The sequence below is a fragment of the Elaeis guineensis genome, chromosome 13 (assembly GCF_000442705.2).
Source record: "Elaeis guineensis isolate ETL-2024a chromosome 13, EG11, whole genome shotgun sequence".
In the NCBI taxonomy this organism is placed as follows: Eukaryota; Viridiplantae; Streptophyta; class Magnoliopsida; order Arecales; family Arecaceae; genus Elaeis; species Elaeis guineensis.
Window position 1 is genome coordinate 19,125,071 of NC_026005.2, and position 144,179 is coordinate 19,269,249.

The following is a 144,179-nucleotide window of genomic DNA, read 5'->3' on the forward strand; positions in this document are numbered from 1 at the left end:
TGTTCAAGACTCACCCGGGACAAAGCAAGGAGTGTCAGTAACTTAATAAGCACTTTACCTGATCTGCCACTTTTTTATTAATAAAATATTGCTAAATATTAAGTAATTAACACGTGCTTGGTCTCTAGCCCAGGAGACCTTAGTTACATCCCAAGGCAGCTTGGATGGTTTCATATCCGAGCAACTTTTCCTCCCATTGTTTCTATCTCAGCTCCAATTGCCCATCAATCCTCTCCTCCCATGATGGTGATATTATTCATAAGCTTCTCACTATTTAATATTTTTTTCAGACAAAACATAATGATTTTTTTATTTGATTTAAGAAGAGGAGAAAACTAATTAAGGTTCCACCTGCTTCACCTTTTTGCATAATAATCGTGTTATCATCTTGATAATTAACCTTCTGTCCGCATCCCTTTTCTTTAGGTAAGCTCTTATTAATTGATTGTAGGAATACCATACCAACCTAAGGGGTGGAAGATGTATCATATAGAAATAAGTGACATATCATAGAGTTAAGACACTGCTAGCTTCACTTCTCCCAAAAAAAAAAAAAAGAAAAATGAAGGCTTCAGCTAGAATATCCTAAAATCTGGAATGTTAGTATCCTTTCTTACTATCCTATTAAATTTCCAAACCTTGCTTTGTTTTTCTACCAAAAAAAAAAAAAAAAACTGGCTTTGTTTTGATCAATTTTGCTCTATCAAAAGCTTGTACACTTTCCAAAAATCCATTCTCAAGGTTACAAATTGAGCATATTCCTGACAAAAGTTCCATAATGAAATGTAAATTTTGACCAAAAATTTGACCATCTCATTTTGGACCATGCAACCTGTGAATGCACAGTACCCAACGAGAAGAGATTTTCTATACCGCGCATATGACTTGTTTGTGCAAGCACGTGCCTTTAAAGCTTCAAGATTAACCTTGAAGCAGGTACTACTCTTGTAACTTGGTTTCAGCCTATTAAAATCCAGGCAATGGTAATTTTAGTTTCATCTTGTTTCAAGACGTAGCATTGTCTTTTGGGCTTAGTTCGACTTAACTATATGATTTTGTGGTTCGGAAAAATAAGTAATTTTGTTTGGTAATATGCTAAAAGTGAAAAATATGGAAAATGTATGCCAAAACTAGGGTTACTCATGACAAAGCCAATGGAGGTACGGGTCTGCAAAGCCTAAAAGTCTGGTTTTATGGGGCCTCCCTTCTCATGCTACTTCTCTAATGTGTAGATTGTTTTTGATGTAACAAAGTAAAAAAACACTTTACAGTCAAGCCAAGTCATTTGTGCCTCCACAATTGCAAATTTCTAAAAGAGTACATCATATGCGCTCAAACTCAAAAATTCAATCATTCTAGACTCGTTTATAGGGACCCGGGTCGGCAAGCACCTTGTTTCAAAGGTCCATCGAATGAGTTCATTAAAGTTGACTAATATGAGATTGGCTCCCTAACCAACTTAATTTCTCATTCTTTTTTTTTTTGTGGGATAAATCCGATTTATTATACCAATTTAGTATAAATACATTCATATAAATTAAAAAATAAAATATCAAAAAAAATAAAAAAATTATCTATAATATATATAATACTATCCAATCTGCGATACTATACATTCCTTTAATATAAATATAGAGTTATTTTTATTTTCTAGCAATCCGGAATAGAGGATAAAATTTGGTATCCGTAGTAAACGATCTTAATAATCACCTAACAAATATCAAAGAGTACCTCTCAAAATAATATGAGAAGTCCTAAGCTGTTTCGTAGCATATGTCAAATCTTTCCATGCGATAGACAACTCTATCATGTGGCATTTGACAATCAACAGAAAAGATTGGCAATTAACAGCCTATGGTTGCTCCGATCTGTTCCAAAGGACCCAGGTAGTACGCATGCATGGCTGACAAATTTACACAGAAGAGTGGGAACTTTGATAGGGGGAAGTTGACAAAGAGAAAGAGTGAAAGGACGTGGTCCCTCCGATGGGTTAACCCCAAAGGTTTCATGTGGGGAGGGACCACCACGTAAGGTCCTGCTGGGGCAGGGATAGGATTCACGTGCATCCTCTCACATGACAAACAAGGCCACATTATTGTACCATATCTTACATAATTTAAACCCTAAGTTTCTCATTCAATCATCCCAAGCTCTCGCGTTGGATCCATGCTCATCGCAAATGGAATATGTTTCAAAATAAATTCAAGATAAAATTTTTTAATAATGATACCTTCAATCTTCTGAGAGTAAAAAAGCGAGCACATTTTTTTTTAAAAAATTTTTCTAGATTGTTTCTAAATATATCTGAAGTTGTAATTTATGCTCAACCTTGTGCTTCCGCTTCCATGTCCCCAATAAGATTTGTAAGGAGATCAATTTAAGGCTAAGAGTGTTTCTTGACCAGCTTTCTATGTCACATCAATGCACCGCCGGTCAATGCAAGCTTTTTTTTTTTTTGGGCAATTTTGGTATGAAGGGTCATTCTCAAAGATTTGAAAAGCAGAAACACACTAATAATTAAAAATATGTATCTAATATTATCAAAATATCCAACATATATATATATATATAATTAGATTTAAGCTCATATTCAGTCAAATAAAAACTGGATAATGGGAGTCTTACATCAATTATGCAAACCGTTGAACATGATCTACTATCTCAAAACTATTTACACAAAAGAAAAATCATATTATTTGAAGACTTCTGATCCATATATTAAGTGATCAAAAAATATATTTAATTCGATTTTATTTTGATTGTCCAATTTTTGAGTACTTGATGTATAGATTAAAGACCTCCAAATCATATGATTTACTGTGTACAAGTAGTTTTGAGAAATAGTAGATCATATTCAATGATTTTATTTATTGATGTAGGATCTCTATTATAGAGTTTTGATCTAACCGAATCAGAATCCAAATCCAATCGATTTGATTCTAGTATGATGTTTTCTCTCTCTATATATATATTTCAAAAGAGTAACAAATACAACTCCAATCCTACCATAAATCACGTTAGTATAACTAAACACATTAATATATGATCAATCAGAGTCCAAATGCCCCAAGCAAATAGGGGCACTTCCGGATACCTCGCCAAAATTACCTTCATTAGATGTGATCTTGGGCTCCATTCCTGTGGCTTGACATTATTGACAAAGCTTGCAATGGAAGCAAAGGCCCAATGGCTTGATGTAATTTTGTCTGATGCCGACATTACATGAACCATGGCTTTCAGGGTCCAGGACCCAACCTCAACCACCCTCCCATGGTATGTGATGCAACCCATCAACAAAGACCAAATAGAAACCACCACCCCTTTAATTAGGCTTCCAAGATCGGAAGGAGATCCCCCCTCCATGAAAGCTAAAAGGTGGTGGGTCAAACAACCATAAAGTGGAGGAGAGTTATTTAAACTATAAATGAGAAAGAGATGCGTGCAACTCTCCCCTACCACTTGCCAGGACAAGAAGACTTGGGCATGTGACCACCCTCCATATATATATATATAGTGCTTATTAAGACCTGATCTAGATCGAGCTACTAATTCCTTCAGCTTCCCTTCTTTCCTTGTTAGCACAAGTTCTCCGTTACCCACAACTTCCTTTGGCACATATAGGCTAAAGATAATGCTTCAAGGCCAGGGAGTTCCAACCGATGAAATGTCGAAGGCCATGCCAACTCCAAGTGTATGCACAAATATCACTGATGATGTTGAAACACGGAGCAATCCGATGTCCGAGCAGAAATATCAAATTTCGATCTTATGCCGAGCATTAAGGCCAATGACACTTAAGGTACCATAAGCCATCTTTACTATGATTGTATCATGTTTCTCCCAATTTGCATCAAACAAACATCTTATAGGAAAAGAGCCTCTCGCTAAAACTAGTGTTTATTGAAATGAGATCATACAAATGGACCCAAAATTTGAATTGAAAATTTTATATAATGATCATGGAGAACAACACATCGCGAAAGGTAAAATGAAGTTAGATGTGCAATCAAATTTAGGTTGGACTAAATAATAGGGCACAAAGCTAGATTTATACACCAAAACTTGGTACATGATAGGGGAAGGCCAACGCATGTTTGGCGAAATTGTTTCCTCTAGCAGGCATGTTACCCCATGACTATAAATATTGCAAGCACGCAGCATCAATGGTACAAACTGTATGATGGCATGTAGTTCATCAAGTGCATCGTCCTTCAATAAGCCAATGAGCTGACGCACACATGAAAAATGATTTCAGTAACCTTGCACTAAAATCCAATTGAACCCTCCATAAAGCAAATAACCACAAAGGATTAATAAAACCAGGCCGACCACTGGCATCTCATCTTAAAATAGCAAAACAAGATGGAATCGACAAAGCCATACCCCATGTTAAATAGAAATACTACAGTATGTATCGTCTTAAAGGGCTTGCCTTGTTTGCTGTAATTAACTTCTGCAACAATTCTAATTATTGCAACCAGTACAAACAAAAATCCCTATTATGTTTTATGTAATGTTTTATTGTTACAAGCTGCTCACGGATAAATCTCTCTCTCTCTCTCTCTCTCTCTCTCTCACTACCATAGATAAAGTCTATATGAATTTGGGAGAAATTATTGCTTCGACCATACAAGGTAGACCAGTGCAAATCTCGAAGCATGTGCATGGTGGATAATGCGCAATCAGGAATTCATGAAATACAAGGATTAATATGGCGTGTTATCCACTGCGGGACTTGGGGTAGTCTATCTGGGCATGGTCCAAACAATAACTTCTCATGAATTTGGTCACCAACAAGTTAACCCCGACGATTAATTATATAAACTAAAAATCATCATCATTATCATTTTTCTCAATAGCAATAACCTAAGGAGCTTTTTTCTCGTATATCCATGATTGCGGGATTCTAATCTAGTCACTTGATTCAATTGTCAAGAATTTCACAAGCTTGACAAGTAGGCACATTATTTTTTATATCAAAAATTGAAAACTATAAGATAGATAATGGAAAACAACAATATCATCTCTAAGTTTTTTTAAAAAAAAATCTAATCGGACACATGCTAGGATAATGGAAATCATAAGTATCACGTTACTCTAATAACCATATTGTTAAAAAAAAAATCCAATTGCATCGATTTTTTTTTTTTGGGAAGATATGTTTGCGCTAAAATTGAACCCTTTGCTGGCCCGGTACAGTTTGAAGAGGTGGGGTACTCCATAATAAAATCAAACCAGACTATCTTCCAGGGTGTGTCCGACCTGGCCCCCCTGGCGAGCTCCTCACCATCCTCAATCCCTCCGGCTCTAGCAAGACCACCCTCCTCTCTGCCCTCGCTGGCCGCCTCCCTCTCCACCGCGGCCACTGGACCTCCGGCTCCATCACCTACAACGGACTTCCCTTCTTCGCTGCCATTGCCAGCTCCACCGCCTTCCTCCCCCAATTCAACCTCCTCTTTCCCCAACTCTCCATTCGCGAGACCCTCGCCTACGCCGCCGCCCTCTGCCTCCCCCTCTCTGCTGCCGACCTTCGCATCCTTGCTGACGCCATTGCCGTCGAGCTCGGCCTTTCCCACCATATCGATGCAACCGTCGATGCGGCCTCCGGCAGGGAGCACCGACGGGTGAGCATCGGATGGAGCTGGTGGTTGGCGCCACCCTACTGCTGCTTGATGAAGCCACCTTGGGGCTGGACTCCACAGTAGCGGCATGGGTGGTGGAGGTGCTCTAGGTGGTGGCACATGACGGCCGGTAGTTGCCGTTGTGCACTAGCCCTCCAACCGAGTCTTCGAGATGTTCGATCGGGTGCTTGTGCTGGTTGAGGGTGGCTGGCCCATCTACAACGGCCGATCAAGCCGAGCGGTGGAGTATGTCAGTTCGATTGGGTTCCCAATCGGCTGTGTGATGAATTCGATCGAGTTTCTGCTAGATTTAGCTAATGGTAATTGTTGTGGCCAAAATCCAAGCTGGTGAAGTCGAACTTTTTCTCTCCAAAACAAGGTACAATGAAGGGATCTTTGTCAGAAGATGAGATGGAGTCTTCGGTTAGAGATGAGGTGGAAGTATCCTTGGATGGAGATAAGGTGAAAGGATTCTCAGGTGGAGATGAGACGGAAGTATCCTTGGCTGGAGATGAGATGGAGGTGTCCTCATCTGGAGATGAGGTGGAGCACTTGGCTGGATATGAAGTGAATGTATCCTCATTTGGGGATGAGGCGCTTATAAGATGCCTCCTAAATGCCAGAGTTGGACCTATAAAACAAATCTTCGATCAGAAATTTTTTTAATGGAGACTCTTCAATGCTCAAGTTAGCTTGGAATTAGAGAACAACAGTGAGAGAAGATTTCGAAGTCTTTCGAGAGCTTACCTTGGGGGTCTCTATGCCCCTCTATTTATAACAAGGGATTTAGAGTTGTACACGCCATGGAGTCTGATCAGTTTTCGATTATTGCACATAAATTAGGCTGGCAGAGAGTTATTTTCATTCACGATGTGATTCTATCGCAGAAATAGCCTTTCTTGTCTGGGTATTCTAAAATTGGAGGAGGGATAGAATCTATCAACAAAGACTACTATGCATCATAGCCAGAGATCAACTTGGGCTGACCTGAGAGTACCACGATCCTGACTGAGGGGAACACCTCGGATATAGCCAAGATCCGAGTTGAGTCTTAAAGGTGATTTTATGGCTCTTGCTTACCTCAGTCATATGGTCTACTGAGGTCGAGGTGGTGATCCACAACAATAGGCCCCCACTCTTGAGTCTGAGCTCAAGTTGAAATCGGATGAAGAGTGTAAAAGTTTCGGGCTGAGGTCGATCTGATGTTGAGATCTTCCACTTGACTGCCTTTATCATCTGTCCTTCATCGCCATCCGTAGAATTCCACGTTGCAAAAGTTAGTTTCTCTTTAGTTCATCCGTTATATATAGCTCGTGCTCCAAGATAAAAGTTCAATCTCCATCCAGCTTATCTTAATACAAGGTGTTCTAATCAACTCGACTGAGGGGTCTCCAATGAGTTGCGCCTTCATCATCATTCTCAGTCTTTATCTGACTCATCTGACAATGAGGATGAGGAGTGCTAGTTGGCATTATAATTATGATCTTTGTTCAGCTTATCCGTATGTTGGAGAATTTTGGAGACGATGCTTTCTGCTTAGCTCATCTATGGACAAGAAGCGTGTGTTGCAGATTCGCATGGAGATATGTTCCACTTAGCTCATCGTGGATGAGGAGTGCGCATTGAAGAATCGCATGGAGATGCATTTCACTCAGCTCATTCATGGATGAAGAGTGCGTGTTAGAGAATTTCAGAGACGCATTCTTCTCAGCTCATCCATGGATGAAGAACGCATATTTGAAAATGCATGGAGACGCATTCCGCTCAGCTCCTCCATGGATGAGGAGCGTGCGTTGGAGAATTTCGAAAATAATACATTCTACTCAGCTCATCCGTGGATAAGGAATGCATATTAGAGAATTGTATGAAGACATGTTTCACTCAACACGTCCATGGACGAGGAGCGCATGTTGGAGAATTTGAGAGACAACACATTCCACTTAGCTCATTCATGGATGAGAAATACATGTTGGAGAACAGTATAGAGATGCGTTCCATTCAGCTCGTCCATGGACAAGAAGCATACATTGGAGAACCGCATGAAGAAGCATTCTGCTTAGCTCATCCGTGGATGAAGAGCGTACGTTAGAGAATTTTGGAGATGATGCATTCCTCTCAACTCATCTATGGATGAGGTATGCATGTTGAAGAATCATATGGAGATGTATTCCACTCAGCTCGTCCATAGTTGAGAAGCGTGCGTCGGAGAATCATGGAAAGACATTGAGATCTATACATAAAGAATGAAAGAACTCGCCAAATCGGCCTATTTTAGCTAGTTTGCCTCTAGTTGGCCCTTTTAGGTTGACTTTCTCAAGTAAATATTTTTATCTCGATCTCCGAGAACTCAGTCTTCAAGCACTTAGCTTCCGGAGATCCCTCTCGGGAGCTTGGCCTTCAGGAGCTTGTCTTTGGGAGCTCGATTTTTGGAAGCTTCGCATTTTGGAGGTCGATTTCAGGAGCTTGGCCTTTGCGAGCTCGACTTTGAGAGTTCGGCCTTTGAGAGCTCAATTTTTGAGAGCTTCGGGAGTTCGGCCTTTGAGAGCTCGACTTTCTAGAAGTCGACTTTTGAAAGCTCGATCTCGATCTTCATCTCAGCTTTTAGCTTGGTACCTCAGCCTCAGTCTTCATCTAAGTTCGGTCTTGATCTTCACCTCAGCTTTTGACTTAATAGCTCGATCTCCATCTTGATCTTCATCTTGATTTTTGGCTTGATAGCTTGATCTCGGTCTTGATCTTCTCTTCAATTTCGTGAAGTGCCTTAGGCTTGATAGCTTAGCCTTGATTTTCATCTTGACTTGATCTTGATCTTCATCTCGATCTTTAGCTTGATAGCTCGGCCTTAGTCTTGATCTTCATCTCGGCTTGGTGAAGTGTATTGGGCTTGATAACTCCGCCTCATTCTTCACCTCAGCTCAATCTTGATTTTCACCTCGATCTTTAGCTTAGTAGCTCGGCCTCGATCTTGATCTTCACCTCGATTCAATCTTGATTTTTATCTTGACCTTTGGCTTAGTCGCTCGGCCTTGATTTCAGATGCTCATAGACCTATGGACCTGCAAGGAGGATAAAAATAGAACAATGGATGAGGGCTTAAAAGTCTCTCATTATAAGAGCTTTTGAGTTGTAAGAGTCTCTTCTTGATTAAAGAGTTGGTGGGCGCATACACCATCCTCAGTTAGGGCCCTCAGGTCAGCTGCATCGACTGTGCCTTTACCTCAGACTATGAGGTGGTACTAGGTCACCGATCTAACATGGCCTTGGTGATGGGAATTTGATATAGATTGAGCTACAGCGGCCTATTACATTCCTTATATCATGGTGGTCAAGGCTTGTACCTTTTCAGTGGAGGGAGGTGTTTGAAGCTCTTCTTCGTGGCCTCATGATGAAATACTTTCTTAAAATAAGCCCCAAGTAAAGATTGGACCCTTCTTCTAGTGCCAATTTATTGTGACCAAAACTTAAGCCGATGAGATCGGACTTTGTCTCTCCGAAAAAAGGTACGACGAAGGGATCTTTGTCAGAAGATGAGGTGGAGTCTTCAACTAGAGATGAGGTGAAAGTATTCTTGGATGGAGATGAGGTGAAAGGATCCTCGATTGGAGATGAGATGGAGTATCCTCGACTAAAGATAAGGTGAAAGTATCATCGACTGGGGATGAGGTGGAGGTGTCCTCATCTGGAAATGAGGTGGAGTACTTGACTGGATATGAAGTGGATATATCCTCATTTGGGGATGAGGTGGAGGTATCCTCTTCTGGAGATGAGGTACCGATAAGATACCTCCTAAATATTAGAGCTGGACCTGCAAAATAAATCTCTGATCAAAAAATTTTCTGATGGAGACTGTCCGAGGCTCAAGTTAGTTTGAAATTGGAGAACAATGGTGAGAGAGTGTTTCGAGGTCTTTCGAGAGCTTATTTTAAGAGTTTCCATCCCTTTATTTATAGAGGAAGGGTTAAAGTCGTACATGCTATGGAGTCTGACTAGTTTTCGATTATTGTGCATAGATTAGGCTGGCAGAGAATTATTTTCATTCCGGGCATCATCCGGTCGCAGAAGTAGCCTTTCTTATCAAGACATTTCAAAGTTGGAAGAGGGATAGAATCTATCAACAGAGATTATTGTGCATCATAGCCGGAGGTCAGCTTGGGCCGACCTGAGAGTACCACGGTCCTAGCCGAGGTCCGAGTTGAGTCTTAAAGGTGATTTTGTGACTCTTACTTATCTCGGTCATATGGTCAGACAAGATTAAGATGGTGGTCCACACTAGTAATTATATTGCTAACGAGTTGTTATTTGGCTAATTATGCTATGTGACTGCAGGTGCCTAAATGTAATTGGAAACGGGATGTGATTTGCAGGCATTGCACCACACTCAAAGCAAGAGAATCGAGAGGAGCCCTCTGGCCATCGAGCATGTATAGATGATCCAATTTTGATCAAGCAGTACCTCGTGCTCTCATATAAAAAGAATTTGGACCACATTGTGGAGTCCAAGATCTATCAGCACCATTTGAATCATGATAGATTTTTGAAATGTGCTCTTAATCATCATAGTAAGCCCCCTTGATATACATAAAATTTTCTTCTAAACGTTTCGAACCTCAAGATAAATAGACTATAATGCAACCAAAGAGATGTTACTGTTAGGATTTGATGCCTCGAGATTCAGCCCACAGCGAGGTTCGCGGTGAAAAATGGAGTCCAACGAGATCAAGATCACCTGAAACGGAGCTCGGATAGAGGAGATACGAGCTTTTAAAGTCGGCACGAGAATCGAGGCGATGGAGGACCGCCGGCGACCGGCGGTGGGCGGCAGCTGCGCGGCCGCAGGCGGGCGCGTGGCCCAGGCGTGCGCAGGCGCGGCCCAGGCCCGCGCGCGCGGGCCGGCCCAGGCCAGCGGCCTGCTGGCCCCTTTGCCCCGGTCCACCGTGGACCGGGCGATCCACGGCGGGGCCTGTGGACTGTGTGGGCATTTTTCACGCGTTTCTCACAGTCCACGGCACTATTCCATAGATCGGAGCACGATCGGAGGGCCCAGGTAATTTCCGGTGACGATTCGACGGTTCAAGAAGCTGATTTGGCTTGTTTAGGACTCTTAAATCTAATCTAATTAGGTTTAAACTCTGTTTAACCCTTTAAAAGGACCTGTGACGAACAGAGGAAGCAGTGGGTTCGGATTTGCACCGTACGAAGTCCGTACGAACCCGAGAAGAGAGAGAAAGGCGAGAGTGCTGGGAGAGAAGGAGCAGGAGGCTCCTGGATAGCGGTCGCCAGGCACTTCAGGGGTTCAGGGGGGGTCTCCAAGAGAGAGAGCTTTTGTGAGGGGAACTTCAGGTGAGAGAGAATTGGGTGTACAAGGGTTGAAGGTGAGGTCTCCTCTTGTAAAATTTCTTTTTCATAATGAAGTTTGCATGCCCCGTGGAGGCGAGCCCTTTTGTGGCTGATCCACGTATTTTGATTGTTTTTCCTTTTGTTTTGTTTCTTCTTTCTTCCTGCTGCATCACGTGGTACTGAAAAGATCTTGGAAGGTGGTGTCCTGGCCAGACATCCACCCAACAAGTGGTATCAGAGTAAGGCGGTACAAGAACGCAGACTGCAGCGGTGGTGAGCAAGACTGAAGATGGAGAAGATATGAACAATCAAGATGGAGATCAACAAGTTCGATGGTAAGAGCAATTTCTCCTTGTGGCAGACAAGGGTGAAGGATGTGCTCATCCAACAGGGATTGATCGATGCTCTCTTGTGCGATGAGAAGCCGACCACCATGGAGATGCGAGATTGGAAACGGCTACAGATGCAGGCGATGAGTACCATCCGCATGTACCTGACGGATAAGGTGGTGATCCATGTGCTGAGCGAGACTTCTCCGACGGTGCTATGGTCGAAGCTCGAGAAGTTGTACATGGCGAAGTCTCTCACCAACACTCTTTTCCTCTGGAGGCAGTTTTACCAACTGTGGATGACTGAGGGACAGAGCATGCAGGAGCATCTCAGCCACTTTCAGAAGATCCTCACTGACCTCAGCGTTGGCGAGAACGTTGAGGAGAAGACCAGGGCGCTGGTTTTGCTGGCGTCGCTTCCTCCTTCGTACGAGTCCTTGGTGACTGCTCTTCTAGTGGGGAAGAGCACTATCAAGATGGATGAGGTCACCGCGGCGATACTCCAGAACGAGGTTCTCAGGAGGGAGAACCCAGCTTCGAGCTCAGGTGGCGGTAGCTCAGCTTTGGTGGCTTCTGGAAGAGCAGGAGGCGGTAGACGGAGCGGCAGGAGATCGCAACGAAGGCGGTCTAAGTCCAGGAGGGACTTGAGCAAAATCAGGTGTTACCGATGTGAGGAGTTGGGGCATTTAGCCAGAGATTACCCTCAACTTAAAAATCGGATGGTGGCTGCTATAGCGACGGCCGGCAGCGATTCAGATGGAGATGTCCTGGAGATATCTGACGAGGTATCTATTTCTTCCCAGCAGTGGATATTAGATTCTGCATGCCTCTATCATGTGTGTTGCAGAGAGGAACAGTTTGACTCCTTGGAGAACAGTGAGGGCACTATATATCTACCGGATGGATCGAGCTGTGCGATCAGAGGCATTGGGACGGTCAGCTGGAGGACACATGACGGTGCAGTGAGGAGATTGGGGGAGGTCCGATACATACCCGATTTCAGACGGAATCTTATCTCACTTAGCAGATTGGATTCAAGAGGCTACAGGATGGTAGCTGGTGGAGGAATCCTGAGGGTGCTACGCGGCGATAGGATTGTGCTGGAGGGGAAGAAGGAGGCAGAGGACATTATTATCTAGCAGGGAGCCCAGTGCGAGGTGGAGCTTCGGGAGCCAGGTGGAGCCCAGAGCGAGGTGGAGCTAGAGGAGGCGGATCGGGTACGAGACAAGAGACTCGGGAGGACGAGAGGCGACGTCGCAAGGTGAGATTTCTATTGCCGCAGGATGATGCCCCGAGCAGGTCTCAGGTCAGGAGGAGCACAGCATACGACGGAGATGGGATCGAGCAGTCTGGCTCGACTCCCATGTTTGCCCATCCATGATCAGCAGGCGATTGTCCCAGGGCATGGGGGCGAGGAGATCCAGAAGCTCTCAGAGTTTGAAAGAGGCCGAATATCGAGTCGAGGTGGAGATTGTTAGGATTTGATGCCTCGAGATTCAGCCCACATTGAGCCCACAGCGAGGTTCGCGGCGAAAAACGGAGTCCAACGAGACTAAGATCACCTGAAACGGAACTCGGATGGAGGAGATACGAGCTTTTGAAGTCGGCACGAGAATCGAGGTGGTGGAGGACCGTCGGCGGGTGGCAGCGGCGCGGCCGCAGGTGGCGGCTCGCAGGACGCGCGACCCTGGCCCGAGCGGGATGCGCGCCCCAGCAGGGCGCGCAGCCCAGGCGGGCGTGCGGCCTAGGAGCGCGCAGGCCCGTGCGCAGACGTGACCCAGGCCCGCGCGCGGGGGCCGGCCCAGGCCAGCGGCCTGCTGGCCCCTTTGCCCCGGTCCACCGTGGATCGGGCGGTCCGCGGCGGGGCCTGTGGACCGCGTGGGCATTTTTCATGCATTTCTCGCGGTCCACGGCACTATTCCGTGGACCAGAGCATGATCGGAGGGCCCAGGTGATTTTCGGTGACGATCCGACGGTTCAGGAAGCTGATTTGGCTTGTTTAGGACTCTTAAACCTAATCTAATTAGGTTTAAACTCTGTTTAACCCTTTAAAAGGGCCTGTGACGAACAGATGAAGCAATGGGTCCGGATTTGCGCCGTACGAACCCAAAAAGAGAGAGAGAGGCGAGAGTGCTGAGAGAGAAGGAGCAGGAGGCTCCTGGACAGCGGTCGCCAGGCACTTCAGGGGTTCAGGGGGGGTCTCCAAGAGAGAGAGAGCTTTTGTGAGGGAAACTTCAGGTGAGAGAGAATTGGGTGTACAAGGGTTAAGGGTGAGGTCTCCTCTTGTAAAATTTTTTTTTCATAGTGAAGTTTGAATGTCCCGTGGAGGCGAGCTCTTTTGTGGCGGATCCACGTATTTTGATTGTTTTTCCTTTTATTTTGTTTCTTTTTTCTTTCTGCTGCATCGCGTGGTACTGAAAAGATCTTGGGAGATGGTGTCCTGATCAGATATCCATCCAACAATTACCTTTATTCTTGTAAGTTCTAGTGGGTTCTGAGAACAAATGGAGCACAAGTTAGTGGGTTCAGTTCAAAGTGTTGCTAGAGAGGGGCTTGAAAGAAAGGAGGCATGAATCATACTCTGGTCTCAGGATATTTCAGGTCATGTCGGTCTCGATCCTCTCAGGCATCTTTTGGTGGCACTCGGATGCTTATCATCACATGCATGATGAGGGTATGCTAGTAACGAGTCTCAAGTCATTTATTTCTTCCTTGGATTTTTTTCTTTAGCAAACTCCCTTAAGGATACACATTGTATTCCAAGTCTTTTTCAGTTCTTTGTTCCTGATGGGTGGGACTTCTGTTCTTCTTTGCAATGTTTTATGGCTTCTTCCCCCTCCACAATGCCATCTTCACCTTCCCAGACGAGCAGACAATTCTGATCAAGGAACATTCGTCGAGAATGTACCATCTCTCCCCCTACTTCTTAGCTTGCATGGCCAGCAACCTACCGATGGAGCTCATCCTTCCGACGGCCTTCACGATCATAAGTTATCGGATGGGAGGACTCAAGCCTTCACCTTCTGACTTCTTCCTCATCCTTGGTGTCATCCTTCTAAATGTCCTCGTCTCACGGGGTCTGAGCCTTGCCATTGGGGCCATTCTGATGGATGTGAAGCAAGCCAGCACCCTAACATCTGTGACCACTCTTACTTTCTTACTAGTTGGTAGATACTACATTCTTCACACACCACCTTTTATTGTCTGGCTGAAGTACATTTTTTTCAGCTACTACTGCTACAAGCTTCTCCTAGGGGTGCAATTTCATAAAAACGAGCACTATGAGTGTGGCTCCGAAGAGCTTTGCAGGGTTGTCGACATCCCTATGATCAAGCACATGGGCCTGCACAAGAAAGGATTCGATGTAGCTGCTCTTCTTGCCATGTTGCTGGTCTACCGACTTGCTGCGTATGTCGCTTTAAGGAGCGGACTTCATCGACAGCACTGATTTGATGAGACTGCAATGATCCAATAATGCATGGTGTTCTGCTTATTGTTTTTGGCTGAATGGAAGCAAGATGCCACCCAAAACTTTTATTGGGTCTTCTATTTATTCATTACAGCATTTTGTGCATCATGGGAGCTACAGCTTTGAAGAAATACTGCAGGGCCTTTTGTTAAGAGTGAAAGACCATAAACCCATGCTGATGCTGGTCCTTTTAGGTGGTCAAGGATAATAGAGAGCCCAAGCTGTCCCTTGACGTGACGCTCTGGAATTCTCTTATAACCTCCACCAAAAATAATATATAATTTCATCAGCATTAGCAGTTGAATAGAAACATGACCTTCTTCCAGCAAAAGATGATGCGATGACTTGGGGTCAAGCCATGTTTGGGTAATGTAGAATTTTCCTTTGGAGGTGTTATGAAACTTTACGAGCATGAAGAAATGGTAGGTCAGGAATGAGATAAACAAGAAGTATCTTTTAACGTTTATAATTGGGCAATATTCCTATGTCAGGCCACTAAAACCCTCAAAGAGTATGATTCTTTTGGCGATGTCATTTGAATCTAATTCCATCAACACATGGCTTAGCCCGTACTTAACTAACATCAGTGGTTGAGAGTGACCATCCACAGGATGGATGGGTACCTAAGAGACTCGAGGTTCCGTCTCAGCCCTTATATTTCGCCGATCACAAAGAAGAAGTCAATTTCGGGTTCTGTTTTGCTTGGCACCAAACAGGAAATTGGTGAAGAATCCCTCAAAACACGTTTGTTAATGTTTAAGCTGGGAACCAAGTGAGGCCGAGACGATTAGGTGGGCGGTCAGATGTGTGCCTTACGGCCGAAAGACTATTGGTAAGGCTTAGATGGAGGGAAAGGATTCAACGGACCTCCGAAGTACGAACCGGTGGCGGAGAAGTATGCGGTGGTGCAGATCGTAATCCCCAGGGCAGCATACTCTGCCGGCGGGTGCAGCGGAGCAGAGAAGCTTGACGGTGTTCCGGAACAGGTCGCAGTGGTCGCCCATGGAGAACAGCAAGCTAGCGCCGTCGGTGGCTGCCGGAGTGAAGCTTGACGGTGGTTCCTGGGAACGTGGATTCCTACATTTCTAAAATATTGCGGATGGTATTTTTTTGGTTGAAGAAGAGAGTCTAGAACGATGGTGGACGTTCACATCTAGAAAATGACATCCATTTCGGATGGAATGATGTCATTTATTTATATTGACAATTACGATGTGCCTAGAATTTATAATGATGAAATAACCGACAAAAGAATGTCCGTTTGAATACTTCTACTCGCGATTTTGTTTTGCCAACACCTAAAATCATGATTGAACTGATCCAAAAATGACCAATATTTTTTTTTTTCTTGTGACCGGATTTATACTATTTTCTTTTATGAAAAAATAAGAATAAATTATAAAATCTCTAAGTATATATATATATATTTTTGATAAAACTTAAACTTGTAACTGCATCTAGTTAAATTAATGAGTTTAGTGAAACTATTAATCTCATATAAAAAGTCAGAATTATCCTTGAGTGGGAAGGAGGGCACAAAAATATATATATTTTTAATCTCTTTTGACGTATGCTACAGCACTTAAGATTATTTTCATCATTTTAAAATTTTTTCTGGTATATCATTTAAGGCTAATAAACCTAAGAGGGTATGTTTTTTAGATTATTGAATGCAAGTATAATTCATCCCGAATATCAAGAGGATTCTATAATTAATTTAAAAAATAAAAAATATTTTCTTTTAGAAAAAATAACTATGACAGATTGGACCCATCACATTGTACCAGTTGTGCTAAAATAAGGCATCGCCATCGCATTATTGTTACGCATCCAATTCCATGCCAGATTTTCCAATATTCTTCCTCCCTTATTCCTCACCCACATGGCATACAAATCCAAAGTTCTTTTGTTTAATAGATTTGAATCTAATTCCATATAGTGTTATAAGTACCACCAGCTAGGCAATTACACGTACCAAGCGAAAACTACCAGTCTTCCTTCTCGAATCTCAGTGTTCTTTGAGAAAAGAGAGTGATCGGAAAGAATGGCTTCCGCGAAGGCTGAGAGACCTCTCGAAGGCTCCCAGGTTCCCTTGGAAAAAGCCAAGAAGGAGCCTCCCCCCGCCAAAACCAGTGCTGCTGCACCCAAATCTCAGGCTAGAAAGCTGGGCCCAAAAAAGGCCGAGCAGAAGCCTCGGGAGCCCAAGAAGAAGGTAACCATTTTGCTATGACCATAAAATCATAGCTATTCCAAAGCAAGGTGCATGATTATGACATTAAGCAACAACCTTCCATCGTAACAATCACCACCTTTGCAATCTCGACTCATATGATGGCCTTTAAATAACACTTGTTGGTCTTAACTCAAAAGGTCCCAAGACACAACTTATTTGACATAATTAGTTTTCATATTTCTATGACATCATTCTTTATGTCAATAAGATAACGTTACCATCATCTCTAGTCGTGTCTTGCCCGAGCACTTATTTACCTTTATATATGCCAGTATATCCTCACTTCTTAATATGCCTATGATCATTAATTTCAAATTTTTCAAGGAGTTGAAAATTTTGTAGAGAAATAAACAGACCAATTGTCATTATAGTAATTTATTTTTGTGTGTTGGGACAGACTAAAGGTGGCAAATCAGCAGCCAAGAAATAGGAGATGACAGGAAGCAGCAGGACTGCTCAGCATCCCATCCGATCAAAGACTAGCATTTTTATGTGGTTTTAGTTTTTCCTATTTTCCTATATTTTAAATGTATGCCGAATGTTAGGCTGGGCTTTCTGAAATAAAGTCGTGGTATTGCTAGAATGATGATAAGCTAACATTACTACTGTTGTAGCAACACTTCCAATGAAATCCTGCATGATGGGTGCCATATTCTGCCATGCAACTGACAATATTGTAGTAACCATCTATAAAAGTAACAAATAACTGGGAACAACCAGGCATCAGCTCCCTAACTACATATTTGAAACCTACCCGCCCCAAGCACTGGCTTATAAAAATAGCAGTTCACTGGACCTTTTGAGCGACAAGCTATAAATATATCAGTCTTCAAGTTCTCGGTATCAGCATCTGTGCATCCTCCTTGACCTTGAGTCTCTCATTCAGAAGTACAAGTATATACAGCTATGCAAGTACTGAAGCACACTACAAATTACATCCTGTGATGCTCTCAGCCTACATCCTAAATATCCGTAAGATCATGATATCTCTCGTTGTGGTGTAGGAGAAAGAACATCTTTAATTCTATATTGATTGTGAGTCAAGAGAAACTCTAACTTATATGAGATAGGACTTTTTCTTCCCCGTGAAACGTCTTTTGACAAGAAAAACCATAAGACTCCATACCATGATGGCAGAGGCTAAAGTAGACAATATCTCATGCACACGAGAGTGGAGATAAAATCAATAAGATATTCAAAAACTTCATGGAACCTTGAAGGACAATCAAACATGGCCATCAACTTGGGAGGCTGGTGCCTTCCCAAACTAAATCAGGAGTTGTTTGCAGTACTCCAGTTACATATATCAAGTCTTGTATGTCATTCCATCTTAAAGTTCCCACTAATACATGTCACATTCCATTCCCACATGATACAGTAACAAAAACAAATAATTTTTACTCTTTTGATCTGATTCCATGCAGCACGTGACTTTGGTACAAGTACCATAACTCGGGCAATCCCTGCTACTAAGCAAACACTACTACTCTTTATTTCAGACTCCGTATGATGCTTGAGTTGGGAGACAGGAGTGATGAGGAGATCTTTTGTCATGTAGGCTGAGAGGTCAGTTGACTCTCAGATGCCAGAAGGGCAAGCCAAGAAAAAGCCTGCTAAAGCCAGCAATGACATCAGCAATTCTCAGGCCCTGAGGTCGGCCATTGAAAAGGCTGAGCTGAAACCTCTGGGAACCTAAGGAGAGAGCACATATCCTCTTTGTGCTCTTGAATGGGCCATGGCAGAAGCCTGACAGCTAGTTACTCATTAGGAATCCTAGGATAAATATAGTAGCCTTCCAAAATCAACCAAGAAATATTTCCCTTGCAAGACCTGCCTAGGGGTACAAAGTGTCCAATGGCCATTTCACAACCTTACATATTTTTGTCTGTCCTGTTACTACCTAATGTTTCAAAACCATAATAAGCAGTGGTGTAGGATTTCTATAAAACAGATAAAGATTTAAAAAGATGATCTACATATTATATAACTATGAGAGAGTGCAAAAAATATAAAACAAAGTATCAACATCATCTTTAAAATACACATGACTAATAATAGGACTACTTAAATCATGAAAATGATAAGAGTATCTATCATCGCTAAAACTGTACCATATAATTCTGGGAAAAAAAGAGATTGCATAATATCATGACAGTTTTAATACATGTAAGCACTTTTGCTTGAATACCTCTCATTAATTTTATACATTTCTAAGCATCAGGTATTCATGCAAAAAACTAACAAATTAAAATAATTTATTTATTTATAAACTCTGTCAATATGCTTCCAAATAGGCTGAAGATGACACAACCCAGCAGAAGGTTAGTGTGGACAATGAAAAGCAGCAGAGCATCTAGCATCAAATTATGTCAAGATCAGTATCTTTTCTTTTTCTCAAATAAATATATCAATATCCAGTTTGTATCCTAAAGTTTATAATACGGGTTTGGTGCATGGTGGATGTTAGACTGGTCCTTTTGAAATTAAGCTGCACTATGATTGTAATAACGATGAACTCGCACCAGCGTATGGCAAAAGAAAACCCATCTAGTATATCTCGATGATAGTTCTTCCCTCCTTGCCATCCAACCAAAGGGCTGGACCAGAAGGGGTCCAGATGGATGGAGTGTTTGAGTTTATTTTTCCCCCCTCTTTTAAAAACAACAAACATGCCATTAGATCACCAAGTCACTAAAAAAAAGACAAGTAGAGAGTTTCTTTTTTATATATATAATGATAATAATAATAATTATTATTTTTGAAAGTGGACAGCTGGAGAGTGTAACATGACTAAATGTGTTTTTGGCCATGGCCTATACGTCATACATTGCACATCATCATAAAAATGGATCATTTTCAGAATCCAATAGAGAAATTCTAAAGCATCCCAAGTCCCACTGTACAGATCACAAGAAAACATACATCTATGAAGCAATCCTTTCATTGCTTCACCAGGAACACTACAACTGTATTTATAAGCTAGAAGTGGTTTAACTCTTCGAATGGCCAACAAAGGTTTGTCACACTACTAGATACATACACATAAATGATGACATAAGTCAAATCTTAGATGCTTTAATTCAAGCTAAAGAGGCAGATTTGAGCAAAAAAAGGATTACAAGCACTAAAATGGCACCTATGAATTAGATAGAAATTTACCTAACCAACTCAGATGCCATAACAAAGTTATCTACACAAGGTATTTCACACTGACCTGCAGTGGCTAGATTTGACATACTAAGTTTCCATTGATGCTGGCACAGAATGGTAAGCAAAGAATTGTAACCTTATTACCTATATGTAAGTTGAGACACCTGACTCTCCAAAATGCGGTCAATCTCTTACCTACGAGTTCATGCACCACTTCTCATTATAAATCAAAGTGTTAAGTATAATGTTGAACGTTGATTCATTTTTGTGATTGGGCTCTTGCACTGTCTCAATTTTATCATGACAACAACCTTCTTTTCGTGCCTTTGAAAAGCTGAAAGTACCAAAGAAAGGACAATAACAGTTCATGAACATAAGCTGCATCTTCAATTTATCATCATTATCCATTTCATTTTCAGTACTAATAAAAAACAAATGTAATGTTGAAACATCAGAAAGTTCTTATCAACATAGTGAAACATTTCAATAAAATAATGCCGACTTTTTTCTACTAACATCAACTTCTACAAATCAAGCGCTTCCAAACCAGTTTAGTGAGAAAAGTAGGAAAGGTTTTGATTTTTCAACAAATTTTCAGCTTTCCCAACAAACTAATTAGTCTCCATATATTTTACAACTTGCAAAAAGAATATATAAATTTATGATAAATATGCCCCCCTCCCCCCCCCCTTTGGGTCTGTGCAGAAACTTGTACAGCAGCCATTGGCCACACTCACAGGACATATATTCTGCTAGACCTGACTTTAAAAAAGATGGATTTGCAATCATGGGGTCTTGGAGTTGAGAAACTGACAGTGAAAAAAAATCCTCATTTTTTCTCTTTGAGCATCCATCAGGCTAATTGAATACCTATTGAAGGGTGCAAGTGCCACATTTTAATAAACAAAGGGATTGCATCACCTAGTCGCTGGTAATTTGCCCTACCCACCCAACAAAACATACAGCAAATGCGCCATCTAGACTCAATCTTTAAGTTTTGTAGTCACCTTATACACATATACCCTAATTGACATGACAACTAAAAAAATTAACTAAGGAGTTTAAGGATAAGCCACAGATACATGAATTGACAACCCTGAAGGTTGAGTTCCTTTCCTTGCCACTAGATGAAAGAACTGATCGACCTATGTTGTTTCTCAAAAGAAGGAAATCTATAAGGGAGTCAACAGGTCTGAAACATGTATCCTTGTCAATCAAATCCAGTGGTTCGATGTCTGTAGTGTTCTATGTGCAGCACACGCTGTCCACAAGATTCAAAAATAGGGGGCTGCGATCCTACAGTCCTACACCCTCTATAAAATACTCATACGCAAGTATCAAAATGTAGTTTGCCAGGCCCATGAAGTCATGGGCTGGCATGGTTCAGTATTATATTGCACCATGTCATGTCATGCAAATGCTAATTACATGCCACGTCGTATAGCAACTGCATTTGGAAGCAGAATAAGGAGGAACAAATGCCTCTCAGCCCACTCATTCCACCTGTTTTTAGCCAAATCGTCATTTGAGCACAAGAAATAAATAACTTTTTCAGAAGGGCAGAACATAAATTTCAAAAAAAAATGGTATAGTACAAATGCTTTGTTTTTTCTCCTCCTAACACATTTACCCCACTTAACCAAAGAATTACTCACTTCAATGAAAAGGTGGAATAATTGATCCCTCCCTTTTCCCCCTTAACTCACTTAAAAAGGGCGGCTCAATGCACAAGGCTCTCGCTGTTGCAGGATCTAGGGAGGGTTAGATGTACACAACCTTACCCCCATATTTAGAGAGGTTATTTCTGTGTTCCAAACTCGTGACCACCACGTCATAATGGAGCGACCTTACCATCGCACCAAGGCTCACCCTCTCCCTTTAACTTAACCCAATTATTCTTGATATTTTATTTCGCTACCACATGTAGCAAAAATGGGTCCATGCCGGTATATGTTGACCCATGCCTCTATGTACCAAATAGTCAATTCAAGTATAGCTGGCAACACCCAATTCAACCCAACTCTCTATAGAAATTGCTGGAAACAATTGAAAATTATTCATAAGCAAGAATATCCCCACAATGGCAAGAGCACAAAATGGAGATTATGTACAAAAAAATAACTGCACGAAATGTGCATGTCAAGATGTTACTAAATGGTACTATACTTCTCCAAGGGATGTGTCCCGACTTGAAAAGATCCGGGTACCTAAGACTTGTACCTGTGAAGAAGATATCCATCCAAAAGTGGAGTTGGCCGTCAAATGCAATTGATCCAAGGTAAAGTTAAACCCACTAAGTAAAAAAGAAATGCTTTTAGGAGCACCATCATAACAACAAATGGATTGATAAATGAAAAAAATATATAAAAATTCAATTTAATGCCGCTTTCATGGAAAGGGTGAATTTGACATATGCATTTTCATGAGTCCTCCATATGATTTCTTGGACTACTTTATCCCTCCACCCTATCTAGTCCAGTGATGGTAAACCTTAGGTATCATAAGTAGGCATGTGGCAAAAAAAAAAAAAATCGACAAATCCACGTATCCCAAGAATAGCAATCGAATAACTTTCTAACCCTATTTTCACATGGACTCCACTATTTTATTGTTATTTATCCTCTTGATCCCATATCGAGCGAGACATGGGTGAGTCCATGGAAAGGTGAATGAGGAAATACTATTCTGAGTAGCAACGCCCACTGACCCCGAGAAAAATTCCATGATTATTTTGTGCTCGGAATAAACTCAAAGATCCCAACATTGGTCTGGGAGAGATAAATGTCTTAGATGGATCCGTATGACTGAAGCAAGTGCTCAATGATGCTGGCTAGGTGACGTGCAAGTTGCGGCTCTGGGATCAATAATTTTCTTTATCGAGATTGATGATGTCACCACATCAGCATAGAGTTAGGCGGTTAAAAACTATTCATGGGCAGATTCATGTGATCGGGCCATTGGTTTGCTCACCCATTTCTTTCTAGGTGGGCTCCCATAGTCAAGAGACAAAAAAGACAATGACGCATTAGAAAGGAAGAGATAATGAGCTTGGCTGGTCCTCCCTCTCATTCTAAAAAGCACCCACTATTCCACACTCTCTCATTCTAAAAACCTTCCAATTCTACCAAAAATCACCCTTGTGACAATTAGTGACCTTGATTCCGAAGCATTTTGTGTTAAATTGCTCCATAGGAACAATTAAAATTAAAATCCCATGTCCCAAGAATATATCTGAGGCCCCTCTTCTTCTCTCTTGTTCAGCTCCCTTCCTCTCCTTGGCAATTAGAAATCATGGCATGAGTCGATTGAAACCATCCAATTGGTCCCCTCCCACCTGCACCAACATGCAATGCCCTTGCCACCAGTGAGGCCAAATGGCATCACCCACCTACTTTCCTTCGTCCTCCAGTCCCTTGGCATGGCGGTCTTCCTCACCCTCTTCTTTCTCTTCGCCAACATTGCTGCCTTCTTACTCTACCTTTACATTTTTGGCCATGCCCTCCCACCACCACCACTGCCTCCACTCCCAAAACCACCACCGAATTGATTCCACCCTCTCCATTGAAGAGCCTTCCGACCTCTCTCTCATGGACTTGAGGGAGCTCCCATCTTCAAATACTGCGATGGTGGCTTAAGCCTTGCTGTTGTGATTGTTGGACCATACCATGTGCATGGAGGGGGTGAGGATGGTGTTCCAGAGTAGAGCTAACACACCATTGGAGGGCGTCGGTAAGCAGAAAAGCCATCGCAGTTGTATCAGCCTTGATTCAATTGTCACTTCTTGATCTCAATGCAAATTAGGCAATGCCACTATGGAGAGCCATTGGCAAGGACCAACAAGCAGTTGAAGTAGGCGATAAGGATGGAGATAAGGTTGATCGAACAATTCTCCATACTAATATTGGTCTTCAAGCCACAATACCCCAGTCGGAGGCTTTAATGCTGTCACGAGCATGGTGGTGGAGCCACTGAACCTTGTTGATCCATTGGAAGGCGGTGATGTCACTATTCAAGTAGGTGATCTCACTTGCTAGTGAAGATCTTGTGGTAGCTCAAGGAAAAAACTGATAATAAATAATTAGGTCCATTGAATAATATCTACAAGAGATAATAAAACAACAATAAGGTCCACTCTATGGTACCAATAAATAATAGGGTTCATCCTAGGGCAACAACGTTGGATGATGTGCCTAGCATTATTCTTGGGTCAGTGGATTTGTTGATACTTGTTTTGTGTCACACACTTAATGATACCTTAATGTTTGCACCGCTGAACCAAATAGGGTTGAGGGGCAAAATAGTCTATGAAATGGTATGGAGGACAATTAAAAATGTGTTTGTCGAATTAACTTCTTTCATGAAAGTGACAATAAAGATGAATTTCTATATACCTTTTTTCATTGACAAATTTATCAAAGCTTTTCGGTCATTTTTTTCCCTCAAGATGGGGTAAAGCTATCTTTGATGCCACAACCTTAAGGCTGCAAATTTTCTAGTGATTAAGCCAAACTAGTGACTACATAATTGTCAATATTTATATGGTGGTACAATGTACCGATTCAGACTAGGCAATCCATCCTGTACCGGTACCAAACTATTACATAGTAGGGAGGGCATAACGAGTATCAGTACACTGAACCAACCCCATACTGTGTGTACAGAAATTATACCAAGATGGTAACAATATGGGGTCCAATCCCAAGATTGTGAACTTTGATTCATGATGTGAATACATAACTTTAGCCACTCTTTATTTATGAAAATTAGAATCTGATTTGATGCCTTAAATCCAAAATCCTACTTTTAAATAAATGACTGCACATATTCATGCTGCATTTTGTCAAATATCTTCAAGATAAATCAAGAAAACAAATGTTCCTAAACTAGTACTGGAAAGTAGCAGGAGGTGAACATCACCTTGAGAATGGTGCTAAAGTGTTCAGAAGGGACTTATTTTACTAGCCAACTGTAACATGCACTCGGGAACAAGGCGTCGTGCTGCAGGTGCTGCACCATCATTGGCAAGTGCAGCTGCATCATCAGCATGGACAACTGCAATTATATCTTCAAGAAGTTCATCTTTACCACCTCTAAAAGGATCCTATAGAAGTCAGTTATATAATGTACAAGTCAGAAGAGCATTATAGCAAATTTAAAGAGTAAAATGGCTAATTATATTTCAAATCATCCAAAGATACAAAGTGGTGAAAAGATAATTCAATACATGCAATACATGGTTCATTTATTAGGATATTATAAACAACAATAAAGAACTTTCATGAACAATCTAGAATGAATCCTGAAAGCATAACCATTTTTAAATGGGCAATTTGCAAAATGCAATGTTATATGAAAGCTAATTAAGGATCCAAGATACTGTTTGATCACAACATCAAATGGTTAAATGTTGTAAATAATCTTTTAACTTTAATCATAAAATGAAACTCTTATGCAAGAGAGAGCACTATGGGGGTAAATAATAACTAGCATACATAGAGTTTTATGGGGCTAAATAATAACTAGTAGTTATTATTTAATACTTCAAGTTCATTATATGAAGCAAATATAAGTAGTAATCTAATTTCCATAAAAACAATCACTGTATATTATAACAACTTAGCGCATAATGTGAAAAATCAAATATGGTGAATCCACTCAAGGATTTAAGTATCAGAGAGCATTGGTCCATGTCAACCATACCATAACAGCAAGGAACTAATACTGGTACACCCCTTGGTATTTTTGTGTGGAAATATGGTACATCACCTCATGTTTGCTCTACCAGCACCAAGAAGCATACCACCTCATTTTTGCTCTACCAGCACCAAGAAGCATACCATGAGTTAATGCAGTACCCTTAAAAATAAGATATTGTTACAGGTAAAATTGCTGGTATTTCAACCCTTGGATCCACTTATAGTCTCAAGTAAGAACCTAGAATTGTTGATGAATATAGATTACCATCATCTTCTTTTCAATTTAGAAAATCCACAGGTTCTATATATATCAATTTCTTCTAAGCATATTAATAGATCTAGTTTTACAATTTGAATCAGTTCAAAACACAAATGGTTTTAAGGTATAATAAAAAGAATGTGGCATAATATTTTTTCTGTTGGAAAATGGCTTGGACTAGTAGCACCAAGGCATACATTTTCTTCATGACACAAACCAAGTTTTGACACTATAGGACTCCAATTTTTAAGCAGCTCAGATATGATCTTTTGCTTGGGGGCTAAGAAAAGCGTGATAAACAAAATATTGCCATTTTGTTCAAATACACACAACATATTAGCAAACGTGGATTTATATAGAGAAATAATTGTTTAAGAAAGTTGTTTACCATCAGATATATAGTGACATGAATGAAGGCATATATTAAGATAGACATCAATGTTATAACTACCAATTTTGGAAATAAATATCCTGGGTGTTCAGTAATTGCGAAGATAATGCAATCTTAATTGCACTGATCAGATTTAACAGAATTGCGGAAACAAAAAATGGATACATTGCTCAAAAAATTGACTTCATTTTTAAACTATTATTTGAATTGAAGCATTCATCTTGTGTTTCAGTGCGAAACCACAGCCAGCAAATTTAAACAAAAACTAAAGAGCCATATCAAAAATGTTGAAATTTTCATTCAGTACAAAGTCCAAATGTTCTCAGAATCCTGACTGGATTTCTTCAAAAGAAATTCAACCCCAGAGGGGAAGAAAAGAAAATTTACTGCTTGAACCTTCTGAAATTATCGGGCAATTCATCTTTACCTGAAGAAATAAATCTGTATGAGTTTTCCCTTCATACAAGACTAACTCAGCTTGAGCACCAGCATTCTGGAGGGCATCGGCGAAAGTTTTACTGCAAAAAGAGTATATCAGTGACTGGTAACAGTCAACAAGAAGTATTAAAATAACCAACCACCTAGGAATCTGCACAATACATGCAACGAAACAGAAAATTATTACTCCATGGAAAATCTGCTGCCATACCCCCCCCCTCCTCTCCTACTGCTTATAATTGTAAGCATAACAAAACAAATGTAAGATCTCTATTAAAAGGGACTGAGAAAGATATCTAATGCCAATGTGCAGAAGATCTGGTCCTTAGCAGTAAATCACTTCTTGTTAGCATTTGCAGATGTTCTTAAAAATATTTTCACAATTTTAGGTGTATCATATACTTGGCAGAGCAAATTAACTGTCCAAGTGTAATGAAATAAAGAAAATTTTAGGTGTATCATATACTTTGCAGAGCAAATTAACGGTCCAAGTGTAATGAAATAAAGATAAGAATGGATTTTATACAATAAAAGGAATCCTGAATATTATGATGAAGAAAGCCTGAATTTTAGGAAGACACGACAGAACAGAATGCATATTAACATATAGCTTTCATAAAGATAATTGCTTAGCATCATTCTCTAAATTTGATACTATGAAGTCATATACCAAGAAGGCATTGTTTGCTTCATTTCCTTACTATTCCACTAGACCAACCTGGCATCTGATGGTATTGAATAATCACTTGTTCCATGGAAAAGAATAACTCGAGGCAGTAAAGAAACTGCATGCCTAACCCTTGAGCCCTGCACCATAGCTTCAGGAGAAAAACGTTGCAATGATTGCTCTCCCTCCATTATGCTGAAGTAGAACATCTTTCTCAGTTATCAGAAAATTATTACTAATATAGAAGTGACTTGAAGAGGTGAAAAGGCATTTATTTAAACAAGAATCACAAATGACCAGAAATACACAAACTAGCAAAAAGAGAACAAGTTCAGTACCTGAGGAAAATGGAGCGGTAGAGCCCACGTCTGTGGAAGTGATCAACCAAGTTAAGCATATTGTACCTGTTTAGAAGAGTTTCTGATTTAAGCCTTTACTGTGGAAGGCGACCATAGCTTGAAGTCTCTTTATAGATGGATTTCTCAGGTAATAATGGCTATGTTATGAACCAAGACCAGAATAATCAAATTTACATTTAAAAACAGGAAGCATGCATCTCCTCGCATCTCATCAAGGGACAAAGCTTTGGAACTCAATGAATTATTTGTAAGTATGTTCAACTCTTCAAGGTTAACGTTCATCAACTGATCACATGTTCTTACAACATCCATGATATTCAAGTATAATTTTTGGGCAATTTATCTGATTCAAGGGTTATGTTTCTACAGTCATGTGTACATATGATCTAAATAAATACCAGTAAGCTATAATTCTGCATATCTTATCCACAGGGACTTTTCTTTGCATAGTGCTCTCAATGTAAGCTTTCATACTTTTGCCTGTGTATATATAATGATTGAGGAAAGCATTCATGGATTTGGTGCCATATTTCATCTAACAAACTGTGGGCCTATCGTGCCTTAAAAAAAAAAAGGGAAAAAAGAAGGCCACAGAGGTATTGCTTATCACTGTATAAACCTAATGGGTTAAAATATCTTCAGACAACAACATAGAAAAGAACAAATTAAAGAAGTAGAGAGCCAGATTCATGAATCCTTAAGTTTTAATAGCCAGCTACTACTCACAAACAAAACTATATTCACCCTAGTGCAAGGAGCGAACCTACTTGGCACATTCCTCTCAAATGTGGTCACTACATTTTGATAGCTGGGCGCATCAGGTTTGGGCTGACAGACATCCATCAGTAGCTCTAGCAAAATATCGCAGCCTGACTATTGCTGAAAAATGTATATAAAAAAAAAAAGCTGCCGATAGAGTTCGGGGAAGTCCTAAAGTTAGTGAGGAGGCAATTACTATCAATTTATGGGACATTCCAGCTCCTTTCTTTTCTCGGAGAAACTTCATTATCATCACCGTCATATAATATACAACTGACAATTTTATAGAGCATAATTAACTCAGCAGAGTTGAAAGTTGATGAGAAGAAACAGAACACTAACTGAAATTGCGAGCATCACCTTGCACATCAATGCTCAAAAATAGAAAAAACAAAAGGTATATTTCCAAAAATATCATCAAGTCTTAGATGTACAGATTGAATAGAACCAAAATTTACCCGCCAGATATGCCAAAGTATGCTTTTATTTGAGAGACGCTCCATGAAATGCTCTCTCCTTCTCCAGATTCTCCTATTGCCTGATCCAAGAGGGCACACGCAGCAATATGTGCACCCGCTGATTGTCCAATTAGGTAGATCCTATACAAAACAGAATGAAAAGACAGGAAATATCTAAAGAGTAAACTCCTGCCAACAAATCCAAAAAAAATTAGAAAACTTCATCATGCAAGTTGCGTTCCTGAAAACATCGGCCCTTAGAGACCAAAAATTAGAACTTAAACCAGATGGCTATTTGTTTCAAGCATCCATATAAGCAAGTTATTTATAAAAATAACTAAAAATATAAACTGGATGATCCAGTTAACCATGAGCTGCAAAATAAAACAAAAGGCCAGCACAATAGTCTGGAAAATATGCTCAACTTTAAGGCAGGTGAACCTTATAGTGGCACGAATTTCTGACAGGCCAACAATCAGCCATTTTGCTAGACCATTTGTTAAACTGTAAAAATAGTCTAAAATGAACCCATAACTAATATCTTTTTTTATTCTCATTACTTTTTGTGGTGGGTGGGTGTGTGGGAGCAGGGGGGCTGGTATCTTTACCACATGTAACGAGGCAGCTTTAGAGGCCAGCCTTTGAGGCCTGAAAGCATCCATGTTTTTTTTTTTTTTTACAAAAAAAATCTGCATCCGCATTGAGAGGAAATAAAAAAACATATTTATTTCATTTAGCATATCTCCATGCATATATAGAATCATATCTTTTTCCTCTAATGTGCATTTACTGAAAAAAGTTGTTAGATCTTGAGCATGGCCTCTTGCCTGAGTTGTCCGTCCAAGACTTCTATCAAAACAAAAACTTTCAACTTTCCTTCTTTAATTAGAATTTTGACCAGTCCAAACCCCTTCCAATTAAAGCTAATCCTCTGCAATTAGAAGCCCATGAGTCAAACATTTCCAAGACAAATCCTTCAAAAATATCATATAAATATGTCTCTAAAACAGGAATATGTTTATCAAATTTTCAATGTGTAATCTTGATGATGGGATCATAGCCATCCATCAAATATTCAGATGATTTTCCTCTTGCATGAATCACATGCAATGCACATGCTAAGATCTTTATTGGTCTAATGTGGTCTAGATGCCATCCTAAATATCCTCCCACTTACATAGTGCTAATCTACACCCCCATTCATTTATCATTGTTATTGTTCATGAATATAAATTGTGTGATTGTTGGAAATGCCATAGATTCAGAACGAAACTTTTTGTATTATAAGTTTAATCCACCACAAAAGAAAATCTTCAATCTATCTTCAGCAAATTTCAAATACCACACAAAAGACTAAATGTAACTCAAGTCTAAGCCACGAGAACTTGTGAACTAAGTAACCATGAGCAAATGCTTTGCAACAAAGCATCGCTAAAAGAAATTAAATGACAGGTCATGTGGCAACAGGTAGCCAAAATCATGGAATGATCAGAAAATTGTAACAAGAAAACTGCAATTAAACAGCCAAGGTTTAAAAGAAAGCTCTCACCAGAAAAAGAATAGAACTAAATTTAGTGAAAACGAACATGAAAAAAAAAAGATGAAGCGATGAATCTTTCATGACTTCAAGCTTAGAGATCCAGCATTCTTAGTAATGGGTACTTTTTGCCACCCGAATGTAAGAGAATATCCCCAGAGATCCAGCAAGCAATTTGTGTATGTCTCTGCAGCTACAAGGGAGACATAATATTATGAATGGTGACCCACTCACTTACTGGCAAGCGGCAGCACTTACATGAAGAAAAAGGACAAATGGTAGCACACTAGCACTAGCACCCATCTGCTTGCACCTTGTACATGAAATAGAATTTGACTGCCTAGACTTAAAGCAACATCAAGATCAATGAAGCAACTCCTTTGGGCTTGATTTTTGCCTAGAAAACTAAACCAGTGGACTTGGCTTGTTCTCTTGGCTACTATCGCTTGGTCATAATTCAGGCCACACATAAAACAGCCGAATCAGAGGCACAGCTCACATCTGATGAAATAGCTAGACTACTTGGCAGTGGCTTGGCTCAAGGAGCAAGTCTTTGGCTTGATCATAGTTTACAATCATTGAACCCTGGCATAGTTGTTTTAAGGATGGTCTGTTACAGTCAATCTCGCTCAACTAATGGTTGTTAACTTGTTTAACTAAAGTTGCTAAGGCATACGCTAAGATAAAATAGAATATATGCATTGGTACTACTTTGAAATGTCTAGCATTTAAGGTCTCAAGATCTCATGATTTCCAAGGTGAGCTTAAGAACAATAAGGTTTCTTGCTTGGTAGATGCACTTGGATAAACCATGAGCAATGAAGTTTTATGTCAACCTGATGATGCATATTGAGCACCCTTAACCAGTGTCACATCACAATAAACCTTACACAGATCAAGCTAGGAACTACCAACATAACCCAATAGACCAAACCACCAAATTGTTGGATGTCTCAAAGACGTGTCATGCAACTCTAATGCACCATTCAAAGTGCAAAACTGTAATTCAAACACTTCATTATTTTTTTTATAGAATTGTTCTCTAGCCTACGACTGTTCTGGTTGCCCGTTGCTGAGTCCTAAGGCCCACTAACCATGTCTTCCACCAAACTATTTAAATCTTCTAATATTTATATAAACACCCCTAAGGCTACCGTCTACAGTCTGCATTGCACATGGTCAGCCATTCCTTTTCAATAGCAACTGAGATTTACTTATAAGTCATAACCTCTTACAGTCAAAACCAATAGCTGCAAATACAATACATGTGCCTACAGTAGTTTAGAGAATGTCTAAGGATTGGGAATGGATGTGCAAGCCACAAGGCTTACTAAAAGCAAAACTTTTTATGAAGGTATGATCCATCATGTCTTTGTTGAGGTTCACTTGTGAGGTTTAGTCACACATGGAATAATTAGTAGTAGGTAGCTAAAAACTCAATGGCTCAAAATACTAGGTTGAGTAGGTTCTATAACTAACTGGAAGTAGATGAACTGATATAGATGATTGGGCCTAAAACTTAATGAATTAAGCTTTTAGATCAAGTTGTGTTCCAACATACGTATCAAGTCCTTCTGACATTAGGACTCCCCATCTCCCCAACAATATTCAAATGTTCCTTGTAAATCTCACATGGAATAATTAGTAGTAGGTAGCTAAAAACTTAATGGCTCAAAATTCTAGGTTGATTAGGTTCTATAACCAGCCAGAAGTAGATGAATTGATATAGATGATTGAGCCTAAAACTTAATGGCTTAACCTTTTAGATCGGGTTGTGTTCCAACATATGTATCAAGCCCTTCTAACATCAGGACTCCCCATCTCCCCAACAATATTCAAATGCTCTTTGTAAATCTCACATGGAATAATTAGTAGGTAGCTAAAAATTTAATGGCTCAAAATTCTAAGTTGATTAGGTTCTATAACTAACCAGAAGTAGATGAATTGAAATAGATGATTGGGCCTAAAACTTAATGGCTTAAGCTTTTAGATTGAGTTGCGTTCCAACATATGTATCAAGTCCTTCTGACATTAGGACTCCCCATCTCCCCAACAACATTCAAATGTTCTTTGTAAAACACACACACCCCCCCCCGACCTCCACCCTACCCCCCCTAAAAAAAAAAAGAGCTTAGATTCCACAAGAAAAATTGTTATCTGAAGATAAGTTACCACTAGACTAGTACAAAGCACAAAAGATGAATGTGACCAAGGTTCTCAGTTTCGGTACTGGTGGCCGTTCCGGTCAGCCGATGGGACGGTCTGGTACGGTTCCATACTGGATCGGACCGGGGCAAACCGACAAAGGAAGGGACGTTTCGAGGAAGAGAAAAAGAGAGAAAGAGAGGAAAAAAGAGGAGGAGAAAGAGAGGGAGATTTGCTAGAGGGCTTCTGGCTGGCTGCCATGGCCGTCGGGCGGCGTAAGCACCACTTGCGGCTCCGCAGTGTGAAATAAGGGCGATTGCCTTTGTTTCACAAGCTCTTTTTAAAGAAGCTCGATAGCAGTTAAGCCGATAATGGGTTTGCCGACTTCACTGTTTCAAATTTTTTTTAAAAAATTTGAAATAGTGAAGCCGACAAATCGATTGCCGACTTCACTGTTTTTTAATTTTTTAAAAAAAAATCCTAAAAAGTAAAGTCGGTAAACGAAGTGCCAGCTTCACTGTTCTTCTTTCCCTTTAAAAAAAGACCGATGGTTTGCTGGCTTCACGGTTCTTCTTCCCCTTTAAAAAAAGACCGATGTCCATCACTTCCACAACTCCACCCGCATTGCATCCACCGCCCGATCGCCACAGCGGCCACCCAAAGACCTCCGACGGCCTCTCTGCCATCCCATCCTTCCATCTCTGATGGTCTCTCCCCTCTCTCTCTCTTTCTCGCACATTACGGCAGGCCCATCGGCCGAGCCGAGCCACGATGGCTTCCGCCACCCTCTGGCAGCTGCAGAGGACCGCCGCCACTTCCGACGGCCTCTCCCTCTCCTCCTCTCTCTCTCTACCTCTATTTCTCTCTCTTTCTTCCCTGACACCGGCGTGTGCCATTTTTTCCACCGGAACCATCCCGATTCCTCGTCTGTCCGGTTCGGCACGCCTCGAACTGCCCGATTCGGGACGGTTCTGAGAAGCATGCATGTGACTAATTTAGGAAGATAAAGTACTTGGCTATTGTAGCCCTAGCACATCCCCCCCTCCCTCCCTCCTCTTTCTCCTCCCCCTAAACCCACCACCGACTGTTTAGGATTGACAATTATTGCCAGGGAAAGGTCAAGATTTATCCTCTTCCTAGAGGTCAAAATATCAGTGTAGTTACAAAGATATTTTGTGTAGTGTGCATTACACTATAGAGAGGATACCTTATGACCAATAATCAACAAATTAATTTCTATGATGTAGAAGTTCTATTACCGGTTGGGGTCACCTCCATAACTCGCAATATTGTTGCACACAAATGAAATTCCTTGAGAAGCATCTTTTACCATATCACCGATGGTCCCTTGAGGAAAATTTCTACAGAAATATGAGCCAGAAGCATAAACAAATATGAGACAAGTTTTAGACATGAGCATGTTTGCTCATATCTATATGTCTGGAAGTACTGGAACATGGCTGTCTCTGAACATGATACCTGTAATCTATGCATGCCACTATGACACCCCTTTCTGCCAATCGCCGCCCCAAAAGAGCACCCCATGCTTTATAACTGCAAAATCAGTATTCTCAACAAGTGAACAGAAAACAAATCACTAATTTAAAAGCAAAAAGAAAAAGAAACAAATCAATGATTTCTTGCCAGATTCCCCAGTCTTTACTGTGCATACCATCAGTAACTGTACTCACCCAATGATCCAAGCTCCACCGGTTACAAATGCTACAGCTGGTTTCAGACCATCGGTATTTACAGGTAAATACAGATCCAGCCTGCAAAATTAAATTTTTATCCATACCTGATTTTAAATGATAAAGCAAGATATGTGAGCTAGTTTAACGAACCCAAAAGCACTTGCTATAATCATATGCTTAGTAAAATATGCCATGCCTGTTTCTTGGCTGTTCTCCATAAACTACACTTCTGCGAACCTGACTTGAGAAGAAATAATAATACCCAACTGTACTTGAAGAAAAAGATAAATTGGAAGAGAACATGAGATACCATCTTATAAGATAGGCTTTAGACATACAAAAGAACTGGAGTTTTACAACTTCTAAATAAGTCTTCAATAGATAACTAATCTAAATTCAAACGATTAAGCTGGGAAAGAAATGAAGATGATGATTAATGGCTAAAAATCATACTGCTCATACATATCAGAAGCAAACCTCAACACAAACACTCACCCTGGAGAAAACCTGGCATAAGCAGTAATGCGTAACAACCAAGGGCAATAAACTTGGTGATCCATCGGTAGCCTACCCTGGAAAAAAATTAAACCATGAGAAAATATTTGGTACTTTTCACTTACAAAAAAAAGATGTTGAGAAAAAATTCCACAATTTGAACGTTCCACAATATAATGCAGAATATTCAGTTAGTTGAACAAAGATGATCAGGCGTGCAGAAGTTAGAGCTAAGTCCAAACTTTTCATTCCTTCTTATGAGTGAAACTATAGAGAACTCGATATACTTGCAATAACATATCAAAATAAAAATTTGATGGCTAACTGGCAATACAGATTCATGAGTGAAAAGGATGGTCTATAGAAAAAATAGATGATTAGTAACATGAATAATAAAGGAAATACAGAAGGTGAAATGGGTCAGAATGCAAGCAGGACGATAAAAAAGTGACTGTTTTAAGCAAGGTAAAAAGAGCACTTTATTAGCAAGGTAAAAGGAGCAACTCCTAGTAAGATCGCTCTCAGTGCAAGTTCATACTTGCATCCTCATTCCTGGCCCCTTATTTAAGGCAGTAAACTTCATGGCTTGGGTAAGTGATTTCTGGTACATGTAGATCAAGAGGATGAGAGTTAGTCATCCTATTTTCCAGAGGAAATTCCATAATTTGAAAATAAACAGAAAGAGATAATTTTAAACATGTTATACCTCCATTTGATTGTACGTTAGATTGCTCCCTTTTTTTCTTTCTTTTATGGGGTGGTGTGTGTGGGAAGGAGAAAGGAGAATCTCGGTAACGCAGAAACCGAACCTTTTTTTTGAAATGATTATCAGGTTAAAGTTTTCAGCAAAGAATTGCTGAGACAAACTAGAGGTAAAAAAGCTTGTTGATTTCTGGGGTTTGGATGAACAATTGTCACCATGTTTTGATTTTGTTTGGTTCAAATTGCTAAAGACTATCTTATTCTTCAGCCAGTGATGTGTCGTCCATATCAAACAAAACTTATACACGCTAATATGATATTGTTTGCTTGGTATAGTTCTGCTTGGAGATTGAGGGCTGAATGTTGCATTGCAGGTCTCACGTGCAGAGTTTTTCGTTTTTTGTTCCATCACTGCTGTATTAATCATCTAGTTAGAGTTTTGAAAACTTATTTCTTCTATTATCTTTTAAAAAAATAATGATAAATTGTAACTGGAACAGTGCTGATAAATGAGTACCCAAGATAGAAATATTAAAACAAACAAAAAGAAAACAAGAAGACCAAAGAAAATTGAATCAAGTTCTCTTAAAAACACCATAATACAGAACAAGCATTGAGAGGAATAAACATTTCATGGAGCTAAGTATGAAGAAAAGTTAAAAAAGCAGGAAAAAACAAGAAAAGTTGATCCCCTCAGTCAGATGCGTCAAGAAACCAAGGAAAAAGAAAATCTTATCAAAGGAATTGAAAGTGAGTTTTCTTTAACAAAAAAAAAAAAAAAAAAACAATTACCCAACATGGGCATAGAGAAAACTGAAATCTTTTACATAAACAAAGGTGGTTAAAAAGCTTGAAAAATAAAGGGAAAAAAACAGTTACAACTATCAAGAAACTACAAAGATCGTATAATGGTAATAGGGTTTAGATAAAGCATCCCGTAATAGGAAACAGGCATCAAGAAAAACGAAATAATAAAGAAAGCTGAAAAATAACAATAAAGAGATAATGAGCACACCGGAAGTAGAAATATCAAGAATCAAAGACAGGGGAAAAGCGTGAAACCAAAAAAACATGAACCTGATTAGACAAAGAATGTAACATTACAAAACATGCATAAAAGCTTTCACGAGAATTGGGCCTTTAAAGATCACCACAACTGAAAACGGGTAGTGAACGAAAGAGAAAGGCTTTCCCGGCAACAAGATCCAGGTCGATCCAACAAGGACAAAATTGATATACATCCAGAAACCAAAACGAAAGTGAAAGAAAAAGATTCGATCGAAGAAAGAAAACGGAAACTTCTAAAGAAATACAAATAGGGGATCTCAAGAAACGAGAGGTATGCGAAAAAATATTATCTCAATCGAGACACATGAAGATGAAAGATTGGATTAGAAAAAAATTAAGTAGGGAGAACGGAAGGAAAGAGAAGGAAGAGACGAATACCCTAGGTATCGGAGTAGGGTGAAGGCGAGGCGGGTGACGAGGTAGGTCTCGGCGGCGGCACGTTCGACCTCCTGGCGGAAGGAGGGGCGGCGCGAGGCGCTGGAGAGATCAATTGAGGCTCTCCGCCTCCTGCTCCCGCTGCTGCTAGCGGCGGAAGGCACCCGGCGGATGAGCGGCCGCTCGACATTCGCGTCCTCCGCCACCGACACGGACAAGGAGGAGGAGGAGGAGGAGGACGAGAAGGCCGCGGCCGCCAGCGCCAACGCCTTGCCGTCCTCCACCGGCCCTCCCGGCGTCTGTAACGGAGAAACGAAGAGCCTGGACTCCATCTCCATTCTCCGAAGAAGTTGGCAGGTTGCGAGTCCAAAAAGCCCGCGCACCCGGAGCGCTGTGCATCCCGGGAGATGGACGGCCATCACGTAAGGCCGCGCGGTGCATCACACGGTACGCGCTCGTAAATTGTTGTTTCATGACCGTCCATCTTTTGATGGCCCGCGCCGCAAGGGATCCACGTTCCCTCCAAATAAAAATGTTCTGGAATTTGAGTAGGTTTTTTCGCTTTTTTCTTGTCCTACTGATTCGGTTAGCAGTTTTTTTTTTCCCTTCTTTTTCTCATTTTATTTGGTAAATTTTCCTTTGCCCTTGCTTTTCTTACTATAATTCTTGCCGGTCCACCAGCACTATTTTTCTCTTCCATACTGTTTTCAATATCTTGCAATAATTTCGACAATATATAAAACTGATCCAATAAAATGATTCTAAATCTATGGGGTTCGATCACTACGTGTGGATTACATCTCTCAGGACGAGCGCATCGCAGGTCGAAAAGAGGGAGATGAGTGGATGGCACTGCTTATATAAGATCTATTTTAGGGTATCTGTTTTTCTCAACTGTTAGGTATTTTGTTTTTTAATTTTATTAATGCAAGAATAGGTCGGTTTAATAAATTTTGATTTATAAAAAAAATATATATAGAGGAAAGAGGGGGTGTTTTGGGCTCGAGGAGACGGGACCCGAGATACTTATCCAAAAATAAAAAGACCCGGGAGAACATAAAATTAGCGAATATAGGAGCGACACGTGGGGAGACGACTAATTCCTGCATCTTTCATGTCCCGTCATTCCGTTTTGACCGCCTTCGTGCATCGGTGGGGCCCGTCACCATTGTTAACCGTTGGTGACGGAATCCATGCCTACTTACTTTTTGGTCTCCGGACTTTTTAAATTTCTTTTTATCAATTTAATATAAATTTTAATTTTTTTATTAAAATAATGCAAAATTGATAAAACATTATTTCAAATAATATTTTTTTTAAAAAATATTATTTAAAATGATATTTTTCTGATCCAACTCATCACCGGTGTGGAATCCTGCCATCAAAACAAAAAAAAATTGAAATTAAATATATATATATATATATATATATATATATATATATATATATATATATATATATATAAAACTTGGTGGGCTTCTTCTTCGGTGAGCTTCTTCTTCAGACGACCATCGGTCTTTTTTCTCCGATGATCAACCTCCTCGATTCGTGCCGCTAAGCCACCGTCTCTTCTTCCCCCTCTCCCTCTTCTCCCCCCCGACCCCTCTTCCTTCTCTCTCCCTCTTCCTCTCTTCCTCCCCCGGCCGCCTCCTCCCCCCATCCGACAACCCCCTAGCGCCCACCCTGCAAGCTGCCCCCCCTCGGTCGGCTGCCCCTCCTCCCCCCATCCGACACCCTTCCGCCTCCCGTCGACTGCCCCCTTCTCCCCTTATCCGACACCCCCCTGCCTCCCATCGGTTGCCCCGTCCCTCCCCCATCTAACACCCCCTTCTCCCCCCCATCGGCTTCCACCACCCCCTAACCCCGGCGGTGGCTGCCGCCCCCAGCTCCCCCCATCCGACACCCCCCCATGGTAGCTGCCCCCCCCATTGGTCCTTTGCCGGCCGGCCGGCCATCCAACGTGACCCCCCCCATGGCGGCTGCCCCCCCCCACCTCCTGTGGTGGCTGCTCGCCCCACCCCCTGCTGGCCCTCTCTTCTCTCTCCCTTTGCTCGTCCGACGTCCTCTTCCCCATCCACACCGCACCCCTTCTTCTTCCTTCTCTCTCTCTTTTCGGACTTTTTCAGTCTTTTTTTGCTAATGTATTCGTTAATTTAATATATCTATTAATATATTAATATTATTTATTATATTATTAAAAATCGATCGAAATCTAATTTTTTTTAAAAATTTGATTAAAAAATTTAAAAATAGTGCATTGCATAGAACCGTAGATCCATATCTTGATTAATATACATATTCTATTATATCCGTATATTTATATATTTTTATACGGATGAGAGAATTATGTACATTGATTAATTGACTGTCCAGTTTGGATGGTTTGAGAATTATAATTAATTCTATAGGTAATTACAGTAATCAAACAATATGCAGAGGATTCGAGAGAAATTTTGAATAGTATTTTCTTTTAGTTCTCTTCACACATCTCTAGTCGTGTGGGGAGAACTAAGAGAAAATACTATCGAAATTTCTCTCGAATCCTATTGCATATCGTTTGATTACTGTAATTACCTATACAATTAATACAATTTTTGAATGGAATAGGACCTATCTTTATCTATTAGTTGATGATAGAATGCATTTATTATGTAAGCTATTTTATTAAAATAATTATTAATATTAAATATTTTAATTTTAATATTATCATATTTTTTTAAGAAAATGATCAATGCTCGGGTTCGTCTACTATTGTATTATGATGGCACAATAGAAAATGATGAATATGGCATGCAGTACAGTCAGTCTGTAAGTCTGATGGTTAGACTATTTTCATCATTATCACGTCAAGAATTATTGGATCATCTATACAGTGATATTCCTATAGATAAAGAAAAATATGAAATCAAATTAAAATGGAGATCTTCTAATTTATCGGGACAGTTAATATAGAGTAAGTATATCTTAGTTTCAATTGATGATGATGAAGATGTTCAAAAAATACTAACATTCTCTTTGAAATTTTCAAAATATCGATATATTGAAAAGAAAGATGTACCCTTTACTAAAAAAATTACTTAAATAATGGTACCGAGGTTTGGATACTTTAGTAGGCTTTTAACTCAAGAGAACAATATCTCTGTACCTTCTTCACCTTTCGTAAGTCTAATGGTGCGAACCATTAATGTTGAGGTCATGTTTGCATAACAGCATTCTAATATTGTTGGCCTTAATTGTCCAATTATTCAAAGTCCTATAGTAACTTCTCACATGGTGATTTTGTCTATAATGATTTCTTCTATGCTAGAAATAGCAGTAAGTATGAGATACGATACTCAAATGGGAGATGATGATTGGGTCAACACTAGAATAAATTCTGATAACAAAGATTTTGAATCAGATGAGAATGGGGCTGATAAAGAATGGCTTGATGAGGATAGTAACAATGATGAAGATGAAGATGGTGATGAAGATAATCAGCCTGATATTGTAGGAGAACTTGAACCTCATTTTCATGAAGATGATAATGTACGAGAATCTGAATCTCGTTTGCATGAATCTTCATAATTTTTTAATAATTTAAATTTAGATCAAGATGATGGTATTAGTGCTAGTCAAAGATTGAACTCTGACTCTCAGTTTTGGAACTCCTCGATGACTGAATTTTCTATAGGTCTGATGTTTCAGAGTAAAGATGAGCTAAAGAGAGCTGTTGATCTTTATCACATTTAGAAGCATCGGACATATAATGTAGTTCAATCACATTCAAAGTTATGGTTCATACGATGTGCATCGTCACATACTGAACAAAAATATAAATGGAGGCTTCGTGCTGTAATTTTGAAAAAATATGAATATTTTCAGATCACAAGATATGAGAGTTGTCATACTTGTTTATTTACGAAATTGAGTCGAGACTACAAACATGTCAGTAGAAGGATGATTGGCACACTAGTCTGATATTTGGTTGAAAAAGATCCAGATGTTAAAGTTGAAGCTATTGTGGCAGTTGTTAATGAGCAATTTCAATATACAATGTTATACAGGAAAGCATGGTGTGAAAAATAAAAGGCATTGGTTGATATTTATAGAAAATGAGAACCATCTTATGCAAAATTACCCTATTATGTGGCTGCACTCCAAAATGTAAATTTTGGCACTGTTGTTTCATGAAATTTCTTTCCAATTGAAAATTTCGATGTGCGGATTTTAAATTATATTTTTTAAACTTTTCAACCATCCATCCAGGGTTGGAGGCACTGTCGTCCTGTGATCAGCATCGATGGCACGTACTTGTATGGAAAGTTTAAAGATAAGATACTAACTGCAACAAGAGTTGATGTAGAGAATGAGATTTATCCCTTAGCATATGTAATTGTGGATGAAGAGATGACTGTTAGTTGGAGTTAGTTTCTTTTCCGGCTCAAGATACATGCTACACAAGATAGAAATAGAATATGTCTAATTTCTGACAGATATCCAGGTATATTGAATGCTATTATAGTTGAGTCTATTGGATGGAGTCCACCACGTGCCTATCGTCGATACTGCCTGAGACATATTTGTAGTAATTTCAATATTCATTTTAAAAATGCACAGCTCAAAAGAGCAATATGGCAAGTAGAGAGCACTCATCAAATTTGCAAGCTCGATTTTATCATGGGTAGGATCAAGACAATAAATGTAGAAGCTTGGAGTTGGCTGTCTGAGTTGAAATCAGAGAAGTGGATATTGGTACATAATGCTGGCATGCACTATGGTGTTTTAACTATAAATTTATCAGAGAATTTTAACAGTGTCTTACGAGGAGCTAGAAATGTGTCAATTACAGCTTGTGTTCAAATGATATTTTACCGTCTTGTGAAATATTTTAATATGAGACGTGCCCAAGCTTCAAGATGTGTAGGAGAATCCAAATAGATTTTTTACTCCTCATATTACAATTAAGATTGCAGAAGATCAAGTTAAAGCTAACTAGCATACTGTAACAGCATTCAATATCCAACGAGGCATATATGAAGTATTTATGAGGAGAGTAAGTGCAGAGCTAAGAGGTAGAGAAAATTTTCAAACTGTGACTTTAAGTGACAGAAAATATTCTTATGGAAAGTGGAGCATCTATAGATATTTTTGTTCACACATTTTAGCTGTGTACCGAAAAATTGCTGTATACTTTAGTAGATTCGTGGATGATGCATATATAGTTGCGGCATACGTAAATGCTTGGAGTAGTAAATTTTATCCATTACCACATAAAAACTATGTTGAAAAACGTAGGCGATTTCATGCATGTATTTCAAAATTTTTAAAATAAAATATCGTGAAAGACAAATAGATTAATCATATTAATGTAACATTCATATGATCTAATCATCAAATCAACATACTCTAAGATTTATGACATGATATGTTGCATATAAAATCTGAAATAATACAAGATAAAATCTGCATGCATGGATGTAAGCGGTAGATCAAATCTATATCTATCTGAGTTCAGAACTCGATACCTGAGCACAGATCAATGATAGCCACTACTGAGAGATATGGTGAAGAAGATCTTTGTTGGTTGCTCGCAGCTGTATATGTGTCTGACCTCTACGGAAAGTCCACTCGAAGCTCCAATCTGATCGATCTTCTCGAAAGTGCTAGCTTGCGCGAAGACCTTCTCCTTGACTGATCTGAATCTTTTCTTCAAATCTCTGAAATCTTTTCAGAGATTGAAGATGAACTTCTGGAAGAGATGAAGAGGTAGAAGAAAGATGGAGAAGAAAATAATTTCTCTCTTATTTTTTCTTTCTTCCCAAACCCACAGGACCAAAATCCTAAAAACTAGGTTTTTTGCACACCCAAAGAGAAAGGACTCTCTTTCTCTTTTCATGCCATGAACCCATGCCCAAGAATTTTTCACCATGAAAGCCCTTTTCTCTGGCCTGTTACATGCACAAAACAAAAAATAAAACCCCTTTTTATTAGGCATGTAAGGAGTAGGGTGAAGAGTCCTAGAGATCATTGACTCTTACAAGATGTCGCTTCCTTTCAAAATTTCATGCCAATACATGCCCTAAAAAATATAGGACGTCCCTTCTCATAAATTTTCATGATAAATCAATTCTCCAACTAATTTTTTATGGTAAAAATCTCTTCAAAATATCACACACATAAGGAGAAAAAAATAAGTTAGCGGCAAGATTTGGTAGATAATGTCAAACATTATCTATATGATATCCAATTTAAATCATATTTGAACATACTAAATAAAATTAGATCTCATCCAATTTTGGATGTGAGAAAGAGAAGGGGAAGCACTCTTTGGCAAAAAAAAATCTCATGCAAAATAATTTTGTGCGTGTAGAAAAGTGATGTCCAAGTTTTGGTGCACAAGGGAGAAGAGTCTATTCCAATATGGATTCTTAATTTTCTTATTTGAATCCAAACTAAATCACATCTGGTTTAATCTAAATAAAATAGATAAAATCCAATCTAATTAGGTTCATAAATTTTTAATCAAATCTCAATCAAATTAAGAATTGATTGAATCAAAGTTATGACTAAATCAGGGACAATTCTTCCTTAGTGATTAGGTCATCTCATAATCTAATCAGGTCAAACATAATTGAATCCAATTCAATTAGATTTTATTTAATCCTCTTTATTCAATCAAATTAAGCTAATCAGTAATCTAATTATTAATTAATCTTTCATTAATTCACTAACACTTAGTGAATAAATTTATTGCAACTTCTGCATAAAGTTAACCATCAATCGAATTGACGATTAAGTCCTTGAACGATTCTCAATCGTTGATCAACTATATGATCAGTCAGAAATTTCTTTTGAGTGTAACCCCATAGGTTCGAATCTAAGCTTATAGTACAGGAATAAATTTTTAAATCAATCGATATAACCATCTAACAATGGTGATCCGACATCCGGATAGGTCGAATGATGGTGAAGCAACATTCAAGAACCTATTGACGTATGGTTACCGTAAAATTTATCTTTTTGACCCTAATGCTCGAGGATGACCTAAAATTTAACTGTCAATCCGAGATAAGTCATCCATATTATATTTCAATCTTTCAAATCTATCACATAGATTATCCGAGCTCAGATTTTGCTAAATTGAAATACATTGATACATTAACTCCTATTAATTCGAAGAGGTGAATCTCATCTTGACTCACGCACTAACTTGACAAATACTTAAGTGCACTTAGAAACCTTCCATCACTGAATTATAAACTCAGATAGTCCAGCATCAAAGTACAGTGAGTTGCTTGCAAATTACTGTGGTGATCTCAGATCGGAGGGACACTTATATCCATACCCTTTGTGAGCTACCCTTGACAACAGAGTGCTCCGCAGTTAGTCACGTTCCGTGACGATGCACTCCTATATCTCATCTACATGCCATATCAGTGTCTCCACATTATTTGGCTATGAAGACAACCAACACATATGGCACACAATGACCTACACTTGATATCGCTAGCATCCTAGTAAAAGCGTATCGTTTGATCCCGAACCAGTTTAAGGACTACGTGATAAATTCTTCTTTATCGATCTAAATAGTCCTAAGAACTTCATCACAATATAGGAGTTTGTTAGAAGATGTAATCTTGTGATGAAAAAGATCAAATAACTTTTATTACTGATCAATTTATATATATTTATAATTAGCACAATCGTCAAATGATTGATTTTAGGACATAATTCCCAACAACTCTCACTTGAACTAAAGTCAATCAATATAGTATCATATACCTATCTTCGATTTATCATCTTAGAACTCCTAAATACTAAGGCTTTAGTAAATGGGTTGGTCAGATTTTTTTTTTCGTTGATCTTCTAAAGTTGACGTCACCTTAACAGATTTTTTAAATAAGATGGTAGCGATACAAAATGCTTGGTAAGCTAATAAAACTTTGGCTTCAAGGCATGAGCTATGGCTCCAGTGCTGTACAATACAATAGGACCACCATTGGAGGGTGTCACTCCTAGTTTATTAGTGAACTTGTACAATTGCATGACTTCCTTACAAGCATCAGATGCTGTAATTCATTTTGCCTCGCAAATTGAATTGCTGCTTAAAATTTTTTCAACAGATTACTCCATTATTTAGGGTAAGGATGTATTCTAACATATTCTTACTATTATTATATTCAACTAAAAATTGGAATCATACTCTTACAAGTTTTAAGTCAGATTCTCCATAACTGAGTCACCGGTCCTCAGTATTTCTCAAATATTTAAAGATAACCTTCTAGTGATTTTTATTCGGATCTTACAGGTATCTACTCACTATCATAGTGAGTATACCATATCCGATCCCATACATGGTGAACATGATAGAACAATTTCTACAGATAAACACACTATGTATATTGGACTGAGATAATCCAAGCAGCCTCTTAGATCTATCACTATAGATCTTCATCCCTAGGATAAGAGATACTTTTTTTAAGTTTTTTATGGAGAACAATGATAACAGCGAAATCTTTATTCTCTGTAATGTGAAGAATGTCATTCCTAATTAAGAGAATTTCATTCACATACAAAATAAGTAATACACTCATAGAATTATTAATCCATTTGTATTTGTAGGGTTTATCTTCGTTCTTAACGAAGCTATGTATTTTGATCACTTATTAAAATACATGTTCCAACTTCGAAATATTTAGCATTGCCATAGGAGAAAATTATCTCGTTATGGTCAATACCATAATGTTGGCAATATTCTTAGGCAACTAGATGAGCTTTATAGGTCTTTACCTTCTCGTTTATGCCCTTTGATCCTATTGAAGATCTACTAACATCTTATGGATTTTATCCCTTCGAGTGGATCAACGAGTGTCCATACACCTTGGATCTTCATGGACTCTATTTCGGACTTTATGGTTTCAAGCCACTAATCAGAGTCAGACCTCTGTATGGCATCCATGTACGTGATCAAATCCTTGTTGTTCTCATCGAGTTCAACAGGATTACGTCTCGAAACTGAAGTATCTATCCGACGGACGTGGTACTCCATCGGATCTCCTTAATGGTGCCTCTACAATGGATTCTAGATTTGAGCTAATCAAATTTGGTTCTATGGGTTCACTGGATTATGTCGGTTTTTCTACCTATCGAACTTCATAAGTTTCACATTAAAGGCATAGGTATCTTTACCAAGATACTCCTTTTTTAAAAGAAATGCTGAACAACTTTTGTTCTTTAACATGGTAGAAGTTATATCCCCTAGATTCTTTGGAGTATCCTACAAAATAATATATATAGGACGGAGATCCAAGCTAATCGATCTGCAAATGCTTGATATTAAACAAACACTCCTAACCCTAAGGTAAGGAAGTATCGGCTTATATCTAGTCCATATCTCATATGGAGTCTTTACAACTGATTAATTCGGAATCCAGTTGAGAACATGACAAGTAGTCTTAAGAGTATAATCCTAAAAGAAGACTAACATATTTGTAAGCCCCATCATGGATCGAACTATGTCTAACAAAGTTGATTCCAATAAGATAGAATTCAATTCTCTTTTAGATATATCAAAAATTCACTGGAAGGATATTCTCCTCTTTAGTCTGATCGAAGAGTTTTAATGCTCTTTTCAATTTATTTTTCTACCTTATTATAAAATTATTTAAATATTTTAAATAATTCAAATTTATGGCAAACATATTTGTAGATCCAATACATCAGTATGTATCAGACTCAGAACATCATTGGCTTGTTATCTTTTTCAGTAAAAATTGACTTGGTCATCTTACTAAGAAGATAGGATTGGCAGGTTGATAATGATTCATAATCATTGATTTTAAAAATTATCTCCTGTTGATCTTAATTTTGTTTATATGATCGAGCCTTCAATGCCAAAAGTAGTCATGCATGACATTATCTATTTTAAAGTGTTTGATTGATGTGTACATTACAATAATAGACTGTATAAATATCATTTCTTAGTTGTCTAATATGATTTTGACATCATTCATAATGATATCACAAAAATCATTAGACAATAGTGACAATCATTAAAAAGATATTGTTAGAATTGAAAATAAGCTTAACGATTCCTAAAATTAGGATTGAAACATAACTTCCAGCTTCAATGTTCAGGAACCTCTTGCGGTTTTCAAACTTTAGACTAACTTGAAGTCATTGCAACAATTTATATATACTTCTGATATTCAATACCTAAATAGTAAGTCACAGATAGAGAAATCACAAGATATTATCATATAAGTACCTTGTCCGACAATCCTTTGCTGATTTCTTTTTCTTAGTCTGTTCGGATCAAGGGACTCTGCCAGATTAGGTTAACCTCAGACTCTTTTGTCAGATTGCGTACGAGTCCACACAGATTGCGTACGAGTCCAACTTTAACTAACACATCTGTGTACATCTATCGATAGGTTCTTAACCAATTATTTCAGTAAATAATTTTTAGTAATTGATTTAACCCCAAATAACTTTTCAGTTGATTTTGATCTTTTCTGCAAGTCCTAGTTAGATCCAACCATTAATATGATTATACTTACGAATCCAACTATCAAATAATCATGTCTGATTATCTGACCACTTAACGGAGAGACTCGACTAGTCATTATATTGTGAAAGATAATTTCAATAGCAGATGAGCACCAGACCTTTGGACCTCCAATGATCATCATACCAATGGACCAATTATCATCCAACTTAATGGGAGACTATGATCTAATTATCATCATAACCAGCTCATTTTAGAGACCTAATAATTTAAAAAATTTAATCAATTTAGAGAAGAGAGAAGAAGAGATCAATCAGTATACGACAATCCTCCCACTGACTTCACCAAGTCACTTAATCGAATTAGGGTCATGCTGATCAAACTAGCACCTAGAACAGTCACACTGATCAACCTTAATAGCATGGATCAACTCGAATCACTTAGCGGTTTAATCAAAATACAATCCATCAAATTGGTCAGATAAGAGAGATCGGTGGGAGGGTCTGCTAAGCTTGCCTTAGATACTATCAAAATGATCAGATAAGCCGTTCCCAATTAAAAACCACCGATCGAAATATCAAACTTACCTTAGATATCAATTGATTAATTAATTTTGATTTGACTAACCTGATGATTCAGATTCAACCATTGAGCCACAATCAAGGTCCATTTGGTCTAATCAAAGACATGGATTTGACCATCTACAACTATTGTATTGATTCTAGAGAAACTCTGATTTAATCTAATTCAACGTTTGGTTAGATTTAATTAATTTTTCTACATAGTTTATTAACTCTTTCATTCTAACCTTAGGTCTACCCCAATTAAGAAGACTTGATCTGAGCTAACCCATGCCCCCATATTTTATGTAATGTCATTAGATTTTAAATCATAATTCTAGATCTAATTGATTCTACACTTAATTCTTAATTAAATTTCAGCATCAACATGGGTTTAGGTTTAGGTTTGAAATAATTTTAATTTTTTATTTTGTAAATAATTTACAACAAATTTTATGTAAAGATTTTCTATTTTGAAACTAGGTCGACTCAATTAACTTTGAGTCAGCTACACAAAGGAACTAGATCAACTCAGTTTAAAACTGGATCGGCTCAGTAATTGTGCAAGCTAAAAAATCTTGCATAATACTAAAATAAAATTAATCATAAATATCTTTTAGATCATATCTAAATTTTTTATGATTCAAAATTTTATTTTCTCATGATTAAAATAATTTTAATCACATAGATTAGATGCTTTTATTTTTCATATAACTTTATATCACATATAATAAACCTAGGGTTTCAAGATCTAGGGTTTTGCAAAAAAATATGTTCTTTCTTTCGCATTCTTCTGCATGGGATCTAATCACATGATATCCCTACACGTCATAAGAGCACTCCATCGAATAGAAAGAGAGGACCTTCAAACTTTTCTTGCTTCTATGATCGGACGGTCTGGTGATCAACCGAATCCAAGTACTTGCTAATCGGATCATCTAATCTAATCACATATCATATATGCATGAATTTAGATCTAATTTAAATTACATCAGATCTGATCACAATCTTAGATCACATCTAAATTAGATTATAAATATCACATACAACATATGAAATCAGATTTTATTAAAGATCAGCATAAATTAGGACAACCTATTCACTATAAGGGGTAAACCTTACAGCAAGATAATCTTATATCAGTTTGTATGATCAATCATTAATTAAATTTAGATCAAAATATCACATATCAGATCTAACTAAAATTAAAATTTTAGATTTAATATGTACATACAACATGTCATAACGAACTTAGGCTCTGATACCACTGTTGGAAAATGTAGGTGATTTCATGTATGTATTTTAAAATTTTTGAAATAAAACACAGCGAAAGACAAATAGATTAATTATATTAATCTAACATGCATATGATCTAATTATCAAATCAATCTATTCTAGGATCTATGATATGATATGTTGCATATAAAATCTAAAATAATCATATGATAAAATTTGCATGCATGGATGTAAGCGGTAGATCAAATCTATACCTATCTGAGTTAAAAACTCGATACCTGAGTATGGATTGATGATCACCACTGCTGAGAGATATAGTAAAAAAGATCATTGTTAGTTGCTTATAACCGTACATACATCCGACCTCTATGAAAAGTCCACTCGAAATCCTGATCTGATCGGTCTTCTCGAAAGTGCTAGCTCGCACGAAGATCTTCTCCTTGACTGATCTGGATCCTTTCTTCAAATCTCTGAAATCTTTCCAGAGATTGAAGATAGACTTTTGGAGAAAATGAAGAGATGAAAGAAAGATGAAGAAGAAAATATTTTTTTTCTTATTTTTTCTCTCTTTCCAAACCTAAAGGACCAAAATCCTAGAAACTAGATTTTTTGTACACACCCAAAGAGAAAGGACTCTCCTTCTCTTTTCACACCATGAACCCATGCCCAAGGACTTGTCATCATGAAAGCCCTTTTCTCTGGCCTCTTACATGCACAAAACAAAAAATAAAATCTCTTTTTATTAGGCGTGTAAGGAGTAGGGTGAAAAGTCCTAGAGATCATGGACTCTTATAAGATGTCGCTTCTCTTCACAATTCCAAGCCAATACATGCCCCAAAAAATATGGGATACTCCTTCCCATAATTTTTCACAATAAATCAATTTTCCAACTAATTTCTCACAATGAAAACCTCCTCAAAATGTTACACAGATAAGGAAAAAAAAATAAGTTGGCAGCAAGGTTTTGTAGATAATGTCAAACATTATCTATATGGCATCCAATTCAAATCATATTTGAACATACCAAATAAAATCAGATATCATCCAATTTTGGACCTGAGAAAGAAAAGGGGAAGGACTCTTTGGCATAAAAAAAATCTCATGCAAAATAATTTTGTGCATGGAGAAAAATGGCATCCAAGTTTTGATGCGCAAGGGAGAAGAGTCCATTCCAATATGGACTCTTAATTTCCTTATTTGAGTCCAAACCAAATCATATCTGGTTTAGCCCAAATAAAATAGATAAAATCTAATCTAATTAGGTTCATAAATTTTTAATCAAATTTTAATCAAATTAAAAATTAATTGAATCAAAATCCTGATCAAATCACGAATAATTCTTTCTTAGTGAATAGGTCATCTCATAACCTAATCAGGTTAAACCTAATTGAATTCAATTTAATTAGATTTTATTTAATCCTCTTTGTTCAATCAAAATTGAACTAATCAGTAATTTAATTACTAATTAATCCATCATTAATTCACTAATACTTGATGAATAAATTTATTGTAACTTTTGCATAAGGTTAAATATCAATCAAATTGACGATTAAGGCCTTGAACGATTCTCAATTGTTGATCAACAATATAATGAGTCAGAAATTTTTTTTGAGTGTGACCTCATAGGTTTGAACCTAAGTCGATAGTACAAAAATAAATTTTTAAACCAATCGATATAACCATCTAGTAATGGTAACCCGACATCCGGATAGGTCCAATGATGGCGAAGCAACATTCAAGAATCTATTGGTGTATGGTTATCGTATAATTCATCCCTTTGACCCTAATGCTCGAGGATGATCTAGGATTTAACTGTCAATAGAAAATATTCCCGTGAAGATGGATTCTTTTCTCTCCTTTCTGTGGATCTCATCTCTCTTTTTATCATCTAGATACGTCATTCACATTATATTCCAATCTTTCAAATCTATCATATGGATTATCCGAGCTCAGGTTTTATTAAATTGAAATACATTGATATATTAACTCCTACTAATTCGGAGAGATCAATCTCATCTTGACTCACGTACCGACTTGATAAGTATTTGACTGCACCCAGAAACCTTTCGTTATTGAATTATAAACTCAGATAGTCTGACATCAAAATACAGTGAGCCGCTTACAAATCATCGTGATGATCACAGATCGGAGGGATACTTATACTCATACCCTTCGTGAGCTACTCTTGACAGTAGAGTGCTCTGCAGTTGGTCACGTTCTGTGATGATGTACTCTTATATCTCATCTGCATGTCATACTAATATTTTCATACTATTTGGTTACGAGGACAACGAATGCATATGACACACAACGATCTACACTTGATATCGCTATCGTCCTAGTAATAGCGTATCGTTTGGTTGCGAATCAATTTAAGAACTATACGATAAATTCTCTTTTATCGATCTAAGTAGTTCTAAGGACTTCATCATAATGTAGGAGTTTGTCAGAAGATGTAACCTTGTGATGAAAAAGGTCAAATAACTTTTATTATTGATCAATTCATATATATTTATAATTAGCACAATCGTCAAACGATTGACTTTAAGACATAATTTTTAACAGACTATTGAATGTCCACACACTTGTATATATGTATTCCTGATCATCATCGTTTGAGACCTAAGCAGAAAGGTAGGTCAAAGTCAACAAGGCTATGAAATGAGATGGATGATAGACAAATAAGAAGCAAGAATCATTGTGACATTTATAAGGAACAGGATCATGATCATCGTCGCTATCTTAGGTTACTTCCACACACATCAACTTCAAATAGTAGAAGACATTAAAGAGTTATGTATTATTTTATGTATTTTTAGAGTTATGTATTATTTTATGTATTTTTGATGGTTGAACTGTTATGTAATCTATGTTTAAAATTATGTATTATTCTATTCATTGTTCTATGTATGATTGCAGAGTTATATTTATCATGAAATGAATTAGTATCATATTTCTCATGCTTTAATACACTTGGGATGTATGTTATTGTTTTAAAGTCATTAGTGTGTTACGGCTTATAAAGGATGGCATCCGAGCCTTCGAGACCGTAGTATTCTTACATTGCAGGAGATCCATTGCTTATAGGCCATCATAGATAGCAATGTAAGTATTCTATTCTTACTATTTATATTTTTGTAAAGAAAATCTTGTTTGAGAGATACATATTATCTAATTATTCTATCATATTGCAGGAGCCCAGACACCTCCGATTACGATGAGCCAATACTGATATATGGAGGACGGAAGACATCCCAGATAGAGTTATAGATTATTTATGATATCTGAGATTTTATGGAATCTATCAGATTGAGCGGATACAGATGGACGTTGATTTTATTACTGTCTTACTTGAGAGATGGCGTTGAGAGACACATACTTTTCATCTTCCATTCGATGAGGCGACCATCACGTTACAGGATGTTAGTGTCCTCATCAGACTATCAGTTGATGATGAGGTAGTTACAGGAGCTGATCCCACTCTTAGCATTTCAAAGTGGCAGGATATGTGCTATCGATTATTAGGATTTCAGTTTGATGCACAGTTTTTTGATCATTCATGATTGAGGATAGAGTGTTTGGATGATTATTATTAGCATTTTCACATTGAAGATGATGCACCAGAGGAGATAGTATGATAGTATGTCAGGAGCTATGTACTGCGATTACTAGAGGATACCCTTTTATCTGATACTTCATCGAACAAGGTGAAGTTGATGTTTTTACCATTATTAGAGGATTTAGATTTTACTCGTAGGCATAGTTGGGGTAGTGCAGTACTAGCTTACTTGTATAAGGCTATGTGTCGGGGTTTTGCGGCAGATCAGTCAGAGATCGAGGTTATCTTGTATTATTGCTGGTATGAGATACACAAATTTTATTTTTTTACACTGTATTATAGCTTTGATTGGACATACCATATATGATTTTTTTTGAATTGGCAAGAATTGGGCATGGGAGAGGATGTCGATTATCAGTCCATTGCGGAGACAGTTGCTTGAGATACCATCAGAGCAGCATGACCCTGATGTTACATTCAGATTAGACGTACCTTGGGGATATAGATATACAAATATTAATTTCATTACTTGCAACTTACTACTATTTTTAATCTGATGAAATTCAATTAATGTGAATATACTGTTGAGTAGATGGAACGTTGCATTTGACATTCACCATTTGTCGATAAAGGTGTCACGAGTTTATAGAGATCAGCTGGATACATTGACTGATACACGTAGATGGATAATTTTAATTTATATACAAATATTATTTTATAGTATTCATAGTCTATTGAAAAATGAGTTTACTAATCCGATTTTATTTTTAACTCTATCAGTTTTTATGGGAGCCATACACAGATCAGACATTGTCCATATTACAACAGAGTTGCACGGATGGACATGATATATGGACTGCTAGGGTGCCACTTATTTATTTTGATGGGGTGGAGTGGTACCTTCCAGATCGTGTGCTATGATAGTTTGGCCAGATTCAGGACATTCTAGAGCAGTTTGATACCAGCCAGCGACTCATCATATTGATCGATGAGGGAGAACTCATATTGATTGGTGTATCTGACATGCACAGTATATCACCATTTGGAATGCACAACGAGATCATATAGTTCATGGTGATTATATATTGGGAGGTCATCTATATATCGAGGACTACATGACTTAGTTTCTTAATATTACAGTATCGATCATCGAGCAGTCTCGGTATGCAGTTTCAGGATACGAGGGTAAGAGTTCTACTATGCGCATATTGGTAAGGCCTTGAAAATTATGTCTTATATCAATTTTATATTTAATTTCAATTCATTAAGTCTTCATTTTATTTCTCATCATTAATGCAAAATATTTTATATAGCTACATTATATCTTTATTTTATGATCTATAATGTATTGCTATTTTTTTTTGTTATGTAGACTGATCATTTGTCGGATCTTATGTTGGACACTCGTCATGCTCTATCTATGATTGATGAGGACGAGCAGATCCGGATACTACAGGAGATGGAGAGATCATGTTTAGGGATATTGACGATGATTGGAGCATCCTATGCGCCACATATGAGATATACACCATCACCACATACTTCAGATATGCCAGCATTATGTATTCTGCAGATATCATCGTCACATGCTGCACATATGCCACTATTTTTTGATCCACAGATGCCAGGACCTTCATCTTCCTACATGCCCCAGATGACAGCACCGAATCCGAGTTGGCATCATGACTCCTCATCTGAGTGGTCTGATCTTTTTGTTACAGGCCCATCATTGGATCCATATGAGGAGGTTGAGAGGGTCACTCAGCTCGTAGATGCTCCAGTAGCACTTATTATTCCTGATATGCATGTTTAGGAGGTGTCCACTGTTATAGGAGAGGGGCCATCACAGGTGACACAAGAGCAGGAGCGACCGTTGAGGACCTTCGTGAGAAGGTACAAGCAGCCACGGGCACCACGACGTCCTTGTAGGACTTAGTATTTTTAGTATTTGTAGTACTGTGAGATTTTTATGTAAACTATATATTTTTGTTCTATCTTATATTATTTATTATTATTTTTATCGGAGTTTTAGATATTTTGCTTGTTTAATTCAAGTGTTAGGATGCTATATGGTTTGTCATGATTTTCAGATGTGTCTCGAAAAGAATTTGAGGAAGAAAATGCTACGTTAAAAGAGCCATCTAAATTAGTTTAAAAAAAAATATCATACATTAAAAAATATAAAAATAATGAGAAAATATATCACATATAAAAAAAAATTAGTTTAAAAAATATAAATAAAATATATCATGGACTGAAGGTTAAGGTGAGGAAAAAAAATCTTAGAAATATTATTTGGACATAGGCCATTACTTTTTGATCTACGGATGTCAGGACCTTCATCTTCCTACATGCCCTAGATGACAGCACCAGATCCGAGTTGGCATCATGACTCTTCATCTGAGTGGTCTGATCTTTTTGTTACAGATCCATCATTAGATCTAGATGAGGGAGTTAAGGAGGTCACTCAGTTCGTAGATACTCCAACAGCACCTATTATTCTTGATATGCATGCTCAAGAGACGTCCACTGATATAAGAGAAAGGCCATCACAGGTAACACAGGAGTAGGAGCGACCGTTAAGGACCTTCGTAAGAAGGTCCAAACGGCCACGGACACCAGCCATCCTTGTGAGATTTAATATTTTTTTGATTTAATATTTAATATCAGAGTTTTAGATATTTTGTTTGTTTAATTTCAAGTGTTTGGATGCTATATGGTTTGTCATAATCTTCAAATGTATCTCGAAAAAAATTTAAAAAAAATATCACGTTAAAAAAATTATTTAAATTAATTTAAAATATAATATCATGCACAAAAAAATATAAATAATAATGAAAAAATATATTGCATTCAAAAAATTGATTTAAAAAATATAAAAATATATATCACAGGTATGAAGAGAAAAAAAATATCATTGAAAATGACGTTTCTAAAGACGTAATTGAAAATGGCGTTTCTAAAAATATTATTTTTAATTTTTTTTTGTGATGAGAAATACCATTTCAAATGATGTTTTCTCAAAAAAAATGCTATTTGAAATGACGTTTTATCAGTTTTATATTATTTTAATAAAAAAATTAAAATTTATTTTAAATTAATAAAAAAAATTTAAATTATATTAATATGATAAAAAACTCTTCGTCCGTCGGAGACAGCCGGTTGACTTGGTTGACTGAGAATTTCGTTTCTATTCTCTCAGGTTTGCGGCTATCATCTCGCATATCAGATAAAAGATTAGAAACATTATGACTAAAAAGATTAGTTTAAGCACGTGAAAAAAAAAATGCCAAAGTTTGTACGATTAAACACACCAAGCAGGAGCGGCTGAAGGGCAAGGCCACCGAAGCCCTTGCCTTAGGCCCCCGCCCCCAGGAGGCCCCCCGCTCGGCGCTCGCTCGCATCCGGCTGCCCGGCATCGCGGTCCAGCCTCCACCTCCGGACGGCATCCCGGTTCAGGCATCCAGCCTCCGCCTCCGGCGTCCTGGTCCCGCCTGAGCCGCCTCCAGGCCTCCGGCGCTCCGCCTCCATGTCTCCGCGGCTCCGCCTCCGACGTCCCAGTCCCGCCCCGCCTCCAAGTCCACGCTCCACGGCTCCACCAGTCCCGCTGTCCCGGTCTCTCCGGTCCGACAAGGCCTCCCCGGCCGACGGCCGGCAAGGCGGCAAGGCAAGAGCAAGACCACCAGGAAGGCAGGAACCAGGAGCCTTCCTGGCCCGGCAAGGCCTCCTCGACCGGCAAGGCGGCGGCAAGGCCTCCCCGCCTTCGGTGGCCTTGCCCTTCAGCCGCCCCTGGCTGTCGGCAGCGCTGGCCCGCGCCGGCCTCCGCCTCGACGAGATCCACCAGCGCCTCCCCTCCCTCAAGGCCTCCGTCCGCCCGATCCGTGCCCATCGCGATGCCCTCGCTGCCGTCGACGGCCATATCGACCGCACCGTCAGCCTCGCTTTAGGCCTCCAAATATGTTGAGCCGCCCCTGACACCAAGGACTTATACAAGATTGGTTGAAGATAGCTATTCATGCATGAAAATAATAAATACTAATAGCAAAACAATTATGTTACTTGAAAAGAATAGTACTTATAAACAGCATTACTCTTATCAATTTCTTGTACTATATTTTATGATATGATGATGCAAAAATATTAATTTATAGTCGGGAAGAAATAGCTAGTATTTGTCATCATCTAAATATTTGTATGCAAAATCAATGCAAATCTTTGGTGTGGCTGGAACCCGGGTGCTACAATTCGCTGTCATATACACTGAGCATGCCTAATATAATCCTCACAGTAATGGCAAATACAATGCAAATGCAATGTGAATATAAGTGAATAACCATGTAGAATCGGTGTTCGAAATTTTTGTTTACAGTAGGGTGTGGCATCCAAGCACACATGTTTTGACCGCTTAAAATGGGATTTAGGTTGTATCTTTAGTACGAAATAATGATCTTTTTTTTATGACATCAACCGTTAGGTGGCATCTCGTATGGCTTTCCAAGATCCCTTCCTTTTATCTATATAGATCTCGGAGTAGATATTGCATAATCCAAGTGAAGGAAGAAGAATCATTCTTTCATACGAGAAACGTAACTGGAAACATTAAAAAAAAGGTTGCTCCGGGTACTCCATGGTTATCTAGTTCTTTTAAGTTACAATTTTTTATATTTAAAGAGAGAGAGAGAGAGGGATGCCAACCGCCCAAGCTAGTGAAGTCATTAAATGTTGCATCATGGTAACCTCAGTTGAATTCAACCGGCAGACTGATTTCTATAGGGTTTCCACCCATGCTGCTACATAATTATTAAAAACACACACACACACAAACACACACACACACACACGAGGGGAAAGGGGGAATAGAGGTTACATTTTTTTTTTTTTTTCAATAGTCAATATTGAAGGGTAAATAAAAGCTCAGAAGTTACAATTCAAAAGCTAGCATTATTCAGGAAAAAAAAAAGCTTAAAACCATATAAAAAACAGGAACCTTAATCAAAGAATTGTATGTCTCATTTCCCCCAAAAATTATCCTGAGAGATCACAACAAGATAGATTATGACATCAGACAAAGCTACAACAGTACCACCATAATCATCAAGGGTTCTCCAAATCTTCTGACATGTTACATAGATAAATGGCACATACAGCATGGCAAGCTTAGAGAGTGCTCACTTGACCAAAACGTATTCATTTACCGAAAGGTCTATTACAAACCTAAACTTAGGAACTCGTCACAGGACCCAGATCGGCCAACACATTTTGAATGTAATGCACTGGGAACCAATTCCCACTTTCGGAGCTATCTGAGAATGATCCTAACATTAGTCTCACATTTTCAATGAAGCACTAGAAGACCTACATGATTACACAAGACCACTTTGCTCTAGAACACTAATCGACTGTTAATAGCATTTCATTTACTCGACTATAGCAAATGGATGGCGGCCACCTAAAGAACAAGTCTCAAGTAGTATTTGAATCAAACAAACAAATTCGCATGTCAGACATATATACACAACTGTGGCTCCAGGAGCCAACAGAATCAGGTTACAAGCTTTTTTGACATATGTACCAGAAATTTTCCCAGCTGTTATTTCAAAGACAGCAACACACGGAGTGAGAGGAAGCTGGCTGCATTCCAACATCCATTGCTTAGATGAAGCCAAGTGCCCTGCTATATCAATGCGAGCTCTCAGCCGGTGATATAAAGGTGCTGCAGAAGGAAGAACATGAGGTGAGCTACAACATCTCAGTCTAGGGTAATGAGCAAGGAGGAAGTTACCAAGAACGCGAAAAAAGTTGTCAAAGATTTAGTCCGTTTTCTCACCAGTTGTCAAAGATTTAGTCCGTTTTCTCACCAGTTTTCTTCATAATTAGGGTAAAAATGGCTTTCTTATAAGGCTTCTTATTGAGAAAATAATCACAAACAAATTCAGAAAGCTCGAATGAGGTGGTTGCTATAGGATTAGGTAAATGAATACAAATGAAAATCACATGAGAAAAAATGAACTAAATCACTGTGATAAAGAAACATATTGATGGAAAATGCAAATAAATAAATAAACTACAGGGATCGTTACCACTTCCTTTTGAGCATGCCATTGTTAAGATCTGGACAGCAAGTGCTGAAATCGCTGATTTTTTAGATCATACACTCTTGAATATAGGTCTTGTGAAGATGCAGTGTCTCCATTTGAACATCTCCTTTTCTTCCTCCCACGAAACAAGAAATCTTCCGTATCTAGAACATAAGAAACCTACAGCATACACAGATTAGCCCAATGCTTAGATGAGCAGGAGAGTTTGCATGTTATGGAATACAACAAAGCATACTCATATAACCAGTAGGCCTAAGAAACAGATTAGTTCACACGAATATACATGCTGAATACCTTAGAGGAACTACATGATATCTTGCATTCCAAGCCATTGACAACTAGAATCCCACTCATGACCTTGCAAGTGGTAGAATACTCATCCTCGCTTCCAAATTTGCGTTTATTCCTGAAGAATAATTATCTATTATCACAGGCAACTGAAGTTACAACAGTTTCACATTTTATAGCCAGCAAATTGTGCATACCTTTTCAGGAAGACACCATGTGATCCCTTTCTATCTGAAATGCATGACAAGAAATCACCGTACAGATAAGCTGAAAAATTAGGATCTATAGAAACAGCAGTCACTTCAGGCTTTTCATGTCCATATTCCATTAGTTGAATAGATAATCGAGTCGGATTTGAAGTCTGCAAAATCCAATACATGTTTCACAATTAAGAAACTGATGCTGTTAGATATATTCAACAATTAAGAATACGATTATTGTATTTCAACGAACTTCTTTATGCTAAACTGTTTTGACGTGTTAAAGCAAAAAAATTATTTAAATGTTCTACACTGATTTCAGATGCAGTACTTTGAAACCAGGCTTCAGGAGCGAGATCTTGCAGCAGGTCAGAGTATTTTGAAACCAAGTGAAAAATTTAGATCGCAAAAGGCAAAAAGCATGAAAACTTACACACTCAAACCGGTATATGCTTTCGTCATGGAGGAGGACACGGGCATTTTCATGATAAACTAGATCACAAAAACTTTCAGGTTTCCTTGATTTTTCATATAAATAGAGATGAAGAAGCTTGTTTTCCATTTCATCTGAGGCAATTGCTTGAAGCTGAAAGAAAAGTGCAAAAGAATGCATTTCAGAAGCATTTTATTTTAATCCTTAAATAAATGTATATTAAAAAATACCTGCTTAACAACTTTATATATCAACTTGTCCAATGTAAAAAGTACATAGGACTGAGTTCCAATGATAGCACGGCAATCATCTTCGAACTTGGTATTGTCGGCAGAACCATCAAGTAGGTTGTATAATGCACTCATAAATCTGCACACACAGAATAAACAAATGTTAGTTCATTTGGTTTTCAGTTGTCACATAATAGAGGTACAGATGTTAACAAAAAATTACTTAGCATATAAATCAGGAGGGCTTGTATCCTTTGAAGTTCTCCATTTTTTTTCAGCAGCTGATGAATTTGTCTTTGCTGAGAGTATTCTCTCATACAAAGTCTGCAAGAAAAAAGAGTATGTCCCAACGTAACTCCAGTTCACAAGTGGTTTCCATGAATAAATGTACTTAAAAAAAATGAAAGAGAAAAATCTGACCTGATGAAGCCTAAGCAGCACATAAAATGAATCATTTCCGTAAAAGATTGTTAAGCATTTATCTTCCTTATCACGTAATGCTGCAGGGACATGTTTCGCAAGAGGCTTAACCATATGAAGAAAGCGTTCTGAAAATGGCAATGACGTTATTTCACCCTCAGCATCATTTGCATCAGCCATTCCTTCAGCCTCACCCTCACTTTCAGCCTTAGCATCCTGATCATCATGATCTGCATCTTCCTCTTCCTCCTCATGATCTTCACGAGAACACTCCTCACCATCACCAGATTCACTGCCAGAAACATCATCACCAGCCTCTGATGCATTTTCACTGTCCTCCGTGGACCTTTGAGCACTTTCCTCACCCTCGTCATCAGCATCCGCATCATTTTCTCCCGCTGCCTCACCACAACAGGCCTCCACTTCTCCAGGTCTGACTTGATACTGTCTGCTAGTAGAACCATCCTTCGGTTTAGGCACTGCATCTATAGTGGAGTCTTCGAAAGCTACAAAATTATCCTCTTCGAAATCTCCATTAGGCGATAATTCACCCTCTTCCCTTTCAACTTTAAAGTTATTGTGGGCAGCGGAACCTTCATCGAGTCTGTCCTCTTTGTTACTTTCAGCAGTGCAACCACCATTTGCAGGTATGTTTGGCCTGCCACCAACCCCTCCCTAACATAGGAACAAGCATACTGACTATTAAAATGAAAATGTAATAAATTTTAAAACAGAATCACATACTGAGAATTAAAATGAATAGTAAATTTTAAACAGAACCACAATTTTGTATGCCTAAGAATACATATACAGAATGCAAACATTTACATATTCATGAAAACAAGAACAATAGCAGGACTATTACCACTGTTTGCAAATAAGGCAACTTTTTTCATAATGGTATGATCACAGCTTTTTCATGATCATATTATAACATCAGAATAAACAGAAGGAAAATCCTATGTCATGCTAGCAAGTTTGTAATAGCCTTGTAGCGACAAAATAAGGAAGATCCTTCATGATCATATGATTACAGTAATTTCAAGAAATGTAATGAAATACCTAAAGTTTCAATGTTTCATGACCAAATAAAGACTGGGTCCACCCATTAATTATGATGATTTATCAGAAAAGGGGTTGTAATGTATATTCTATTTGCGCACAATAACAAATAATAAAGAATAAACATACAAATAAAGAAAACCAGATGATGAGTCCTGACATTTATGAACTAGATTATTCATCTTCTGCCACTTCATAGGGCAATAGAAGCGTCGAATGTTTTTGTAAGGTACACCATAAATAATGGAGGCCATATTTTTCGTTTTAGAACATGCACGATGCCATAAATGATTCTCTGAAGCGCTAATTACTTATATATAGGTTAATTAGAATATTGTTTTCTATCCCTAAGAATCAAAGAACTCCTGTAAATAATCATCCAAACTAAATTAATTTATCATTCTAAGATTTTATCATTAACACCAACAAACTTTATGATGCGATCCAAACCTTCATATTTCAACACAATTTTCTCAGCTGTTGCCTTTTGGTTTTCTCAAATCAGCCAATCAAACCCTGCATTAATAAACAGTTGACTGGAACTCGTGCTCTTGTAGTTGTTGATTATTATGAATGTCATTACAATAAATAAATACCAAAATATCATCCTCAGCATCTTGTATGGATATGTTCTATATTTCAATGCTAATCCTTTTAGGAAATTCCAACTTTAAAACAAACTGCTTCATGTAAGAATACCAATAAGAAAGAGATTTCAACATTCAACTCAAAGCAGTCTGTGCAGTTGAGGAGAACCAACTTATAGACTCCATTACCAAAAAATGGATGTTTTCCCCCAAAGAACCAAATGATGACCTCCTGGACCCACATATTCAGATAAACTATGGATAAGATTAGAAAGTGGAAGAGCTGAAAAATAAAAATCAAGTAGACTGATAACTGTAGAGATACGACGGATAGTAAGCCAAGTGGAAGGGGAAAAGTTCCATGATCACCTAAACTGCAAATTCATACCTCTGAAGAAGGTAAAACTTCATTGCCAGCTCGAGAATCAAATGCTGCCTCATTTCCAGCTTGACCAGCCTTTGAAGTTGTAGCACTAACACCTTTCAAAGAGAACAAAAACAAAAGTCATACTCTAAACTACAAAAGCAGAATGGAAAATTAAAGGATGAAAGAAAGTACAGCCGTTCGAACCTGAAGTAATTTCTAGGTTGGTTCTAGTATGACTTGGTTCAGCTCTACCAGCGGGAGAGACATTATCAGTTAACCTTTCAGTAGAGGCAGTCTGCACAGTCACTCCAGACATCTCATCAGCTGTGGGAGCATTACCCTGCACCCTTCCATGAAGTGGAGCACCAGAGAGATTATCACCTCGGCGAGCAGTGCGATCAACATCAAGAAAGCCATTATCCGTAACTGCTGCATCCCCATTTGCCAACCTAGACCTGCATGAAACTGCCTGTTCTGGTGGAATGCTTTCATCACCATTGCTTTGCTTGGTAGCAGCAGCACCATCAGCACCAGGGCTGCTATTGCTTTCCCCAACATTTGCCATACTATTTTTGACAGCACGAGTCTTAGGTTTCACCATATCCTCAGAATCCCCCGCACCTTGAGGCCGAGGTTTAACACCTAACATCGGCTCCAAAAAGGTTGTCCATATCCTCATTACTTTCTCCAATTGATCTGAGGATGCACAAACTTCTCCACATGAATACTTGATGATCTGATACAGGTCTTCATGAATATCTGAATCCACATACTCAAATTCCATATTGGGGACTATAGGCCGCCGATTTCCAGCAGCAATAGCAAGAAGCACATCATCCTCCTTCCGCTTCTTCTCACTAATTTCTTTAATCTCAGCCAACAAAGCTGTGCAACAAACAGCATTCCAGATATATTACCAAAAAAATATAGCACAAAAAAGGTAATATTACCAACATATATAAATCTATATTTGTGTAATTATCATGTTAACAAGATATCTCCATACAAATGCACTACATTTTATTTTCAGAAGTAGTTCTCATGGAGAATTCAATGAACAATTAAATATAAAGCAACTATTATTAGATCAAGAATTCATGACACTTGAATGCAGCATACATGAATGCAGTGCAATATTAAAAATTTATATACCTTTTGTGCTCAAGCTCTTTGTGTCCTGTTGCTTGAAATAGAAGCTACGATGGTCAAGTGATTTGTGATAGTTCTTGGCATATATTTCAGCCCAAACTTTATTGAAATCTGCCCGACACCTTGACCATTCCTCTTGCTTTTGCTTCAGACGAGTTAATATGACAGGCAATGCAAGACTAGCATTTTTGCGTAGAACATCCATCACATCCAAGCCATGATCACCATATAATCTTTCGATGCACCTCAAGTTTAGTGCTATCCAAGGAGGTGAAAAATCAAAAGAGAAATAATGAAAATATGTTCAAGAAGAAAAGAAAAAAGCAAATTGTTTCTGTTATTAGACATGAATACTAACAAGTAAAATGGTCTTCAATGCGAATTGGACTCTCTGGTTTGATTGTATTGTCCTGAATCTTTTCTAGCAATTCCTCAACTCGCTTCGTAGTCACATTCACCGACTCTAATAACATATCAAGCTCAAACCTGAAGATATCTCACAATGAAAAAAGGCACATAAACAAAGACTGTAAGATCAACACAATATGCAACTGTTATCAAAACATCAACACAATATATTCAAGAAAACAGTTGATAAAGAGAGAACATACTTCTTCCATTTATTTAAGAGGAAATGGATGATAAATTAAAGAATATTATTTCAGCTATAATTTAAGATCTCTCAATATGATATTATTTTCAATTGGAAGGAACTGAGAGAGCACCTATCATCTTCGCATCGAAATAAGCTCTCTTCATATTGGTTTTTGCGCATGTGCTTGAATGAATAATCCTCACTTCCAGAAGTCACCGATACCCAAACATCATTCAGTACTGATGCACCAAGTTCAGTCCTATGGCTAGAAGGAGGGATTGGATACTGGCAACCAACAGAGTAATAAAATAAGACAGGCAAAGAGACATAGTTTTACAAGAGAAGAACAAGGGTGGAACAATATTTACATTTTTTGGCAGAAGACGGTAACTAGGAGTACATCGCTGACAGTTTGAGAGATCGAGCTCCGAAATTGGCTTGCATAAATTATATTTTTCTTTGTTTGAGTACAAATGAGTCTTATGAGATGCCATGTCTTTAGAACTGAAGGCAGCACCTTTATCAAGTCTTTCCCTTTCTTTATCTCTTTCCCTTTCACGGTCTCTCTCCCTCTCATCCCTTTCACGTTCCCTGTCTCTATCCTCTAGCTTAACTGGTCTAGCCACAGGTCCTTCATTCCGCAAGGATGCTGGTAGTATAAAAACAACACAATTATATTTTATAAACTTAAAGTACAAAAATATTAGATAAAACACCCTAACATCATCAATCATATAAGGTCCTAGACAAATTATGGCCAAGGAAAAGAGGTAACTGATTTCATCTGAAAGTACAGGAAATTGAAGAATAAGAATAAGGTTTTCACATACTTTTATTGAACACCCCTGCGAGAAATCCATCTGCAGAAAAGGTCTCACTTAGAAACGACACTCACAGACTAAAACTTCGCAAATAGCCAAGGCCAAAAAGGAAAAAAAAATTATGGATCCCCATAACTGTAAAAATATATAAGCTTACCTATGTTCTCACAATGAGCCAAAAATTCATTGAAACCATCCATAAGATCTGGATACTTTTCAAGGATATCACTCACCTAAAAAATGACAGCAGACATGAGCTTTCAGAAGGAAATAAGTGGCAATATGAAAGTAGGAAAAAAAGGGCATATTCTTATGAGTAAAACTTATGGTGCTTGGATACTCATGATAATATGATAAGCAAAAAGAAAACAAGAAAATAACTACATATATATAAGTTCAACAGCAGAACCACATAGATATATACAGTATCCTGAAGGCACAAATTGATGACAGCAGTTCAAAAAATGAAAAATTATGATACATGAACAGATTGACTTTTAATCAAAACCATAGAATTTGATGGCTAAAGACTTCGTTGAAGCCTTCTCAACGCACGCTTTTGCTCCACAGCCAACTCCAATTAAATAAGAAAAGGTAGGGTGAAGACAATTAAAATTTTAAAATTTCTAACATGTTCATATTAATTGTACTAGCACATGCTATGCACACTGCCGAACCAAGTGGGAGAGTTGACAGATAGCTGTAATTCTATCAACCAAGAGGTACATGTAATCGAATCAAGATGTGCACATGCTCGAATATTGATGGTTAACAAGTGCAAATGCCATGATCTCCAAAAGGATGGAATAACTGATGAATTGTTCTGGTTGCATGATCATCAGGCACTGCAACTTTACCTAGAGACATCCATCAATTAGACATCAATCATAGACCTTTCCTATTTAAAAACTCCAAAAGGTGAATTACAAGCACACCAATTCAGGCTAAAGTCAGTCACCTCCAATTCAAGATTTCTTTACAAACTTCACCATGCGTCATAATGTCAACCCCACTGATTCAAAAGTTGGTTCAGTTATCCACGTTGGCAAGGATTCCTTCGTATCTTGGACTTCAATCTCAAAGCCCTTGATACATTCACTTTCACAATCACATGGAACCTTAATGTCAATGGTTAATAAACATAACCCTGGTACTTTCTTAGATAGCTGCCCCAGACAATACAAGTGAAACAATGCCAGATAATATAAGGCTTCCAGTGCTCGTGCACAATGAAGTTGGTGATGACAAAAGGTGGAGTTGAAAGCAGAAATTGGAAGTAATGCTAAACAAAATTAAGTTCAAATCATGCAATATCAGCAAAATTTAAAAAGTGAATATGGTGATATGTCAATAGCAATGAGATGGGGAAGCACGGCCCAGTTTTGCAAGGATTATAATGGAATTAGAAATAGCAGAATGAGAACAACAAAGGTAAGGATCGTGGTGGCAAAAACAGTGCATAATTATTGTGATAATGAAAGCTAGAATGATGTGGCAAAGGAAGCAAATAATGACAATGCAATCATAGACTAATGAATCCAAGTAACAAATCAGAAACTTGATCAAAATGTTGATTTGGTATAACACCAAATCGAGGCAAACAGACCACATAATAAGAACAAGTCCATTTAGATTAGGAAGAATGTCAAGTTGATGCATTGGCCTGTTTGACAGTCAAAAGACCTCTGACCATTCACATTAAGTAAAACAAGTATTATTGGCCAGTAATTCAGCACAAGAACTCTTAGAATAACAGAAACAGCTCTTTTAATTCAATTAAATATATTTTTTGGGTTTCCGCTTCTTATATTTTCAAATTATTATCAGGCAGATGTGTTACCAGCTGAATTAATCATCTAACTTTTTAAGTGGATCATATAAAACCTGTGGTTTGTGGAAATTAGTAATCAGCGTTGTGTCTAAAAGGTCAGTTATCGATGATGTGTAAATTAGGAATTTTTAAAGTCAGTAAATTGGTCTTCATGAGTTGGTCTTGAAGCTGTTTTCTTTTCCAAACTTCTAATAATCCTTTTAATTGGCTAATATAACTAAGTCCTAACTTTACACGTCTTAAACATAACTGCTCTCTGGAAATTACCCAAAAGCAGCAACTAGAAAACTATTAAAACTTTAAAAAGCAAAAACTAAAAAGTATATGTTATTAAGATGTCAAAAAAAGTAGGTCGCAAGTGATGTAAGAAAACAAGCATGGAAAAGTTCAACTAATTTATCAAGAGTTAAAAAAAAAAAAAAAACACAGTTTACATGGAAAATTAATGGTCGGAACTTTACCAGGTTCTTCAGTTCGGTTCTGGTAATAATTTCCTTGCTATATATATGAAGGCATTTCAAGAACTCCTGGTATGTTTCAGGGTGCAACTTCTCCTTAACTCTCTCGCAGAAGTTAAATTCTTGAGTGTACACACCTGCCAAAGATACTATAGATTCAGTATATATACACATATGAGCATTGCAAGATACATAGCTCAGAGCATTCAAGATATATCCTTCCACTAAAAGCGCTTTCAGCATTCAACATGACAATTCATCAGGCTCTGCAGGGTTTGAATCATAGCATTTTACATATGATCACATTTTAGAGATGATCAAGATTTTTATCATCCACGAAGCATTCACAACATCATTTACAACAGTAGCGAGCACACAATAATCCTTAACAACCTTTTAGGTATTTTGACCAGCTAGAATGCGTGCAGAAAATAACAGAAATATGCTGCCAATACAAAACATAACTTCAAAGTATTCCAGAAAGTTAATGATTCAGAAGATTTCATCAAAATCAACAGCACTGTCAGGCATCAGCTCTCTAGAGATTCATCTCACACCAGGGGTAGGAAAGCAATTACAGTGAAACCAGTTGTCTTCTCGGTTTTGTATCTAATTAACTAAAAAAACAGCCAATATAAGGAAGCATAAGGACCTCAAACACCTACAAAGCAGAGCTTCCAAAGCTGCATTGCACTGTCCAAGTCTATGCAATGAAGATATTAAAGAAATTCATCAACCAGGAGTTAGAATCTTGATATGATGGAACATTTAACAATGTAAACAAGCACAGAAGAAAATGGTGGGACCTGGTGCCAAGGAACAAGGGAAAATAGGATGCAGAGGAAAAGAATATTAAACAATATTCTACATCAACCAGAAATACAGTTTATTCAAAAACAAAAATATCTCTGAGTGCCAGGGAAAAAAATGCTGCCAGACTTACTTTTCAAGGCATTCTTATCATCAAAAGATGAAGCTGAAATGTTATACATTCCAAAGTTTTCAGCACTTTCCCCACCTTGGTGCAAGTGCTCACCAACAGAGTCATCTACCCTTCTACTAGAAGGTTTACGTCTGCGCTGTACATTGTCCAAATCTCTGCTGTCATGCTCTAAGTCCTTATCATCCCGCTCACGATCTCTTCTGTCTCTATCTTCTTTCCTATCTTTTTCCTTTTCAGCACGTCTTCTTTGCCTGTCATGCTCTGGATCAGGACGGTCAACGCTGAAGTCGCGATCAGCATGTGAGTTATAAGTTCTTTCCCTCTGCAAACTCATTATATGGCAATAAGTAAGCTCCCAGCAGGTTAGTCTTGTCAGACATACAGGCATAGGTACAAGGCAACCTAGGAGAGGCTCAATAAATATGCGATATATCATCTTCCTTAAATGATTTAGATTTTCATCACAAAAAATGATTTATGATTTACATAGAGAATTTAGCAGTTCATAAGTACAAGAATTTGCCATATTAAAACCAGGTTATTCCTAATTCTAATGGACTGGAATAATTCAACTGTAATCTAAAAATAAAATCCCTAAGATATACCTTATCCCCATGAACATGCCTCGCTGTGGGCATCACAGAGCTCCTCTCATCCCGACGCATAAAGGCTCTACCAAATGACACATGTTGTGAAGCCATTGTCGCGGAGGCATCAGGCAGGAAGTGTGTGAATTCCTCCAGTAAATCATGATGATTCTGAAAGAGGGCTGCTACCTGCAACAAATAGCAGAATTCAGACCATATGAAGCAGAAAACTCTGTCACTTCAAAGTATAGCATGAAATGAAAAGGGAAATACCTCTTGGTAGACATCATGGATGGATTTGTTCTCCCTCCGGTACATATTCAGAATATCTAAGAAAGACTTGTAAACATGTTCATCATTCTGGAAACGATTCTGTAGAGATAAAAGTGATGTATCAAGAGAAGCAAGAAATCAAAACACACACACACACATGTGTGTGTGTGTGTACATATATACACATATATATACATATATACACATATATAAATGTATACATGTGTATATGTGTGTGTGTATGTGTGTTTGCACGCATACATACACACACACACACACATATATATACATATATACAGATGTATATCCACATATACATATACATACTTTTTATCATATCTATACCTTTATTTTGTTTACAAAACTAATGGCCTCTTCAAATTCAACGGGCCTCTTTTCCTCAGGAAGCTTGATCTCATATCCCTTTGGCAAGAAGGTGTTAAAGCCTAAGATCAAATCACGATGCCCCTTAAACAGTTCCTTCACCCTCATAATAACCCCGTTGGTATCAATCCTGTCACGATTGCATAGGAGAGCACAGAGGACGAAAAATCATTAAACGTAAAGACCCACTAAGCTGACAAAACGACAGGTTAAAAAGTAACAGAAGGCTACAGGAGTTGAACCTTTGGCTCTTAAAGTCCTTCATGACTTCAAGAAATTCATCATATTTTTCCCTATTCTCCTGAAATATATCCTTCACGGCCTTCAAGTAGGCTAGGGCGTCGTTTGTCGTCAGCTTCGGAGCACCACCGGCGGCAGGTGCCGGCGCCATATGGGTTTGCCCGGACCTTCAACAAAACCGCCAAAATCAATTGAATCCAGCAGATCGCAACCCATGTCATAATTTTTTCTTATACTAAACAAAATTCAACTCAAAGAACAAAAGAAAATATCTTTTTCAGAAAAAAAAAATTCCCTTCTCCCCCATCTAATTCTTCTGACCAGAAACGATAATCCCAAAGAAAATTCGAACTTTCTGAAACCATTCATCAGGAAAAAAAAAAGAAAAGAAAACCACTCCGCTGTATATTATTTGAGGTTCAGAAATATCACGTTTATATCCAGAAAAAAAGCACGTACGCAGAATAAAATCATATCTTTCCGCATACCTACTTCTTTATCAGGGCAAAAGAAGTATTAAAAACCGAAAACTCTCACAAAATCAAATAAATCGGGAAAAACTTCGCATTTGTCGACCGTTCTATCACTACTCGCAGCGATAAGAACACCCATATAAAGAACAACTAAGACAGAGCTCGAAAAGGAAAGAGAACCGGACCGGAAGAAGGAAATCTCGAGGAGAGAAAAAAACTCACGGATCCACTCGAGATATGTTGGGCCGCTTGAGCTGAGAACCCATGAACGCCTCCTCCAACGCCCTTTTCATAGACCCATCGAACGAAGGGGAGGAGAAACCAAATATTTCCACCAAACCCCCTTTCTTCTTCCTCTCCTCCCGAAAACCGACGACTGGAAGCAGAGAGTGAGGCCTAATCCTTGATCTCCACCCTCTCCCCGCTTTCCACCTTTGATCGCCCGGCGGCGGACCGATCTAATGGCAAGAATTCGCCCAGATCGAGGGCTCCGAGGTGCAGGTAGCTTGCGAGCGAAGCCAAAACGAGAGAGAGAGAGAGAGAGAGAGAGAGAGAGAGAGAAGGGGGGTGGGGGAGGAATCGGCTCTTCCCTCTTCGTCTATATGACGCCTGCCTGTGGAGAGGAGGGGGGGAAGAACGAACGAAGGCTTGATTAGAAGGGGCTTGAGATGGTGAGCGGGGCCCTATATATACCGGGGAAGTTACTGAAACCTCCTCGGCGTTGGTCCACCGATCACAGCCGCCGGATCGGTAGTTGCCTCTTTGATCAGGTCAATGGTGATCCCCCCCGCTCCATCCGACAGCCCATGATGAATCACGCACCAACCGTATGATTTTGTGACGGTGTCTGAGTCGGACGGCGGAGATTTCATTGTTTCTAGGGTCCAAAGTGGTTCCCATTTGGAATACGATTGGGGAACGGAGAAGGTGAGGTTACCGCCAGCTTTCTTCTTTAGTGGGTTGATCTGGTTTCCCAAGGAGGTCGCCCAGCTCAAACGGGATGGCTTCGATTATCTTGACTTTGGTTGCTGCTAGGGGTGAGGGGTGGATTACTGGCTAAGATTCTAAGACTTTCTCTCTTTGGGATCATTGGATCTTGTTTTCTTATTTTTGTGTTCATTATATTCTGTGTGTAATTTTAATGATGCATAGATGGCTTCAGAGTCCAGGTGTGTGTCTATAATTTAAGAATGATTCTAGGGTTTTTATCGTGCTAGCTAGGTGCATTCACCAAAGATAATAGTCTGATCAATGGATAGAAACAAAAATTATCTTAATTACTTGCTATGTTAATTATGTCTTTTAGCTACAGGAGCATCGATCTTTTTTTTTTTTTTTTTGTACCCTAAATCTGCAAGTAATAATATGTGCTCGTCAATTGCTGTGTTTAAAAAGCATAATATCTTAGGTTATTCATCGTGAATGCACTATTTAGTAAACTATAACTAAATTTTAAATAGATTCCAGATATATTCATTTCTTTTAGTAAATCAAAATGAAAAATCTCGATAGAGTTCTTAGAGACAATGCATGAAGTGTTTGAAAAAACAGAAAAAGCACAATATCTTGTGTTATCTATCAGAAACATATTTTGAATATTAGTTGAATTTCAAGTAATATATATATTTTTTAAATAAATCACAATAAAAAAAATAAGTTTTTGGAGATAAGTAGCTGAAAAATCGAAAGGACATGTTGGGTATAAAATAATCCCAGCCGAAGTTCGTAAGAGGCCAATCCTCTTGGGACTCTTCCAGCTTCCGACCTTGTACGGCATCTTTCTGAACATCTTCAGTCGTCCGAGCTTTCACGGCACTCTCCGGACTCCTCCAACGGACGAACTTCCACGGCACCCTCCGGATTCCTCTAACGGACGAGCTCCCACAGTACCGTCCAGACTCCTTCGACGAACGAGCTTCCACAGTACCCTCCGGACTCCTCTCCGAATCTTTTTCCGACTTCCTCCTGTCACGATCAACTTTACTCCGAGCTTCTTTCAGACTTCGTCAATGTCCGAGCTTCTCCAGCAACAGGACTTCTACAGTAACCAGACTCCATCAGAGCTTCTACGACGAGTGGTCTCCATCCGAGCTTCCACGACGATCGATCTCCATCCGAACTTCTACGACAAGCGGTCTCCGTCCGGACTTCCACGGCGACCGGTCTCCAACCGAACTTCTACAGTAAGCGGCCTCCTTCCGGACTCCTACAAGAACCGGACTCCGTCTGAACTTCAACAACAGAATTGGATTCCAGACGAACTTCTATAATAGATGGGCTCCATCTTAGTTACAGCTGAGTAGTGCTGGATGCCAAAGAAGGAGTTTGGATCTTCTAGGATCTCCACTATTATGACCTCTTTGTGATCGGCCCGTGTGGTGGTGGTCATGGACCACAAGACAGGGAAGAAGCCATTGCGTGGTCCTTGTTGAGATATGCCGGCTGACCCCCGTACGCCAACTTATCCTCGGACCGGCCCGACCGACGTCCGACTCTACCCACCGGACAAACAGACGACTCCGACAATGACCGCCGACAATATCCGATCGAAGGTACGTCGGCCAAACAGACCGACACTATTTCCAACCGGCCCAACGATCGAACCCATATCACCGACTCACTGTCGGGGATGGCAGCCGATGTCTAACTTTCACAAGGCACCAGATCAGCCGACAATGTTTTCGAGTCATCACCCGACGTCCCGACAGTCGAATACCGACATATAGTCGACTAGCCCATCCAAATGTCGTACAATCGCTATGGGCTGTTGTCCCGTCAAGAACATGCTGTGCGGCCGCCCTGGAGCATTGTCCTGCCAAAGACATGAGTCAATTCTGATGACCTGACAACTCACGCCAATTTAACAGCCTCCGGCGATTTGACAATTCTCCAATTGTCTGCACCATTAATGGTGGGACCATACCACATTCTATTATAAAATGGGGTAAGATAATAGTTTCGATAAGTTTTTTGAAAGTTTTCTCAAGCTTTCTCAAACTCTGCTAAAATCTCATTCGAATGCTCCATTTCTGTTGAGGCAGAGTATTGACTTGAGCGTCGGAGGGTCTTGCCGGAACACCCCCAACTCTGGTTTAGACTTTTCTTACAGGTCTCGACGGCGGTCGCGATCCCCTCGACTACAGCTTCTCCGGCATCGACGGAATTCTGCACCAATAGAATTGGTGCTAGAAGAAGGGGGTCTGTGTCTTCACAGGACCCTTGTTCTTAAAAGAGTACTCAACAGGACTGTCTCCGGTCATCTTTTTCGATATCTTCTTCCTCTTCTCCTGCCAAATCCCCACCTGATGCCTCCCCGAAAGGCATCCACCAGGTGATCTACGGCCTCCGTGGCCAGATCTCAGCGAGATCCGTAAGCTCCGATCTCGTCTCCAGTTTTTCAGGCTCCTCCTCCTCCGACAACGGCAGTCGGTATGGAGCAGTTCGACCTGCTGGTTCAGCAGGTCAGGGGCCTCACCGAAGTAGTGCAGGCCATGCAGCAGTAGCAGCAGCTGCAGGCATCTGTGCGGCTGGAAAGAGCATCATCGGAGTTTCAGAATCCAACGATCGGACAGCCTGCTTGGGCCAGTCGCCCTGTATTCCTCGAAAAGGGGAAGCAGAGGATGGAGAGCCCTCTGTCCAATCACGATTTCACCCTCGGAGGGTCCCTACCTCTGTTCTGCCAGAAGATCCTTGAGACTCGCAGTCGAGAGGATCTCCTGGATCAAAAATTTCAAGAGATGAACCGATGGATCGAAGAGCTCCGTCATGCTCCCCCTGCTTACAGTGAGGATATCTGTACTGGTCCTCTTTTTTCTCAAATGATTATGCAGGAATCGATCCCGCCGAACTTCAAACTCCCCCAATTTGAGAGCTACGACAGGACTTCGGATCCGGTTGACCACCTCGAGGCCTTCCGGATAATGATGCTGCTCTATGGTGCACCAGACGCCATCCTGTACCGAGCTTTTCCATCTACCTTGAAGGAAGCAGCAAGAAATTGGTACTCAGCATTGAAGCCGGATACTATCTTCTCCTTTGATCAAATGAGCCATCAGTTCGCGGCTCACTTCATCAGCAGCCGATATCCCCGGAGAGGTTCGGAGTCCCTCATCAACATCAAGCAAAAGGAGGGAGAATCCATCCGAACTTACGTTAACCATTTTAACGCCACCACATTGGAGGTCCGGAACTTAGACCAATCAGTTGCAATGGCTGTCCTGAAGAGCGGTCTCTAAAAGAATGATCTTTTATTTTCTCTGGAAAAGAAGTATCCCAGGAACTTCGCTGACTTGCTGGCTCGGGCCGAAGGATATGCCCGAGCAAAGAAAGCCTTCAAGCTGAAGGACGAGGAGGCCGCGAAGGAGCGGCAGGCGGGTGACTCCAACAAGCTCACAGCTGAAAAAGGGCCAAACGAAGCTCAGCCACGTTCTGAAACTCCTCCCAGACACAAGCGTGTCCAAACTCCTCCCCGAGCTCGTAGGCAGAGAAGCTCGGACCACAGAGTTCGACGGAGCTCTCCCCCAGGAAGATTCCACAGCTACGCCCCTCTCAATGCTCCAAAAACCCAAGTGCTGATGGAGATCAGGGAGCAGCTGCCAAGACCGGAAAAGATGCGCACACACCTCGAAAAGCGCAACCTTAACAAGTTCTGCCTCTATCATCGTGACCACGGTCATGACACGAAGGAGTGTATTCAGCTCCGAGACGAGATCGAGGAGCTCATCAGACGAGGTCGGCTCGACAGATTCATCCGACGTCGGTCTGAAGATAGAAAAGATCGACTGAGGACCCTACCACAACCAGAGCCGCCAAGGAGGAAAGAACAGCCTGAAGGTCGGCCTCCAATCGGGATCATCAATACCATCTCTGGAGGGCCTCGACGGAGAGCAACCAGTGGATCGACTGGACCGATCAAGCGACAGAGGACTGAAGAATCTATAACCTTTATCGAAGAAGATGCCCGAGAGATTCAATTCTCCCATAATGATGCGGTTGTAGTTTCTTTAAATATTGCTGACTATGATGTACGCCGCATCTTTGTTGATAATGGAAGCTCGGTCGATATTTTATTTTACGATGTATTTTCAAAAATATCCATTTCGGATGATCGATTAGGGCCGATAAGCTCTCCATTGGTAGGGTTCACTGGCGATGCTGTGCCAATGGAAGGAGTAATAACTTTGATCGTAGTTGCAGGTCGGTATCCGAAACAATCTAGAGCGCAAGTGGATTTTTTGGTAGTAAGGGCGCCGTCTGCCTACAACGCAATACTCGGCCGACCTGGCCTCAACGCCCTCCAAGTTATGGTATCGACCTACCATTTGAAGTTGAAATTTCTTACAAGCCAAGGGGTCGGAGAGGTCAGAGGAGATCAGGTCCTGGCAAGACATTGCTATAACATAGCCTTACAAAGAAATGGTCAGTCTGACCCCTATTCGGTTGACGGACTAGACACCCGCGATGACCTTGCTGAAGAACGGAATGAGCCGATCGAAGATCTTGTCCTAATTCCTTTGAACGATGGGAATGAAGAGTACGTGGTAAAGATCGGCTCCAACCTGGGAGAAGAGGTACGGACACAGCTCATCAATTTTTTACAAAAGAATGCGGATGTTTTCGCTTGGGTTCCAACGGATATGCCGGGAATTAATGCGGAAGTCATGGAACACCATCTAGCTGTCGATCCCAAACGTCGGTCGATGAAGAAAAAAATTTGAGGTCATGCACCGGAAAGGCAGAAGGCAATGGCTGAAGAAGTTGATAAACTCCTGAAAGTCGGGTTCATCAGAGAAGTCAACTATCTAAGCTGGGTCTCCAATGTGGTTCTCGTCAAGAAGCCGAATGGCAAGTGGAGGATGTGTATAGACTTCAAAAAATTGAACAAAGTCTGTCCGAAGGACAGTTATCCTCTGTCCAGAATTGATCAATTAGTAGATGCAACCTCGGGCCACGAGCTTCTCACTTTCATGGATGCATTTTTCGGCTACAAACAAATCAGGATGGCACCAGAGGACGAAGAGAAAACTGCTTTTATTACTGACCATAGTCTTTTCTGTTACAGGGTCATGCCTTTTAGCCTCAAAAATGCAGGGGCAATCTATCAACGACTGGTGAATAAGATCTTCAAAGAACAGATCGGCCGTAACATGAAGGTCTACGTGGACGACATGTGGAAAGCAAATCCTCAATGAACCATGTCGCCGACCTTGAGGAGACCTTCAGCGCCCTCTGAAAGTATAAGATGAAGCTGAATCTAACCAAATGCACTTTTGGAGTAACCTCAAGAAAATTCTTGGACTTTATGGTATCGGAGCACGAGATTGAAGTAAATCCGAAAAAGATTCGTGCCATCCAGGAAATGACCGCTCTGAAGTCAATAAAGAAAGTTCAGCGCCTTACTGGGAGAGTAGCAGCTCTGAATCGCTTCGTCTCAAGGTCAGCCGAATGGTGCCTGCCTTTCTTTCAGACTCTCAAGCAGTCGAAGAACTTCTGTTGGACTACTGAATGTCAGCAAGCATTCAAAGAATTGAAGGACTACCTCGGCTCACCTCCGCTATTGGTAAAGTTCGAACCTGGAGAGGAGTTGTTCCTATACCTGGCGGTCTCCCCTGTAGCTCTCGCAATAGTTTTGGTTAAGGAAGAAGCAAAAATTCAACGGTCGATCTACTACATAAGTCGAGTATTAAGAGACACCGAAATCTGGTACATTAAGTTAGAGAAACTAACTTACGCTTTGTTGATTGCAGCTCGAAGGCTCCGACCTTACTTTCAAGGGCACACCATAACACTGCTCACTGACCAGCCGATTAAAGCGGTTCTGCATCGAGCGGATGCTTCCGGAAGGATAGCGAAATAGGCAGTTGAGCTCACGAAATTCGACATCAACTATTGACCTCGGTCGGTAATAAAAGTTCAGATATTAGCAGATTTCATAGTGGAATGCACTATTCCGGAAGAGGCCAAACTTGAACTAGGTGAAGCTGACAACCCAGGGCTCCAACCGAACTCCCCCGAGGAAAGAACAGATCTCCCTCTTGATTTTTGGGCTCTCTATATGGATGGTTCCTCCAACATGTCAGGCACGGGTGCGGGCCTGATCTTGGTCAATCCGGAAGGAATCATCGTGGAGTATTCGCTGCGCTTCGGATTTTCTGTGACAAATAATGGAGCAGAATATGAAGCTCTGATTGCAGGACTGAAGATCGCCAAAGAATTAGAAGTAGATCGGCTCCAAGTCTAAGTGACTCCTAATTGGTGGTGGGACAAGTCAGCGAAAATTATGAAGCTCGGGAGGACAGTATGGCCAAGTATCTCGAAAAGATAAAAGAGATCATCCCTGCCTTCGGCAGCTTTGACATCAAGCAGATTCCAAGAGTAGAAAATACCAGGGCCGATCTTCTCTCCAAATTGGCTACACTGGCTCCAGCTGAACTACCCAAGGAAGTTTTCTTCGAAGTTCTGAAATGTCCAAGTACGAAAGAACCGCAGCTTGTAATGGAGATCAACCATGAACCCAGCTGGATTGACCCGCTGGTCGCATATCTTAAGGACGGGATTCTTCCTCATGATGCAAAAGAAACTCGAAAGCTTAGAAACCAGGCCTCCCGATATATCCTTTACGAGGGCAAGCTGTCCAAGAGATCATACTCTTTGCCCCTTCTGAAATATCTCCGACCTTCTGAAGCTGACTTTGTCTTGTGGGAGGTACATGAAGGAGTCTGCGGAAGTCACCCGGGGATCAGATCTTTATACCACAAACTGCTCCAACAAGGAGATTACTGGCCTACAATGTACCACGACTCCATCGAATATGTCAGAAAGTGTGATCGGTATCAGAGATATGCGAATATCCAAAGATAGCCCACCTCCGAACTTACACCCTTGAGTGCCCCATGGCCGTTTGCACAATGGGGGATGGATATCCTCGGACCTTTTTCCATGGCATCCGGGCAGCGAAAGTTTCTCCTGATGGCAATTGACTACTTCATCAAGTGAGTCGAAGCTGAACTTTTGGCGAAAATCACAGAAGCTAAGGTACAGAACTTCATCTGAAAGTCAATCGTCTGTAGGTTCGGCTTATCCAAAACTCTTATTACCGATAATGGGTGACAATTTGCTAGAGCAAGATTTGCTGAATTTTGTGAGAACTTAAACATCTCCCATAACTTCACGCCAGTAGCCCATCCGCAGGCAAACGGCGAAACCGAGGTGACTAACAGGACTCTGTTGTAAGGAATCAAGGTGAGACTTGAAAAAGCAAAAAGAACTTGGACAGACGAGCTTTATCATGTATTATGGACATACCGAACTACCCAAAGACTGTCCACAGGAGAGACCCCCTTTGCCTTAACTTTCAGAACAAAAGCTGTGATCCTCATCGAACTCAAGCTTCCGTCGGTGCGAGTCGTGGCATTCGACAAGTAGCGTAACTCACAGGATCTCAATGCCAACTTTGACTTGTTAGAAGAAAAGCGGAAGATAGCTCAAGTTTGGATGGCCACCTACAAGTAGAAAGCAGCCTGCTACTACAACTCCCGGGTCAAGAGCAAAGCCTTCAGAACGAAGGACTTAGTACTTCGACGAGCCACTGTTTCACAACCTCAGAACCAAGAGAAACTTATCCCTAACTGGAAAGACCTGTATGAAGTCAGGGAGGTAGTCCGGTCCGGAATATACTATCTAAAAGAGCTCGGAAGAGCAGACCTTCCGCGACCATAGAATTCAAAAAATTTACGAATATATTACTGATAACTTTGCCTTAAATAAAAGTTTCATATTCGCATATCTTTTCTTTTGGCATGAGCTTATAACGACAAGGGTAGCTCCTTCAAACAATCGAAATTAAGCGTGTCAGGAACAGGAGGAGAACCTCGTCCTAGCATGATCAAGGTTGGAGGCCCGATTATTTAGAGACCGGATGGAGGGAGAGGTCCTTGCAACGGTCCTTATGCGCCCCCACAGCCATATTAGGAACAGGAAAAGAACCTCATCCTAACATGAGCAAGGTTGAAGGTCCGATTATTTAGAGACTGGATAGGAGGAGAGGCTCTTGCAACGGTCCTTACGTGCCCCCACAGTCATGTTAGGAACAGAAGGAGAACCTCGTCCTAACATGAGCAAGGTCGAAGGCCCGATTATTTAGAAATTGAATGGGGGGAGAGGCCCTTGCAACGGCCCTTATGCGCCCCCACAGTCATATTAGGAATAGGAGGAGAATCTCGTCCTAACATGAGCAAGATCGAAGATCCAGTTATTTAGAGATCGGATGGAGGGAGAGGCCCTTGCAACGGTCCTTATGTGCCCCCACAGTCCTGTTAGGAACAGAAGAAAAATCTCGTCCTAACATGAGCTGAAATTGATTGTGTCAGGAATAGGAGGAGAACCTCGTCCTGACACAAACGAAGATCTGATCGTTTAAGATCGGATGAGGGGAAGAGCCCCCTCAGTGGCTCCTTTACACTCCTACAACCCCGTTAGGAGCAGAGAAAAAACCCTCGTCTAAACATAAAGAAAGGGAGAGAGAAAAAGAAAAAGTGATGAGCTACACCAGAGATAAGAAAAAAATGAACTACATCTAAGATACAAGGGACCTCGTCTCAACAAGGAAGAAAACTCTTGTCAAAAATTCTCAGTCTCTAAGGAAAAATCCAACACTAGCAGGAGAAAATAAACTTCCTCAAAGTAACGAGAAGTTCGGACCCCAAACTCGAACACCGAGAGAAAGCGTTAAACTCGAATGGCCTCGAAAAGACCTTCGATCATGAACAAAAAGGGTGAATCAATATAGCGATGACCAGGAACCTTCAAGCAACGTCGACATCGAACAAGATAAAAGACAAAGGAAGCTCAGTAAACGATAACTCAGAGCAAGAGTATACAAGGTAATAAGAAATTTTTATTTTATTTCATTAATAAAGAATGCATTACAAAAGTCTTTGAAGGCTAAAAAAAAAGAAACAACCAGGAAAGAAAAGAATACATGGAGCAAAAGGTAAAAAAGCTCTAAGGAAGCTCGGCTTCTTCAGACTTCGGACTCTCGGTTTTAGCCATTGTCAGGGATTGTTTTAAGTTCTCAACTTATTCTTTCAGTTCCTTCTTTCTTAACAGCATCTCCCGATACATTTAGTGGAACCGTCGGCTTTCGTCCTTTGACTCCCGAAGCTTCTTCCTCAGAACTTCGGACTCTACCTCGACATCCTTGACCGCCTATTGCTCATAGGCCAACTGAATTTTCAGCCGCTGTAGTTTGGCCTTCTCCTGCCCAAGGGCCACGGATAGTTCTTCCATGGTCCCCCTCAAAGAGCGAAGCTCATTGAAGCCTTGAATCGAAACAGCCTGGGCTCTCTCAGACAACTGCTTCTGAAGACGGGCAATCTCGTCAGTCACCATCTTGAGCCTCCTTCGGTAGTTATCTACTTGCCCGCACCAGCTGACTCGATAGGCATTGTAGTTCGCCTCGGCATCCTGTAGCTGCTTCTGGAGGTCGGAGAATTTTTTTGACCAGTCCCAATCATGGTCGGCCTGAGTTGTAAGTCAGGACGAGCTCCCTTCTAATTGGCCGATCTTCTCTCGTGCGGTCACCAACTCGACCTCGAGAGAGCTGATCTTGGAAGCCTGAGTCCAAGATCGGTCACTGGTGCGTTTCTGGAGTTCCTCAAGCTCCTTCACGAAGTCGGCCTTCTTCCGGGTGTAATCCATGAAGCCCTTTTTGTGGAGGTCCCGAAGGCGAGTAACCTCCGCGGTGGCTTCCGAATGGCTCTTCTTCAGCCTGTGAAGTTCGTCATCCATCTTTTTTGATTTCTTCGTTGGATGACGAACTTTCCTTCTCAGATCTCGGATCATGGACTTCAAAGGGATCCCCTGCGGTAGGGGAAGAGCTTCGACAGGACACTGTTGTTGGGAAACAAGAGTGTCACAACACAAATCAGTGCAAGAAAATAAAAAAGAAAAGAAAAAAGATGTAGAGTAAGAAAAATAAGCTCTCTGTAAAGAAGAATTCGATTTCATTGATTAAATAGCTCTTAAGTACAAGAGAACGAGAAAAAATCGCAGCAAAAAAAAGTACAAAATTAGAGGTTTTGGACCTCTGGAGCAGAAGTGGAGGAGCTCGGTGCTCCCGGAAGGTCGGTCGTGGCAGCCACGGCAATCGAAAAGGTCCCGACTGGAGGGAGACCGACAGTGGCTTCGGAAGGTTCGGCTTCATCGTCGGACGCTTCATCCAGGAAGCCGAGATCTAGTTCGAAAAACCTCCCGACCACCATCTCCTGGCAAAGCTCGAAGCCTTTGATGAAGGCAGCCTGGCCGAACTGGACATTCAGATCCCTCATCTCGGAGGAGGTCTTGAACTTCTCCACTGCTTGGGCCCGTGCCTCTGAGACTAGGGTCGGGATCTGCTCCCTCAGCTTGGAGACCTCGGCCTCTGTCTTCTTTCTTTCCTCCTCCAGGGCGGCCTTCAGATCTGTCGAGGTTTGTTCCTCCTTTTGCAGCACCTCTTGGAGACTCGCAATCTTGGTGACCTTCTCCTTGAGACGGGCGGCCTCAGCCTGGCGGCCTTCCTCCGCCTGGGCTGCTTTTCTTTTTGCATTGTTCATCGCCTCGATGTTGGCGATGAGCTGGTGTCCAATCTGCAAGAACAACCAAGGAGTCAATATGAAAGCTAAGGGATAAGCTAAGTAAAGAAACGAAAGGAAGGAAAAAATAAATCGGTCTACCTCAAGAAAGGACCTCAGAGAGTCCCAGACCCGCTGTTCAGGATCGGCATGGACGATCCTGTGGACGACCTCGGGTAGGATGCATCCATCGATCAATCTTTTTATTAAATCCCTATTATTGAAGGGATTCTCCCTCGGATCCTCTTCAGGCCATCGGCCCCCTCAATGGCAGCCCTGCTGCTGCGGATCTTGCGGGCCAACGTCTTCTTCCTTCTCCTCCTTTCGACCCCTGGTGCCTCCTTGGGACGAGACCTTGGAGCGGAAACCTCGGTCGGAAGGCTTCTAGAAGAAGTTCGGGGGACTGCAGGCTCGGCATCGGAGGGGGCATCAACGGCAATGGTTGCTTGGCCAGGCATGACCGAGCTTGTCTCTTCTACCCTAGCCCTCTTCGCCGACCCCGAAATTGCGGCGCCTTTCCTCTTATAGGCCTTGAGACCCTTGGCTAGCATCTGAGCTGCGTCTGCATCCATATCTGCAATGAAAGAAGATCGACACGGCTTAGAAACAGAATAAGAGAAAGAGGAAGCAGTGAATGACTTAAAAAAAAAAATACCGATAGGGTTGAGAAGGCTCAGGCCGATGTTAAATAAAAGTTGCTCTTTCAGAAGGTCGGAGAGGAGAGGAGCTGGATAAGCCTCAAGTTTATTGGAGGCTTCAAAGTTGTCCTTTTTCAGGCTAGAAGCCCGACGGACGAAGTCCCTCAGGGAGCCCCAGGGGGGCAACCCCAGCATCAGGGTCGGGCATCGGACGTAGAAGTACCTCTCCTTTCAGTTGTGGATAGAAGAGGGGGCATCTTTCAGCAATCCCTTTCTATCGAACTGGGGGGAGAAGTACCACCAGTCTTTTGCTGAAGGATGACGCTTGAAGGTATAAAAATTCTTAAACAAGGAAAGAGTTGGTCGGACTTCGGCTAAACGGCAGAGAGAAAGAAATCCTATCAGAAATCTAAAAGAGTTCGGCGCTATAGAAACTAAAAAAATGTTTAAAAAATAAAAAAGAGCAACAACAAAAGGTGGAAGTGGGAGTCGAAGCCCAACACGGAAAGCTTCCTGGTATAAGCAGAAGCGGCCAGGGGGAGGGGTGCTAGCCCAGTCAGTTGGTCTGGAAAGCTGAAGCTTGTACTCCGGAGGAACTCCGTACTGAATCTTAATCAGCGAGAGTTCGTCCGAAGTCAGAGAATTGGGAATGGTGTCTAGTACAAAGATCGAATGAGGTCCATCTACAGAACTGAGATTTTGAGGGGCTGGAATGGACGAACTTCTAGAACTGCTAGAGGAGGAAGTGTTGGAGGACATTTTGAATCAAATGAAAACCCCAAAAAATCTCAAAAAAATTAGAAAAAATAAGAAATAAGACACTCGCGGAGAAACCGAATGGACGAAATGCGAAAGAGAAAAAACGAAAGAAGAACAAGAAAAAGAGAGGTTTCAAAACTAACCTAGGCTGGTCCGAGAGGTGCAGGAAGGCAGCAAGGGTGATAGGGGTCAACCCAAAGAGCGCCTAAGACCAAGAGAGATGCTAGAGGAAGATGAAGCTCTCGAAAAAAAGAAGGGACCGAAGAGAAGTCTCAGACAAGGTGAAACCCCTGAAGGAGGAGGATGGGTTTAAATAGGTCTTAGGGTCCGACGCAATGATGATTGCAGTTTTCTTTTGGCCGATCTGCAATTGTCGCGTGTCCTACTCGTCGTGACAGACGACTGGTGACTGACAGAATCATTATTGCGCCGTACCTAGAGCAACGCTCCAATGAAAATTCTGAAAAAATCTTTTCGGGTCGCCTCGATTTGAAAAGACTCCAGCACCAGCATGCCAAACGACAAAATATCTGAAAACAATCGAGTACGAAAATCGAAGAGGGCAACTTCGGTTGTGAAAATTTCTCTGTACTTCCTGCATTCGAAATCCGAACTCGAAAGTAGGGAGACTGGTGTTGGATATAAAATAACCCCAATCGAAGTTCATAAGAGGCCAACCCTCTCAGGACTCTTCCAGCTTCCGACCTTGTGCGGCATCTTTCTGAACTTCTCCGACCGTCCGAGCTTCCACGGCACCCTCCGGACTCCTCCAACGGACGAGCTTCCACGGCAGCCTCCGGACTCCTCCAACAGACGAGCTCCCACAGTACCCTTCGGACTCCTCCGACGGATGAGCTTTCACAGTACCCTCCAGACTCCTCTCCGAATCTTTTTCCGACTTCCTCCTATCACGATCAACTTTACTCCGAGCTTCTTTCGGACTTCGTCAATGTCTGAGCTTCTCCAGCAGCAGGATTTCTATAGTAACCAGACTCCATCAAAGCTTCTACGACGAGCGATCTCCATCCGGGCTTCCACGGCGATCGGTCTCCATCCGAATTTCTATGACAAGCGGTCTCCGTCCGGGCTTCCACGGTGACCGGTCTCCATCCGAACTTCTACAGTAAGCAGCCTCCTTCCGGACTCCTACAAGAATCGGACTCCATCCAAACTTCAACAGCAGAATTGGATTCCAGACAAACTTTTACAACGGACGGGCTCCATCTCAGTTACAGTTGAGTAATGCTGGATGCCAAAAAAGGAGTTTGGATCTTCTAAGATCTCCACTATTATGATCTTCCTGTGATCGACCCGTGTGGTGGTGGTCATGGACCACAAGACAGGGAAGAAGCCATTGCGTTGTCCTTGTTGGGATATGCCGACTGACCCCCGTACGCCAACTTATCCTCGGACCGGCCCGACCAACGCCTGACTTTACCCACCGGACAGATAGACGACTCCGACAATGACTGCCGACAATATCCGATCGAAGGTACACCAGCCAAACAGACCGACACTGTTTCCAACCGGCCCAACGACCGAATCCATATCACCAACTCACTGTCGGGGGTGGCAGCCGATGTTCGACTTCCACAAGGCACCAGATCAGCCGACAATATTTTCGAGTCATCACCCAATGTCCCGGTAGCTGAATACTGACATATAGTCGGCCAGCCCATCCAAACGCCGTACAACCGCTATGGGCTGTTGTCCCGTCAAGAACATGCTGTGCGGCCGTCTTGGGGCATTGTCCTATCAAGGACATGGGTCAATTCTGATGACCTGACAATCCATGCCGATTTGACAGCCTTCGATGATTTGACAACTCCCTAATTGTCTACACCATTAATGGCGGGACCATACCGCATTCTACTATAAAATGGGGTAAGGCAACAGTTTCGGTAAGTTTTTCGAAAGTTTTCTCAAGTTTTCTCAAACTCTACTAAAATCCCATTCGAGTGCTTCATTTTTGTTGAGGCAGAGTACTGACTTGAGCATCGGAGGGTCTTGCCGGAGCACTTCCAACTCTGGTTTAGACTTTCCTTGCAGGTCTCGACGGCGACCGCGATCCTCTCGACTCTAGCTTCTCCGGCATCGGCGGAATTCTGCACCAACAGGACCTATGCTGAAGATAATGATATGGTGATTTTGAAACATGCTACATAACATCAAAAATGTTCTAAATGATCACTGACATCACAATCTTTGTAAACAATTTAAAGAAAATATATCATTTCACTATCATTTTTTAAGAGAAATTTTACAATATTATTCATCATTTTCATCTCTATTATCATTTATATACAAAAAAGTTAACACAATTAAGAAATCAAAGCTGATCAAATAGTTTCATAAATCATGAATTCTATAAGTATTCTAATTATTTTGATGTTATAATATGCCCAAGAGTTCAATCTTTATGGCATTCAAAATAAACAAAACATAAAAACTGATTGATTTTTCATCTAGATATACCGTTCTTCTTTGTAAAAAATATTTATTTAATGATTTATGCAGCATGCAAGTGCTTCGGTGTAGTATAAAATAAGCATATATACTTGAATATATATACTAAATAGTGATAAATCAATTGTCAAAATGTATCTTACGAAAGAAGGTTGAAGATGGATATATGAAGTTATATCTTTCATGAATTGCTCAAAAAAAAAAAAAAAAACTACTCATTGAGAGACAATCTTACAAATTAGCTACAATATAAGTAAACAAGCAGATAGATTTAAATTAAATCATTAAAATATAAATAATCAGTAACAAACACATGGAAGTGATTGCTGCCTCTTTACCATTAAGAACTATAAAAATTAAAATTCAGCATTGTACTTTAACATTAAACTTAGATATCCAATCATATATGATGCATGCATGAAATAATCTTGTAAGGAAAAATCTTAAGATTCATTTTGATTTTTGCTCTTTACTCATTTTTGTGTGCACGATGGTTTTAATAAATATCATGCCATAAAAAAAACAAAATGATTCCTAACATTATATTTCTTGGACCTGATGATACTTATTGTGTTTCTATGGAAGATTTCTTAATAACTTTGGGTTGGCATGTCAAAAAAATCAATATTTTGTTCTCATATTTTTTGTACTTGATTAAAAATCTGTTTGAGAAATATAAATAGTTAGCCACTAGTTTACAAAGTTTATTTAAAGGTTGTATAATATGATAACAATATAAGAACTAAAGACACAGACGACATACCATCCAGGGATCTTCCATGAAAATGATACAAAAATATCCAATTTATTAGCCTCAAAAAGCCCATTTTCAATGTTTCCATATTATAAGTTTACCATATTTTTAAAACTTTGAATAGCAAGGGTTCAGTGAAGTATGCAACGAAAAAAAAATGAGGTGCCAATTTTCCTTTGCTGTATAATGGAATATCATCGTATATCTCATAATATACCATCAAAATAGAGGTATTATTGAAAAATTTTCACTAACATCAAAATTGTGTTCCTGTGGCCCCTTCTAATTAATAAATCTCAAAGAGGAAGACACTACATGGCATGATGGAACTGAATAATATGTTAATATAAATGAAAAGTATTAGTAAATTTAGGAGGTAAAGATACACAAGCTATAAAGCAAAATAAATATACGAACAATATAACAATCTCATGGAATTAATATCATGATTTTGATAGTAATGCTTTTGTATTTTACAACATAAGTTGAACAAAATAATTTTATGTAAAGCTATATCTTTTTTGCCTTGATGAATGATGAGCATAAACCATCTAAGAGAATATACATCAATTACTAATCCTAAAGTCAGAGAAAAATGCTTAGTTAGTGGCTGCATATATATATATTAGGGAAAAAATCATAATTAAATGGATAAATTCTTATACAATAAACATCCATATAAATTAATTGATTAGTTATATTATTTTTTTTTACACATAATATAGAAGAAAGCAAATCGACTGAATGATTTTTTAAGATTTTTTTAATAATATATCTAAAATTCATCAAGAGACTTTGCCTTTCTTGGATTATTTTGTAGTAAGATGCTATCAAGTTACAAAACAAAAAATATGTAACTACAAGGATATCTATACATGATTGTCCATTCACGAAGTTACCATTGATTAGAATAATAATATAAATTCCATGATATTGAAAGAATTTGTTGGTAGTATTTGTTTACTTTCAAGCCTCATATAAGCATGGATTTTTTATGTGCTCTTTTAACATACATTGCTTTGGCTTTCACATATATTTTATTTATCATAATAATTTTTTCTATAGATTTGAGCCAGTCTAGGAACATCTTATGTCGAGACTAGTTCAAAAAAAGATATATAAAATTTATTTGAAATATCTATTATGCATGGTGTCTATGCTAGTAATTCTTCTAAAAGATTATAATCAAAGTTCATAAAAGACTATAACATAATATTTATATTAGATAGCAGGATATTCATAATAATGTGTTTAATAATTTTGATCTAATTCTAGCATCCAGATTGTCGAGACTATTCAAACTGCAATGTTGACATACAAGAGCAAATTTATATTATACAGGATATGAAATGCAAAATATTTTAAACTAATCATGGTATTCGAAATCCCAATACTAATTCAAATTTCTACCATAGACTAGACCCTAGATTATAGCATTATAGTTAGGACTTTTTTTTTAATATTACGGTTATATTTTTAATTTTGATATAGTTTCACTCTTTTATGTGCTCTTTTAACATACATTGCTTTGGCTTTCACATATATTTTATTTATCATAATAATTTTTCCTATAGATTTGAGCCAGTCTAGGAACATCTTATGTCGAGACTAGTTCAAAAAAAGATATATAAAATTTATTTGAAATATCTATTATGCATGGTGTCTATGCTAGTAATTCTTCTAAAAGATTATAATCAAAGTTCATAAAAGACTATAACATAATATTTATATTAGATAGCAGGATATTCATAATAATGTGTTTAATAATTTTGATCTAATTCTAGCATCCAGATTGTCGAGACTATTCAAACTGCAATGTTGACATACAAGAGCAAATTTATATTATACAGGATATGAAATGCAAAATATTTTAAACTAATCATGGTATTCGAAATCCCAATACTAATTCAAATTTCTACCATAGACTAGACCCTAGATTATAGCATTATAGTTAGGACTTTTTTTTAATATTACGGTTATATTTTTAATTTTGATATAGTTTCACTCTTTTATGTGCTCTTTTAACATACATTGCTTTGGCTTTCACATATATTTTATTTATCATAATAATTTTTCCTATAGATTTGAGCCAGTCTAGGAACATCTTATGTCGAGACTAGTTCAAAAAAAGATATATAAAATTTATTTGAAATATCTATTATGCATGGTGTCTATGCTAGTAATTCTTCTAAAAGATTATAATCAAAGTTCATAAAAGACTATAACATAATATTTATATTAGATAGCAGGATATTCATAATAATGTGTTTAATAATTTTGATCTAATTCTAGCATCCAGATTGTCGAGACTATTCAAACTGCAATGTTGACATACAAAAGCAAATTTATATTATACAGGATATGAAATGCAAAATATTTTAAACTAATCATGGTATTCGAAATCCCAATACTAATTCAAATTTCTACCATAGACTAGACCCTAGATTATAGCATTATAGTTAGGACTTTTTTTTTAATATTACGGTTATATTTTTAATTTTGATATAGTTTCACTCTTATTCCATATCTCTCTACTCCCAAACCGATTGACTCCTCGAAGATTGCCGAAGCAAGGTCCCACTATCGTCGATGGGGCCTAGCTATGGGTGGTGATCGTCAAAGAATCACTTTCTTAAAAGGCAATATCTAGTCTCTTAGGGATACAACACTCAGCCTCTCAGGATGCCATGTCTCTCGTCATCTCTCTCTTTGACCGAGGTGAGTCCCCAAAAACTTCTTCTATTTTTGGTAATTTGAGCCTTATGTTAGATTCTGTACTCTTAAAATATCTCTACTTTGTAGGTTATGACGAAGGATTTGGTTGTGCAGAGAAAGTAGATAATTATGAAATTTGATGGATACAAAAAAAAAAAAAGAAAGAAATCGTTGATTTCTTCTTCACACTTGGAGAGAGTTTGTTTTCGAAGTTAAACTTAGCCAAGTTGGAGTTTGGCTTTTGATGATTTGGTCAGATGGACTTCAGATTGAAGAATTGATTTGGAGTCAAGATTTTGGGCCAAGTTTGGTTCTTGGGTCTTGAATGGTAGGTGGTATTTATATTCTATTCTTTAGCTGTGAGCTTGGCCTTGGTTTGATGCCTAAGAGAATGTGTGACGTTATCTTGTGATTACATTAGCCTTTTGGTCCAAAGATTTTTAGGGCTATACTTAATTTCAGGGAGAAAAATATTTTTGCAAAGAACAATGGAGTCCAGAATTATTATTCAATAATTAATAATTCATAGATAGAAATTGTTCATCCCCGAGATTGAACCTGAACCTCATGTGTAGTGCTAGCTAGACATAGTCAACTCTTCAATTCCGTTTGACCCATAATTCAATTTTCAATCAAGTTAGCTTATATGTTCAATCAAGTCAAGTACTTCCAGATTGGATATATAAATATAGATCAATTTCTTCCTATTTTTTCTAACTTGTGTACGTAACATCATAAATTCAAACACTAAGTCGGTAGCACAGGAATCAATTCCTGCACTAATCGAGATACTATCTAGCAATGATTTTCGACGTCCAGATAGATCAAATTATCGTAAAAAAATATTTCAGAATCCATACTCACGATTACCGCATAATTCATCCTTTTGACCCTGGTTGCTCTAAGATGGTCTCAGGTTAACTGTCAACCGAGATTGCTTTATCCACATTATATTTTAACCTTTCAAATCCATCTCATGGGATTATCCTGGCCAAGGCTTTACTAAATTGAAATACAGTGATACATCAACTCTAATAATCCGGAGGGGTCAATCCCATCTTGATCCACATACAGACTTCGTAAGTACTTGACTGTACCCAGTAGCCTTCCATCACTGCATTAAAAATTTAGATAGTTCGGCATCAAAGCACAGAAGTTGCTTGCAAGTTACTATGGTGATCTCAGATCTGAAGGATATTTATACTCATGTGTTTTACGAGCAGCTCTTGACAGCAGAACGCTCAGCAGGTGAGTCACTTGTTCCGTGACGATATATCCTTACATCTCACCTATATGTCATATCAGTATCACCACACTCCTTGGTTAAGAGGACAACCAATTCATATGGCACACAACGATCTTCACTCGATAAATGTCATCGTCCCGTAATGACGTATCATTTGATCGTGAACTTATTTAAGAACTATACGATAAATTCTCTTTTTGTCGTACACTAGCATAGTTCTAGACACTTCATCACAGTACAAGAGTTCAAAATAACTATTATTCAATAATTAATAATTCATATATAAGGATGAACTAAATCGTCATACGATTGGTTTTAAGATATAATTCCCAACACTTGGCACTTCCAAAAGTTGAGATTTCTCTTTTGGAGATTGTATATGTAAGCTCTCTGAGTTGGAAGCTTATAGACGCTTTTTTTGTTGAGATTTTCTTATGCTATTGCATTATTTTATTATTATGGATCTGTTGTATTCTTTATATCATTAATTAGTGGACTTCAGTTTGGTGTCACATGGTTTTTTCCTTCCTTGAAAAGTTTTCCACATAAAAGTTTTTATTTCTATTTGCTTGGTTGCTTGAATTTTCTGCTTCGATTGAGTTATTGGTTACCATTATAGATTGAGCTTGTGAGGTATTATTTGTGCCTTATTTAGGAGGGGAAGAGAGCACTTCCCAACACTAAAAAGGTTCAGCTTAAGTCAAGGTAGTTCAAGCTCTTCTCATTTGAGCTCGAAAACCTTTAGGCCATAGAGTTATCAAAATGAGAAAATGAGGGATTAGGGGGACAGAGAAAAGAGAAGAGGGAGAGAGCTTCTTGTTAAAAAGGATGAGGATTTTGCCCAATAAAGGGAGAGATCTCCTCGAATCCAACAAACTTTGTCCAAAAATTCAAGGAACCAGAGGGGCAAAGAAGAAGGTCAAATGTGTTGGTATTTTTGCACATTCAAACTCCTTTTTTATTGTAAAGCTTTATATTTGAAATTAAGATTTTAAGTTTCAATTGAAATTGATATGCTTTGATGAAAATTGATTGTTGTTACTAAAATAAATTGAGATAAAATTGAAACTAATTGTCTTTTTTTTTATAAGTAAAATCGAAACTAATTCTCAATTTTTGATTTTGGATATTTTTGATCTGATTTTATGTAGTTTCATATGAAACTAAATGAAGAGGCCATAAATAAATCTTTTAATCTTTTTTTGGTATCAAACATTATAGTGGAATATATTTGGCAACTTATTTAAGTACATTGATAGAGAGCATCAATTTTTTATATTTTTTTATATTTTTTTGTATTGAAAAGGAACATTGATGATAAACATATTCGTTAATAAGATGGTACTTTTGTATAAGCCCTTATTAATTATTGTTGTACTTTGTTTAGTCTAAAAGACAACTAAATACAATATATTTCATAATAAATAAAGTACTTTAAAACTACATGCTACTTAACCTCAAGGAGAAATGTTAAGGGTGCATTTGGTTAGTCATTAAAAAAATATTTTTTTATTTTTTGATTTTTAAAAAGTAAAAATTAAAAAGCAATGTTTGGTAATAGCATGAAAAGTAAAAAATAAAAATCAAAAAAATTAAAATAATTACTTTATATATAAAGCAAAAATTTTTTGCTTTCTAAAACTTGCTTCTCTATTTTTTTTTTTTTTTTACTTTCGTACATCTAAAATACCAAATTAAAAAATAAAAAATCCGAATCCTTCTCCCTCGTCGAGCTCTTTACCTCTCCACATCCTTCTCTCTTTCTTTCTGAACCTTTCTCTCTCGTCGAGCTCTTCACCTACTATCTCCAAACATTACTTTTTACTTTATAGTAATGTAATTATTAAATATATTTTTTTATTTTTTTTAATTTTACTCGATAGCAAAAATAAAAAAAATAAAAAAAATATTTATTAAAAATTAAAAATAAAAAAATATAACCAAATACACTCTAAATTTAACATATTTGTGATTGTAAAAAAGAAAAAGAAAATAAAGCAGCAAGAATACACCCTCAAGGAGAGAAAGCGTACCTCACACTCATTGAAGTTTTTTGTTCATTACTTTTATCCAGTGTGTTGAAGGTGTGAATGTTCTTTTACCTTTGCATCTGCATCCCCTCCAATGCAAGCAACCACTTCTCAATCTACTAGCAGAGAATGGTATCTATCTTTTATGATAATATCAATATGAGATTGTTGATGCTAAAAATTAAATCCAAGAAATAACCCATTGACCCTCTCAGCCGATAGGTCAATGCAATTCTTCTATCTTTTCATTTCTTTTTTACCTTCTTATTCATGAAGCATTTCGAGATGTAATGCAACTGTCTTAAACAAATTAGAACCATAAAAAAGGAAAGATATGTATTAGTATCTCTTTGTTCATTTGCCTTGTTCATGTGTATTGGTCAGTGATTGTTGCATATTGGTATGCATTCAGTGTTCATATGTTTCCTCCTTTGTGAGGGAGAAGAATTCTCTGTTAGGTTGGATGGCAAGGTGTGTATATTATTTTGCATGGGGTTTATCTCAAACCTTCGCTTCTTAATAGAGTTATAATTGGTTTTGGTAAGATATATGAAAGCAGCACTTTGTGATGGGGACTATTTTTAGGGGGAGATGTGTTTACTTGGGCCATGCATACTAACACATGGACATAAGAGTCCAAATGCATTTTTTCCCTTTCATTTGGAGGATTGTTTTCATGCTTATATTAATGTAACCATAGTTGATTATCTTATGAAAAATGGCTAAAATAGTATGAAAAGATGTTTCAAAGCAGCGCCCCACACCCCCCCCCCCCCCCCCTCTTTTTTTTATAGGGTTTGAGTAAGAATGTTATTCTGCTGCAAATTAATGGAACTGGTAGTGGAATAATCAACTGATGAAGTTCTCTATATAAGCTGACTGTATAGATCATAGTAGAATGAATTAATCATTCACAAGTTTATCTAAAATGCACAATTTTTTAGTTTACTCCATACACCTGTATGCCATCTTCATTTTCCACACAAAATTTTTATGATTTAATTATGACATAATATGACTTCATGCAGGCCCTGAAACCTGTGGTTAGCTCTCTACTTTTATTTTTGGACAACAGGTAAATAGGAAAGCTTTCTCATCCAGCAGATATAATTTCATTCGGTGCATATTACAGAAAACAAAGAAAAAAATCAAGAAACCTGTGGCTATCTACCTTCATTCTTAGACGCTCGTTGTTAGGAAAAATGATGATACTTACTCTTATCTAGAGTTGGATGATTAGATGATTTATTAGCTACTTTGTTTTTTCTTTCCATTTGTTCTAGTGCATCTATGGACCTATCCATTTTTTTTCATCAATAAATGTAGAAAAAGTAACATTTCTACTTGCTTTAACATTTGAACTTTTTGTAGGATAAATGCATAAATCGTTGACAGTTAATAAGTTGCTTATCTTAACATATTCTCAAGAAAATATCTCCCTAGCTATGATTATATAATTGAATGAGCACGAAGCCGAACTATTGTTCTAGTATTGTATGCATCTGAATTGTTAGCTGAAACTATGGTGCTTCTTTATTTCTTTTTCTTATTTGGATATCAATGATTTTTCGGAGAGGCAGTGTTCGGCCAATCTTTTGCCAATTATAAATTTTGACGTCCTTTCTGATGGCTCTATGTTGTTCACAAAACATTAGTATAATTTTAATCATTTGGTCAGTTATAAACTTAATCATGCTAATTGCTGATCCAACATATTTTGCTCTTAATGTTTAACATGAGTGGAGCTGCAATTTCAAGCTTAACATTTAAATTGGATTAACTAAATCATCATTCCTTTCTTTCTTTCTTTCTTTTTATTGATATTTTCTGATTTAACATGCAAAATTTAGAATTCAGGATGGAAGTTTTAAAACTCATCACGATGGTTTCTATAAATCTAACAGCCATTACATAATACAATTTTAGGTTTGTTATCATGATATCATTTATCATAATTGATTAACAAATTTCAAAATTATGATTTTTTAAATCTAATTATCCTTACTGTATCACAAAGATATTATGAAGTAAAGTAACGAAATCATGATATTATGAAAGTTTTGTATATAAATAATATTGAAGACAATGTGTTTTGAAGCATGTAATAATTTTTTATTCTTTAAAGTTAATGTTTCTAACACACAAATAGTTTGAGTATTAACATTAATAAATTTGAATAAGAATTGGGTGGAGTCTGCCGCACCTTCGAATTACAAAATATGATGTCTATCTCTCCTAAGAGTTCTTTTTTTGTGGACCGATATCATGAGAAAATTAGTCAACTTTCTCATAAACTAACTTTTCAATGTTTTTACGTTTCTCTAGGTAGATAAATTATTTTTTCATAGATAGTATTTATCCATAAAATAGAAAAAAAATTTATCCATCTAGAAGGTGGGTAAGTTATTTTCCCATCCACTAAAAAAATAACCTTTTTATTTCATTTCTAGTTTACCCCTAACCCCATAATAATAATATAATAATATATAATGCTATCTTATATATAATGTAATATAATATTGTTATCGAATAAAAATATTTTATAATATTAATTTAATATATGATTATAATAATATGATGTTATAGTATAATATCTTATTTTATTATTAATATCTTATGTTATTAATATAATATAATATAATATTATTTTAATATATATTAATATTATATACTATACTGTTATATATATAATTTTATTATATATAATATAATTTATTATATTATATGCATAACATATATTGGCCATATTTATGAATATATATAATATAATATTATATAATATATTTTATATAGTACATTATAATATAATATATTATATTATTATAATAATAATGTTATACAATAAAGGGTAATATGGAAAATGTGAATAGATTTTAATAACTTATCTAAAAAATTGGTAATACAAAAAAATATAGATAACAAATTTACATAAAAAAATATGAATAAATTATTTTTTATCTAAATATTATCTAAAAAATATTTATATAAAAAATATTTTTTAATTTTAATTAAAAAATAATAAGCTGCTGGTCTAAAAAAAAAATTATATTTTATACGATGCACATGGTATATATCCATAATTGTAGCTCTTGTCCTAATAGCGGTGCACCACTGTGGTGTATGACCGGCCATGGGTTTCTTTATTACTCACCCATGGACCCCTCAAGTTAAATATTGCTTCAAAAGCTCTCTTGTTCACATCTCAGCTCTTATTGTTCCTTTGATATTCTTCTCTGATGTGGGCCAAAAAGGGCAAAAAAATCTTGTAGTCATCCTTCATTCGCCGATGTTGAGTTGGAATTCGTACTGGATAATAATTGTAGTTTATTAAGGGTGATATAAACAAAGAAAACCATGCCTTTGTCGTTTGTAGCTAGGGACCATGGAAAGTGGAGCCCATAGGTTGGAGAACCTTGCTTGATGGAGGTCAAATTTTATGCTGCAGCGTGGATTGGTGACCCGGAGCAAAGAAAAGATCAAAAGTAGGATAATTTTAGGATTTCAAAGAAGCATCTATAAAAATTCATGTATTCCTCAAGCTTAATCAGGTTAATTATGCTCGAAGCAAACATGGGTAAGTGTGTTTACTTAATCTTGGAAGAAAAGATCAAGGATCATGATGTCCGGGCTGTTCCACAACCTCAAGTGGTTTCCTTGCAAATTTTTTTCACAAGCTTGGACGCTTGGTCAACATTTGTATGCATGAAAATAGTTTTAAGCTTCTTTCTAAGTTGGTATTTGCGCGCTAATATTATATTTGAGTTTTAGAGGAAAAAATTCAAAATCTGTCCTTCTAAAATCTCTTAAAGACTTTATTTTGGTTTAGTCCTACATTGAAAAAAAATAAATATATGTTTATGTTTGTTGGGTTTCTTTTTTTTGTCCATCTTTATTGGAATCTTGGATGCAAATAAATTTTGTATTACATATATACGATAATGTGACATATTTTAGATAAGTCAATTTAAAACTCTCATTTTTATTATATAGTTTAGATAAATTTAAAATTTTTTTAATTTTTTTTTTTTTTAAGAACTAACACTATTAATCTTCCAACTTGAATGGCCACGAAATAGTGAGAACGTTGATTATAATATGTAGTAAAATCCTTTTTTAATCTCTACATCTACTGTACATAGCAAAAGCTAACGGTCTAAGGCGGCCGTCAAGTCTGTCAGCTGGTCAGCAAGAGGAGGAAGTAAGATGGACATGACTTCAGGACTCCATCCTATCAACCAACATGCATTAAACGTGAACAAACCTTATATTTTTTTAATATCAAGCATTCTTTTTTTCCCCCCTTATTTTTTGATGAACTATTCTTTGCTTTTCCTGGACTCTGGGTCTGTACCATCAAGATCGATGGGCCTGGGCTGGACCTGGCCTTGGCCTAACCCTTGACCAAATGAGGCTTGTTGAACAATGGAACCCACACAATTGGATGGACATCTATACAAGAACGGTTCAGAAACGCATAGAAACCTTCTGGAGGGTACCCCAAAACGGTGGTCATCGACAGAAATCTTCACAGCACCCAATGTAGAGGAAAATCAAAACGTTATGTTCTTCTATCTTACAGAGATTCTCTTGTATTTATATTCTCAGGAAGGTGTGAATAGAGGAGTTTCCTTGTTCACTTGGCTTACTGACTCATAGCAGACGTTAGAAGCGGTAATTTCCTTCGTTCGTAATATTCTTCGTTCCTTGTAATCGAAAGGAATTCATATATTTCGGTCCAAAATTGTCTGTTGGAAGGTGTAAATTATGTGATGCCATTTGACATGTTCAATCTTATTTAAGCTTAATCCAGTGTACAACTATAAACCATGATACAAATTACATGAACATATAGTCCTGTTAATGCAGCTATAGAAACTTTTGATTTTTCTTGGAATTGTGTTGGGGGTCACGGACTATAAAGAGGACCATGGAGCCCCCAAGCATGGCCCACTTTATATTTACCCACAGATCAAGCAGCCCACAGGTTGGAAATACTGGACTGAAAGCGAGGTGCATTTGGATTATGGAATGGATTTGCGCCACTTTTCTACGTCACGGCAGAAGTCAATGACACGATCGCAGAAGGCAATCCAATTTGCGTTATGTTCTTGCCTTGGATACTAACTGAGAAGATAGGCCCACCAGATTGATTCCAGTTAAAACTATGCCTAAATCTCCACGAATCGTCTTTGGTTCATCAATAATTTTAAGTAGCATTTAATTTGCGATTGGAATCAGAATTAGAATGAAATAGAATGGAAATTAAAATAGCCATATCTCTCAAAATATTGGCTTTGTTACAGAAATCGAAATTAGAATAAAATCTGAAGATTGGATTTTGAAAGACCGGAGCAGTTTTATTTTTCTGTAGAATCAAAATGAGAATATAATTCCTCCAACCAAACAAGTGGAATGAGAGTCATTACCATTCCAATTCCAAAATCCAGCTCCTCCAACTAAAATAAATCAGAATAAAATTTATTACTATACTTTTATTTTGTCAAAGAATGTTTTCGGCGGAGATTTCTGAATAGCTGCAGGTACTTATTTGTTCCTCATCCTTAATCAGATATATTCTTATATTCTTGTCCCTATCTAGTTCCTTCGTTACGGTAAAACTATGATCAAAGCAAACAGGGCTCAACCCTGTTTGGTTAATCTTGGGATCAATTAGATGATCATGATCAAAGTGCTTGAGTTCACTATTTCCGTCTTTGCTACATCTCGCTTCATTGCTCGTGGCGCTAGGAAATCTAAACGTAACTACAAAATAATAAATAATAATATCCATTCTCAACCTCAAAACAATGACTACATCAAATAACAGCAAATGTTTGGATCAAATTATTTTCACCTACTACCTTGAAAGTTCATGGGTCGTATTTCCTTTGTCCGTTTAACAGTATATAACAGTATATAGTCTGTTCTGAGACCAACTTTACATTACACTTTGGTTAAAAAAAACCCAAAGAGACTAACAACAATTATCTTTTTCTCTACAAAAAAAAATACCACAGCTTGAATCAAACAAAAAGCCTCCATGGTGCACAATCTCTGTAATCAGTAATAATTTATTATCTTATCCATTCTGATGCATCAATATCTTGGACAATGTTACAGAAGATCTGATGGATTTGGTTGTATCAAATGCATTTACTTAAATTTTTTTCAAAAACATCCACATATGTCTCCATTTTTTGATGGAAAATACATCTATAAAAGGTGATATGTATCATCCATGGCTAATGTTCTCCCTTCACTGTATTTTTCTTTTTTTAAAGCCTTCGGACTCGAGGAAACAGGAAGGAGACCTGCTAGACCGGTGCATGCCAGTGTCTATTCAACTTTTTTTTCTTGGCAATAATTCTAGATAATAATGTCTAAAAAGCTATTCCATCCACCGATCATCAATAGCAAATTGAGATCACAAGATTAGCGGACCCTAACCTAGTCATCAGTAATTAGTTATGTGAGCTTCTCATGTGTGAGCACATATTGTAACCCGATCATATGTTCAGGTGTTCAAACAGGGATCCTTTGGACAAACCTCATGATCACCAACCACTTTTGGACGATAGCCAACGCTCTAACTGGATGCCTTGGCTCAGGATACTTCACCTAGAGTGACACAAGACCCCTTCCCTTCTTCATTTATGTGCTGACATATTAATATCTGCATACCATATTCACACAGATGAAGCCAGGCGTACCCACCGTATCAACAGGTGCACACAAGGTTATAAACTAATGCTTAGATAAAGCAATGCTCTGGAGCTTAACTCAATCCACCACTATTTGCCATTCCACATTGCACACAGATTGGATGATCTGATGGATGTTCCATCACCTTTTCCAATCATGCAAAATAGTTGATATGCAATTGCACCTCTCCAGGCCATACTTCCTGGTCATGTTCTGTGAGGACCACTGCAACTATCTGATCAGAAGCAGCCAGGGAAGACAGCAACAAAAAAAATGCAGCAAATAAAAAGAAGATGCAATTCAAGATGCTATATAGTTGAGGAAAAGAAGCAGCCCAGCCTTATTTGCAGCAGAAATGAAGGTTTGCCACCTTCAATCATTTTGTTAGCATAATTTCGATGTATGAAGAGTCCTTTTTTATTGCAGAAGGAAAAAAATATACAAAGTCCCTTCCCAAATTGTCAACATTAAAGCACATTATAGTTGAGAACTAGAGAACAGTCGCATCCTTCTCTAGCATCAGATTTGCAGTTTTATCAAGTCTAACAAGCTCACTGAAGCATCATGAGGATTTGTCAAAATCATAGTAGAAGCCCATATCATGGTTAGATATCACCTAATTTACCTGGTCCGCATGGTGTGCAACTGCTTCCCTAACATAGATAGGGATTTGATGTTCTGTGGGCAAGAAGAAGTTAAAACCCTGAATTAACTCCGGGTGGCCAGAAAATAAATGTTTGACCCTTGTTGCCACGGTAGCAGTGTCTATCCTGCAATGATAAGATCACAGTGGAATTCAGATGAGAAGAGATTAGAAGATTCAATAGTGTACATGCTAATATAGTAGTAATAACAGGAAACTAAGATGTAGACCTGTGGCTTCTAAATTCCTTCATTATGTCAAGGAATGTTTCATATTTAGCAGGTTCATCATAGAAGGCATCCTTCACAAGCTGCAAATAGTTCAGCGCATCATCTGTGGTTGCACGGATGTTGATATTATTAGCAGCTGAAGTATGACTTGTTGAACATGCTTTTTCCGACCTTTGTCATCAACCAACAAACCAATAAAAAGAATTAAGAACATATTTCCAATATATTTTATGAACCATATAAAGTGTCACAACAGAAGAAGCATCCATGGAAAATGTTGCAGAACCATGAAAAGTTATTCTCACACTTTACAAGCATTTCCTAATTTAGCTATTTATATGCAACTAAGAGTTGCTGAAGCTCCTAACTTCCTATTAAGAGATTCATATCAATCCTAATAAAAACAGATACATATATAATATCTTTTTAGAAGCATTTGCTATCGTCAACATTTTTAGGTACTTCTATTGTAATGCGCAAGTCTTAGAATCCAACACATGATGCTGGCCGAGGTCTTTTGCAGGAGGCTGATTTCTTTAAATAAGATGAGATCAGTGAACTCTACAACCCTTGAATATGTGCATTTGTGTTTGTGTCTCTGCGCGCGTGCGAGAGAGAGAGAGGGAGAGAGAGAGAGAGAGAGAATATGCATTACCTTCCAGCAGCGTAATATTTCTAATAATTTATTGTTATGAGTTACAGCAATCTATGCTTCTTGTCACATGCATTGAATGTGCCAGGAATGTGCCAAATTCTATTAGGAATGGTGCTATTTTTTAAGAGCAAACTTCAATTCAGGGCTTGAAACATGATATCAGCATTGTTCTACGAAAGCCATCCATGCACTCTTAAATGCTATCACACCTAAAGGAAGATAATTTCTTAATGCATGGGCTTACACAAATTTAATGTAGAATCTGAATTTGCACAGAAACTTTAAAGCAAAGTTGCATGTTCTAATGTCTTTCTTTTCTGTTCAGGATTCAAAAGTTTCCTTCTGAAGAATCTTGGAATTTTGGTTGGTAAGTATCAGTGACTTACTGGAATTTTGGTTGGAACCTTTGTTTTCATCTTTGCACCATGTACCGGGGTGGAACTTGAGTTGGTTAATCCAAACAAACTTATAGTTCGGATTGGGTTAATCCAATACATGGCTTACTTTAGTTTGGTATTATAAAAGATGAAATACTTATTCCAGTTTGGTTAACACTAGATTGACAACTTGGACAACCATAAACTAGTCCATATTAAGTGCTCCTACTAACTCTAATCCATCTATAAATAGAACCTTGTTTAGTATTCATGATGGAGCTTTTTAACCCATACCAAGCTGGATCTCTCTCAAATCAACCCAAACCAACCCAGTCCACTAGAATCCAAGCAAGACTTTTATCTTGGCAAAGATATTGCACTCTGCAATATAAAAATATATTAAATCTCATCTTTTTTATCTCAGACCAATATAAATCAATATATATTAAGGTGTTGATCAATATGATATCACACATGGCAATCAAGTTTCCTTGATTTGTTGCGTTCTCAATCTTAACTAAGATCTTTAATTAGCAAATGTTGAAATAGTTTATAGGAGTTTCTTTGTTATTTGTCTATTATATTTATATTTTAGGTAATTAAAAACTGCTGAAGCTTCTAACTTTCCATTAAGAAGACTCATATAATCCCCCCTTTCAAGGAAAAAAAAAGAATTATATTTAATCTTTTCCTACAAGAATTTCCCAGCATCAATGTTTTCAGGTATCTCTACCTTCTTATGTAAGGCAAAAGCCTCTAAATTCAGCAAGCAAGCATGATCTTTGATGTCTTTCGCACAAGGCCAGCTTCCTTCAGTAATATGAAATATGATGAGCCCCACATCTCTTCTCTAAGCGAGAATGATGTGCTTGATGTCCAAACTCCAACAACATGTTTCTAAAGGTTTCCAAAAGCTTATATCTAGTTTATGAGACCTTCCCCAAGAAATTACAGCTATTATTTAATGGCCGGTCCCTCTATTGACCAGACTACATCTTTTAGTCTCTGTTGACTGGGATTTTAACACCTGCCCCAAGTTTCAACTCCCACTCCCTAGTTGTTGTACAGGAATACTCTAATGTGTGCATAGTTACAAATAGCTATGTGCACACAGATATGTGTGTATAGAGATAGTATTACTGCATGCAAGGACAATATAACTATATAGAAGAACTATTATAAGTGTGTGCAGGAGTAAAAAATTAAATGCTAATGATCAAGGGACCGAATGTTAAAGTCCAGTAAAAGAAAAGACCGAGTGTTAAGTTCCATTACCTTTTTTCAGGAACAACAAAGGAAGTGAGACAAATTCTCCAGTTTGATTAATCAAAGAATGGCATATTTACATAGGTGGCAATAGTTACAAAGATGCAAGAATTTGCAGATGAAGAAAGGAATGAAAGGAGAAGTAAAAGCAAACTAGGAATCTCCAAGGGCCACAAGCAGTTAGTGGGAACCACACAAAGTCCAGGGGAACAGGGAACTCTAGCATTTTTCACAATTATCAACTAACTTGATTGAGTATAAATTCTTTCCAAAGTTGAAAAGTATGCAGAGTTTTTGTGGAAGGACAGTGTTGATTGAAGCTTTTCTTCCCAGAAAAAATTGCACATTTCGTTCATGCCAATCTGGCCAAAAAGTGCCAAAAGAAGCTGATCTCAAGCTCTTCTTTATGATGATCGGATCTTTTGCGCCTATAGGTAGTCCAAAAAACATGTAGATTTGAATGCCATCTCTTTTGCTCGAGACATAATTTTAATGATGGCCAAATATTCATTGTGAACATGCATTTAATGAACACGCGAGTAGTTGTTTTCACAGTTGATCCACATAATGGACATCCCAAACTCACCATCCAACCCTCCTTCGCAAGGATCTCCCCTATTTATGAACTATTTTTCAATACAAACCATGAACAGATTCCAAATTCTATGCATTTCTTTTTTTTCATACATGTTCCTATGCACTCTTGAATGGAATCAAACCCAAGGTGAAATGATTGCCTTTCATGGGCTGATATGATAGTCATGATGAGGCATCATACTTGAGGGAAAATGATTGCCATGCATGGGCTCATGTCGTAATCTTGACGAGGCATCTTTTGTTGTATGTTTGGACTTTGCACAGAAACTTTCTGACTGTTTACCTGTTCTAATGATCTTTCCATCTTCCAAGGCCAACACCCAAAAGTTTCATTCAAAAAAAGATTTTATGTTATCACCGAGCTTACTCTTTGTTTTATCATTTCACCAATCCCACGGTTGCAATATGAGTCGAGCTAACTTAAACGATGCATTCTCTCCTTTTTATTTTTTCAAGGAAATGAGAGAAATGGAGAACTCACCACACTTCACTGAGACAACGAAAGCAGTTACGGTCAAAACAAACACCAACCTTCCATCCAGAGAATGTCCCCGCAAACTGTTCAACTAAGTAAAAATAAAATTAAAAAAAAAAAAAAACAAGACAAGCACAAGATGAAACCCTAATTCAAGTTGTAAACCCAAAAGCTAATATATATCTTATTAGAGTTGGGCTTGCGTCGTAAACCCTAATTCAAGCTGGGTCTCATATAGGCTGATAACTTGAACAACTCGATCCATTTCGAATCCGTTCTAAATTTCGATCACAGTCACAGAGCTCCCATCTCGATCCAACCTGAAGCAGGCCATGCTAAGCCCTCCTGCCAAACCTCAACCACATTTCTACAAGGGAACAGTGCAAACCAAACCCTTTCCCTCTCCTATAGAGCTTCGAACCGATGCCAACTTTACCACACAAACCAAAAAAAAAGAAAAAAAAAGAAAAAAAAGAGAGAAGAAAAACCATGCCAACTTTTCGATCTTCGCTCAATCAACCCAAACCAAGCTAATCCAATGGAATCCAAGCAAGAATTCGATCTTGTATACAAATATCAGTCCTTTATCCAGACTATGCATTTGTTTAGACATATATCAGCTGAGATTTTTGAATCTATCTTTTTCCATCTCAACTAGGGTTTTTTTATTATCACATAATGAAATTTTTGACCAGAAAATGGTGGTCAATCCAGATTTTACTGTATCGGTTAACATGGATCTCATAAAATCTCGATTATTTTAAACAACCCAAAAATTTTCCGCCTACAAGTCAACCTGGACAGCGGATCGAGACGACCCACCACCATCTCAGCTTACCAGTACATCGTGCCAGTATCATCTCAGGTTTGAAAAAGTAGCGGTCTATCGGACGGTCCTAAACGTATCATCTCAACATCAACACGACTAAAAATCATAAACAAATCAAGAACAATAAAAAATAACTTAAAAATAACAAATAACGCAGAAAGAGAGAGAGGGTCATACGTCTTGGTTGATGAACAGATAGGCATCGCTTCTTTGGCAATGGATCCCCAGCTTAGCTGCCTGATGAAAATGAGAGGGTAGGATTTACAGTGCTATCTGTTTCTCTCTCTAGGGTTTATATGGCAGTAGAAGAAAGGAAGAAGAAGGAAGTCATAGCCCCGGGTTTCATCCGAAATGGAAGGCTTTGAAAGGTTTCCGAAAATATACTTACAATTCCACTCGTTGCGTGACATGCGTGCGGAGATCCGTTGTCAGGGATTGATTTTCGAAACAAAAATATCTCCCCGTCCTCCCCAGCAGCTCCCCTGTTGGGACGTGGGGTTTGCCATGTGGGCCCATTCCAACTTAATTTTTGGCCGCCCTCCATTTGTGTTGCACGTGTGATACATGTGAGAGAGAGCCGTTATCTCATATTTCTCTAACATATATTTTGTCGTCGTCAGCAGAAGAAAATAAAATCTTAATTGCGACGTAATCTTAATTCTTGCATGAAAGTTTAATCAATTGATTTCTAAATTTATCGGGAATTCACCAACTTTCATCCTTTAAAATCTCGTTAGTTTCAAATCTTCTCAAATTAATGACAGAATATAGATTATATCATTGACTGGAAACAAATTTTACATTGACATATTTTGTACACGGTTGAAGAAAAGTTCTCTCATCCTTAATTAACCAAACTTAATCTGTCATTCATTATGATCTTACCTCAGAAAACAACTAGCCCTGTATGAACGAAAGTTTCCTGGCTGAGATCAAGTCAGACCACCAAAAGCTTGAGTTACCATCCTGAGTCCTTAATTAAAAATTTCAAGCTACAACCACACCAAATCCCAAAAAAAACCAATCTGAGGATGTACAAGCATTGTATTTAAGTTACGTTTGGTACACCGCTAAGCAATCTTGAAAGATAATCTGGATTACTTTCAAGATAGATTACTATCATTAAGTTACCAATAATATTGATTACTATTGTTGATGCAAAAATTTATCCCGGACAGAAAGCACTGGAGCAAGACAGTGTTTTATGGGTCGACGATGACCGGACCTGCAAGAAAAATCTCTGTCGAAAATGGCTTCGGTGGGGACCCTCCAATGTTCAAGTTAGATTCATGCGCAACAGGTGGGAAAGAACATTTACGAGAGAGATAGGAGGCATACCTTTTTAGGATCTTTTATTTACTTTTTTATATATGGAATGCTGGAGTCGTGAGAGAGTATAGGTTGTCCGAGATATTTTGTCCCATTAAATATCTTCGAGAGCTATACCTAGCAATATTACCTCATGGCATGTGGGGAGACGTCTATATGTATGACATGGGCAGGCAGGCAGCTATTGAAAGGTATGGAAAGCTTGCTTAGCTCATGATCATCGACACTTATTAGGAGGGTGATGTAACGGGTCATAAAATGGCCTTCCATGGTCATTATGATAAGTTGTCAGTAGGTGCCTTGGCACCATCGAAGAGGGATCAGCAAATGAGAATAGGACCTCGGGCTATCCATAAGCAACTTCGGTCTAAGCACTTTCTCTTTTGGCTGCCATCTTGTCTCTCTCCATTGCTCCTTATCTTTTATTCTCATTGTTCTATTGCGATGTCCATGAGGAAAAGGAATAGATGAGAAAAAGACAGTCAATGCCTCTGACAAATCCAAATGTCTCGAGGGCACATATTTAAACATGTGCGTAACGGACAGTACAATTTGAAGATCCAATCCCATATCTTTGACCGATACGAACATATCTCCCATAGAAGGTTCACTTCTCTCAAAATATTTTATTATATTCACTGGTGTGTCATACAATTAGTAATAAGAATCGACCAATGATCCTCAAGGAAGAAGCTTGAATAGATGGGGAAGAAGCATGGGGGCGTCAGAGATTCTCCCCATTCATTGCATGTTCTTGAAATTCATGCATGGCATTTAGACCTTAAATATGGTGTGTTATTGCTTCGTGGCATGTGTAGTGGGGACACACCCATCAATTACATGGATGGACAACCAAAGAGCTGAGGGGCAGAAGGTTCGGCTTCTTTGGTACCTCTTCTGCCTTGTGTCTTCAGTATGACCGAGGTACCACCCCCAACATTAGCCACCCCACTCCTGAGTCCAAGTATAACTGTGTCGGATGAAGGGAGTACCATTGATTTGCCGAGGATATGCCAAGATCATCCTTCCACTTTGGATTTTGAAGGCTTTGCCAACAGTTTTAGTATTACCTCAGTCTTTCTCTTAGGCATTCCTATGGAATATCTAGTCGACGAACTTCCAGGCCAGAAGAATAGAATAGAAAAAAAAAAGAAATGGCATCTGTCCTGCTCTCTCTATATGAAAATCTTGGAGGATTCGCAGAAGATACTGCTCTCAAGATTTTAGATGCCTCCAATGAACAGACGGAGCTTGATGCAAGCCGAAATCGGCCCCACCGGCGCTTGTGCATGCAATGAGATTTCGGTCTATTACATATATTATACGATGCAGTCTTCGAATAGCTGCTGTGGCTCTTGCAGCATAAATATACTGCTTTGACATGATTACTCTTGAGAATAAGTTCAACATGCTGACTTATCCATTGCAAGGAACAGTTGGGATTAATGTTGGTTATGGCTCGATGGCTGTTGTTCCAAAATAGTTAGCTTATACTTCCAATAATGCACTATTGTTAAATACGGTGCATCCTGAGATCGACTGGAAGGAGGGATCTGGCACAATTCAGGATCGAAATTAGGTGCGATTAAGGATGCCACCCTAGTACTAGCAGGGACACATGTGGGGGTTCCGCCAGTCTGCACTATTGGATTTCACAACATCGAGGAAGTAGGTGTTGAGCAGGTTAATGGATCAGGCGGAGGAAAACAGGAGGTCCTTCGACCATGCAGGAGGCCCGTGAGGAACATTGGACGCATGGGAGAAGATTGACCACATGGAGAGATCGACACTGCGAGGAAATCAGTGCCGTAGGGATGGCTTCAATGTCGAGATGGGACTTTAGCTCTAATGGGCAAGCTTTGACTTCACCTGGGATCGGTCCACAGATGACGCCATCAGGGGCTGTTGGGTATAAAATAATCCCAGCCGAAGGTTGTAAGAGGCCAACCCTCCCAGGACTCTTCCGACTTCCGACCTTGTGCGGCATCTTTCTGAACTCCTCCGACCATTCGAGCTTCCACAGTACCGTCCGGACTCCTCCAGCAGTGGACCTTCCACGATGTCCTTCAGATTCCTCCAATGGATGAACTCCTATCGTACCCTCCAGACTTCTCCAATAATGAGCTCCTTCAGTCGTCTATCGGACTGCTCCAAATACTCTCTAAGCTTCACTATCAGTCGATTTTCTACAGTGATCGATTACTCTCCGAATCTCTTTCGGACTTCCTCCTATCATGATCAACTTTACTCCGAGCTTCTTTCGGACTTCGTCAATGTCCGGACTTCTCCAGCAGCAGGACCTCTACAGTAACCAGACTCCATCCAAATTTTTACAGTGGTCGACCACCTTCCGAATTTCACCCGGGCTTCTACAGTAAGCGAATTCCGTCTGAGCTTCTACAATAGGATTGGATTCCAAACGAACTTCTACAACGGACGGGCTCCATCTCAGTTACAACTGAGTAGTGCTGGACACTGAGGAAGGAGTTTGAATCTTCTATGGTCTCCACTATTATGACCTCCCAGTGATCAGCTCATGTGGTGGTGATCATGGACCACAAGACAGGAAAGAAGCCATTGCATGGTCTTTGTTGGGATATACCGACTGACCCCCGTACGCCGACTTATCCTCGGACTGATCCGATCGACGTCCGACTCTACCTACCGGACAGACAGACGACTCCAACAATGACTGCCGATAATATCCGACCGAAGGTCTGTCGGCCAAACAGATCAATACTATTTTCGATCGGTCAAACGGCCGAACCCATATCACCGACTCACTGTCGGGGGTGGCAGCCGACGTCCGACTTTCATAAGGCACCAGATTAGCCGACGGTATTTTTGAGTCATCACCCAACGTCTCGGCAGTCGAATACCGATATATAGTCGGCCAGCCCGTCCAAACATCGTACAATCGCTATGGGCTGTTGACCTGTCAAGGACATGCTGTGCGACCATCCTGGGACATTGTCCTGCCAAGGATATGGGTTAATTCTGATGACCTGACAATCCATATCGATTTGACAGCCCTCGACTATTTGACAACTCTCCAGTTATCTGCACCATTAATGGCGAGATCATACCGCATTCTACTATAAAACGGGGTAAGGCAACAGTTTCTGGATATTTTTTTCAAGTTTTTCAAAATTTTCTCAAGCTTTCTCAAACTCTGCTAAAATCCCATTCGAGTGCTCCATTTCTGTTGAAGCAGAGTACTAACTTGAGCGTTGGAGGGTCTTGTCGGAGCACCCCGAACTCTGGTTTAGACTTTTCTTGTAGGTCCCGGCGGCGGCCGTGATCCCCTCGACTCTAGCTTCTCCGACATCGATGGAATTCTGCACCAACAGAATTGGCGCTAGAGGAAGGGCTGTGTCTTCGCAGGACCCTTATTTTTAAAGGAGTACTCAACGGGACTGTCTCCGATCATCTTCTTCGACATCTTCTTCTTCTTCTCCGGTCAGATCCCAACCTGATGCCTCTCCGAAAGGCATCCACCAGGCGATTTACGGCCTCCATGGCTAGATCTCAGCAAGATCCACCAGCTCCGGCCTCGTCTCCAATTTTTCAGGCTCCTCCCCCTTCGACAACAGCAGTCGGCATGGAACAGTTCGACCTGCTAGTTCAGCAAGTCAGGGGCCTCACCGAAATGGTGCAGGCCATGCAGCAGTAGCAGCAGCAGCCGCAGGCATCTGTGCGGCTGGAAAGAGCATCGTCGGAGTTCAGAAGTCGGAGATCGAATGGCTCACTTGGGCCAGTCACTTTGTATCCCCCGGAAAGGGGAAGCGGAGGGCGGAGAGCCCTCTGTCTGATCACGATTCCGCCCCCGGAGGGTCTCTATCTCCGTTTCACCAGAAGACCCTCGAGATTTGCGATCGAGAGGATCTCTTGGATCAAAAGTTTCAAGAGATGAACCAATGGATCGAAGAGCTCCGTCATGCTCCCCCTGCTTACGGTGAGGATATCTGTACTGACCCTCTTTTTTCTCAAAGAATTATGCAGGAACCGATCCCGTCGAACTTCGAGCTCTCCCAATTTGAGAGCTACGACGGGACCTCGGATCTGGTTGACCATCTGGAGATCTTTCGGACAATGATGCTGCTCCATGACGCACCAGACGCCATCCTGTGCTGAGCTTTTCCATCTACCTTGAAGGAAGCAGTAAGAAATTGGTACTCGATATTGAAACCATGTACTATCTTCTCCTTTGATTAAATGAGCCACCAGTTTGTGACTCATTTCGCCAGCAGTCGACATCCCCGGAGAAGTTCGGAGTCCCTCATCAACATCAAACAAAAAGAAGGAGAATCCATCCGAACTTATATGAACCGTTTTAACGCCGCCGCGTTGGAGGTCCGAAACTTGGACCAATCAGTTGCAATGGCCGCCCTGAAGAGCGGTCTTCAAAAGAATGACCTTCTGTTTCTCTGAAAAAGAAGTATCCCAGGGACTTCGCTGATTTGCTGGTTCGGGCCGAAGGATATGCCCGAGCAGAGGAAGCCTTCAAGCTGAAGGACGAGGAGGCCGCGAAGGAGCGACAGACGGGTGACTCCGGCAAGCCTGTGGCTGAAAAAGGGCCGAGTGAAGCTCCACCGCATTCTCGAACTCTCCTCCGGACACAAGCGTGTCTGAACTCCCCCCCAAGCTCGTAGGCAGAAAAGCCCGAACCGCAGAGTTCGACGGAGCTCTCCCCCAAGAAGATTCTACAGCTACGTCCCTCTCAATGCTCCAAAAACTCAAGTCCTGATGGAGATCGAGGGAGCGAAATATCTGCGACGGCCTCCACCTCTGAAGGCAAAGGGCCGCGATCGGAGAAAATACTGCCGATTCCATCGGGGCTACGGTCACAACACCGAATAATGCATCCAACTCAATGATGAAATAGAGGCCTTCATACGACGAGGGTATCTCAGAAAGTACTGAAGGGGACCCGCCGACTCGGCCCCTTCCCGACCGATGACCCCAACCGACTGAAGAGACGGCGAACAATCAGCCTACTGCGGGAGTCATCAACATGATCTCCAGACGACTGGACCGAGGGACGGCTATTCTCCGAACTGGAAGGGACCTTACAAGATAGCGGACACCTATAGGCCGGGCGCCTACCGACTTGAGACCCTGGAAGGGATGATTATTTTTTGGATTTGGAATGCCGACAAATTGAAATTGTACCATCAGTGAATTCTGTATGCCCGCTCGGAATACAACTCAATTTCAAAACTCCAGAGTCTACAAAATTCGATCCTTGCCAGAAGTACGAGCCCCGACACCCCGACTGGGGCCTAACATCTCGATCGTCGAATCTACGGCTCGATCGTCGATCATCGAACCTACGGCTCGATCGCTGAATCTATGTCTCAATCGCTGAATCTACAGCTCGATCGCCGATCGCCGAACCTACGGCTCGATCGCCAAATCTATGTCTCGATCGTCGAATCTATGGCTCCATCGCCGAACCGACGGCTCCATCGTCGAACCGACGGCTCGATCGCCGAACCAATAGCCCGATCATCGAACCAATGGCTCGATCGCTGAACCGACGGCTCGATCGCCGAACCGACGGATCGTTCGATTATTAAGAGATCGGGCGGGGGGAGAGGCCCTCGCAACGGCCCTTATGCACCCCCACAGCCATGTTAGGAATATAAGAAAAACCTCATCCTAATATGAGCAAAGTCGAAGATTCGATTATTAAGAGACCGAATGGAGGGAGAGGCCTTCGCAATAGCTCTTATGCACCCCCACAGCCATGTTAGGAACAGGAGGAGAACCTCGTCCTAATATGAGCAAAGTCGAAGATCCGATTATTTAGAGACCGGATGGGGGGAGAGACCCTCGCAATGGTCCTTATGTGCCTCCACAACCATATTAGGAACAGGAGGAGAACCTCATCCTAACATGAGCGAAGTCGAAGGCTCGATTATTTAGAGACCGGATGGAGGGAGAGGCCCTCGCAACGGCTCTGATGCGCCCCTACAGTCATGTTAGGAACAGGAGGAGAACATCATCCTAACATGAGCAAAGTCGAAGGCCCGATTATTAAGAGACTGGATGGAGGGAGAGGCCCTCGCAACGGTCCTTATGCGCCCCCACAGCCATGTTAGGAACAGGAAGAAAATCTCATCCTAATATGAGCTGAAATTGATTGTGTCAGGAACAAAAGGAGAACTTCGTCCTAACACAAATGAAGATCTGGTCGTTTAAGACCGGATGAGGGGAAAAGCCTCCTCAACAGCTCCTCTACACCCCTACAACCCAGTTAGGAGCAGAAGAAAAATCCTCATCCAAACATAAAAAGAGAAAAGGAGGAGAGAAAAAAAGAAAGCGACGAGCTACGCCAGAGATAAGAGAAAAACGAACTGCGGTTGTAAAAATTTCTCCGTACTTCCTTCATTCGAAACCCAAACTCGAAAGTAGGAGGGCTAGTGTTGGGTATAAAAGAACCCCAGCCGAAGTTTGTAAGAGGCCAACCCTCCCAGGACTCTTCCGGCTTCCGACCTTGTGCGGCGTCTTTCTGAACTCCCCCTACCGTTCGAGCTTTCACAGTACCGTCCGGACTCCTCCAGCAGTCGACCTTCCATGGTATCCTTCAGATTCCTCCAACGAACGAACTCCTATCGTACCCTCCGAACTTCTCCAATAATGAGCTCCTTCAGTCGTCTATCGGACTGCTCCAAATGCTCTCTGGGCTTCACTATCAGCCAATTTTCTACAATGATCAACTACTCTCCGAATCTCTTCCAGACTTCCTCCTGTCACGATCAACTTTACTTCGAGCTTCTTTCGGACTTCGTCAATGTCTGGGCTTCTCCAACAGTAGGACCTCTACAGTAACCAGACTCTATCCAAATTTCTACAGTGATCGACCGCCTTCCAAATTTCATCCGACTTCTACAGTAAGTGAATTCCGTCCGAGCTTCTACAACAGGATTGAATTCTAGACGAACTTCTACAACAGATGGGCTCCATCTCAGTTACAACTGAGTAGTGCTGGATGTCGAGGAAGGAGTTTGAATCTTCTATGATCTCCATTATTATGACCTCCCAGTGATCAGCCCATGTGGTGGTGATCATGGATCACAAGACAGGAAAGAAGCCATTGCATGGTCTTTGTTGGGATATACCGACTGATCTCCGTACGCCGACTTATCCTCAGACCGATCCGACCGACGCCCGACTCTACCCACCGGACAGACAGACGACTCTGACAATGACTGCCGGCAATATCCGACCGAAGGTATGTCGGCTAAATAGATCAATACTGTTTTCGACTGACTGAATGACCGAACCCATATCATCGATTCACTGTCGGGGGTGGCAGCCGACGTTCGACTTCTACAAGGCATCAGATCAGCCGACGGTATTTTCGAGTCATCACCCGATGTCCCGACAGCTGAATATCGATATATAGTCGGCCAGTCCGTCCAAACATCGTACAACCGCTATGGGCTGTTGACCTATCAAGGACATGCTATGCGACCACCCTAGGGCATTATCCTGCTAAGGACATGGGTTAATTCTGATGACCTGACAATCCACATCGATTTGACAACCCCCGACGATTTGACAACTCTCAAGTTGTTTGCACCATTAATGGCGGGACCATACTATAGCGAAAATTTTGTGCAGGGGCAAAATGGTAATTTTAAAACTTTTTCAAAATTACTATTTTACAGCAGAATTATTAATTAATATCATTAATTAATACTAATTAACCCTACACTAGGATCTAAATATGATACAACAGCATGCATTTAAATTTGAAATTCAAATTTGAATCAGTAAACCTTTTACAGTACTGTGTTCAGAACACATCACCTTTTGCGGGTAGTCGATCACCGCAATCTGATCACCGTCGGAGAGCTCTGATCATCACGTCGCAGCCACATAAATGTCTGGCCTCTGCGGATCATCCACACGAAGCTCCTGTCTGATCAGCTCCTCACGAATGCTAGTTCGTGATTTCACCCTTTTGATGGCAGATGTTGATCGAACTCCTTCGATCGATGTGTGCTGACTTCTCGGATGCTCTGGATCATCTGCACAGTTGCTTGAGAGGCTGATGGATCTCTCCCTAAAATTTGGTGGACTCACGATACTTGTGGCACACCAATCTCACTTCCCGAACCCTGGGTAGAAACCCTAGGGTACACACCAAAAACCCTGCGCCCAATTTTCTCTCTTTTCTTTCTTTTTCTCTCGGAAGGTTTTGGACCTTCACCTCGCACACAAGCCTTCCTCACGCCCCACTATCTTTCTCTTAATTTTTTTGTGCATGCCCCACCTTTCTGTCATTTTTAAAACAACGTCGAACGTGTCTTATCCGCGTGAGAGGATAAAGACAAGTGGTTACACATTTGAATTCAAATCAAATTTGAATTCAAACGAAAACCAACTTATCCCTATCCTTTTGGGCGTGAGAAGAGAAGGGGTGTGGCTCTTTGTGCATAGAAAATATTTCATGAGAAACCTTTTCTCGTGTAAGTAATGTGGCACATAAAATAGATAAGGATGAAGGGGCAAGTGATAAGTTATCCATTCAAATTCAAACATGCTTTGAATTTGAATGGCTAACTAATTATTTTATCCATCCATATGGCACACAAATGAGGGCGTGGGGAAGGGTTTTGCGTGAGAAAAATTTCACGAGAAGTTTCTTCTCGTGAATTCAAATGGGTGCAAGGAAGTTGGGTGTCGCAGGGAATTTAAAATAAGGTGGTTTGATTCAAATTGAGCCAACCTAGTTTAAAATAGGTTAAGCACAATTAGACCAGATTAAACCCAACATAATTAGGCTTAATTAGGCTCAATAAAATCTTAATTAAATCAGAAATTAACTAAGCCTAACTCCTGATCAAATCAGGGACTAAACCACCTTAGCGATTAGGTCAACATTTAACCTAATCGGATCAATCCAAACTGAATCCAATTCAATTGGACTTGATCCAAAAATAATTACTCAATCAAATTGAGTTAATTAGTGATCAAATCACTAATTAAACTTCTCATAAATATTGAGTCCAAATCTGATGGGCAATCAGGCATCAGAGACCATCGATATGAAACCTTGATCAAAGAATTCAAATTTCAAATTCAAAATTTGAAATTCAAAATTTTGACCCCGGTATCCAAAATGTGTGGAACTCATGATCAGAGAATCCTAATTCTCAATCATAGAGTCCCAGACAGATAAGACTCATAATCAGCCATCAGATCAGAAAGGAACCTCTAATGTGTGTGACCCCGCAGGTTCGAACCTAAGCCAGTAGCACAGGAACCAATTCCTGTACTAATCGAAGTGACCATCTAGCAATGGTACCCGATGATCGGATAGGTCGAATAATCACAATCGCAACATTCAGAACCTACGTGAATATGGTTACCGTATAATTCATCCCTTTTGACCCCTGTGTTTAGGACGACTCAGGGTTAAACTGTCAACCCTGATGATATCATCCAAATCATGCTCAACTCAATTAGTCCTGTGACTCCTCACTAGGATGACCCTGGCCAAGGTTTTGCTAAATTGAAACACGACTGTACACAGCTCCTAAACTGGAGTGGTCAATCCCATCTTGACACACGCACCGACAAGTCAAGTACTTGACTACACCCAGCAGCCTTCCGTCATTGAATTAGAAATTCAGGTAGTCCAGTGTCTAAGTGCAGTGAGTTGCTTGCAAGTCACCGTGGCGGTCTCAGGTCGGAGGGACATTTATACCCATATCCCATCGGAGCAAATCTTGACAGCAGAAATAGCTCCGGAGTTGGTCACGTTCAGTGCAGATGTACCATTACATCTCACCTGTATGCCATACCAGTGTCTCCACACTCATTGGTTATGAGGACAACCAACCCATATGGCACACAATGACCTATACTCGATAAACGTTGTCGTCCTTGGTAACAACGTATCATTTGGTCGCGAACATGTTTAAGGACTAAGCGATAAATCCTCCTTTGTCGAGTCTAAATAGTCCTAAGGACTTCACCACAACACAGGAGTTCATTAGAAGATGAAACATTTGTGATGAAAAAATACCAAAATAAATTTTTATTTATTTATAATTCATGTACAAATACAAAAGGAGCACAACCGTCAACAGGCTGACGATTGGCTTTGGGACACTATTCCCAACACATACCACATTCTACTATAAAACGGGATAAGGCAATAGTTTTTAGGCCTTTTTTTCAAGTTTTTCAAAGTTTTCTCAAGCTTTCTCAAACTCTGCTAAAATTTCATTCGAGTACTCCATTTCTGTTGAAGCAAAGTACTGACTTGAGCATTGGAGGGTTTTGCCGGAGAACCCCCAACTCCGGTTTAGACTTTTCTTGCAGGTCCCGACAGCAGTCGTGATCCCCTCGACTCCAGCTTCTCCGGCATCGATGGAATTCTGCACCAATAGGAGCTTTGGTGCAGAATGTGCATGAAGGTGTCGATCGAAAGGGGGTTCGGCCGAAAGGGCACGCACGAAAATGTCGATCGAGAGAGGGTTCGATTGAAAGGCGTGAACGGAGATGTTGGTCGAAGGGGTTTGGCACCACTTAGGAGGGGATCAGCCAATGCCCTCCTTGGGTTTCGATGCTTAGGTGGGGACTGATGTCGGAGGGATTCAATCAGAGGGGTTCGATCGGTGGGGTTCGATGCCGCTCAGGAGGGGATCGGCCAGTGTCCTTGGGTTTTGACACTCAAGTGGGGATCGATGCTACTCAGGAGGGATCGGCCATGTCGAGGGTGTGCAGGAGCTTTTTGGATCTATAGATCCGATAAGGGTCGATGTCGGCTGACATCTAGGAAGGGCTTTAGAGCCCTCGTTGCCAGTTTCTGTCACATATGTAGGCACACAAGAGGAGGGGTTTGGCTATACAGGAGCGCATGGTGGGGTGCTAGAGCTTTAAGGCCACTGAACCAGGCTTCCGCAGGAGCAAAAACATGCGAGAGAGTCAGTGGAGCCTCAGGCCAGCTGATCCTGAGTTCGACGGTGGTAATAGCGTAAGGGAACTTCGATGGTTCTATAGGCGGCCTTATCCATGCGGGCAGTGGTTTCGGATCTACAGATCAGGTGAGCATCAACGCTAATGGGGGCTTCTCGATCCTGGCTGATCGATCCCGGCTTCGATGCGCGAGGGGGAGACTGACTGCCCGATCCCGACCACGGTGCGCAAGGGGGAGACCGACTGCCCGATCCCAGCCATGGTGTGCAAGGGGGAGCTTCGGAGCTCCTGTTGCTGACTTCGACCGCCCATGGGGCCGTGCGAGGAAGCTTCGATCGTGCATTGAAGCTTGCGGGGAAGCTTGGGAGTCTTCGATCTTAGTTCTGGTGTTGACGAGAGCACACGTGCATGCAGAAGTGGCTTAAAGCCTCCAGTCCTAGCTCTGGCATCGGCAAAAACTTGTGGAGGCGCATGCAGAGGGCCCCAAGGCCACCAAACCTGCCGAATATGTGTGCAACAGCATGGGGAAGACGTGCCATGTTTCAGTGGCTTCAGGGGCACCGATCCAGTGGGTACATGCATGGAAGAGACATCGGGTTTCGTCGGAGAGGCTTTGGGCCCTCCTCTTTTCTTCTTCCTTTTCTACTTCTCTTTCTCCATCTCGTTATATCATAGGTGGCACCAGTCACATTTGAAGCCAAAAGGTTTTAGTCTCGATGCTATCAAGGTGGAGTACGAGCGAGCCGTTTTAAATGCTTCGATCTAGGAAAAATAGGCATCATCTTCTGGATCCACGGATCTAATAGAGTCCATGGCCGTTGGGGCTGCCGTGGATGGCTCTAACTTTGTTAGAGGCAATCCTAGCACTGGCAGTCATGTGAGTGAGCGCAGAAGAGGGCCTGGGATGCCGATCTTAGCTTCGGTGATGGTTGACGCGCACGAGGATACTTCAGGAGTGTCATGGATGGCAAAGACCATGGCGGAAGCATGTAGGGAATGCATGTGTATGAAGATGCCTCAATTGCTGGGATGGGCGACTTTGATGCCATCGATCCGGCAGGGCCTTATGTAAGGGCATACAGAAACTAGGGGCATCGATATCATTTTTCCTTTCTCCATCTCTCTCTTCCAATATTCTTTTGTCTTGATCTGGTTGCATCTCCCATGTGGTGGCAAGACAAGGGGAAAGATTTTTGCACGCACCAGGTATGATGGGGAGGAGGAATTATTGCATGCATTAGGTTCAAGCAACCTAGGGTCGATCCCCAAGTATATGTAAAGTAGATAGCGTGCAGTCAGAAATTAATGATATTCAGGGATTTGGCATGGTATGCTTGGGGATCTCTTATAGGGGTTACCTGCAGAGGCCGTACATGGGATGCAATCATCCAAAGTCGACTTCGGCATATGCTTGATCGAGGCGCCCGTCACAGTAGATGTTAGAGCAGTTAAAGGCTAGATTAATTCAAGGGGCTGCCCATGCACGTAAAGGTATGACCGCTCGTGGAGTTCGTGCAGTAACAGCCTCATCATGATTTGAAGACGGACACATAGAGTCTCCATTCCTATAATTAAGCTGTTATCAAACAAAATATTTTGAATTAAAACTTTTCACTTTGTCTGCATTCATTACTTCGGTCTCCCGATGTTATTGCATTTCAAACTTAAATATGTTTTAATCCTGCTCCAGGGAGGTTCTCTGCGCCCCTACAAGAGCGGATTCTTCGGCTATATCACTAAAAAGTGGGGTCATCAGCCAATGGATTTCGGCTTCTACCTCTAGGTGCATATTCTGACCTATTATAATCCAGCTATCATAGCTGGTCCGCTAATCCACTAATAGGTAACTTCGATCCTACTTATGGATAAACTTGAGAATGCATGTGCAGGGGGTTTGTGGGCAATCATAACCCAACAAACACGTAAACAACAGAGCTTAGATCTTCGACCATGGGGGCTTTCCTAGCACTCCCACCATATTTCACTGTTGAGTAAACGTGGGAGACACATGCGGGGAGTTTGTAATACAATCACAACCCAACAAATATGTAAACAATAGAACTTAGATTTTCGATAGTGGGGGCTTTACTTACACTCTCACCAAATAGGTGAGGGCTTTACTTGCACTCCCACTGAAGAGATGGGACTTCACTTATACTTTTATTGAATAATAGGAGCTTCGACTGCACTCTCATTGAATAACGGGAGCTTCGACTGCACTTTCATTGAGCAGTGGAGGTTTCTGTTGCATTTTTATTAAGCAATTGGGGCTCCAGCTACTCTCCTATTGAAGAGTGGAGGTTTTGTCTGTTCTTCCACTGAATAATGGGGGCTCCGTCGGCTCTCCTACTAAAAAATAGAGACTTTGTCTACTCTCTCTAAGGGTACGAGTGACCGTTCATGCCCTCCATAGAAGTTATGAGTTCTGTTAGAGAGCTCTTGGGTCCTATTTGACTCCTCATTAATTACTTTGGCTTGCACCTGAGCTCTTTCTCAGTTCGAGCTTATTTTTTCTTTAGATCAATCTGACTCTAGACTTCAGATCGGTCTAGATTTGACTTCGCCCTCAGCCTTTTGATTTTAATGCTCATAGGCCTATAATTTTTTTAAAAGAAAAGAAAATGAAGTAAAAAAGTGAGGGCTTGAAAATCTCTTACCAAGAAAATTTTGTGCAAGTTTGTTGAAGCTTGTTTCCTCTTCCAGTCTGGATTGTATGCCCTCGTTATTAGATCTGACTAGGAGTGTTTGGAGGGACATTCTTCGATCCATTTGATTTGTGGCCGTGGAAGAGAAAGCACTTGAGCAGTTGGATTCGGCATTATTTACGAATCACCTAAAGAGCTTTCTTTGAGAAGTCCCTCCTATCCTGACAAGAAAAAAGAAAAGACATTTATGACAATACATAATGGAGTAGGTATAAAGTCCCATTATAATGAGGAATGGACAAGAGAGGAGATCGAGATCGATTAGAAATCCCTTGCATACTTCTACTCTCTTTTTCTATTAGTTTCCAAGAGACCCTTTCTCCTTCTCTTTCTCTCTCTTCTTTTAATGCATATTTGAAAAGGAGAAAAAAAATCATGTGAAGAGAAGGAGGGTCCCTCAAGTGGGAGGAATTTTTTTTTAAAGACTGGACATTCGACTAACTTTTATTTTTGGAGATCTGATGCCGTTGGGATGGTATAATGGAGTTTCTGTGATCACTCCTTATGAATGAGCTTGCATCCTTCTGACTTGAATTATTTGCTCCCTATTCTTAGATCTAACCTGGAGAGCTTAAAAGATACCGGTGCCTCTCGTTTAACAAGAGCTTGACGATCGCACAGTATGGACCATCTCATTTTTTTCGAAAGCCAGTAGAGGAGGTTATGAGGTCGAGAGCCTATAGAGTGGGTTGTGGGATGCCTCCGGTGAGTAACATGGAGCATAGTCTATAGCCAAAAGTTCCATCAGTGAGAAAGTTCTTCACCGCGGCATAATTGTAGATAAAGCACTCTTTTTCAAAGGTGGATAGTCGCACAGGCGCCTGGCGCCAACGTAAGGGAGCTTGCCCCTTCCTCTAGTATCAATCTATTGACGTAAAAATCTATCCCGAGCCGGGAGTGCTGGAGCAAGACAACATCCAGTGGGTTGACGACGATCGGACCTGCAAGAAAAGCCATTGCCGAAAGTAGCTTTGATGAGGACCCTCCGATGCTCAAGTTAAATTCATGCACAACAGGTGAGAAAGAGTGTTTATAAGAGGAAAAAGAGGCATACCTTTTTGGGGTCCACTGTTTACCTTTTTATATATGGAAGGTTGGAGCCATGAGAGAGTAGAGGTTGTGAGAGATATTTTATCCTATTAAATATCTTCGAGAGCCGTGCCTAACAATATTACCTCATGGCACATGGGAAGCTACCTATATGTATGACATGGGCAAGCAGGCGGCTAATGGAAGGCATGGAAAGCTTGCTCAGCTCATGATCGCTGCCACTTATTCCAGGAGGTGATATGACGGGCCATAAAAGGGCCTCCCATAGTCATCATGATAGGTTGTCAGTATGTGCCTTGGCACCACCGATGAGGGATCAGCAAATGAGAATAGGACCTCGGACTACCCATAAGCAACTTCGGTGTAAGCACTTTTCCTTTTGGCTACCATTTTTTCTCTTTCCATTGCTCCTTGTCCTGTATCCTCATTGTCCTATTGAGATGCCCATGAGAGAAAAGAATAGATGGAGAAGAGGCAGTCAATGCCTCTGTCAAATCCAAGTGCCCTGAGGGCACATATTCAAATATATGCATAACGGACAGCACAATTTGAAGATCCCATCCTATATCTTCGATCGATACGAATATATCTCCCATCGAAGATTCACTTTTTTCAAAATATTTTATTATAGTTACTAGCGTGTCATGTGATTAGGAGCAAGGATCGATCAACGATCTTGAAGGAAGAAGCTAGAATAGATGGAGAAGAAGCATGGGGGCATCAGAGATTCTCCCCCTTCATTGCATGTCCTTGAAATTCATGCATGACATTTAGACCTTAAATATGGTGAGTGTTATTGTTTCATGGCACGTGCAGTGGGGACACACTCATCAATTACATGGATGGACAACCAAGGAGCTTAGAGGGAGGGAGGAGATTTGACTTCTTTGGGACATCTTCTGCCTTATGTCTTCAGTATGACTGAGGTACCACCCGCAACAACTGTGTTTGGTATATGTAGATAATATTACAGTAAAATTACTAAAAATCTTGATTGACATATTTGATATGACAATCAGATACCGATAATATGAAATTAAATTCTTAAAATATCTCCTTAACTTTATAATAATAATAATATAATATATTATTATATAATATATTATTATATAATATTATTATACATAATGATATTTATATAATTATTTTAATATAATATAATATATTTTAATATAATATATTATAATATTATATTATGATATTATAATAAATTAATATAATATAATATAATATATTATTTTAGTAATATAATAATATAATATATTATACTATATTATTATATATAATAATATTATATTATATATTATGTTATATTAATAAAAGATATTATTATAATATATTAATATATTAATATATTAATATATTACAATATATTATAATATAATAGTATAACAATATAATCAATATATTGTTATATAGAATAATATTTATATAATATATATTATAATATATTAATATAATATATAATATTATATATAAAATATATTAATATTTTATTATATATATTACCATAAATTTTTGTGTGATTTTTTTAGGGATAATTTTGTTCCAAAATTTTTTTACGATATTGTCAAATAAGTGATAATCTGAATAGCCATCTCTCTCTAAAGTAATCCAGATTATCTCCTGAGAGATAATCTAAATTGTCAAAATAATCTGGATTGCTATTCAAAAAGTATACCAAATACTATAACCTGATGGGTTCACTTTAAATTGTCAGTAATCTAGATAGATTGCTAGCTATCGAATGCAACCTTAATATTATGACAGATGCTCTATTAGTAATGAACAAGAATATCATGAATCACATTTTGAATACATGTAAAAGTCTAATGATGATTAGCTATGTAGATACACACACAAAAAATATGATCTCCAAGCAAGCTATATATCATTGAATACAATTGAAGTATGATGTCCAAGCAATCCCTAAACACTAGCCTAGTCATGTTCAAGAGTTTGAAAGACACGATACACAAACACTAGTTTTTTTTTTTTTGCCTTCTAATAAAATAACTCACCATTACCTAATGGCAGATCCAGAAATTTTACTTTGGAGGATCAATATAATAAAAAAAGTGAAAGAGTTATAAGAGGAGAAAGAAGAAAGAAAAAATTATTTAAAAATAATAAAATATATAAAAAATGATAATGTATAAGTCTTAAATATTTTTTATAATAAAATATTATAAAAGAGCATCATAGTAAAATTTTAGATATTATTAAATATTAAAATTATAATAGCTAATCAAAAATTATTCTAATTATATATATTTAATATGAGTGAAAAAGAGGAGAAGACAGAAAAAACTAAAAGAATGTTATAAAAAAAAATAGCTAAAAGAGATATACATAGTTTGGGTTGAGAAGAGAGACAAAATTAACATATAGTTTTTTATTGCATTTGGATTGATTAGGATATAAAAAATAAATTGATGTAGATTTTTAAGAGGTAGACGGATGAGGACCATGAAATTAGGTAGGGCATTAAAAGATAAATAAAAAAATAATAAATAAAAAAATGAGAGAGGGGGAGAAAGGTCAAAGTAGCATAAGAGAAGAAGAGAGAGGTGAGATATATGAATTATTAAAAAAAAAAAATGTAGCTCATAATTATTTTTTTTATCTTTTGATGTAGTTCTTTTAGGATATAAAAAATAAATTGATGTGAAGTTTAAATATAAGAAGTAGACGGATAGAGTTGGGATGGGATATTAAAGATAAATAAAGAAGTAATTAATAAAAAAGAAAAAGAAGGAGAGAGAGAGGGAAAGAGGTCAAAGTAGTGTATGTGAGAAAGAGATAGGACATATGACTTATTAAAGAGAGAGAATATAGGTCGTAATTACTCCTTTGATGTGATCTTTTTTATCATTTATTTTTTCAAAATTTTATATAAGTTATGGAGTCAATTTATAAAATTAGTGAGATCAATTTTAATTTTTTCCACTAGTCAATACGGTATTTCTTACTATAATATATATGTGCATGTGGATGAGCAATTTTTTTATGGGATCAATTTTTTTGTGTATGGGGTCTTTTTTTTATTTTATTTTTTTATGAGGTCAATTTTATGTGTGTGCGCCTGTTTTTTTTTGTGGGACCAATTGACCCCATATTTCTCCACTTGTATCTGCCAATGCCATCGCCTGGTTTTGTTTGATGATAGAATTAATGATAGGGCATGATGATGATAGTGATGATGATGATGATAATGGGCTGATGATGGGTGGACATGGGGAGGCTCAATCATGGAGACTGATTCAGATGTTGCAGTAACAATCAAAGTATGTTGGAGAGGAGTTGGAACAATAATGACATTCCAAGATCGACCACCTCCCTGCCAAAACAAATGCTGCAGACAGTTAGGAGTCAAATAAATTTCACATCATTCGGTTTTTATGATATCTGCGCTTAGTGTAACAATATTAGGAATCAATGTGGGCTAGATAATGACATACAACCATTCAAGGTGCTGCTCACATAACCGAATGAAAAGGCATGGTGATAAGCACAAATAAAATGTATCCATTTCTCAAGTTTTATAACAAATTAAAAAGAGGTCAGCGACATAAGATCCTTATAAACAACCCTAAGAAACATAGTTGGTGAACCATCTCAAACATGGAAAACTGGGGGAGAAAATGGTTGAAGCTAGAAAGTGTGCAGTGAAATGAGTTCAAAAAGCTCAGTTGACATGTCTGGAGTAACCATAGTGGGATTAGAGGAATCAAAGAGATACTACTATGAGGAAAGGCAGAGGCAAATGAAAAGAGAAGGATCAAGGAATAAAAAATCTGCTTCATCTGCGCAAGAGTAGACAATAATATTGCCATTTTGGAGGAAGGGATGGAAAAATATGATGACAGTAGAGAGAAGCTCCCGTTCCTCTTGGAAAACCTTTCAATCCCTGCGGCAGTGGCCATCATCTGTGGCCTCCTCCTCCCGCCGATCAGTCCAAAACTGTTCGAAAACCGTTCCCCCACCTTTCACCAAACAAACAAAGAGAACTTCCAAACCAGTAAATCATTCGCCTCTCTTCTCCTCAATGTCCGTCCACTCGGCCTCGTCAGTTGAGGTTCGGGCCATCCTCTGACTGGAGCCAATGCTATCCCTCTGGGAGCTCGGGTCAGACCCTTGCAAGAACCTAATATTCACTTCTCCAGAATATGTGCGGATATCGTCACCGTCTGCTCTACAGTCTTCGATCAATCATCATTGGCCAGTTTCCCCGTCTATTTCTTGTTCTCAGAAGTTCGTTCGGATCCCGCACCCGGCCCCTCATGGAAGCTGGCCCTTCATTCCACCATCAAAGGGGCGTTTAAGACCCCACACTAACCACCTCATTTTCCTCTTGGAAGGGCCTTTGCCGTCAAGAGTATTAAATCCGATCGTCTAGTCTCTCGTCAGACGTCTCTCTCCACTGATTGGAGGAACGGAGATCCTGCAGTGCACTGTGTTTGGCGTCGGTGCCGTTCAGAAGGTCTGGTCACCATCTATCACCTCCCGCCCCTCCTCCTTCATTCCACTCTCTAGCTTTTAAAAAGGGTCACAGCTTCCATTGTGAGGACTCAGACTACCTCAAAGCCGAGTGTCGCAACCCATTTAGGTGCTTTCATTGCGGACGATTTGGATACTCCTATAAGATTTGCAAAGTGCCTGCCCCCTCAAAACAGTTTTCTCCCTCCGTCAAAGTCCCCCTTAAAACATATCGTCTGACCCCAGCCACCACCATGGGAAGGACGGAAATTCGTCGGTCTGGTCCCATTGCCAAAGCTTACCTCACTTTCACCTCTGAAATGACAGACACCTCCGCTTACCTTTATCATACGGTCTCTCTGTCAAAGCTAATAGTCGAAACATCAAAGTTGATGATACTCCTCTCATTCTCTCTCACAAACTTAAAACTAATGTATGAGAAAAAAAATAAGATCCCCTACGATATTAAAAAAATATTATAAAATATTATATATATTTTAAAATACCTATAAAAATAATAATTATATCATATTTATCTCTATAAGAATCTCTACTTTATTGAAAAATATTAGATACATAACGATAACAAAGATAACTCAGCTATTCCTTATTGCATTGGGTGAGTACATTATCCCAACCCCACCAAAGCATCAATGGGTCCAATAGCCACTCAAAAAATACCACAGGTTGTTATACATGTTTTGAGACATCCATAAAAAAAAAAATGGTTATGTGATGTTTATTTCCATAAGAATCCCATTCTGTTAAAAAATATTAGATGTATGATGACAACAAAGATAGCTTAACCTTCCCCCACTATATTTAGTGAGTACGTCATCCTAACCCCACCAAGACATCAATCGGTCCAATAGCCAATCCCACGCACCCACATCCAAGTATCCAGAAAAATTCCTTCATTTAATCGACTCTCATTGTGGTTCGAATCTTAGACGTGAGAGACTGGACCACAACCAGTAATATTCTTAAAATTTATTCATTCTTTTTTTTTTAATATTTTAATGTACTTACATAAGTATGCATGGCCATCTATTTTTTTTGATGAACATCTTCGAAGCATGTATAGTACCTTATAATATTTTTTTAAATATCACGGAAGATCCGTTCCACGAGAAAATCCCAATCTTTACCCATCTTCGTCATGAACTCCATACGGCAGCCTACATTCCAGTGCAGAAGCGGCGTTATGGCGGGCAAATGCTCAGGTCGATGCTTCATGACACCTCCATAACAGTCTGTATCTTCGGTGCTCGCAGAAGAATTCTCCAAACAGTAAATGGAGCAGCCATGTTTACAAAAATATACAGCTACATGGTGTGTCCATGAAATAGCTTATACGTTCTTTGGTGCTGATAAAATTTTGTTCTCGCTGTTTCAGGCTGAACGACTCCGGGCGCATGCCACGTAGCAGTCTGCAAACCTACCACTACTTCTCCTTTGCATTATTTCAAATAAATATTTTTTTCGTATATTGTAAGAAAGTGTTTTTATTTTTCTCTCTCTAATGTGTGAACAACCGAGCTTGCCAATTTTGGACTCCTACAGTTAGTTAGCAGTTCTAAATCATTATCCATACGTAGCTTGTAATCAAATATTGTATGGTTTTGCAGTTTATTAAATATTTTTGAAGAATTGCATTGTTCCTGAAATCAAAATTAGGTATATTTTGTCATGCATGTACCATGATTGACAGATACCACAGCCACATCTATTTATATGTATGCATGTATACATATGTATGTATGTATGTACATATCCACGTAAATGCTTAACAAACCTATATACTTTGATCCTGCCCATACTGTGGAGTTTATGCCAGTTTATTATGATTAGGAGAGGAGAAAAAAAGTTGGAAGTGCTTTCCTGGAAACCAAATTGAAAAATAGATTCCATCCACGATGATGCTGTAGTGCGTCCAACAACGTTTCTTTCAAAAACCTTCCAAGATTTTCGCAGGCAGCTGTCAGAGATCACCTTAATTTGCAGCAGCATCATGTTTTGTACAAATATATCTACCCAGGAAGCTATGCTTTGAGAATTTTATGCTCAGAATCCAGAATGTTACTCTGAATGCCTTCAATCTTTTGTTCATCTGCCTCAGAAATCACACCACTGAAACCTGTAAACAAATGAAAGGTCTAAATGGAAGTCACAAGCAAGATTTTACACTGAAATGGCATCATCACCAATCTAGTCAGACATACATGCAGGATACTACCTGTTGGTCCATGTCCAAATCTTCAACAACATTTCCATTTGCTAGGAGAATTTAACATAAGGTGCAAGGATTCATTTTATTGCAGAATCATCAACAAGACATACAGCATGACGGCTCTAGATGGCATTATCAATTTTGTAATGATATGAGTCTTTAAAATAGTTTGAGCAGCAATTGCAAACACAGAAATCGGACTGCCAAAGACCAATAAAGATAAGCAGGGCATCTTGAAAAACCTGGATGGAAAAGCATTCCAGATTATACGGAGAAAAAAGGTCATATTTTGATTTTGCTGATGGATTTTTTAAATGATGCCTTTTATTCAATGAAACTATCAAGCACATGGCAGGGCAGAGCTTGGTAATGAAGTCAATTCCCAAGTGCTTCACAACCTTTAATTTTATTTTCCATACATTTCCTGAAAAGAGGATGCTATTCTTCCTGTAAAAGGCGAATCATATGCAAAGGAGAATGACAAAGGCTGGAATGCAGCATGAAGATATCAGCGAGGAGTGCCAAATCCACCACCTCCAGGAGTAAGAATCTGAAGAATCTCACCTGCATCCACTTCGACAGTGTTCTTACCTCCAAGATACACCTTTCGCTTGTCTTTCCTGATCAGATAGTTTGCCCCACGAGCCCCATCCTTTCCACCCCTCAATCCCCTTGGAGCATGCACTCGCCTCTCTGAGAGAATGCTCACTATAACAGGCCGTCGGAACTCTATTTCCCGGACAAGGCCATCACCCCCTGTATGATAACCATCACCCCCACTCTTTTCTCGAATAGCAAACCTGTGCAAAAGAACCGGATACCGCTGCTCAAAAATCTCAGGATCGGTCATCCTAGTATTAGTCATGTGACACTGAATCCCACTTGTTCCGTCCCAGTTTGGTCCTGCTCCACTGCCACCTCCAATAGTTTCATAGTATCCAAAAGTGTCATCCCCAAAGGTCAGGTTATTCATGCATCCCTGGGAGCAGGCACATGCCTGGAATGCAGTTAAGATAACATCCGTTACCCTCTGGGATGTGAGCACATTACCACCCACCACAGCAGCCTTATCACTAGGAGAAAGGAAAGAACCCTCAGGAATCTGGATTCTTACAGGAGCTAGGCACCCTTGATTCAATGGGATATCAACATCCACCAGACAGCGGAGGCAGTAGATCACAGCTGCAGCTGTTACTGCTTCAGGGGCATTCCAATTGCCATAAACTTCTGGGCTTGTCCCTTCAAAGTCAAAAGTAGCTTCGCCCTTCTTGACATCAACGCTGAGCTTAAGGTGGATAACAGAGCCATCATCCATATAGTCTTCTTCTTCGATAACAGCAGCCCCTTTTTCTTGTTCAACTCTACCAGCAACTACTTTGAGCATTTCCCTCACAGCATGTTCAGCATTTTTCTGAACATGGGTCATGTAGGATTGAACAGTATTCAAACCATATTGATCGATGAGTTCTTTGATAAGTGTGATTCCCCTCTGGTTTGCTGCCACTTGGGCTCGAAGATCAGACAAATTATCCTGAAGCCTACGGGTCCCTGGGACCTTACAACATGAATGTTCATCCCAACCAGGTGTCTGAAGCAGATGAATGATTCCATCTTCTTGAAAGACACCTCTTTCAACAAGCTTGAATGCTTTAATGGCCACACCTTCCTCCCATATAGCTTTTGAGAAGGGTGGCATGCTTCCTGGAGTTATCCCGCCAATTTCTGCATGGTGCCCTCTGCTTGCCACAAAAAATACCAGCTTACCATTATCAAAGACTGGAGTAATCACAGTTATATCAGGTAGATGGCTTCCTCCTGCACAAGGATGATTAGTTACCAAAACATCTCCTTCATTGAGGTTTTCACCCCAATGTTTGAGTTGCCAACACACTGTGCTTGACATGGCCCCAAGGTGCACAGGGACATGAGGAGCATTTGCAACAAGTCCTCCATCTGGGCCAAACAAAGCACAAGAAAAATCCAGTCTCTCCTTTATGTTTGTTGAAATAGAAGTTCTTTGAAGGGTCCGACCCATCTGTTCAGCAATGCCCATGAACCGATGGTTGAATATAGAAAGCTGCACCACATCCGCAACCCTGTCTGCAATCTCTACGGTGCTTGGGGCTGAGTTAACCTCAATCTTTATATTACCATAGTTGGTAATGCTGGCTCTACAGTCAGGTTCAACAATCACTGTACTGTTCCCATTCATGATTATTGCAGGGCCTTGCAAAATGTGCCCACAACCCAGCTTCTCAAGCTTGAATAATGGTGTGTCTTGCCACCCATTACCAAAGTATATCTTATAAGAACCTTCTGCTACAGGATTTGCCAAAGCAGGTTCAAGTTCTTGAGGCTTCAAGATGTTGGTGACTCCAATACCTCGAACCCTCACATCACAGATAAGGATTTTCCTGTTTTGAAGTTTGAACCCATACTCCTGCTGAAACAGCCTTACAAACTCGGCAGCATAATCATTCCCATCTTCCTTTGGTTTTTTAACCATCATGGCCGTATCTGTGCCCTCATATCTCAAGTTTAAATAAGACTCTGTCTTGATGCTTTCATCTCTGAAACCCTGATCTTTCAGCTTTTGTTTTACTAATGTTAACAGAGCAGCCTCCCTTTGAGATGCCTCGAGCACAGAATCAGGACCATAAACAGAAGAATATGGCTCCTGTGCCTCTTCAACAACATCAGCCAAGCCCATTCCGTAAGCACTCAATATCCCACAAAACCGGTGGATAAGGACTTCAGACATGCCCAGTGACCTGGCAATAGCACATGCATGCTGTGGACCTGCACCCCCAAAGCAAGCCAGTGCATGGTTTCTTGTTTCATGCCCCTTCATTTCAGTTAGCTGACGTATAGGTCGACACATTGTTTCAATAGCCACATTCACAAATCCAAGAGCAATCTCCTCTACCGTCATAACCTTTGCTGAAGGGTCCTGGCTTTTCGTGTAAGAATTTATTTCAACAGAGAGCTTCTCGAATGCTTTTCTTGTGGCTTCTATATCCAAAGGCTGATCTTCTTTAGGGCCAAAGATGGATGGGAAGTAGTCAGGAATAACAGTCCCTAATATCAAATTAGCATCTGTAACTGCTAATTCCCCACCTTTCCTGTAACAAACTGGACCAGGATGTGCCCCAACTGATTCAGGTCCTACCCGGAAGGATCCAAATTGAAATTTCAGCTTAGAACCACCACCTGCAGCAACAGTGTTTATGTCAAGCTGAGGTGCTTGTATTATAGCCCCAGCAATCTGGGTTTCGAGAACTTGCTCATAGCTTCCATCATAGCGGCTTACATCGGTGGATGTGCCACCCATGTCGAACCCAATCAGGGGTTTAGATGTTTCCAGCCCAAAGAGGGTCTGTGAGTAACCAACAACCCCTCCTGCAGGACCTGAAAGGACTGCTTTGTGTCCAGAAAAGCTTTGCTCTGGTGCAAGGCCTCCATCTGATTGCATAAACAATACATTCACCTTCTCAGCGCCCCCTTCAAATCTTGACATGAAGCCTGATAAGTACTCCTTAATGACTGGAGTCAGATAGGCATCAACACTAGCTGTCAGGCCTCGGGGAACAGCACGAACCATGGGAGTCAAAGCTGATGACAGAGAGACATGCCTGAAACCCATACTCAAAGCTAACTGCTGAACCAAGATTTCATGCTGAGGGTAAGTGTATGAATGCATCAACACAACAGCCAAACAGCTTATCCCTTTATCGAGGAGACCTTTTAGTGAAGGTTTTAGTGCTTCTACATCCAGAGGCTTTGCCACCCTGATAAGCTCCCCAGATATTCCTTCGATTGAAGAAGAAGCATTCTCTTTATCCAGCACAAGTTCAATTCTCTCATCAACCTCTATGACTTCCTCGTAGAGGTTTGAGGGCTTCGAGACCGTGAGGTCAAAGATGTTTGGCCGAGCTTGGTTTCCAATCTGAAGCAAGTCTCCAAAGCCCCTAGTCACACAGAGAGCAATCCTCTCACCTTTCCGCTCCAGAAGAGCGTTTGTGGCAACAGTGGTGCCCATACGAATCCACTCAATTTTGTCTGTGGGAATCTTGGAAGACCGTGGGATTTTCTGACCGGTATACTCTTCTAGGATCCTTCGAATCCCTTCAATGGGAGCATCATCATAGTTTGATGGATCCACAGACAAAAGCTTCATCACACAACAGTCTGACTTGCCAGGGACTTCTGCATAGATGTCTGTGAATGTTCCTCCCCGATCAACACAAAACCTGAATTTCTCTTCCTTGATGCTCCCCATTTCTTTGTTCTGCTTCCTCAGAAACTATAGGATCATGCTGCCATGCATATCTCAGAATTAAAGTCGTATGATGATGCTCAGAAATTCTCAATTTTTATGTTTGTACTACTCAATTCTCTAAAAAAACAATTTGAATTCTCAAAAAAACAATTTGTGTGCAAATATTAAAAAATGTCTTTTTACACAGGTAACGAGCCAACATGAAAAGGAATGGATTTTTCCCCCCTCAAACCAAGTAAAATCTGCTGAAAGAAACCAGCTTTTAAGACTCCAGATTTGGATTCTATTGTTTCAATTTTCCATCAACAAGACTAGGAGAGGCAAAAATACATCAAATCAAATCACCCTAGCGAATTAAAGTCTTTAGGGTTTCAACAAAACAAGCAACAGCCTTTTGAAGCCCTAAAATCCTCTGACAAAAAACACATCGTGATTAAAAAATCTTTTACCTTGAACAAGAGCTGAAAGGGCAGTACAACAAGCAACAAAATCCAACCTTTTACAGATCGCCAAAAGTTGTGGGTGAGAAACCAGCTCGAAGTCTCACCAAAATCCAGGGTTTAAGCTACCACCTGCCGGCGCAAAATCACCCACTCCCCCCTGCCCGGCCCCCAAAAAAAAAAAAAACTTTTTTGATTGGAAAAGAAGGTAAGATAAAAATCACCCAAAAGACTGATCCAAAGAATAAAATCATTCATCTGTCTAAGTAGCTTACCAAATCTCTGGATAGACGAATCGTTATCCAGATCGATCAATGGAATGGAGAAGAGCTATTTGTCTTCGTTTCGGGCTCTTGTCCAGCCTTATATTCCAACCATTCTGGGAACATCTTGGAACAAGACAAAAACAGGAAAGAAGAAGAAGAAAAAAAGCGACATGAAGATGAACCTAGACGGCAACACATTATTGGGCTAAACAGCTTGGCCAGGACCCAAAAACCCAACTCAAAAGGTCAGAAATAGGCGGGTAATGTGGCCCGGGATATGTACAGGTCTAAGATTGTTTTCAAGTTGGATGACGTAGCCCTATCATTGGCTGTTCGTGCTGGAATCGACCATGGCAAATGATGCGTAAAGTCATGGCTGTCTTTTGTTCTTCACTGAATAGTAGGATTCAAATCGAATTGGATACGAGTATATCCATAATCATATTTATTTTATTTGATAAATATAAATATTATTTAAATACAAAAAAAATCATATATATATTTATTTTAAATAAATATAAATATAATTCAGATACTAAAAATATGAATATAATTATGGATATAACTTATATAATTAAATTTTATGGCTACGGAATCAAAAAAATATTACTAAATAAATGATAGTTCAAATTAATAACATATTTATCCGGTTATATATTTTTTTAAAAAATTAATAAGTGCTATATAAAATTATATAGATTCGGATATTTGGATATGAATTAAATAGTTATCTATTTATATCCATATCCATCTTTCTTTGACAGATATAGATACGAATATAAATATTAGTCGGATCTTTAAATTTTTATCCATATCCGGATTGACTTGTATATCAAAACGGATCTAGACAGATAACATATATCCATACCACCTTCACCCCTAATAAATAAATTCCCTCCTATCTCTTTGATTTCTTTATCGACATCGTGGAAGCTCCTTTATAACTTCTTCAAACCTATTGAAGCTCTTCTATAATCATATTGTATTAATCTAGGACCTCACCAAAAAAAAACTAGCTAGATGCATTATTTAGGTTCCTTGTTGTATATAAATATCCAAGATTTATCTAGTATATAATGGATGTGGGTCTAAAGATATACCAACACGGGTCCTCACATACTTTGTTTAAATCTTAGTATCCTCATCAGGCAAGGGTTTGATCCATTTAAATATAATTATAAATACTATAATTAGCTCATGGTCAGCCTCAATGGACTCGTACTGTAATGTCCCTCAAATCTATAGAGGCCATAGGCTATATTTTTTTTTTGATACCATTTGTAACGACATAGAATTTTATTTAAAAATATTAGTTAAAAAATATTATTTAAATTTTTTAATTTTATATAAACATTCAAGCTCTAGCTGATGTAGAATTAAAGATATATTTGCATGGATCTTCACACATGCTTTCTTCTTATTTCTGAGTTTTTTATCTTCTTGTTCGATTAAGCTGACCACGGCTTGCCTTAGTAGATGATCCAGCTCCGCTATTCTTCTCTTTATTCTCATATTTTCTGAACACCATTTCAGACTTGTATTGCTACGCTGTCTAAAATTCAAGTTCACCGGTCAAGTTTACTAACATATATTCCTATTCTTGCAAAGGAAAGCACTAGATTAGACACCCAATCAAGTTTTCTTTCCTTAGAAATTATTATTATTATTAATGTTATTTAACTGGTGATCACGAAGGGACATGCATGGCATAGGCCAGGAGGCCATACTGCACTTGGTGGGAGTGTGGGCTACCATCACTTGCCATTATTACGAAAGAGGTGCGGACTTTAGTCCCACATCGATTGTTCGGTTAAACAATTATATTTTATTAGGTTTGGCCATCCTCCTCCTACATGAAGACGTTTTTTGGATCCGATCATTTTGGTACGGCCCAAGAGGATAAAGTAGTGAGGGATGCCCTATACCGCACAAGATACGTCTTGATGGGCTCCCAAAACGGATAATATCTTCACGTCGGACTGGACACGTGTTCCGACCTCATGAGCCTGACTTGACCAACCGCAATACTGATGCCCCCATACAGGACTTCCCCAATACGCAGTGGTTCTCTGACTGTGCCACATCGGTTGTTCAGTTAGACAATCATGTTTTATTAGGCTCGAACACTCCTTCCTCTTGGATCCGATCGTTTTGGCACGGCTCAGGAGGGCAAAACCATGAGGAGTGCCCCACACTACATGAGGTACGTTCCGGTGGATCTCCAAAGCAGACAATATCTTCACGTCCGATTGGATACGGATTTTGACTTTATGAATCTAGCTCGACTGACCGCAACAGCCATTATTATTTACCATATTATTTATGCATATATTTCTTAATCATGTTTATAATTTTAAACAGTCTGTGGAGTCCGCAGAGTCTGGTGATGGGCTACTTTGAACTTTGGTAATTAAGACGATATGACCAGTTCCACAAATGCTTGGTTGCCTCACTATTGCTATTGTTTCCGCTTCCCTTATCATCCAGAAAGCCCTTTCTCATCAAAATAAGATTGGGTAGGGAGAGAGAGAGAGAGAGAGAAGTAGGTTTGTATGCTTTTAGCATCGCATATTCATAATAGGATTAAAAAGTGATGAAATGAGCAGATAATGGAGTTCAGATAATTATTAGAAATGAATCCTTCGAGTAAAAAGCAAAAGATCCATCAGCTCAGCATTTGTTTCCAGTGGGAACCGTCAGTCTGTTGTGATGCTGTTCTTGGAAATTCTATAGCAGCATTTATTATAGTAAACAAAATAAGTTGCTGTGCAATAACAAAAAAGGATAATGGAAGGTAATATCTTTTTGTAGTTAGCAAGGTAGCTTGCTTGTTTAGGTGTTTACGTGGCTGAACACAAAATTTGCTGGTCTAACACCAAGAATCCTAAGGATATTCATTAGGAAAATAATGTACTGAAAGCCCATCATAGAGGAATCATGAACACAAGCGACATATGACTCCAAAAACATAACCAATGGAAGGCATCCCTCTTGATGCTTGTCACCGTGATGATCAAATGGCAGTGACGTGCAATGGCATTCGCCAATGTTACTATGATACTGATGAATAGATGACAAATAATTACTATTAGTAATATTAAAAAATTCTGTTAGCAAGTATGGGAAAGAAGCAATTTAATGTGTAGTTAAAATTAAGAAAAGGACAGAAGGCATCCTGCTGAATCTCCATTTCATCAGGAAACAAAATTGAAGAGGACCACAAGCACCTGGGGCAGGAGATGTATAGAAGAATATGCTGCAGTGATGCAGGTGGGCACATTGTCTTACAGATTCTGATTTGTTACAACATGAAACTTACTTCAACAGAATCGCTTAAAAAATATATACAACCTATGAGGATCTTGAGTGTTCGAAAATGAATTGAAAGCTCTAATTCTCATGGTATTCTCAATGTACTATCGAAAGATAATGGCAATAAATAACATTATATAAGTATTATCTTTCCATCCATCTTTCTTATGATGCCTTGTGTAGGAAATAATTTTTGTTGGTTAAGACATCTAACAGTTCTATGCTATTATATACATGGCTTGTTAAAAATTAAGGGTCCGTACCAGCTTGTCAACAGCACAGATATGTTAAACCTTCGCTATATGGGCTTCTGCCAATGAAGCACTGAGGTCTTCTCTAGATTGTGATCTTCGGCTTGAAAGAGTTGTCTGACCCCGGTGAGGTGGCCAGAAGGATCCCATTCCATCGCCAAACTGTATCTGACCTAAGCTACCAGAGGAATAACTATGAGAAACACATAATGGGTGCAAAGACGATTCCATAAGCTGAATGCTGCTACCACCGAATCCATATCCCATGCCGAAAGGGTGCTGTTCAGAGCCAGAAACAGTAGGACTAAGTGGTGTCTTTACTCTTCCGTTGCCTGAAAGGAAAAATTCAAATAATTTTCATCAAACCATGTATGGGTCATAGCAATTGCCAGTGCATACCACATAACTCATGCTTATTGCAGAATGAAAATAAAAATGACATGTTAACCGGTAGAGCTCTTGTTTTGAAAAGGAAAGAAAATAACAACAAAAGATTCACAGACTCATCCAGCATCTTTGCATCCGCAAATGAGATAAACTTCTGATACTTTGAGGAAATTGTTACAGGCAGAAATGGGTGTGCCTACAGGCTATTAGGGTCCCAGGCCTATTGACCAAGGAGCCTACGTGGGTCATGGAGCACCTGAAAATCACCTAATGCTCATATTCGCACCGTTACATACATGCTGTTGTTTATAGCCTAATTATAAGTTGTCTGTAGAAATTTATATTAATCCATGCCTTAATGGAATATATCATGATTATGTTCTCTTGACAAACTAAGGCAAGCTACAGATACAATGTACTTCATTGATAAATGCTGTCTTATAATCAGAATTCTAACGAACTGGAAGAGTGTCTTGGTTGGTATGTTAGATGCTTGTCTCACTGCCTCCTTAGTTGAGTATATTGGAAGCAAAGTTTAGACTCTTTAAACCATTTCATCAAAAGTCCAAGTAACTGAAAAATATGCAATTAACATAAACATTCCACAAATAAGGTGCATACGAATAATTAAGGTGGTGAATAGCATACACTTAGTGTTTAGCTGTCCCATGTCCTGTACTCCTAATATTTGCCATGTTGCATGTTCACGTGCATTGCCATATTGTATGTTAGTGTACAGTCTCATATTCTGATATTCATTCCATGTGCCAATGTTCATCCTCCCCCTCCAAGCTTTTCCCCATTAAATGAGGACTTCTTTAGAATAAATGGAAGTCAACAAGATCCATAAAAGCTTTTCCCCATTAAAATGAGGACTTCTTTATGACAAATGTAAGTCAAGAAGATCCACATGAGGATTGAGAGCACTGTCATGACATGTCAACAACTCAACGTCGACCATCAAGAAACAGAGCTTAATTTTTAGGTAGGGTCACCTTGGGCAAGGAAAGTCTTTGCTAGGGGATATGAAGACTAGACATGCATGTTTCCATGGGTGGATCAATGGGGTGATAGAGGGTCCCAAGGCCCCCCAGCATCCAAAAAACCTGTTCTATAAGAGTGCCCCCCCAAAATCCTAAGCCTATACATATATGCCACCTCCACCCTCCTGCTTGCATTCAATTTATACATACTAGTTTAGATCAGTAAATCTCGAAGTTAGTATAATTAGAATTTATATGGAAATGGAATTCTACAATTTCATTAGTACCAGCACAGATATGTTAAACCTTCACTATATGGGCTTCTGCCAATGAAGCACTGAGGTCTTCTCTAGATCGTGATATTTGGCTTGAAAGAGTTGTCTGACCCCTAAGCAAAGCCTAGGGCAATAAACAATCCTTATCCATCCAAATAAGGAAACCATGTTTGTGTGATATCTTTTTGTTTCCTATGTTACTCCCCTAAGCAAAGCCTAGGGCAATAAACATCATTAGCTATTAGTTTCCATCTGGTTTTGAAAAGTGGGAACAATTCATAAGAGAGAATGAGAGAGAGAGAGAGAGAGAGAGAAACCAGGATTGGGAGAAGGTAGTGCCATGAGGACAGAAAGGATGTAAAAAAGCAGAGAAACCTGTAGCATGAAACAATGAGGTTTGCTTCTTTCTTCTGTCTTTGCTTCATTTTTTCAAATCCATTTTTTATTTTTTAACTTTTTTTTTGATCCAAGAACTATGATGAATACATGTTAATTTGTTCTCTCATCTTTGGATTATAAATCCCTAGAATTTTGATTTCATTTGCATATATACAACACCTTAAATACAATCCATATTTTGTTATTTAGTTTTAACAATCTTTGTAACTTGTCTCTAAACCACTCCATCTCTATAATTTTGTTCTCACTATTTAAACATTTTTATTATTATGTAAAAAGAATGAAGCATGTTGGATTTTCTTACCTTTCTCTCCCAAATAAACAAAAAAGTTCCAGTTACACACATTATAACACAAATGAATAGGTTTTCCTTTCATTTTTTTAAAAAATCAGGTGCACATAAAATGTCGATACACCCATATAATTAAAAATATCAATAAATTTTAATTATTTGAATATTTGATACAGGCTCCCTCTGGGTAAAAATCCTGCATCCGCCCCTACATGTCCAATTCATATTTATGGATAAAAAATGGTAAATTTATCATGGCAATTCAGTTGGCCTATCAGAAAAAAGTCCCACAATTGCAAACAGGATTTATTCATAGATGGATAAATCAGACCTCCTTATAAGCAGACGGTATTCAAAGAAACCTTGTTGCTAACTTTGGTCCCATTTCTAAGACAGAAAATATGATTTTCCTCATGTAATGATGCAAAAGAGGTGAGGGCTAGCTTTGGCGCAACAATAAGGTTGGACTATGGTGCCCTGGTTGTCACGAGTCCAAAACAAGGAAATAGCCTCTCCACATAATAGGTTAAGGTTGTGCACATATGACCCTCCCCAAACCTAGCAATGTCAAGAGCCTCATGCACTAGGTTGCCCCCTTTTTCTTAACAAAGCAGAAGAAAGGCCTTCGACATGAAAAGGTTAGTAAGTTTGTTTCATCCATGGACCAGCTGCTACTTGAGGCATACCACTGCTCAACTTCAGATAGTGAAATCAAGAAAACAAGTACACTTTATCATTAGACATGCAAAGAAAACCAAATGCCTCAATGCATGAAGTAAAGTTATTTGGAGGAACCAAGAAGTTATCACAACAGGGCAGGTGACCATGCTATTGGAAAAGCATACCTGAATTTATGGGACTCCATCGTTGGAAAACGAATGGAGATGACTTATTGAGAGCTGAGTTGGTTGCACTGTTATTCCTAAAAAGTGGGAGATATGATCTCTGGAAAAATCCTGGGGTCCATTTGCTAACACAAGATAGTGCACCAAGCAAGAGTATAATTGACACCAAAAGAAGTAGAAGAAGATAAGATGGATTTATATCTGTATGGAATATTTTATAGCTCTGAAGATCAATGCTGCTCGACAATGATTGTCCAGCCTCTGCTAATGCAACTCCCAGTGTCCAAGTAATACTACCAGAACCAATGACCACTTGGTTATCTTTGATCTGCAATCCCTCTCTTAATAGTGAAGCAATGTATGGTGCCCGAAAGCAATACTGTTCTATGAAAGGTTGTGGCACAACACTGTTCCTTGCAACTTCCCATGTTTTCCCACAGAATTCCTTACCCAATTTTAGGACATCATCAAGGGTAGCCTTGGAAGTTAAGTTGAAAAACCGAAAGACCACAAAGAAACCAGACATCGCATAGAATTTTCCATGTGGACGAGGTAAATTATCACCAAGAGCGCATGGCTTGAGTTTACAATCAACTGCAGAACTTGTACTAGACCATTCAGACAGATTAACTGCTATTCTTGCAAGAGCACTACATTCTTCCCAATTAGGAGCACCAAGCAGTTCAACAACCATTCCAGCCATTCCAGCATGCCCAGAACTGATTCTCCCTCCAATCAGAGGACTTCCTTCTTGATTAATTGTAGCACAACGAGAACAGGTATACTCCTCTCTGTACCCGATCTGCAAACATGGATGCCTAAGCTCAAGTTTTCCATTACTTAAGCCAGCGACAGCAGTGCCTGATAACCTTTTGAGAAGATGGCTTACAGATTTGTCGAATGCATCATTTAGTCCATATCCAGACAGAGAATATGCACTTAAATAATGACTCACGGCTCCAATTCTCAAATTTATGCTAGTCTCATCATGCATTGGCTTCTCGGTCTCAAAAGTAACTTGCAATGATGAACCACCCATATCAAGTGCACCAAATGTCTTTTTACTTGGTGACGAACCTAGCATACCCATATGATGATTAAGAGCTATCCATCCATAATAAGCTTCTTCCATGCCAGTTATGATCTTGACCCAATCTCTCTTACACAAAAATGATGAACTTTTCAAAATATTCCATGCCCTGTCCAGAAGCCACTCAGAATCAGAACTCAGTAGCCTGCGAACCCCAGCTGTAGCATAAAGAAAGAGAGAGGCATTTCTGCGAGCGCGCTTGGGTATCTGTCTCTCAGCCTACTGAAGAAGTGGCATTATTGCAGCCTTCAACCCAGTTTCGTTGTGGACAAGTTTATGAAAACCAGGTTCCGTTTCCATACGCTGATAAGCACGGCCACTTCGTGCACTAAATTTTCTTTGCGGACCTTCAGGTAATGATCTCAAGACAATAGGTAAAGCTAAGCGGCCTTTATTTCCATTAATAGACCACTCATAGACATAAACTCGAGTACCAGTACTTCCGCAATCAAGTATGACATGATACTCCGATGTTTCATGTGACAAATAAGTACTGAGATATCTTGAACATATGTAAATGAATAAAAATAATAAGAGAATAGCAATAACACCTACAGCTGCCCGTATCCATTTCCTTCTTTTAGTTGGGGTTGCTAGAGAGGACTTCTCCTTTGAAAGGCTATATCCAGTAGCACCCTCTCTCACTAGAGCACGAAGAGGTTTTGCATGGCCATAACTTCTAACAGTTTCAGGGTCAATGTCACCCTCCACCGGATTTACTTTCAAGAATGTTGGCAGTTCATGGAGAGATGATGAAAGCCGCATGCTGGTTTTCTCTTGTGGTTGAGTGAAGCCAAGACTATGATTTTGGCATGCTAGGACAAGAAATTACATGGAGAAACTAGGAATCTTGTTGGATTGCACTTGTCACAAGCTGATTTTCTTCACTCGATAAATCGTCTAGAGAAATTCCAGAAACTCGTATTTGTATGTCTGAAAAAAATAATGAATCGGGACACGTGGCACAAAATATTATCAGCATTTCCTCTATCCAGTAAAATACTAACAGCAGTGACTAAAAAAAATGACAAACAGCATGAATAAAATTCAAATTCCTGATAGCATTCAGAACAGTAAATAAATGCTCTGTCAAACAAGCAAAAGTTTAATAGTGCTTGACTAGAAGAGTTATTCGTTGGTACATAATAATGCAATCTAAAAGGTTAAAAATTTTTTCCAAGAATGCACCTGTAACTGCCACTCAGAGAAGTAAACAATAATAGTGAACCAACCATCAGATATAATATTTTGGTCAAACAATGGATTACAAGCATAGAACAACATAATGCATAAATCAAGTAACATAAATTTCACAAGAAAGCCTAATTTCTATATTTTGAGTACTCAAGCAATAATTTGAAATCTAACTGTTCAAATAGCAGTTAGACGCCTCGAAGGTAATGCTGTCTTATCAGAATATCGATGAGACACCAAGAGGGAGCATCAGGGGACAGCTGGCTACTCCATATACTCAATAAAGGTGTCATTTCCATCATGGAACAGGTTATTAGAAATGAGATGATATAATTCTCTCTTATGAGAATATGGATGAGACACCAAGGAGGAGTCTCAGGTGGCAGCTGGCTATTCCATAAACTCAATAGAGGTGTCACTTTCCACACAGAGCAGCTTATCAAAATGAGCTTCCATTATCCTTGGGTTCAAAGGCTAATCATAAAAGTGCTGCAAATATAGTGCAAATTTGTAAACATAGCATACAGAACTTTCCATTTTCAATTCAAAAATCAACAAAAGGCCACTGGAACAAATACAAACAAGCTCTCATGGTTAGGCTATCAACAAATAGTTTCAACTGCTCTCTCTCACCTTCATCTACCTTATCACCCTCACCTGCTGACATCAGCACATCAACAACCTAAGTTTATGCAGGCATCATAATTTGAGGCATAAACATTGTCTCCTGAAAAAGAAAAAGCAACTTTTATTTCTTCTTGAGTGGTTAAATTGCCTAATTCACTTCCCTTGCCAGGCTAGCTAGTGGAGAACTAATGCTGGATTGGCAGTTGGAATAAAAGAAGTCATGAAAAATGGTATGTCTAAAAGATTCCCTAATTAGTGAACTCTACTTAAGCACATTCTCTTCATCCAAAACCCTAATCCTAGATTCCATAAACCTTATCGAGTCTGGAACCTGAAATCTAGGCCTTCTCCTATTCCAGATTTAGCACACTGCTCCTAGCGTATCCAGTATACATATCTTGATCACAGGTCTATAGCATTTATGAGCCCAGAACTTGTAATCCACTACCATAATCAAATAGTGTCAACTCCAACCTTTGTCTTAGAAAAGATGGCAAGCTATCAGTTGTTCAGTCCCTTCATCTATTTATTCTCTTTCTAGTTTTATTTCTTCTGTTTATTGCTTTGTTGAAAACCCTCTCAAGAGTTTATGCCACCACTACCTCCCTCGAACACAATGAAGCCCATCTCATCGGCACATGCATGAATTATCATGTAATTATGTAGCTAAGCCCCATTCATTTATTTTACCTCTCTAATTGCTTCTTCCATTTACTTATCTGTTGACAACCCCCTTAAGGTTTTATGCCACCACTAACTCCCTCCAACATAATGAGCCCCTCTCATTAGCACACTTATGCATAACATATGTATGAAGTATCACATAATTATGAACTTTCTAATTTCTTTTTCCTTTTATTTCTTTGTTTGACAACCCTCTTAACTGTTTCTACCACCACTACCTCCCTCCAACATGGTGAAGGCCCTCTCATCAGCACACATATGTGGAATTGCATAATCATGTAGATTTGGTGCCATGCTTGAGTATACGTATGTTTAGCTATAGCCAGTTCAATACTTTGCTGTTTCACTTTCCCTGTTAATCACATCAAGAAGCATCAGCATGAATGTCCATTTTGTCCAAAAATCACTCATCACCCATTGGAAATGGTACATTCCATTCAAAAATGTATTTCTTAGAACATCATATACATGATGCTATGACCATGGAGTCATGGGCCAAAGGACAACAATGACATCAATGTCTTAAATCCTACAAGACGGAGGTATCCTGATTTTTCCAAGGAAAGAAATGCCCTGCTATCAAGCCGCTGTTGGGCATCTATCTGGTCAAGCATTACGATAGTACCCTCTATCTCTCTCCCATCTTCTTTACTTTGTTTCTTTCTTTTCTACCTTTTTCTTTTTTTTCTTCCTTACTTCCTTTCTTTGATTCCTTTTTTTTTTTTCTTTCCTGTCATCCTTTCTTTTCTTCTCCCTTCCTTCCTTTCTTTGTTTTCTTTTCGGCTTCTTTCTTTCCTTCATTCCTTCCTTTCTTTTTCTTCTCCCTTCCTTTCTAAGTCTCCTTTCATTTTCATTCCCTTCATTACTTTTCTGTTTCCTTCTCCATTCCTTCATTTCTTTTCTGTTTCGTCCTTTTTCCTTCCTTTTATTCCCATTTCTTCTTCTTTTCCCAGATGGATGGATTTTAGAGTCCCACCCCTATCCCGGTACCAGTCCTATTTTCCACAAAATGGGACGGGATGGCCGGGACACCCGCTATCTATTCGGGATTTAAAATATTGATTGGCACTATATGAGTCAAATGCTGTAAATTCTCCTCCTTCTACCTATTCTTCTTGACCAACAAGTCATGGGACATGCATCTTAAAGGTCTGTACTCCCACTTTTGAGTGAGCTAACATTAAGTGCAGGATACAACTTAGCCACAAATTTCAATTCAATCATTTTTGCATCTCTCGATACTCACAAAACTGTTGATTTGATAAATCCCTCGGGTAACATTCAGTACAAAACCCAGTCAGCTTTCCAATTACGAGTGTAACACCTTCAGGCAGCATCTCTGCCACGGCATTGTCCGCCACTACCACACCTCGCCAAGGTGAGGACATTAAGCACTACTATTCCCAACAAAATTCAAATGCTGAAGCAAAAATTATTAAAAAAATAAAAGAAAAAAAAAAAAAAGGAAAAAGAAACGACCAACAATGCTTACTATCTGTTTCATCATAATTCTTTGTTCTCGACACCACCATACTTTTTCCTCCTCTGTCCTGTCAGCGGTTTTCTCCCTCCTTAGCATGAATCCCTGCCAGATATGTCTCAAAGCCCAGCTGTGAACTTACACCACCATCCTTCTGTTTCATGCTATCCCAGGCCATTCCCAAACTC

The 144,179-nt window shown here is 39.3% G+C and overlaps 5 protein-coding genes, 1 long non-coding RNA gene and 1 pseudogene across 14 annotated transcripts in view; 1 reads left to right on the forward strand and 6 right to left on the reverse strand.

Annotated features, from left to right (window-relative positions):
* The first annotated feature begins 16,702 nt into the window (after positions 1-16,702).
* On the forward strand, positions 16,703-17,572 carry LOC105056324 (uncharacterized). The gene is made up of 2 exons (XR_833826.3): positions 16,703-16,968; positions 17,387-17,572. It is a non-coding gene; the product is annotated as an uncharacterized lncRNA (long non-coding RNA).
* A 626-nt stretch (positions 17,573-18,198) lies between these two features.
* Positions 18,199-37,694, reverse strand: LOC105056323 (probable isoprenylcysteine alpha-carbonyl methylesterase ICMEL1). Of its 6 annotated transcripts, none has more exons than XM_073247528.1 (12): positions 37,186-37,694; positions 35,038-35,114; positions 34,739-34,808; positions 34,540-34,620; positions 34,328-34,402; positions 34,108-34,209; positions 29,167-29,355; positions 27,929-27,994; positions 27,642-27,785; positions 26,913-27,003; positions 25,057-25,240; positions 18,199-18,819 (listed from the first exon to the last, which is right to left on the reverse strand). In XM_073247528.1, the coding sequence occupies exons 1-11, from the start codon at positions 37,599-37,601 to the stop codon at positions 25,079-25,081; spliced, it is 1,473 nt and encodes a 490-aa protein (XP_073103629.1). In that variant the 5' UTR covers positions 37,602-37,694; the 3' UTR covers positions 18,199-18,819; positions 25,057-25,078. The 6 variants fall into 6 exon arrangements, with proteins under 6 accessions (XP_073103629.1, XP_029123750.1, XP_029123748.1 ...); XM_029267917.2 differs by having other exon boundaries at positions 18,199-18,889; XM_029267915.2 differs by lacking the exon at positions 18,199-18,819 and adding an exon at positions 18,897-20,473.
* Positions 37,695-58,198: 20,504 nt separating this feature from the next.
* On the reverse strand, positions 58,199-71,100 carry LOC105056322 (paired amphipathic helix protein Sin3-like 4). The gene is made up of 23 exons (XM_010938481.4): positions 70,688-71,100; positions 69,995-70,159; positions 69,714-69,882; positions 69,369-69,467; positions 69,114-69,284; positions 68,509-68,830; positions 67,569-67,702; positions 65,434-65,509; positions 65,286-65,315; positions 64,824-65,104; positions 64,586-64,740; positions 64,219-64,346; positions 63,864-64,118; positions 62,916-63,596; positions 62,733-62,824; positions 60,696-61,370; positions 60,499-60,599; positions 60,276-60,414; positions 60,046-60,198; positions 59,610-59,773; positions 59,419-59,530; positions 59,107-59,283; positions 58,199-58,739 (listed from the first exon to the last, which is right to left on the reverse strand). Exons 1-22 carry the CDS (start codon positions 70,756-70,758, stop codon positions 59,131-59,133), a joined length of 4,326 nt encoding a protein of 1,441 aa, XP_010936783.1. The 5' UTR covers positions 70,759-71,100; the 3' UTR covers positions 58,199-58,739; positions 59,107-59,130.
* A 28,685-nt stretch (positions 71,101-99,785) lies between these two features.
* LOC105056321 (paired amphipathic helix protein Sin3-like 3) lies at positions 99,786-104,830 on the reverse strand. 2 transcript variants are annotated; one of them, XM_073247547.1, is made up of 4 exons: positions 104,634-104,830; positions 103,634-103,710; positions 100,258-100,360; positions 99,786-100,154 (listed from the first exon to the last, which is right to left on the reverse strand). In XM_073247547.1, exons 1-4 carry the CDS (start codon positions 104,657-104,659, stop codon positions 100,001-100,003), a joined length of 360 nt encoding a protein of 119 aa, XP_073103648.1. In that variant the 5' UTR covers positions 104,660-104,830; the 3' UTR covers positions 99,786-100,000. The 2 variants fall into 2 exon arrangements, with proteins under 2 accessions (XP_073103648.1, XP_010936782.1); XM_010938480.4 differs by lacking the exon at positions 103,634-103,710 and having other exon boundaries at positions 100,258-100,428; positions 104,634-104,814.
* Positions 104,831-127,210: 22,380 nt separating this feature from the next.
* LOC105056319 (5-oxoprolinase 1) lies at positions 127,211-132,334 on the reverse strand. Of its 3 annotated transcripts, none has more exons than XM_010938478.4 (3): positions 132,182-132,334; positions 131,963-132,066; positions 127,211-131,503 (listed from the first exon to the last, which is right to left on the reverse strand). In XM_010938478.4, exon 3 carries the CDS (start codon positions 131,464-131,466, stop codon positions 127,696-127,698), a length of 3,771 nt encoding a protein of 1,256 aa, XP_010936780.1. In that variant the 5' UTR covers positions 131,467-131,503; positions 131,963-132,066; positions 132,182-132,334; the 3' UTR covers positions 127,211-127,695. The 3 variants fall into 3 exon arrangements, with proteins under 3 accessions (XP_010936780.1, XP_029123747.1, XP_073103405.1); XM_029267914.2 differs by having other exon boundaries at positions 131,916-132,066; XM_073247304.1 differs by lacking the exon at positions 131,963-132,066 and having other exon boundaries at positions 132,182-132,322.
* Positions 132,335-135,343: 3,009 nt separating this feature from the next.
* LOC105056318 (probable apyrase 7) overlaps positions 135,344-144,179 on the reverse strand; it is a 9,580-nt pseudogene continuing 744 nt past the window's right edge.
* LOC140853111 (uncharacterized) overlaps positions 141,679-144,179 on the reverse strand; it is a 19,150-nt gene continuing 16,649 nt past the window's right edge. Inside the window, exons 5-9 of the mRNA XM_073247208.1 lie at positions 144,004-144,096; positions 143,758-143,905; positions 142,730-142,863; positions 141,783-141,882; positions 141,679-141,689 (exon numbers count right to left, since the gene is read on the reverse strand). Coding sequence (XP_073103309.1) covers positions 141,679-141,689; positions 141,783-141,882; positions 142,730-142,863; positions 143,758-143,905; positions 144,004-144,096 — 486 coding nt within the window. The remainder of the gene's footprint in view (positions 141,690-141,782; positions 141,883-142,729; positions 142,864-143,757; positions 143,906-144,003; positions 144,097-144,179) is intronic.

Coding starts and splice junctions, on each gene's coding strand:
- LOC105056322 (XM_010938481.4), bottom strand. CDS start 70,758: ATGAAAAGGGCGTTGGAGGAGGCGTTCATGGGTTCTCAGCTCAAGCGG. Junction 67,703..68,508: donor TGATAAGAATGCCTTGAAAA/GTAAGTCTGGCA, acceptor TATCTTTGGCAG/GTGTGTACACTCAAGAATTT. Junction 64,347..64,585: donor TTTCGATGCGAAGATGATAG/GTGCTCTCTCAG, acceptor AGATATCTTCAG/GTTTGAGCTTGATATGTTAT.
- LOC105056319 (XM_010938478.4), bottom strand. CDS start 131,466: ATGGGGAGCATCAAGGAAGAGAAATTCAGGTTTTGTGTTGATCGGGGA.
- LOC105056321 (XM_073247547.1), bottom strand. CDS start 104,659: ATGCCTATCTGTTCATCAACCAAGAC. Junction 103,711..104,633: donor ATCTGTTCATCAACCAAGAC/GTATGACCCTCT, acceptor TTAGTTGAACAG/TTTGCGGGGACATTCTCTGG. Junction 100,361..103,633: donor CGTTGTCTCAGTGAAGTGTG/GTGAGTTCTCCA, acceptor GTGCAACCACAG/ATGATGCGCTGAACTATTTG.
- LOC105056323 (XM_073247528.1), bottom strand. CDS start 37,601: ATGGCCGTCCATCTCCCGGGATGCACAGCGCTCCGGGTGCGCGGGCTT. Junction 34,210..34,327: donor GTGGCATGCATAGATTACAG/GTATCATGTTCA, acceptor ATATTTCTGTAG/AAATTTTCCTCAAGGGACCA. Junction 27,995..29,166: donor TACTTTGGCATATCTGGCGG/GTAAATTTTGGT, acceptor TCTTCTAAACAG/GTACAATATGCTTAACTTGG.